Here is a 144,179-nt window from a genome sequence, read left to right as displayed (position 1 = left end):
CTTTTTGCCTAGAAATATTAAAATTTCTATATAACAATGATTTGTTGTGTCAATTACATCTCCCATTACATGTAATTGACCTAATTGAAAATATCTCTAAATTCTTCCTGTTTTAATCACTGCATTGGTGAAGGGATTGTGTCTTGACATTCCTCAGACAATGCCTTTTTCCTTCCTTTGGTTGTAAAAATTTATTAAGGAGGAAACAACTTATCATTGTTTATTTTCACAAATCTTAATTTATTTGCATCTGGGATGTTTTCACATACCATAATAGAAAAATTTAAGAAGCTACTGGCATATTAATCAAATTATACATTACTATAATTGCTCTGATGAAGAGAAGAAATAGCATTCTACTTATTAAATCAAAGAATTCAAATCATGCAGCAACTAATAAAAATCACAAAACTTAGTCAATATGTACTTTGTCTTTACTTTGAATCCCATTCTATTGCACTCAGAACATAAATGTGCATTTCAAAATACCTAACATAATAGTCCAACTGTGGAAAGCTTTGGAGAAGGGACATGATTATATTATATTTGAAAACTTTTCATTTATAAGCACTTATATTTCAAAAATGATATTACTATGAAGTCATATTAGTTGATCTCTAAAGTCACAGAATATCAATTTGTAGTTTTAAATTTTTATTTTAGAAAAATCCATTTTAATAAGTGGCATTTAATGAAATATTGCAAAAGCACTTAAGGAAATATTTTCTTTTGTGTTCAATGCTATATATAATAAATAATTACATCAACTGAAACACTTTAGCCATAATGATCCAAACTTTCAGGTTGGTCTTAAGCAGAATTTCAAGACCAAACATCTTATATTACAGGAAATTTTTTTAAAAATATATATTCTTTTCCTTAAAATTCTAAATAAACATTCATCATACACATTCATTTGTAGATGTGTGAACATAAATAAATAAGAAAACTTACATAAGAAATCAGTTTTCAGCTTCAGATTGCTCTTTTAATCCCTTTTTTCTTTAAATACATTTTTTAAAAAGGATAAAACATTGATGAATTCCCAAAATGAGCCTTTTTCTTGACACTGTTTCAATGAAGATTAGGTACTATTTGTTACTTACTGAACACAGCCTAGATTCTTTGGCCTCACCAAACATTCTCTGTGCTGTAAACCCAGCTTTTATACTTAATCATGTGTTCATACAGTTCAGTGCCTATCATCTGACAAAAATTTCCATATCGTTTTATGTGTTTATTAGTGCACCCACATAAAACAAAATTGGGTTGTTGTGTAATAGACATGCCAGTATATGGTAATGTGATCTAAAGTGCTCAAGGATTCTGGTTGTTTGATTATGTCTCTATGGTGTCTTCTATAAGCCACTTTCTCTTGTATTCCTGGGATATTAAGAATCAGATCTAGATTTTATTAGACTTATTTTTGAAATTTCACTATCAACATTTCATATATACTTGAATTTTCATTAAAAGTCTTCAGTATCTGAATTTCTTTCTTTTGGTGAAATGATTCAGAATTCAAAATTCTTTATGAATTTAATGCTTTTAACCCGAAGGTCTCTTACTAGGTTTCAATTAGTGGCTGGATAAATTCTATGACAAAAAATGTGATCTTATACTGAAATATAATCTGAATATTTACCAACAAAATAGAGAATTTGCTTAACATAATTATCTAAACATAACTAAGAGTGTTACTCTTTTAAAATTTTTGGTATGCTTCAATTAATTCCAGTTATCAGTCTTTTTTTTTTTTTCTTGGCGGGGGATATGTATTTTTATATTATTTTTTATTGACTTTTAAAAAAAATAAATGACAGCGGAATGCATTACAATTCTTATTATACATATAGAGCAAAATTTTTCATATCTCTGGTTGTATATAAAGTATGCTGACTGTAGCTGTCAGTCTTATCAATATTAACATATATTGTGTGCAGTGGCAATTTCTTCTCATTGATTCTTGAGTAACTTTTATATGACCCCAGTAATTTTAACCATTTTTGTTCTTTCTAGTATAACACAAAATGTCATACTCATTTTATGTACTTTTCAAGCCCTGTCTTTGAATGAGCCATTTGTCCCAAGAGCACTGGCTTATGTTAGATGGAAGTGGTACTTGGAACCCAAATCTTGGTGCTAAAACTTTTGTGTGCTATGGAATCTTTTCAATAGTGAAAGCTAATAAAACAGGTATTTTTTTTTAAAGAAAAAAGAAATCCATGCTGATTCTTTCTAGATTCAAGACTAGTGTGTTCACATAACCTCCTTTATATATGTATCTACTTTCTTCCACACCAAAGATCCAATGGTAATCTTTAATTTAAAAATGTATATGGATATATTTTCAAAGAGCTTAATACTTAAAATGAGATTTCTATGTGCTCATATTAATCCTGAATAGACTTTAGTTTTAGAGAAGCTTTATATTCATTATGAAATTAAGAAGATACAGAGTTTTTCTATATGCCTGGCCATACTTTCACAGTATCTCTTGACTGTCAACATCATACACCAGAATAGTTGTGTATTTATTATAATTCATCAACCTACATTGATGACCTAATTATTAGTATACAGGGCTTGTATTATACATGCTATGGATTTTGACAAATATATAATAACATGTACAACATTACAGAATTATACAAAATTGTTTTAGTGTCCTCAAATTGTTTTGCAATTCACCAGCATGAATGTGTTTTTGAGGTGGAACTGAAAGAGCCGGCAAATGGGTTGAATGTGAGGAAAGTAGGGAAACAAGGAATCAGGAATCATGTTTGGGTATTTTTGCCATTGTCTTTGGTTTTGCTTTTTCATGAGCTATGGAATGTCTTGAGATGAAAGAGGCTAAGAGAGATATAGACTGTGAAGCAATGGAGGAAGAGACTCAAGATTCTAACCTATGCAAGTTAAATTTCCTATGCTTCTAAAATATCCCAAGTTGAGCTTTAGGGACTTTGAAGATTTCTAATGTAGAGGTATAAATCTGAATTTTATCAAAAAAGATATAAAATTTAAAGCCATATGAATAAATTGAATTGAGAGAAGTGTCTTAGGACACTATCATTTACAAAAAGGAGAAGCCAGAAAAGAGGGCAAAGAAAAAATACCTAAGAAAGTGAGAGAGGGTCCAACTATCTCAAATTCTTTAAATTAAATTTGCTAGATATTAAAAACCTCAAATCTTACAATCATTTGAAAAATCATAGTGTGATATTTTAAGGTTGAAACTAATACTCTTACTCCAAGGGTTTCATCTTCATATTTGAGGTATCATCTAGAACCTGTTTTTTTTTTTTCATGGTATTTGTTAAATATTAAAATATACAAAATTCTTATTAATCAACATTTTTATTTTTGACTCTTTAAAATTATGTGATTTTCATGTGTGAAACTGTATTACATCCATCATTATATCTGTTAAAAAAATCTTCCCACTCTCAAGCTATTATGAGCTAATTGATTTTATAGAAGAAAGAAACCCGCAAAGAGCAATTTTGGAAGGGATTTGGAATCATCAGAGAACACTAAGCTTTTGTTTTAAGTTTTAACCACACCATCACAAATATCCTAAGAGATGGTTTTAGAGCTTAAAATGAAAATTGCTCCTTGGCTGAAAGCTTATATGCCAAGTGAAATTTCACTAAAGTAGGGGTTTATAAGTGCTGACAAGTCCTTAACTATAGTGATGCTAAAAACATTACTATTATAAGAATACTACAGAAGCTATTAGAGCTCTCAAATTCCCCCTTCAGTGTTCACTTACTAAAGGAAAGCACAAATATGCAACAAGAGAATGGAAGAGGTGTTATTTATCAGAGGGAAAGGCTATTGAAATTTTTAAAGTCACTTTGGGATATTACAGGAATTCATCATGTGATATGCAAGTTTCTTCTGTACCCATGGGGGAAAGAGGCAAACAGAAAAAACTACAATGACACAGAGTTTTCTAGGACTCTGTTGGACTTCACAGACATTATATTGTTTTATTAAAAGTGAACAGCTGGCAATTTAATGTTCCTCCATACTGGGATATAATACAAACTAAAGGGCTCTTCTGATTTCCTGTTACGAGGTTAATTTAGTAATTGCAAGCACAAGCATATATGGGAAGTGCTAAGAAAAGTGAATCATTGATTGGCACATTACCTTCTGTGATCCAATAATCATTTATCATCCCTTCTGTATTCATTTTTAAAAAGCAGTCTTAGCTCTTTTATTCAGAAGGCAAGCCTAGTTACCAAACACATCATTCTTAGTTAAAAAAGATTGCCCCCTCTTACCTTTCACTCAAAAATATCACTTTACAGCATAGCATTTTTTCTTTATGGGTCAGAATGAACTAAGCCTCTACCTCTGAATAGATTAGACATAATCCTCAGTTTCCTAGTTCAGGAAGAGGTATATTTTAGACTCTTTGAATATGTTGGCTTATTGTACTTAAGGTCTTACCAGCAACTTCATTCACCTTTGTATAATACTCTAATATAGTCATCATGTTCTCACAAACAAATAAGAACTGTCTTTATTGTTCAGAGTTTTTGATTTATAGTTAGATAAAAGTTGCAATCCATGAATCCTTTACAAAAACTTGCAGACTTCCTCAAGTAACATAATGCAGGGTTTGTTTGTTTTTTTAGCAGAACTTTCTTGGTATAAAATCTCCAAACTTGTGAGAATTTCAGGGAAAATAATAGGTCAGTAGGGGATATGTTTTTGAGGTAGGTAAAGATTTTTTTTTTTTTTTGCTGATTTTTAAATTACCACAGAGGCAACACTATATATTTTAACATCTTTCTTTCCATCAGTTCTTCCCTTCAGAATATAAACATATTCAGACTCTCCAGGCCATCTCATGTTAACAAACAAGCAAGTAAAAATATCTTCACATATTTTCCCTTAAATTTCATATCCTATGTAGTTTCTAAGTTTCTGATCAATTCTTAATACTTTTCCTTATTTGATTCCAAGTTCGGTAAATTGACAGGGTGCTATAGATTCTACTTATTTCTCTGTATGTCTAGCTCACTTAGATTTAAAGTTTTATCTTTCTTCGTAGGTCGTAAATGTATGTGTGGACTCAGCTCTAGCGTTTGTTCACTGTTACCCTCCAGTGCTTAAAACAGTACCTGGCTTGAAGATAATCAATAGCATAAACTAAGTAAAAATAGTTGATTGCACAAGTTTATTCACCATTAGTGAGACATTAGAAGCAATAATTGAGAAAAGGTTCATATAGCTCATCTCTACCTCCATCATTCAAAGTAGGTGATATATCATTATTATTAGAAGTGAAAAACTTGATAGAGATCTGCTATGGGTTAGAAATAAAATATCCCTCCAAGGCTCATATGTGGGAAGGCTTGGTCCCCAGTGCAGTGATGTTCAAACATGAGACTTCTGGAAATGATTGGATTAAGAGGACTCTGGCATCATCAACTGATTAATATACTGAGGATTTCATAGTTGAACTACTGGGAAGTGGGAGAAATTATAGGAGGAAAAATCCAGTTGGATGACGTAGGTTTCTAAGGGGTGTGCCCTTGAAAGGTATATCTTGTCCCTAGTCCTTTCTAGTCAGTGTCCCCCTTTTCCCCTACCCAGCTGCCATTAGCTAAGCAACTATCTACCACCACAGCCTTCTTCCATGATGTCTGACTTATGTCAGTTCCAAACAATGAACATAACCATCCAGAGATTGAAATCTCTGAAACAAGGAGCCAAAATAATTCTTTCCCCACTTTTAAGTTGTTTTTCTCATGTATTTGTCACAGCAACAAAAAGATGATTAATTGAAGACCTAAGTAACTTAGCAAAGGACACATATTAAATAGGCAATTAAAATTCAATTTTGTCTGACTCTACTACCCATTCTTCTTTAAAAATTTCTTGCTATTTGAGAAATTAATATAATAAAGGGAGAAAAAAACAACAGTTTTCAAGTATCTCAACCAATGACCTTAATTGTTTCTGCACATCTTCAATGCTTATTTGATATTGTTAAATCTTTGGATTAGAAATTTTTCTCTTTCTCTAGTATTAAGGTAAACTAAATATTCTGTCTTTTTCTGTATTCCTTAAAGTTTAGTGGTTGGTGGATTTACATTTTACATTAAGTGAATCCATGTGGGTCATATGCAGTTACATTCACCTCCATGTTATGAGGAGTGGGTTTCTTCATATGGGATATAATTTGCAAATTATCTGAAATTTGTTTCTCTCAATTTGTTTTAGTTAATATGCCACTTTTCTCTTCCCCTGTCTTTATTGCTGACTGGGGATTTTAGTATTGCCAAAAAGCATAATATTATATTTCAAGTCTTCCTTTCTGTATAAACACACGCACACAAACACACATATACATCTTTTTAATATTATGGTTGGGGAAAATGGATTAAATTCTGAGATGGAAGGGGATCCTAAAATAAAATTTTAATATAATTAGCACATAAAATAAACCTTTAATTTCATATGGAGTTTTGTTTTGTCTAGACAATAGGTATTTTAAAGATAATGACTAAAGAGAGGTCAATGTGGTCCCAGTAGTAAAAGCAATTACTTTGTGTATTTGTTAAGTAACATCTGGTTTATTCCCTATCAGTTATAAAGGAAAATCATTTAAACTGAGTGTCTTACTTTTATAACAATCATTAGAGCTTATGAGTAAAGATTATATGATTATAGTTTTGCACCTTGCATATTTTAGAAGGCATATAAGCCAAATAAATGCTTTTGAGAACTGACTCTTTTAGCAAAGGAAGTGTTTATGGAGGGAAATATCACCAAGCAGATGAGACATAAGCGAAGAATGCAATTCCAGGTGGAGAGAACAGCAGGTGCTGAGACTCATGGCACTAGAGAAGAGCATCTCCCAAAGCCTTCAATGCCCTCATGAATAAGGTCAAAGGACATTAGGCTGGTAAAATTAAACCAGAAAAATAAGCAGAGATCAGAACATGAAGGATTTATAAAATATGCATAAGATTTATACTGCAATCCATGGGTGCACTAACTCAGTGTTTACAAGATAAAATGAATAACATAACAATGAGAGCCTAGGATATAAAATAAAGAGAAATGCTGCCCCTTGTCACAGTGGACAGGAACAAAGAATATTCAAATAGTAATTAAAACAGTTCAAGTTGTGTTTCTGTCATACAAACACATTCCTTCACACTATGTGGCTTCATGGGGTTAGCACTTATGGGGCACATAATAGAGAAGGATTGAAGTATTTTAACTAGTACAGTGATAGAATTGGTGTTATAGGTTAGTTAGATAATTAATTGAGGTTAATATAGGGGTTGAGCTTAGTGTACTAGTTATGAGGACTATATTAATATTTTCAAAGATGAATAAAACTTGGCAAATAAAGAAGTGAATAAAGAGTTGGTGGAAAGAATGTAATGGAAATGATATATTGAAGAAGAATGACTAAATGTTAGCATGGGCCTGTGTATGGATAATGACATTAGTTACTGGGGAGGTAGGGGCCCATGTTACAAGGGGGATGTAAACAAGCTTACTTTAAAAATGTCAGTCAGAGGTCTAAAGGATATCTCAATGGATAATTGATTTTTAGCAAAGATGTAGAGTCAATAAGAATTCTTTGATTTTATGTATATGTTTGATAATTATCAACTTAACAGATATAATTAAAGCAAGGACTATAGAATAAATCACAATCAGAGATGGAGAAGAGTGCAAAACATAAAGCCTTTATTTATTAGCCTATTAACAGATGCGCTTATAATTATTGCCTAATGTTTGCAATTACTTCAATTAAGACTTTGGCAATATAAGTTTGTTTTTTTTTTCCTTCTCTCTTTATTTCTCTCTAGGTGAGTAGATACCTTTCCTTTTAACTGGAGTGCTAAATGAGTCATTATTGATAAAATGAGTTACTGGTATTTTGATAATTTCATCATTTGTTTTTTGGGTGTTGCATTACTTAGGGTATCAGAAGGGTGGTGAATTGAGAAAGAGGTGATGCTCCAGTCTTGAGTCTAAACTCCCAGAGCAGGAGATGAGGAATTCAGCAGTTTCCGTTATGCAGTCTTGAGAATTCATTCCTCTTTTGGAAACTTCATTTTGCTTTCAATGCCTTCCAAAGACAGAATAAATCCTGTGCATATAATAGAGGGTATTCTGCCTGTAATGGTCAGTCTTAATTGCCAACTTGGTTGGATTAATAGATTCTTAAGATTAAGAGACCTTTGGGTGTTTCAATAAGGTTGTGTCTAAGAATGGTAGGCATTTGGGATAGCAATCTGAAGTGAAGAGTTTCCTTAAGTGTGGGCAGCACTGTCCAATAGTTTGGAGGCTTTGATGGAATAAAAATTGGAAGAACAAGGAAGCAGCAGCAGATGCAAGCTTGATTCTTGAACAGGTTCTTGATAGCTGTTGGATCACCTGAGGACATCAGGCTCCAGATCCTTCACTTTTTGAGTGTGGACTCTGTGAGTGATTCTCCAGGGAATTTCTAGGCTTTCAGTTCTGAACTGGGATAACATCACATTTTTCTGAGGCTTCATAATTTTGGAGTGCACAGATATTGGTTCCTCCAGCTCTCCAGCCTGCAGAGAGTCATTGTGGGATTATTCAGCTTCTGATTGTGGAAGCCAATCTAATAAACTCCCTTTTAAACATGTTTCTCTAGAGAACACTAAATAATGCACAACCTTATTCAAAATTTGTTGATTTTGATAGTAATTTAGTAATCAGAACTAAGTGTGCACATGTACACACACACTCTCTCTCTCTCTCTCTCTCTCTCTCTCTCTCTCTCTCTCTCTCACAGCAACACTAGACTTTTTCTGTTAGACCAAACAGCTGGGCAGCAACTACCTATCTATCTAAAGTGACACATAAAATTAATCATCACAAGTAACAAAAATTTAAACCTTTTAAAATAAATGGCTCTTTTCTGCTAGATTCTAAAAACAATTCTCAAACATCTATTATTATGTAAATTAGGGAAGGAAAACATAAATAATTTTAAGTTTTTGTATCAAAATGATGAAAACCAAGATGTTAGGATAACCGTTGTTTTTTATCCATGGCTGGAAATCATTCATGATTAACAAATTGATGAAATGAACAAATAAAAATACAATTGTAAAAGACCTTTAAGAGAGTCCTGAGAAACAACTAATTCCAAAGGGAAAAGAAACTACTTATTAATTAGCTAGATTAATCACTATTTTAGCTGTAATTTGTAATCAAATAGGAAAAATATTTCTTATGATCTGTTATACCTATAATTTCTAAGAATTTACTGAATTCCAATGGATTTGAATCTGATAAATTTGAATAAGTTTAGCAATTGGAAAAGCAGTTTCATTATTTTTTTTTCTTTCATCAAGGCATAAGCCATGGGCTGGGGATGTGGCTCAAGTGGTAGCGCATTTGCCTGGCATGCATGCGGCCTGGGTTCGATCCTCAGCACCACATACAAATAAATATTAAAAAGGCAATTTGTAAATCAATGGAAATGTAACTGATGTGACAGCAATCTGTATACGGGGTAAAAATGGGAGTTCATAACCCACTTGAATCAATCTGTGAAATATGGTATATTAAGAACTATGTAATGTTTTGAACAACCAACAATAAAATAAAAAAAAAATTCTCTCTCTCTTTAAAAAAAAGACATAAGCCATTTCACATAATATTGAAGCATCCCACCCTCCCCCTTACCTCCTACCCATTTTCCCTCAAAGAGATCACTAGCACAATTTTATTACGTACAGCATGGTACCATTGGTACCACGAGAATACCAGCATCGACAGTTTTTATACTGTGAATATAATCTTCAAAATTAATTCAAATTTAAATAAACTTTCAGACAAACAAAGCTGAGGAAACATAATAACAAATCCCTGCTGTAAGCAATATTACAAAGCATTATTTAGACTCAAGGGAAATGATCCTAGATGGAAATCTTCATTATAGAACTAAGACCATGAGAAAGGATAACTCTCTAGATTGATATTAATTATTTATAACATTGTTATAGCATTTTTAATAACAGCCTATTCTGGAAATTATAACTAATGGGGAAGTAAAATATGTAACAACAGTACAAAAGAGAGGATAAATGGGCTTATTCTAAATATCTTGTAAGATTTGAATTGGCAAAATAGTAACTCAAATGATAGTAAAGAATCAATTGACACACTAGTTAGTCTAAAGGTCACAATTGTTTGCCTTCCTCTGTGCCTTTCCTGTTTTGTTTATGTTGCTTCTATGACTCTGGGCTTAGCCTATGTTTACATTTTTTTCCATGGGATAATAAACATAATGCTTACTCTCAAGAAGAATGTGCACATTGCTGCTTTCCTCTTTTATAATTAGGCTAGCTCTCCCTTGTAGTCCATTTCTGCCAGGAGAATATGACTGAGAGAACACACTGGAAGGAAGTGAGAGACCACAGAATAAAAGTCCAATTATCCCAGCCAAAGTCATGTAACACTAAGGTGCAACCACCTGATTTCCAAAATATGAGATTAGGATAAAAAGAGTAGAAAAAAGGCAGAAAATGGAAAAAGTAAAAAAAAAAATCAAGTTTTAAATAACATATGTTTGAATCAAATGATCTGATTAAAGACAAAGATTACCAGCCTAGAAACAACACAACAAATAAATATTGTTTACAAGAGACAGAATGTAACAACAAGGACATAGTAGGTTAAAAGTAAAAGGATAAATAAAGTTTCCATGCAATATTAACAATGCACCCAAGACAAGTGGCAGTATCTCATTAGGGAATGATAAAGTGATCAATTCCTCCTTCAAAAAGACTAACAACACTAAATGTGTCTACATTATTAATGCAATAACTTCAAAATACACACAGCTATAATATAAAAAAGGGTTGGACAGAAAAATACAGTGTACAAAATAATAATTATATAATATTTGAAAATATATAATAATTACCTTAAAATATTTGATGTTTATGTAGCACTGTACCCGCAAACTGCGATATATACATTCTTTGGATGTACACATGAGACTGAAATATGAAACCTTAGTGACAAAGCAAGTGTTGGCATATTGCAATATTTCACCAGTCCAAAGCAAAGTTGTGCAAATCTATCTCAATTTTCATGATGCCTATCTCTCATCATACCCCAGATATGTGAAAATGTAGGTATGATGTTCCCAGACATTCGCATAATGCTAACATAGATGGGGGGAAAGTCCACTTATTCTTTGTATTCAGCTATCCTCGAAATTTTATTCATCTCAATAAATTTTAGGTAGTGAATAGTTTGGTAATCATTAAGCCTTCTTCATTGAATTTAGTTTTCCATCCAGTATCTTTTGGCTGGATTTAGTGGTTTGACTAATCCCACTGTATGAAAATAAATGAAAAATGAATGTGTCTGTTTATGGTTGAATAATTCAATTGCCTTTTCAATTCCTTACATGTTTCTATCTTTTCTTCTAGAGACTGTGGAAAGCATCTTTCAAAATAGGACCTGTTTATCCCACTAATATGGAACAACAATGAACAGAGCCCTTTGTCAAATGCATTGGGAAAGTACTGAAAACAAAAGAAAACAAACAAACCAAAATAAAACCAATTTTGTTTTGTATTCAGTTACTAAATTATTGTGCATGTATGGAAGAATATTTTTACTACAGTAAAAGCTAGACCACATAACTCATATAAAACTCTGCATATGCTTTGTCAGATACAGAGACTGGTGTTCTGACTTGTTATGGATTCTAATTTATGTTCATGTCATGAGGAAAGTCAAAGTTTAAGGTGATTCTCCATGCACAATTCTCTAATGTTTGGGAGTACCAAAGACTTCTCTTCTATATGTACCAGAGAGTTCACCATTGTTCCCCTTCAACTTGGACATGGGGCTGCATTCTGGGTACAAATTTTCAGTTCATTCTTTAAGTGACTCATTTTTTCCCATTATGTTTTCACACATGAGAAAGAGGTACAGGAAGGTACCTGTTTTCAAAGGACACATGCAACATCAAATTTTATCCATTATAACACCTTTTAAAATTAACCAATATGTTTGATTTAAATTCTTTTTCAGTTTTTTTAAATCTATGATTAAAATATATTCATTCCTGGCTCATAAATCAATAATCTATGAGTCATAGGCCAAATGGATTGTTGGTTTTCATTTTTCCTTTTAATTTTGAAATAATTATGGACTCAATATGTTCAAATGTAGCACAGAGACAACTCTATATCCTTTGAGCATGTTACCTTCCTGTAACATTTTACATAAACAAAGTAAAAATATAACCAGGACTTTGATTTGGGAAATTATTACTAAATAATGATAGACTTGAATAAAATCTTTTTTTCAATTTTTGCATACAATCATTTGTTCATATTTGTTTGTCTGTATGTTTAAAAGGATTATCTCATGATATTTTATCATGTGTAGATTTTTATGACATCCACTTAAAAAAATCAGCATACACAACTGCCCCAGCATCATGTGAGGTCTTCTTGCTTCCCGCTCAAATTTGTAACCACATTCTCCCCATCCTCAACTACTGAAAATTGATAATTTTATTTTGTCTCACAAATGTTTGTCAATTATAAAAATGTTAATTTAGATAGAAGCTCAACTGTGAGACAATGCAAGAATTTTCAGAGGTGAAATTATTAGATGATCACAGTAGTAATCACTGATATGGATTAACTGGTGGTGACTAGAGGAATGTAGTGTGTGGCTACAGGAAGTAGGTCACTGGAGGCATACTCTTGGGTTATTTATCTTGTCCCTGATGAGTGGAGCTCTCTCTGCATTTTAATTATCTTGTCATTCACTGCTTTCCTCTGCCACACTCTTACATCATGATGCTCTCTGCCTCACTTTTGACCCAAAGCAGTATAGTCGGCTGTCTGTAGACTGAGACTTCTGAAACCTTGATGCCCAAATAAACTTTTGTTTTCACTATGTTATTCTTATTGGGTCATTTGGTCACAGTAATGAAAAATTTGACTAAAACAAATGTTATACAAATTTGATTATACTTAGATCTTTTAAGGTTGGTTTTCCCTTCAGTGTAACATCCTTAAAATTCATTCAAGTTTTTTGGATCACTAGCCGGCATCTTTGATTTTATTGATAATTAAATTTCAATGGTATGGATATATTAGTTTGTTCAATCATTATATTGAAGGACAACTATTTTTTCCCACGTTTTGCCATTTTTTAAACAAAAAAAATACGTTGAATATTTGCATGCACGTAAGTTTTCATTTTTCTAGGAAAAAGTCCGGGAGTGATATCTTTTAGTCACAAGATAAGTGAATTTTTAATTTTATTTGAAAATGCCAATGGAGTTTTCAGAAGTGCTGTAGAATTTCTACAGATATACATGAGAGATCCAGCTTCTCCACATTTTCTCTCTCATATGTCACTGTCAGTATTTTTTTTTTATTTTAGTCATTCTAGTAGATGAATGATTTGTCTCATTCTTACCCACCAGTTGGTCAACTTCAGAGGGGAAACTGGTACTTACATAGTCACACATTTTCTACATCTCCATTTTTTTATATGAAGAATTTCATTTGCAGAGACCTTCTGCTCTTGGCCTTATAATGTTTTAATCTTACTTCTGCAAATTTGAAGAAATTTGTTCCCCAGCCTACTTAACTGTGAAATGAAAGTGATTTCTATGGTGCCCTTCTCCACTCTTCCATCAAAAGAAGACAAATAATATGGGTAGCAGTAAAGGATATTAACTTAATGGGTACAAGATCCAGGAAATATGCAAAAATCAAAGATAAAATATTAATTATAATTCCTAATTTTGTCCTCTTATATTATTGCTAACCTATATCACACACTTCCAAGGTGGAGATACACTGAACAAAATTACTCTTTTTGGATTGCTTGGTATGTTAGTAGGAAATAGCTAAGTAAGGAACTCACAATAGCATCTTGGGAAATATTTCTGTAGAAATAATAATATTACGTGCATTAGTAATATTTATAATAGGTCAGCAAAACATGGAATGACCACTCTCAAACACTTATATATTAGGATTTTTAAGGCACTGACAAAGAAATACAGAATCCTGTGATCCAACCAGAATCAGTTAGGCTTAAGTATACAATAACATTCATACATAGTTATATATACATAGACACAGACATTTATAATTCCACATATACAAATAATAGCTATATGTGTATGTGTATGAACATACACAAACACATAAATGCAGGCAGGAATCTGCTGTCCAAGCAAGTACAAAACAAATATACATATATTAATTTGCAAATATATTTTCTCCCAAATACTGCAGGGAAATGAAAGTAACACTCTACTAATTTCTCAGGAACAGTGTAACAAAGTGCAGTTAGTCCTCCCAATTTACCAATTCCACATCTATGAATTCTACCAATTGAGAATCATAAATATATATACATATGTACATGTACATATATTTATGTATATCAGGTTTGTACTGTACAGGTACATACTTTACTCTTTATGTTTTTAATTAAATAACAGAATAACAATTACATATTGCTATTAGCTATTATAAGAAATTCAGATATGATTTCAATTTTAATAGAGGATGTAGGTTAACTATATGCAAATATTAAGTCATTTTAAATAATGGCTATGAGATTACAGAAATAATGGTGTCTACAGAAATGTTGGAATCAATCCACCATGGATACGAAGGCATGACTGTATCACAAACTAGATGGCTTAAAATCACATTTACTACTTCACAATTTTAGGGCTTAAAGTCTGAAATCAAGGTGGCAGCAGGGCAGTTTTCTCTATTTGTCTCTAAAGAGAATCCTTCCTTACATTTCCTAAGTTCTGCTGGTGGCCATAAATCCTTGCCATTATTTGTCCTGAAGCTATGTAATTTTGGTCTCTGTGTTCATTGCTACATGCAGTTCTTCCATCAGATCATCTCATCAAGTTCTTATAATGACATCAGTTATTTTAGATTCAGGGTCTATTCTACTACTATACAAAGTCAACTCAACAAATTATGATAACAGAAACCATACTTTAAATAAGATCATAGTCCAAAGTATTGTGGGTGTAGAACACATGTAATACCACATACATGTAATGGTAGGAATTGTAATGCATCCCTAACATATATATATTATAAACTATGTTATTATACATATATACATATATATTATAATATATATGTTAGGATGCGTTAGAATTTCTTTCTTTTTTTTTTAAAGAGAGAGGAGAGAGAGAGAGAGAGAGAGAGAGAGAGAGAGAGAGAGAGAGAGAGAATTTTTAATATTTATTTTTTAGTTCTCGGCAGACACAACATCTTTGTTGGTATGTGGTGCTGAGGATCGAACCCGGGCGCACACATGCCAGGTGAGCGCACTACCGCTTGAGCCACATCCCCAGCCCAAAAGGGTTGTTTTTTTTTTTTTTTTTTTAATCTTATTTTTTTTGGTGGGGTTCTTTTTTTTTTGTCTTTTTTGGAACTGGGGGTCGAACCCAGGGCTTTGCGAATGCAAGGCAGACGCTTTGCCACTGAGCTACATCCCAGCCCTAGAATTTCTATCATTCATATTTATTGCACGGATTTGTATTAGAGTAAGAACATAACTTTAAAAATATATTACTGCAGGACTACATCCTTTCAAACTCGTGATGCTAAAAAAATACACACTAAGGGCTCTTCTATGTTTTTCTGTTGAGAAAAATATTTGAGTAGCCTTCCTAAAATATCATCTGCCCTAGTTTTAGACTTATTAAATGGTGGCTGTACTATATGCTTAGAAATAAAATAAGTTTACTTAATAATTGAGACTCAAATATTTATTTTAATGTAGGTTAAAAGAACACAAGCAATAATAAAGGACTATGAAATAGTCATATAGAAAATCAAATGATGAGACATAAAGTCAGCCAAGGGAATTTCACAAAGAATTATTTTCACCTTTAAAATTATATGATTATGTACAGAAAGCATGGTATAAATTTAAAAAGTGGCTTTTATTAAAATAAATTGTATGTGTTAAAATATTTATGTAGTGTATTAGATTATATACATAATTATTATTATTGAATTGCATAGATTTAAAGCTTTATATTAACTTTAGGCTTTGTTGCATTTAGTCTATTTTGGAAACTAAAATGGAAACCAAAATATATCATCCCCCATATTAATTATCATTCCTCACTTGGAAACATAAACACCTATATAAATGAATATTTTACTAACACATTAGCCTCCCATTTAATTGTTACAAATTACAGTGCAAATATTGGAATTATAATTGGTGTGTTATACAAATATTATCAAATTAACGATATTTTATATAGATAAGACATCTATGAACTAGTTATTTCAAGAAAAGTAGAAAAAGAATGTTTAAAATCACACCTAATGGAGCTATATATTTCTTCAGAAAGAAGTCAGTTACAAAATTACCTGTAGCAATTTGACAATTGGACTCTGTATATGTTATAAAATAATAATAATTTTTAAAGTTCAAAACAGAGGCTCTCAAAAATGTACTAGGCAAGCATCAAAATATTCCAGAAGACTTAACTTAGAGAAGATTTTTCAAGCTATCTTTTAAAAAGAGCTAATACTATAAATTATACAAATTAAAAATCTTCATATAAAAGTTAAGTGAATTATAATATTAGTGATATAAGCCTAGTTACCTACTTCTTGACTTTAAGATGACTAAAACTTTTCCAGAGCCCTTCCCATCTCTAAGTGTCCTTAATCTCCCTGGTAAACTAAAAAATGATTCACCACTTTGAGTTAATCATTATCTGTTCCTCAACAAAGCACTTGTTTTGTTTTACTTTATAGAAATTTGATAATTTTTGAATTGTAGTCCATTGTTTTAGTCAGCTTTTTTTTTTTTTTTTCCTGCAGTGATCAAAAAACGACAAGATGTCTCAATTCACAGATGCTGGTTCCATTCTTTGGGGCCAAGGTAAAGTTCAACATCATGGCAAAAGAATGTGGTGGGGGAAAGCAGCTGTGAACATGGCACCAGAAAGCAGAGAGAGATTCCCCTCAGCAGGGACAAAATATATACCACAAAGCCATGTGCTCAATGACCCACTTTCTTCAATCACACTCTACTTGCCTATATTTACCACTCAGTTAATCCCTAATGGGTAAATTAATGAAGTTAAAACTCTTATAACACTATCATTTCACCTCTAAGCCTTCTTGCATTGTCTTACACATTAGCTTTGGGGGGATACCAAATATCTAAACAGTAACATCCATGTACTATTGTTATTTTTCTTTTTTGGGGAGGGAGAGGGATACCAGGGATTGACTTTAAGGGCATTCGACCACTGAGCCACATCCTGAACCATATTTTAAATTTTATTAGACAGAGTCTCACTGAGTGGCTTAGCACCTCTCTTTTGCTGAGGCTGGCTTTTAACTTGCTATTCTCTTGCCTCAGCCTCCTGAAACCCTGGGATTAAAACCCTGTGCCACCTCACCTGGCCTATTATTCTTTTTCAAATATTTTTTTTTAAATTAGTACCTATAGCATACATGATTGTGGGTTTAAAAGATAAATATAGATATTGTCCCTTCCCCCAATATTTATTCAAAAGTTGATGATTTACTTTTTCTTTTGTGTGTTTGTGTGTATGTGGTATATGTGTGTGTGTGAGTGTTTTCTTGAGGTTGAAGTAAGACATTTGCACAGGCGAAACATGAGTTCTAACACTAAGAGAGTCCCCACCCCAGCTCTTTAATCATTTCTAAGTCCAAACTAAATTAAGTTTGTTTTATTTTCTGTCGTTGCAATTTTTTTGTTATGTTTTGTTTTGTTCTTACCACATCTAACTGAAAGAGAATAAAGTGTTGTTCCATTGATTTGGATCAGAAAGGAGAAAAGAAGTCTATCACATAGAAAATTCATCTCCAAAGAAAGGAATGCTTAGATTGTACATTAGAATAGTGGCATTCAATAACAAAGCTGATGTTAGTTGATGAATAAATTATGCAGTGAGCATGTTAGAGTGTATGTATAGTCAAGGGAAAATAATATCTCCATAATAATGATGGTTTTAAGAGTCTGAACTTAAAGGGAATCTTCAAAGAGATTTTAATTCTGTATACCAATAATACCAAGGAAATTGATACAAGAGCACATTTTCTCATGTCAAAGAAAAATGGGGCAACAGAATTGTGGCCACATAAAGAAGGGTCAGCACAGGTAAAGTACATTTGAAACAAAATAGAATGACTATTTTAATCCCTCCTGTGGAAAGGCATAAAGGAATTGTTTAGAAAGTTTGAAAATCACACAAGATTTCATGGCATGATTTTCTCTTTGTACATGTTTTTCATATAATGTTATTAAAATTATGAAGTCAAAAAATGTGGATCTAATTATTTCTATCATCACTTTTTGTCATTCTAAGGTCCTAACTTGGACAATTATATAGAACCACAGAGAACTACTCAAAATGGCCGGAGTTTGAAGATAGTGTTTATCAACCCACTCTGGAGGTGAAATTGTGTAGGACAAATCTGACTCTCCAAATAAGACAGGGCATGGACCTTCAAAAGACTGTAAAAGGCCAACATCAAGGGTGACATAATAAAAGGAAATACAGTGTTGAGATAATGGAAAATGTTCTAATTTTCTAAATATGCTTTCTATATGTAGTGAACCATTCTCAAATTGTGCCTCATGACATGTTCTGCATTTCATCTAACCTCTGATTGTACAGAGTAGTTACAACAACTTGCTGGCTCTTTATTCAGCCGCGTACTGCATGTCCTATTAAGCTCATCAAATACATTCTTCATTTCTGCTTCTGAATTTTTTGAGCACTACAAAAAATGTAATACTTAAATGATTTATATTCTGTTTGGTGGTCATATCATGACATATTTCTTTGTTCTTTTAATTTTAACCTATTTCCCTATAAAAATTGTAGGGGCTTTTCACACAGCATATAGGTTATTATTTTCTATGTTTTAACTAAGTGGAACATTTGCATTTACTGTGATAATCATTGTGGTAGAACTTAAATTTTAATTTTTCTCTTTTTTATCGTTATAATTTTTCCATTTTTTAAAAAACTAATACTGACTTAGTCCAGTATTCTTAAAATCGGTTTTATTTCCCTGTTTTTTTTGGTTGTTGTCTTTTTTTAAATTTATTTTTTCTTTTGTCTCATAGCTATCAAACTATTTTTGTTGTTGTGGTGGTGGTAGTGGTGGTGGGTTTTCCTCTTGTGATTGCTTTAAAATGTATAATAAGGTTTTTTGTTTCTATTTTTATTTATTTATTTATTTATTTGTACTGGGGATCAAACCCAGGGGTGCTTAACCACTGAGCCGCATCCTCAGCCCTTTCTAATATTTTATTTAGAGACAGGGTCTTGCTGAGTTGCTTAGGGCCTTGCTAAATTGGTGAGGCTGGCTTTGAACCAGAGGTACTCTTTCCTCAGCTTCCCAAACCACTGGGATTACAGGCATGTGCCACCGCCCCTGGCTATAATAGGGTTTCTTAATAGCAGTTTTATTGAAAATTTAGTCCAAATAATGTTTTTCTGTAAAGTCTTAGGCAACTTGCAACAATATATTTTTATTTTCCTTTTACTCTTTATTTTATTGACATCACATGGTTTATTTTAAATATATTAAAAAATCAACAATATGTGATTATAATTTTTACCAATAGTCATTTAAATAACTTCAAAACTAAATAAAATATATTTGCCTAAATATTAATATTAATTTTTTATTAATATAATTTTTTTCCTTTTAGGTATGAACAGTTTTCCATTTGAAATCAATTGTTTTCTGCCTGAACCATTCTTTAAAGTTTACCTTTGTTGTGATGAAATTTTCTTAGATGTATTAAAGAGTCTTTGCTTCAGTTTTATTAATTACATATATGTCCTTTGCACATACATTCTAGGCTTAAGAAAATTTTTTTGTTTTGTCTTGTTGTACTTTTAATAGTTAAACTTGCTGTTCCACTCTTTTCTGTTTAAAACATGCTGGCATTTATATGTTTATTCTTCTGCTTTATTTTTCTTACTAGCGCTGACTGATTTTAAGATTTTATACTTAATCTCTGGTTTTAAACATTTTGGTTATGATGACTCTTGGCATAGTTTTCTTAGTGTTACTTGTTTCATTAATTTTTTTTCGTCTTAGGTTTATAGTTTTAAGCAAATTTGAACTATTTTGCCGCTTATGTCTTTAAATATGTTTTCTTTTCTCTAATTTCTCCTTTAAAATTCATAATTAAACCCTATCAGATAATGTTTTGTTATTTGCTTCCTTATTTTTTTATTTTGGTTTCTTCTAAGCCTATATGTAGGAGTCTTCTTTCCTCTGTAGTGTCTGAAGTGCTGGGAGTCCTATTCAGTGTTTCTTCATTTATAGCATGGTGTTTATCCTTAGTGTTTGAATTGGAATTTTTGATCCTCTCCATGTTTCTAACTGACATATTCTGCCTTTCATCTAACTTCTGATTGTATAGAGTAGTTACAATAACTTGCTGGCTCTTTACTCAGCCATGTACTATGTCCTATTAAGCTTATCGAATACATTCTTCATTTCTGTTTTTGCATTTTTTGAGCACTAACAGGTCCTCTTGACTCTTAGTGTTTCATCTCAACCTAAATTGTCCATTTGTTCTTGTAAATTGTCTTCTTTTATCCTGAAAGTCTGAACATATTAATCATAATTATTTTACATATAAAACTTTGAATTTTCTATTTTATAACACATGTGTCATAATTGAATAGGCTTATGATCCTTCTCTTTTTTTCTTGTTGTTGGTGTTGTTTTTTTTGCTTCTGTTTGTGTGTGTGAGTGTGTGTGTGTGTACGTGCTTCCCTTTAGCATGGCTTTTATTTGTTGAAAGCCAAACATGATGTAATAAATGAGATAAATGGTTCTTTAGTGGTGAGTTTTGTATTAATCTGCCTAAAGTTTTGTTATGCTTAGTGTTTGTTGTATTCATAGGTGCCAGAGGCTTCACATTTTCTCCAGTGTCTTTGCTTTCATCCCTCCTATCGATTCTGGGCTTCCTTAAGTACACTTCTGAGAGTTGCAGTGCTTTCTGCTATAATCCACTATTATTGTACTCAAGTCCTATTTCTCTGTTGGCAAGGTACACATGGGAGGAAGGATTCTATAATCTTATGATTAAATCACAGTCTTAGTGTGCCTGTGTCCCTGGGAAGTAATGTTCACAAGTGTTTCTCAGCATTTTTCTTCCACTTAGGTGAGACAGGAAGTCCCAGGGGGCAGACATTGGAAAAGTTTCCTTCCTCCAAGTGGAATGAATCTCTGCTAGTCTTTTCTTCTAGATCTTAAGCCTCTGCTAGAGAGAAGATGCTCCAGTATATTTCATCCTATTTTCTCCTTCCTACCTCTTTTTGAAGTATTCACCCTAAGTATTTTGGATGTGTCTTTCCAGTATAAAACCCAGGAAAGTTTGAGATGCCCACTGTAAGCTACTGTCTCCCATGCTGGTGATCCATAAGCAGATTCTAGCAATTCACTATGGTGATCATTTTAGTGTTCTTAGTATTTTTTGACTCTAGCAGATTTTGCTCCAGCTGAGTAAATCTTAGTTCAGAATCTGGCTTCTTCTGTTTCTACAGATTTTCTCACCGTGGTTTGTAAATGACCTTGAGTCTCTTGAGTTTTAGTTTGTTCTGATTTTTTTTTTTTAAAGATGGAAATGATGATGTCCTTCCTACATTTTACACATGTCAGAGCTGAAGCTAGACACCTAATAACTGCTTAAAAACATTTTTGTACTAATTATAATGTCTCTGTCATTTTAGTTCTGTCATTTCATTTGACTTGATTTTCTTTTCATTGTGTGTCCTTTTTTCTTTATTCTTTGCTTGTCTAATGGGCAAATATCACCTTTTATGTATTTTATTTTATTTTATTGATAATTCAAGGATTGTTTTGTTATAAAAATGAAGAGTTCAGCTTTGTGTTCATTATCTCTGTTCTTGAGGAGTTTCACATTACACTACTCCATACTTTAGGGATTCTACTGTGGTGGGTTGAGGCATGAACTAGACTTTGTGCTTTATGATTTCCAGGACTTAAAGTTCTGCATGGCTCTTTATGCCATCTTTACTTTGCTGACACAAATGCCCTCATTATAACTTAGATAAGGATTAAAGAGGAACCCTCCATAGACTGTTGGAGACATATTTTTATGAAAGTCTCTTTTTACTAGTCCTTCAGCAATTTTAATCTTCATGGAATTTTCTATGCTTTGATAATATGAGGAGAGTCCCATGTTATGCCTGGATTCTCCCTCCCTAAGCTGAGTGTAGAATTTCTCTCCAGCATTAAATTGTGACAGTCTTAAGGCTTGGCATAGTTCCCAGGGATGCTGTAACATTCCCCAAATCTTGGATGGTTTTAAGCAATAAAAATTTGCTCTTTCAAAGCTCCAGAGGCTAGAAATCAAAGAGTTGGCAAGGTCATGCTCTCTCTGAGTCTCTGGGAAAGATGCTTTTATGCTTCTTCCTAGCTTCTCCTGGTTGCTGGCAACCTATTGATATTCTTTACCTTTTGGTACCATAACTTCCAATCTCTGTGCCCTTGGTCACATGGTATGTTCCAATTTAACATTGTGTTCAAAATTTCTTATTGTTTTAAGGACTGAATTAGAGTCCAGTCTTAGTCTCAATGCCCTCATAACAATTTGATATCATCTGAAAAAGCCATATTTCAAAATAAGATCACAATCACAGTTTCTAGGTAGACATGAATTTGGGGGAGACATGATTCAATATAGTACAGGGCTTAATTTTTTTCTTCTATATATCTAAGATTATTGTTAACACGGTTATTGTATTTGTTTTCTTAAGTTTTTAGTAGTTTTAGTTGGAATGATAAATTTGATTCCTTTCAATTTCTCTTAACCAGAAGTAAAAGTCCTCCTCTCAGTTGTTTAAACACTATAAACCCCATGTTTCAATTTGGGTTCACTGCCAAATTTTTCTTTAATAATGTATTCCTTTTCCTAAAAGCTGACTTAAATACAGAAAAGAAAGCTAAAATATATAAACATTGAATACAGATTGTGGTGGGCAGATGTTGAAATGTGTTAACTACCAAAAGGTTGAATTAATAAATTTATACATTAAGAAAATTATTGTTGTATAGAATTTATATCTTGTCTTGTGCTTTGAGAAAGAAATTATGATAACATACATCAAATATATACAGTGGAAGGAAAGTTTGTACAGTAGTCTAGTACTCTGAATTTGGGGCAATGCTATTGTAAAGTATGGATGATGTCAGGTCACTGCTAAGGTTGGATTACCATAATTAGCCAAGTCACTTGGCCAAGAAGAAAGCATTAGAAATTTCTAAAAACACCGTGTTATTTTGAGAGAGAGTATCATTAAGTTGCCAAAGCTGGCCTTGAAAAGCAGCTGAGTGCTGGAAAATTAGAGCTATAATTAATTAATGATTACATTATTTAGGAATATTTTCTGAAGATCTGCTCACAACTCCTTATTGGGATGGCAAAATGGGGTAAATTGACTATAAAACTTAGCATTATGACTATGGCTAACATTCTTCTTACACTCAGAATTCTGCCACATTTTTTATTAAACATGCTTACTATTTATGATGTCAAGACTTTTATAGCATGAAGAATCTTTGACTGAATCATTTTATGCATTTTTGGAGTGGAGACAAAATATTGTAACTGAGTGGCCCAATCATTTTGATATCTAATACAATTTTGGATTTTAGAATTGAGAAATAGTTTATGAATACATTCATATCTTTTCTTAGGCAAAACATAAAATATGATAATGTATAAAATACTGGAGACAATGAATCTTGTTAAAAATTTACTTAGAGATTTCATTCATGAAACATTTCCCACAGTGGTTTTTGATATCTAGAGTGGACAAGGTAGCTAGAAAAATCATTTCTTAAAAATTTGCAAGGTAGCTAGAAAAATCATTACCCTAAAAATAAGCCTTAACTAGGCTTTTGAAAGCTCCAAGAAGGGAAAGTAATCATATCTGTTCATCCAAAGAAACCATGGATTCCTCCAAGTGTCCTAAATATTTTTTAAGTATTAACAATCTGTTTTTATACTTGTAATCAATTACAATTTTTAACTTAACTAGTTGTTGATATTTTATAACACTTTTACTAGAATTACTTGGTGATACTCCATACACAACTTAGAGACCATAAAATACATAAAATTCAAGGTGATATATTAAATATTCTATTCAAAGATTTTAATTACTAAATGTATACCCTGTCCAAGCAGGAAACATGGACTTGTAATAATTGCACTTACAAAGCAGTGAGATAAAGATGACATCACGTGTTTGTGAAGTGCTGATTTCAAAGAATATGAAGTGCTAATTTTTCTAGATTACATGCTTCTTGACAACTTTCAATTTTTGCCTTAAGCCATAAGTGTATTAACCTCTGCACAAAGATGTGGGAAATGAGCATTCAAAGATGACAGGGCAGAATGTACAAAATTCATGCTAGAAAGAATGATATAAGGGCTGGAGTTGTAGCTCAGAGGTAGAGTGCTCCTCTAGTATGTGTGAGGCCCTGAATTCGATCCTCAGCACCACATAAAAATAAATAAAATAAAGGCATCTTGTCCAAATACAACTAAAAAATATTTTTAAAAAGGATGCTATAAGACAGACATATTCAGGGATTGTCAGAGCCATAGAGAATTGAGAGCTAGAATGGAAAATAAGAAAAGTATGTTGAGCTTGTTTATGAAGGACATTATGTGATATTTTGAGTTGCCTTAATGATAATGCAATGCAAAATGGAGTCCTTTGTGGGGATTATACTGTTAATATAATAACAGGTTTCATTTACTCTTTTTAAAAGTTTTTAATAGCTGTTGTTCAATATAAGTAGCCAGAAGAAGAAAACAATCAAATGAGTACCCCAAATTTCCAGCAAAAATAATTGATATATTTATGTTAAATGATATGTAAAAATTATTATTTATAAATAAATTATAATTCTAATTTGTCCCCTTATCTTGAGGAGAGATAAAGATGACATAATTAAACATGAATATTAACTAACACAAGAAACATTATATTAAATAGATAGTGAGTTTATCTATAATCCTTGGTACTTGGGGTACTAAGGCAAGAGGATCTCAACTTCAAGCCCAGGCATGGCAACTTACTGACATGCTCTCTCAAAATAAAAACAAAAAGTATCTGGAATGGAGTGTAGCTTAATAGTGGAGTACCAGTGAGTTCAATTCCCAGTACCAAAAAATCAAACAAACAAAAATAAAAACAAAATGATAGATAATTAAAAAATTAAAAAATACCTTCAATTTGTTTTATGTACATCTTGTTGAGAAAAATATAAATCTAAATTTTCATCTTAATTATTTATTCATAAATAGAATACTATCCATTTTAGGGAAATACATAGAAAATTAAAGACGAAAGATCATGGTCTCATGAGTCAAAATTTCTGACTGCTATATCATCTGTGTAATCATTCTTCCTTTTGTTCTTCTCAACATTGATTTATTTGTAATTTTAATGATTGGATTTGGTAAAATTGTTAAACTTATAGGTTTCAGAGACAAATCAAAATGGGTCTGATTCCCAAATTCATTTATTTTTAATTTATTTTTCTATTTGCAAACGCTTTTTTAAAATTTACATATGACAGCAGAATGCATTACAATTCTTATTACACATATAGAGCACAATTTTTCATATTTCTGGTTGTTTATAAAGTATGTTCACACCAATTCGTGTCTTTATACATGTACTTTGGATAATGATGTCCATCACATTCCACTATCCTTGCTAACCTCCTGCCACCTCCCTTCCCTTCCCATCCCTCTACCCTATCTAGAGTTTGTCTATTCCTCCCATGGCCCCCTCTTCCTAAAGACTGAAAACATTTTGATTCCAAGTCAGAGTAAGTCATCTAGAACACACTACTCTCCCTGAGGGGAATCTAGAAGGCTATGTATAATGGTACCAGTTGTCAAAATAACTAGAAATTCCAGTAAAGAAAACCATGCCCACATGGGAATGAGGAGTTTCCTCAAATACACATACACACATATGTGCGTGCGCGTGCACTCACACACACATACACACACACACACACACACACACTTGATGGAAGACCATGAATTCCCAAATATTATAAAACCAGGTTGTCACTTCCTTTTATTTCATTTTGGAAACATGCATATGGCCCCTATCCTAAGCAAATAAATAGCTTCATTTTAGAAGAGGTAATAAGGGAGTTGAGGCATAGTTATCATTTGTTTTTTTTTTGTTTTTTTTGTTTTTGTTTTTTTTTGGTATGTGTGTGTGTGTGTGTGTTTCCATCTAAGTGAGAGTAAGCAGATCCTCAGGAGTATTTGCATTATACCAATGCTTTAATCTGAGAAAATATTTAGTTAATTATCTTAATTTCCTTAGTGATTTATGGTAGAAAATTAGAAAGAATTAGTATTAAAATAAAAAAATAAACTCTAAGAATTTTATTTTATTTGGGAATTTGAGTTGTAGTATTAATTAATCTGTAAACACTTCTATGAAATTATCTATTTTCCTGACAGTTTTTCAAACCAGTGTATAAATTTCTTGATTCATAAACTATGCCTAATCCATTTATATATTATGAATGTCTATCTCAGGGCTAGTCTAATGCCAACCATACATCAATTATTCACTCTTTTATGTTCAAATAAAATATATTTAATAAAAAGGAGATAGTTATTGTGTAAATTCCAAAAGCATATATTATAGCAAAATAATTGCTTACAAATCTATATCATCAAGGGATGATTAAACAATATAGTGACATAACAATAGTCTTTACATTTTAGTAAGTGCCCTCAGGCAGTAGGCCAGGGCATATATTTAAAAGGAATGATTTTGAAACAAAGAGATGAGCAATCAAGAAAACAAAATTAACAGATTATTACAATAGTAATGAATATGAATGCAAAAATTTCCAAATCATATTTTATTGAAAATATGTAATATTCACCTTATCATTCTTACCATATAGGTGTAAATATTTATGGTTTTTAATGGAAACTTTTTCATTTTCCTATCAGAAATACTTTTACATGAAACTTTAAAAAGAATTTTTGCACATTGTTACAGAAAATTCCTAATATTTTAATAGATGGAAAAAAATGTTAGTGGAAACAAAATTTATATTCCAAATGATGTTTTTTTCCAAAAGTTTACATTTAATGTGGTTTCCCAAACTAAGTAAAAAAAAATCAAAGATTATTTTTAGAATTGTGAGAATATAATTACAATCATTTAGATCCTCCCTCCCTTCCTCCTAGTTTGATTATTTTTTTCTTTCTTCCTTTCTTCCCTCTTTCCATTATTCTTACCTTCATTTTCTCCCTTCATCCATGTTGACAAATGATATTTGCTAGCTGGAGGCCAGTAGAAGATAAGCTCTGATTTGTGATATTTGTTGATAAGCATGGTGTAAATACTTTGCTATGCTTAATTTCAAGCTACCAACCTTTTTTCAAAAGCTAGAAAAATTCCTTAAATTTGAAAATTTACTGTAAAAAGCAGTTCAGTCTTATTCCTTATATAGCTTACTTTAGACTAGAAGCATTTTGAGGAACATTAAAAGAGGAATGTTGGAAAAATTGGCCAAATTATGCTATGTACATATGTGACTATACCACAGTGAATTTCACTTTAATATATATATATATATATATATATATATATATGTATATATATATATATATATATAATTAATTTTTTAAGAAAAGTATAAATACATAGAAGAATACCAGTAGAGTAAAGGAATGGGACAGGGGATAGGGGAGAGAGAAGAGGAGACAAAGGGGAAGTGGAACAAATTATATTCCATGTTTGTATGTCTGTGTCAGAATGAATCCCGATATTATATATGAGTATAATGCACTACAAAAATATAAATGAATAAAAAAGAATTTTGAAACTGTACTTTTCAGAGTTAAATGGACAAGAGAAGAATGGCGGAACTTTTGATTGGACAGAAGGGAATGAGGGGAGGCGAGGGGGTCTGGGGTTGGGAAATATGATGGAATGAGACTTTGTTACCCTATGTACATGTATGATTGCACAAATAGTATGACTCTGCATGGTATACAAAAAGAGTAATGAAAAATTGTCCTTCATTTGTGTACAATGAGTCAAAATAAATTCTGCTGTCATTTATAACTAATTAGAACATTTTTTAAAGAAATTAAATAGATTATTCATGTATAATATGAGTCATATTTGTTTTTTGGTCCTAGAAGTTGAACGTTTTATCAGTAGTAGGGACTTATAGATTCACAGGTGGTGAGGGTGAAGGTGAACAGTTTTTATCTTTTGAATTGAAATGGTTCAACAGTGGAATGAGTCATGTAGTTAATATGTCAGTTTATTCACCTATAATATTATATTTGATGAATAGCAGTCTGATATGAACTCCAATATTACTAACAGTTTTTAAATATCATGGAATGTGAATTATCATTTGAAAGAAGGTAATGAACTCACACAGAATAGTTGTTCAATATTTATGTAAAATTTTAATATGAATAAAAAATTTCAAGTTTTGTTCATAAAATTCTCTAATTATTTTGACTTTTCAGAATAGCCAATATAATTTTTCCTTTGTTAAGGGGGAGAATGTTTTCATTCATTCCTCATTCCTCATGTCTCACAAATGAACAATGGAGACATTGTAAAACTTGATAATCAAGGTCTCTGGTGCTGCTTTTGGTAATGGATATTACTGGGGAGAATATTTATTATGTTAATATTAGTACTTAATGCTTTTCAAAGGATTTTGACAATGAAATTGCAAATGTGTATGTTTTCATCTTCTGGGCACTAGATGAACTCGATACATGTACAGGCTTGCTTCTAAAATGTATTCCTGTAATTTTTCTCTGCTATAGATTTAAAATCTTTATGTGTGTGAATAAGAAAAAAATATTTGTTCAAGATTCACTGCAGTTCATAAAATTAGTGAATATATTACAGGGGAGGGTGATTAAGATATTTATCTTCATTGTTTTCAGAAAGGCACTGGCTTAGAAGGACAGTAGGAAAAATAAAAATATTTTAAATATATAAATATCCCAGATAATTAGCAATCTATTTCCAAACACACACACACACACACACACACACAGACTTCAGGCAGATTTGATTGGAAGATGAATCATTTCTCTTCTAAATTTAGTTGCTATCTACATTAGTGATGCCATCAACAGTATGGCTAACAAAGCTTTCTTCTGCAAGGAGCTAATTAATGCTTTTTTCTTTGATTGTGCTGCCTAATTTGTTGTTACAAATCATTGATTGTGCAAACAGAAGGCTGGGTAGGCCTTAACATTTTACCAGGGGACAAAGAAATGTAGAATAAAATACAAAGAGATGGCAGGCATGCCTTGATTAATAGTATTCATTTTACTTCTTCCCATATTGGTTGGCATATATTTTGGTAAATAAAATATAGTATACTTCTGTCTCTTGTAAAATCCTCTATGTGTATTTCTTCACAGTTACAAGGTTTTAAGTAATCCAACCGTCTATATCATTGAGACAATATTTATTCTAGTTTAATAAAGACATGACTCAAGCAAGTATTAATTTTGAAAGAAGGTAAGGATTTAGTAGTATTATTCACTTAAATTGAGAAGCAATGCATATGTATCATCAAAAATTAACCAATATGTCAATAAATATTAAAAGTCATTCAGATATCCTATAAAGATATTAAAAGATATTATTTTCTAAATCAAGTTTATAGAAGTGTATTTTACAAAAGTAAAATGCAGCTTCTTCATATGTACAGTTTGATGTGTTATAACAAGTGTGTATAATCAAATAATCATCACAATTAAGATACACATTTGTATTCCATTGAATAGATTTATTGTGTCTTTTTATAATCAACTGTCACACAAATGCCAACTCAGGTGTTTTTCAGTTCTGTTTTGTTTTGCCTTTGGTAGACATTCATATTGTTACAATATTAACAGTAAGAGATCTGGTTGATTCATATTCTGGACAAACCATTATATCTAAATTTGCCAATGGCAAAAGTTTAGACTTTGCTGTCCAAATGTCATTTAGAAGTTGAATTGTGTATTGACATCTATCTATCTATCCATCTATCTATCTCTATAGAGAGATGTATGTGTATATATATATATGTATATATATATATATATATATATATATATATATGTGTGTGTGTGTGTGTGTGTGTGTGTGTGTGTGTGTATTTATATGTATTTGGAAACAGATGCAGAGACAAATATGTGTATGTGTGTGTATAAGTTGTGTGTATACATATACATTGAAAGTCAAAAGATAAAATATCTTCAATAGTTTACTTAAGAAATATAATATTATGGAACACAAGATATACCTTTTTCCAGCATTTGGGAAACAAAATAATGTTTCCAGTTTACATAGGAAGTCTAGTAAACTTTTTACATCTCTTTTGTCATACAGTTAAGTATATAGATGTTGGATTTTGACCTCATCAAAAATATCAAAAAATGCAATTTCATGACCCAAATCCTGAATAATGTAATCCTATGTCACTTATTATATTAATTGTGAACACATAGGAAATGGGCATAATGAAAACATTCATTATTACAATTATTGTCATTTACCTTCTTTCCCTGTATGTCTTGGAGTATAATAATAAAACCCCTGGATGACTACATATATATGAATTAATTCAATATATGAGTAAATGAGTGTACACAACATATTTACCTGCTTCAGTTATTTCTTCTGTAGATCATCTTGCTGGTCTTTATAATTTATTCTAATCTTAGTATTTATATCTATGAAATAAGAAAGTTGATCCTTAAATGTTTAAGAATTATTTTCTAGATTCACAATTTTGAATCAATGACAATGCACATTTTCATATTTGGGAGTATTGTGATGAAATACTTTAAATGTCATAACAACATATAATTATGATAATGTTTTTATGTGTCCCGTGAGTCTCCCTTAATCACTAACTATAAATTACATTTCATGATAAAGAAGGAAAACATACAAATAAGCAAAAAGATCCAGTTAATACATGAATAAGGTTCTTTCTATTTGAATTGAACTTTTGTTTTAAGTATAGTGTATCCTAAAGTACAATTTTGCCTCTGAGATTTTCTTCACACTTTTTGAGCAGTAACAGCAATATAGTTTCTTATAAGGGATTTGAATGTGGTAGAAGTGTAGCAAAGCAGTTAGTTCTGCCAATTAGATAAATGTTTTGGAAAGTGAATCTCCTACCACCCTGTGGTAGTTTAGAATCATTGCATATTAACATACTTCATTTACACTTTCTGCTTAATTGATGCTTCCCCAATAAATTTGCATAGCATGTAATGTCTTTAATATATAAAGAAAAATACACACAAAATCAATATTTTTCCTATTTTTGTTTGGGAGAAAAATACTACCACATACACAGACACATTTTTAGCTTCAGCACTAGCATATATAACACTTTCTCACTTGTCAATATTAATTTAATCAGTAGGCCACAGATTCCTTAAATCATGCCCTATCATTTTAAAAATCTAACAAAGAGGTGATCACCCTAATTTTAATCCCTCTTGGAATTTCCTTTATCTTATATTGTTATTTATGAATCATAATAAGTTGCAAAATAAAGATTGTTTTTTAAAAAATATTACAATAAATGTCAGTTGATAGCACTTGAGATTATTAATGAATTTTTAAAAGCTTATGTAGGATTCTTCTTTAACATTTTAAAATAGTTTTAATTAGTTATACATATCCCATTTTGTGTAGGATTCTTTTGTATATGTTGTTATCTGATTTCTTCCTCAAATGATTAGTTGATGGAATTGTGATAATATGCTGTTGTGTATTAATAATTGCAAATAATTATTGGTAATCTATCATGATCAAGTTTTTCTTTGCTTTTGTAATATAAATGACATCCAGAAATCATTCTGTTTATTTAATTGGAGGAATCACTGATTTAAATGACATTAGCATCCAGACAGGTAAAACTGACTGAAACTGAAAAAGTTATGAATAATAGGGATGCAGAAGATACAAATTCTTTGAAACATTCATGTTTTGATTAAAATAATTATAATGTATCTTTGCGTTTATTTTTAGTTTGCTATATATGCATGATCTTGAGGAAGAATGTGTTTTTATTTTTTGATTTATATCTAGTTTGCTCACACACATTTATTTTTATCTCAACTCTTCTGCTTCCTTATTATTATTATTCCTTATTATTATTATTATTATTATTATTATTCCTTATTATTGGTACATGATATAATTTTAGAGATTAATTATTAAAATATTTTATTTTAGGAAAAATTATTTCAACTTTTTGATATCATCTAATACAGATTTTATTTTATTAAAAATTATTATCAATTTATTCTGATCATTTAAGATTATTTTATGTTTTATTTTGCTAAAATATGTCATGTCAATTATTCCAGTTTATGGCTTTATTTTTAGCAGAACTTATTTTCTATTTGTCAATTTTCTATTATTTCAAATTTTACTCTTTGTGTTTATTCTAATATCTGCCAATTCACTTTTCACCAAATTTTATTTTCTTTGAATTATTTTTGAAAATGTTTATTTCATAAAATCTATAGGAATTCTTTTCATGTTTATTATTAAGTATAGTTCAATTACTCTTTTGTCATATTTATGTTGTTCATGTATTCTAATGTCATTTCAATGTAGGGTTCATTTTGATGAAAATATTAATTTTGAATAAAAACAATTTGAATTTTTTCTGAATCTTTAAGTTTTGTTCATTTGGTAAATATTTAAGACTGGGGAAAGATGCTGCAACATTAGAATTAGAGATTTAAATCTAGTGCATAAAAATAGTCATTATTGTTCAGTCTCATATATATTTATTTCAATTATGGTGTAGCAAAAAAAAAAAAAGTGAGGGTGGGAATAGGGGAGGGGATAGTTGACCACAGAGACGTTCAGAATAAAGTTCTATGTTCCTTTTTTCCCTTCCAAAGACAAAACCAATAGTAGTGGAAAGAATGACTTGTCAACTTTTCCCATGATTTACAAATAAACCTCTTTAATGAAAATAACACATTAACTCAATTACTAGTGTGTAGACTCCTCCCTGATGATGTTTTCCAAACTATATCATTAAAAATGCTCTGAAAGCACTTAGTATATTGGCTCCATTTCCCAGAAAATATATCTTACTGTTTTCCATGGTCTATACATATAAGTCTAATTTATGTCTTAGATATTGCCTTTTATTCTTCCCTCATAAATGACGTTCAAGGTTGTGCATATTTTCTATTAGGTTGGGAGGGTATTGGTTCTCCTTTTATCCAATTGGTATCAAGAAGATCAGTGTGAAACTTCTTAATCAGTATATTTTCTACACAGTTTTATTATGTTTGGAAAAATGAAATTAGAGAAATGATATGCTACTTTTACTTGGTTATAGTTGCTATAATCAGTTTTAGTTAGAGATTAGTCAGTCAAGAAAATGCATTGATTTCAAGATCTCCTGGAGCATCATGTTGAGTATACAGAAAGTGTGGTCTGGGTTATCACCTACTGAAGGAAGCCAAAACATTTCTCTGGTTGTATGATCTCAAGTCAACTGTTTTAATCATCTTTTTCATTTCTGAGACTAAAAGACATGATAAGAAAAAATTTAGAAGAAGAAAAGTTTATTTGTTGCTCATGGTTTCAGAGGTCTCATTGCTTAGATAGCTGATTCTATCACTCTGTGCCCAAGCTGAGGCAGAACATCATAGGATAAGTGTGGAGCAGGGGAAAACAAGGGGTATATGGCCCTGGAAGCAGAGAGAAACTCCCTTAATCAGCGACAAAATATATAACCAAAAGGCATTTCTGCAGTGACCCACTTCCTCCAGCACACACTACTTGCCAACACTTACACCCAGTCAATCCCCATCAGGGAATTAATACATTGATTATATTAAGGCTCTTATAACCAGATCATTTCACCTCTAAGCTTCTTTGCATTGTCTCACACACGAGGTTTTGAGTGAAAACTCATGTCTAAACCATAACATTAACTGACATTTTATAAAACCTCCATTTCTTCATTTGTAGCTAAATATATATGAATTCACTAGGCTGCTAAGTGTCTATGCTCTAATAAGGCAAAAAACACTGACATTGACATATAAAAAATAGGCTGAACTTCTAAAATTTACGTGAAAGTAATTAACAGATCATTAAGATACCTGAAAGGTAAGCGTTTTCACATGGGAAGGAGGTATTAATAATAAAGCACAGGGGTTTTTAGGTCAGTGAAATAACTTTTGCCTGATAATATGCATTTGTCCAAAACCCCAAAGTGTAAAATACAAAGAATGTTTCCTAATATAAACTATGCACTGTGGGTGATCAAGATGTGTCAATGTAATTCATTGTTATAATAAATTTGCCACTTTGGTGAGGGGTACTGAAAATGGCAGAGACTAAGTATGTTGGAGTGAGACAAGAAATATGCAACAAGTCTATATACCTTTCATTCAATCTGCTATGACCTCAAACTTATTTTGAAAAATAATGTCTATAAAAATGTACATGTTTTACTTAGTATTGTTTTTAAAGATCTCTATGTGGTAATTCAAATTGTTGATTCATTTTACAGATGATAAATGTCACCTTCTGGCATGAGCATAGCAATATCTTATGGTAATAATCTGTGCCACTTCCTTTTACTCATTAAGTTATTTTCCAACAAAATGCTTGACAGCCGTATTAAATTAATCCTAATATTATTTTTTATTACATAGTACATTCTGTAAGAGTAGAAAAATGATGCTAATGTTTATCAATGATAATAAAGACTAGACCTATGGCTATCAATTATTTGTAATAATACACATTTTCTTTCCAAAACAACTATTATGAAGATCATGAAACATAAATCTGAGGTAGGTAACAATTTGTTTTGAAAACAAACAATTGGACCACTGAGGGATAAACCTGCTGCTTTCTGAAGTTGTTTTCAAAAAAACCCCTTCCCACAGGAGGATTGCGAGGACTAGAACTTTAGCTACTAGCAATCTTAATTGAATCTATTGATTTTTTTTGTGTTTTAACACCTTTATAGTTTATCATATATGTTTTTGATTGTTATTTTCAACAAAACTCAACAAGGATGACAAGGAAAGTGATGTCAAAATGAATTGCCAATTATGTAAATGTCCAAAAAGTCACAATTACCTAGAGCTATTTGAGAGAGTTAACTGATTTGGTAGAAAAGAACACCATGGAAAACCTGGACATATTGTTTGTGCAAAGTTTTTGTGCTGCTTATTGTTTGCATAAAGTATTTAGAAATTAAATAGCAAGCACAACTAATTTATTTCTTAATTAGGAATGTGAAAAGTTATTATACTGCATAGACCAAAGACCAGAATATCACATCAGAACATTCTACATGAAATATTTATTCAATATGAAATGATTAATATTACTCACTACTTTTTAATTATAGTTAAGAAATTAATTTAAATTGATTAAAAAAATTAGAACACTACTTTTGATAAGATAAAGAAAATTAACCACTTCTGTGGGCTACATTATAGAAAATTTGTTAACATTGATTGATACCCATTCTCCACATTTTTCAATGTCATGTTTGCATAAATTAGAAAAACTAAAACAAACAGAATATGTGTTGAATTTTTAGATAGCATTACATTCAATATAAAACTTAACATAAAAATCCATTACTGAACAAATTTTTGTGGCCCACACAGACTTGTGAGCAGATTTTTTTTCAAAAAGTAAGGGTGTAGAGTCATTATCAGTGAGATCTAGAATGCATTGAACTGATGCTGAATACCATATCACTTTGCTAGTTTGACATATTTAGAAACTTCAAGTACTGAAATTATTGTTCTCTGATAAGCTGAAAGGATAATGAGCACATATGTGGGATTAACTTATTTGAATATGTCCTAAAGCATAGCTTCAGATAATTTGAAATACTAAGAAATGATGAAAACAATTGTTGGTTTTAATAATAGTTTGTGCTCAGAGATAATATTCCTTCAGCCGACTCAGGTAAAAAACAAAGCAGTAATTTCTCTCAAAATCATTTTTTTATTTTCTTCATTATATGAGAAGCCACATATTTTTACATTTTCTTCTAAATTGGTCTCTTCCCTGAACAAATGCATAGCAATCTCCTCCAGTAAAAGTGATAGTATTAAGCAGCAATTGAAATAAAGAGAAATCATATTTAGCATTAATTGTCTACCATGAGAAGAGACTATGTAGATTTATTCCTTGCATCCATTAGCTGAATTAATCCTTACTAGCCCTGGAAAAAATGTCTGTCCTTGTGCACAGTTTGTGTAAGGTGAAACAGGTTCAGAAAGATATGGTAACTTGCTTAAAAATACAGAGGTAGCCAATGACAGGAGTCCAGACTACTATAAAAGTAGCAGATATATCTGAGTGTATATGTGTACAGTGTGTGTGTGTGTGTGTGTGTACGCCCCCACACACAAATTTATAGAAAGTGTACAAACATATACACACAAATATATATGTACATATACACACCCATAGATATATACATATATAAGCTATTTATACTGTATATACACATGTATATATTTTGTAAATGGATATATATGTATATATTTCAACTATATAAGTAAATAACGTAGTATCAATCTATATAGCAGGATCAGTTATTTTGTATTTCCTGTACCATATAAATATTCTTCTTTAACCATCCCTAAGGTATTGGTTTCATATTACTGAGATATATACTTGTATATCTTTTTGTTTTATAATTACACTGTTGAATGGATTCTGTTTAATGTAACTAATTCAGGTAATTTCTGACATTATTATCATCAGACATTTTTCCAGACATTGGATGAATAACTACATTTTTTTCTAATAGAAGAAAGAAAAATATGGGTCAAAATGATAAAAAATAAAATCATGACAAAAATATAACTAGATATCAAGAGAATCCTGTAATCTAAAGTGATGAAAGTGACTCTTCAACTATGTTTATGCATATCAGAATCTCCAACAGAATTTCCCTATGTGATTTTCTGCTCAGGTACTGAAAGACACAATGCTTGAAAAGCTGCAGTTTCAGTTTCATGAAAGCTGACACAATTTTTTCTTTTATACCTTTAATGCTAAATTCAAATAATAACTGGAGGATAAATAAAAGACCTGATCTCCAAATTAATATACCTCTTGGTCAGTAAATTGCCTAGTTTTTAATGATGTCATATGTTTATTATCCTGCAATAAGGAATTGATGTAGCTATCATAGAGAGTACTAATACCACAAATTTTCTCTAATAATACACTAAGACTTATCATGAGAGAAAAGGAAAAAAAATCATTCATTTTTCTATTCATAGATGCTTGGAGTCTGGTTTTCTGTAGAACTCATAGACATTTTCCTTAGGTGCTGCAGAATTATCTAAGATCAATTACCTAAGATCTCTCAATTATCTATTATCTATTATCTATCAATTATCTAAGACCTTACCCAACCATCTATCTGAGGAATCTGAGCAAGAAACAGACCTGACAAAATAAACAGGATTATCTAATTATTTTAAAAGTTTTACTATGAAAAAAATAAAAAATAGTATTTTAACGTTTAAGTAATTAGTTGACTCTTGGAAGCCATTCATGAATTATGGATTTATTTGAGCCATCCTAAGGCAGGGAGGTTGTTTCTGGGAACTCCTGGGTGAAATTCCCCAGTTCAAGAAAGCCCAGATCATGCTGGTGCCCTGCCTTAGTTCACAGCCCTAGGTTCAAATGCAGCTGCCCAGAGATGGGAGTAACCTGCCAAGCCCCAGACAACTTGTTTTCCCCATTTTCATCCTGATTTCCTGAAGAAGCTCCTCTCTGAATCCCTTTGATGTGTTTCACTATAAATAAAGTATTTGGGGGCTTTTCCCTTCATTAGGATCAGACCATCACATCTCATCAATATATTAGTGCCCTCGCTTTGAATAATATATATCTCTTCTCTTGTGTTTATTTCTTTTTTTCCTAATATTTTTGTAGTTGTACATGGACAGAATTCCTTTATTTTATTTGTTTTATTTTTATGTGGTGCTGAGGATCAAATGTAGTGCCTCAGACATGCTAGGCAAGTGCTCTGCCACTGAGCCCCAGCCCCAGCCCCTGTATTTATTTCTTAATACTGCTTTTCTAGCTTTTATTTCCAGCCAACCCATACCTCCAAAGGTTGCCCATTCCCTCTGTACCCAGGCTTTAGCCACAAGTTGACTATATTTTATTAAAATTTTATAATTAATTTAGAATTCTCCACACCAAGGAATAATATTTAGGTAAAATATATAAAACAATCTCAGATATAAACTCTATATTCATTTAACAGAATGAAACATATTATGTTATTATTTTGCCAAATTAGTACTTCTGTATGTATTTTAGCTGAGAAAATATTAATATCTGTATCAACGTCTTCATTAACTAGAAATAGAATTCTTGCAACCAAACATGGTGATCATAGAGTAAGCTGCTCTGATAGTATTTAAGTCAAATAAAAAAAGAAAGTCCTTAATTCTATTGGACTCTAAGAACAACTATGAGGCCTAGCTAGGATGTTTTTAATATGAAAAAAAATTAGTATAAGTTTATGCCAATTTTTGGTAGAACATATGGTTTTATAAATTAGGTTTTAACATATTAATAATCATTAAAATACTACATGCAGATAGTAGGAAAACTCTTCTAACATTCTCTGTTAACAACCAAATACTGCTGAATATTTTAACTGATTTTGTCCATGGCCTGAAAATTTAATGGCTAACATATAGCATCTTGACCAATATTGAAGTCCAAATCCTGCCTGTCTTTTCTACCAATCTCTATTCACTTCAGAGACTTACTCAAAATGAGTGATTAATTTGCTGAAAAATGAGTTTAAAGTAGGTTATCAATGCCAATCATGATCTGAATAACAGACAAATTCAGTTCTGCTGATACTGAAAAGATTTTTTGGTCTTAATAGTAGATATTTAATATATATATACTTAATGACCAGAACTCTTTAGATTCATTCTTTAACTGAGAAAGAAAAAATATTTCCAAACTTATATCCTGAAGGCACAACTTAAGGAATATCCAGATACATTTTACATTTGCTGTAATTAGAAGACTATAGTCTAATTTAAAAACTTTCTACACTGGAAAAAAAATTGAAAATCTACTGTTTTCTTAAGGAATGTATTTCAGAGTCGTTACCTTTCCTGACAGACATGTTTACATATAGATAACAACAGATACTGATATCTGACATTTCTGAAGGTATTTAAATATAGTGAATATTTATATTTATCTATTCTATTTTACTTAGAAAAAACATTTTAAATAAAAAACAGAGGTGCTTTTTAGAGATTTATCTGCATAAAAGACTGTCTCATTTCTTAACTAGACATTCTCAACACATATGATTAAAAATTCTTTGCACTGATGAATTTCACTGGTGATTTCATTCAGACCTTGATAACTCAATTCATGAAGTCATGAAATTCTAACACTTTGTAATTCTCATATTGAATCATTCTCTTCATAGAAACATTACCTTCACGATCTTGTGTTCTGACCTACATTTATTAATAAAATTAAGATTTATTTTCATCTTTATTTGCTCAAAACACATTTTGCACCCACCTATCCAGGGCTAAATTTGTCTGATAGTATCTTAGTAAAGAATTCATATTTTGAGATCATAAAACCCCCTTTCTCATTGTCTTTTTGAGTATAGACCCACATAAAAAGCTCATCTTGTTTCCCCACATCCTCGCCAACACTTATTTTTGTTTGTATTCTTAATAGCTGCCATTCTGACTGGAGTGAGATGAAATCTTAGAGTAGTTTTGATTTGCATTTATCTAATTGCTAGAGATCTTGAATATTTTTTATATATTTGTTGAATGATTGTATATCTTCTGAGAAGTGTCTGTTCAGTTCCTTGGCCCATTTATTGATTGGGTGAGGTTTTTTTTTTTTTTTGGTGTTATGATTTTTGAGTTCTTTATATATCCTAGAGATTAGTACTATATCTGACATAGGTGTTGTAAAAATTTTCTTTTCATATTGTAGCTTTCTATTCACCTCAAAAGGCACACACTTATACATTGTTGGTGGGACTTCAAGTTGGTGCAACCAATATGGAAAGCAGTATGGAGATTCCTTGAAAAACTGGAAATGGAACCACCAGTTGACCCAGTTATCCAGTCCTCGGTCTACACCCAAAGGACTTAAAGACAGCATACTACAGGGACACAGCCACTTTAATGTTTATAGCAGCTCAATTCACAATAGCTAAACTGTGGAACCAAAGTCTATGCCTTTCAGTAGATAAATGGATAAAGAAAATGTGGCTTATATACACAATGTAATATTATTCAACATTAAAAGAGAATAAAATCATGGCATTTGCAGGTAAATGGATGGAGCTGGAGAATATAATGCTAAGTGAATTTAGCCAATCCCACCCCCCCCAAAAAAAATGTCAAATGTGTTCTCTAGTTTAAGGATGCTGATTCATAATGTGATGAGTGGGTGGGAAGATTAGATGAACTCTAGATAGGGCAAAGGGGAAAAGAGTAGGGAGAGGAAGGGAAGGGAATGGGCATAGGAAAGATGGTGGAATGAAATGGACATCATTATATATATATGAAGACATGAATGGTGTGACTCTACTTTGTGTACAAACAGAGATGAAAAATTGTGATGTATGAATGTAATATCTATTGTAATGCATTCTGCTATCATATAAAACAAATTAAAGTAAAAATATTTTTAAAAACTTATCATTTTTTTTAAAAAATAGACCTTAATAGAGGATATCATTTTTATCCATAAAGATTTGTCTTTCAAAAACAATCTCAATTTAATTCTAAGGATGATTCAGTTTCCTGGTGCCCAGTGGTTGGTATAAGTAATTTGCTGAGTAAAGTATCAGTCATTGTTATCTTAATTTGTCCTTTTAAAGGGACAGAAATCATAAAATGCTATACTTTTATTAATAAGAATGAAGTTATTGAAAAGATTAATTTTCTGTGCTAGTTATCCTGGTCGGGGCCTCATGCCTGTTGGGTTTAGGCAAGGCAAACCTTCAGCCGCTGTGCTACATTCTTAGCCAGAATTTTTTTAACATTTGCTCCTAATATAGATTAATAAAATTAAATTTTTGCACCTTGTACAAACAAAAGTAAAAACAAAGCAAGTTGTACATTATGTTATTATTTACCTTTTATGAAACATAATTGTAATTAAAGAAAACTCTGAAGTAACTGACATTACTTTCAAACTCTCATTATTCCCTTAGCATTCTCTTGGTATCCCTGGGACATTGGTTCCAGGCACACTCATCCTCTGCCCCTGACCATACCAAAACCTTGATATGTTGAAATTCCTTATGAAGAATAGCATAATATTTGCATACAACTTATACTTTGTTGCACCAAACACATATATTTTAAGTCATCTAGATTATTTAATACCTAATAAAATGTCAAAATTATATAAATAGTTGCTCTATTGTATTGAATAGGGAATTCTAACAAGAAATAATGTCTAAATATGTCTAGCATGTATATTTTTTTCCAAATATTTTGTTCTCCAATTGGTTGAATTCTCAGATGGGGAAACAGATATAGAGGGCTTGCTACTGGAAAATTGCAACACTGATTTCCAGAAATTAGCTTAGTCTCATAAATTTATAAAATATTACCAAGTAACTGGGAGATACACAGTTTATTTTCAAATAAATTTTCTTGTAAAAGCCATCATTTCAATACTTAAAACACATTAATAATCTTCTAAATAATTTTATTAATAAATGGACAATGCCTGAAATTTTAAGATGTCATTACAGCATTAAATTTTTCACTTAATAGTTTTAAAAAAATAAATTGGAAAGTAGAGGAAGACTCATAATTAAATATTTTTTTCTTAATTCTGTGATTCTTCTAAAACTTGGAGAATTTGTTTTGTTTCTTTTTACATCAAAATAAAATAAAATGTCTGTATCTATGTTGTTGTTTTTTTTTAGTCAATGGTTAGGGTTAGTAAAGAATATAAAAACTGAAAGTTTCTTTTACTCCTCCTTAGAAGATTATATACTATAAACCTAAATTTGAGTCCCAACTGTCTATGAAACCAAACTTCCCATTTGCAGAACTGGTTAGTGGATTTGTGTTCCACTTATCCCTGCATGAATTCACTCATTTAATATCACACCAGAATGTCATGCAGGAATAACCTTTCTGCTTCCTGTTTTGAATAATTGAAACAATAACTTTCATTTTTATAGTGCTCTAAATATCACAAGATGCTTTTACATACATTATGTTTTTATTGTCACAAAATCTCTGGAAATACTTATGCTAAATCCTTTTCACAAGTAAGTAAATAGAAACCAATGAATTATTTAATGTCACATACCTTATAAGTTAAGAATTTTTTTAAAAAAGTTTGTGAGTCAAGCCAGTTATTCTAATTTTCAAATTGCTTATTTAAACTGAATGTATGCTTATTTATTGAATGCTCTAGAGCTGCAGAGGTGTGGATTCTCATTCCTTCTCTGATTTTTTTTTAATTACAAAGTGAATTATATTTTTTAAAAATCATACTCATCATTACTAACTTAGGGATTATGTCTGTTTTATTCAGCACTCTTCAACTTAAAGAATTTACTATTATGGGCTTACTGACTGATAGCCAGGGTTTGAAAGAGTCTTTTCAAATGTATAAATAAAATCCTGAGAGAAGCTGTAGGGGTCCAGCTTTGGCTACAGACATCTAGGTCATAATTATCATTTTACTAGTCAGGTAAGCAATATACATTCTAAGCTTATAGAAAAAAAGTTGTTCAGATAGCTAAACGTGATGTACAGTCCATTGCCACCTGGAGTGTTTCTTAACTGACACTGGATATTTTGATGATTTGGGTGAAAAGCTAAATGGATTCTAGTTGGCTGTGACCCACCTTTGTCCAAATTCACATATGAAGCCCTTCCTCCTGTCTTGGATGCAGAGATCCACCTGTATTGCAGCCACTTAAGACACACTTCTCTTTGTAAGATCCCAGTAAAGTTAACTTTGTGCAATATTAGACCTTTGTTCCTTATTCTTTAGTTTCATGGCAACTTGTTAACTGGATCTTATACATGGGGTCTGTATAAGTCCCTAAGCTGCTGCTTTATCTAGAAAGCAATTGGGTTCTGTGAGACACAAAATCATGTTCAACAGTTTGGGAGTCTGTGTATGAAAATTGTTACCATCATAATTATTATTTGTGTTTTTCAAAATTATTAACAGAAAATTATTTTAAGATACTGTTTTCTTTTAGTTTACATATCACAAATTATATGTCACTAATAGTTGTACTATTTATAAATATATACATAGAATAATTCTTTAAAAGAAGTAGTTGTTAAATAATTACAAGAAGTCCATCTTTCTCCATATTTACATGTGTGGTCTATTCTGTGCCAGGAAGTTTTGTAGATATCTCAATTGTCATATTAAATCTCTTAAATATGTGACTCAGCACTATTCTTCATATTTTGTTTTCTTTTTGCCCATTAAATTTTCAACCACCATTTTTTTTCCTCATTATATAGAAGAGGCTGAGTTATAGCAAACAGTGTTCACCATTTGAATACTAACCATTTTTCTATTCAGGACATAAGTCTTAATGAGTTTTAATGTTTTTATAATATATAACACATACTTTAAACCTCTAAGATTTCCTATTGAAGTGATTTTATGAGACATTCTTTGATTCCTTATTATTGTTTAGTTGGAGAACATTTAATCTTTTTTTTTAACTTGGATTCAAACCCAGGATTATTTTTGTTTTGTTATTGTTTTTGTTAGTTTTTTTTTTTTTTTTGACACTGAGCCACTCTTCCAATGATTCATATTTACTACTTGAGACAGGGTTTGTCTAAATTGCTGAGGCTGACCTTGAACTTGTAATCCTTCTCCCTCTGTCTCCAGAATTTCTGGAATCACAGGCATGTAGCTTCACAGCACATTTATTTTTCTTTTATTCTAGAACCTTAATGATCATTGAATGTGTTATTAACATATATTCCACATAGAAAAAAAATCTGATCTTGATTAAACAATGATGACACAATGCCTCAATCTTAATTGAATGGTCACATTATTTTTATTTTGTTTTGGAATTCTTCTACTTTAAGACTTGCTAAACTTTCATAACTTTATTTGTATTGCTTGCTGGGCAATAGATGTCTCTTGTAATTATTTAAAGAATAAAATATCTTTATCTGAGACACATTTTTTCATTCTTAAGTTCTGTAAAGCACCAGAAAATAAAAAATTGCTGACATTATAATAATGATGAAAATTTATTTTGTTTTGTTTCCTAATTTTCTGAAAACCCAATAACTTAGAGTTTTATTTCTCAGTAGTTTTTTTATTACTTTCTAAAGATATTATCATTAGTAATTAAGCCCAAGCCATATATAGCCAAGAGTATGCATAACTCAATTGTAACAATGAAAATATAAATAAGTCTGGTAGCCAAGCTTGAATTTATTACACAATGATAACTACTTAACAATGGCCACTGCTGCTACAGATTGGTCCTTCAAATGTTTCCCAAAGCCCCATGTATTAAAGTTTGGTCTCCAAGTAGCAGATTGCAGAAACTTTAAGATGTGCCTCAAAGGTGTGAATCCAGCCCGTTCCAAATTTTCTTTCCTTTCTGGCCATCATGGTTTCTTGCTCAACTATATTCTCCCTGCCATCATGTGCTGCCTTACCATAGAGGCAAAAGAATAGAGTCAAGCAACCATGAAGTAAGACCTTTGAAACTGCAATCCAAAATATAGCTTTCCTCTTTTTTAAGTTGATTATCTCACATATTTTGATATAGGAATGAAAAGTTGACCAGCATATTTGCATAATTACAATTTTAAGTAACATTGGTATCAATAACTTCCTAGATTGTTAAAACTTATTCTAATATGCTGGGGAACATGCAGTTGATTCAATGTGGATATTTTGTAAATATACACTAGTGTAAAAATACTGCTGTTAGAATATTCAAATATCCCCACATTACATAGCCCATGATCCTGAGCTTACCATGTGATCCCACCATTTGATCTCACCTTGCTGCCAATATAATCCTTCCCTTAATATCTAGGATCCTGGTTGAACCAAAATTGTGACTCATTAAAATCCTCCTAGTACCTTTGTGCTAAGACCAACACCTAAATTAATATTAAACCTAATCTTAATTACTTAATTTAATTAATTAAGAGTTAATTAAATTTTAATTATAATTTTAAGCTCTGTTATCCATATTTAGGATTAGCATATATGACTTCAAAATTTACTGTATCTTATTATTTTTTTGCATGGCTAATTATTATGTATACATCAAGTGATTAAAATTTACTCTAAATAAACATGTGGTCTCAATTGATTAGCATTTTCATTAGACAAATTTATAGCAACATATTGAGCAAAGTCATAGATATTTGCATCATCCCTACTGAATATGAAATATTATTCTACTGTTAATTGCAGAAGAAACTACCAATATTCCAAAGTCATGTTTCTTATCTAAAAAGAATAATATTGTCAGTATCAGAAAGTGAGATAATTTTTTATTTACCCAAGTATCAGAAATTTCCATTTTTTAATGAGTTTTCTGTTTGTGAAACATTGATAATATTTAAGCAAATTATTAAAACCCTCAGAATTTCCAATTCTTTGTATCAATTATAAGTTATAGACTGTGCAGTTTTTGAAATAGTATATATTAAAATATATATAATAAGGCAACAAAATTAGTTTAATATTCTATTTTTATGTATCATATGGAGAGTTACAGTAATTAATATGTCTTTTATAAATCATAAGTTCACCATGTGTCTCAATTATTTTTCTCTTTTACTTGCTGCCTGCAATTTCTAAGAATGTTTGAGTTTTATTCTTAGTTCTTGCTTTGGAAGTACAAACAATGATAGAGAAGACAAGATAATACAGAAAAATAAAGATTCAAAACATGTAGATGAAATAATGAGTTTATATTGATAATAGCAGATTGTGATATAAAGTTAAAACAATATCTTCATTTTATTTAATTTAAAAAAATAACATACAGATATTGTAGCTGTTAAATGGAGGAAAATGGATTTTTGACATAAATCTTTGGAACAATTGGACAGGATATACCTTAGGAGAAAAATATGACACAAAATGCATCAAATAATACACAAAGATAAACTCTAAATGGATAATATAATACACTTAAAAACTGTCTCTATAAATCTGAAAACTTATAAAATATCCTTGTGACATGAGGGTAGAAAAATATTTGGAGAAAGAACACTGAAAGCAGTAATGATTTAAAAATACATTATAAATTGCATCAAATTTAAAACCTTTTTGCACATCAAAATGAGCTGCTAAAAATACATTTTCAAGCCATTTATTTGGAGAAAATATTTGAAGCAATAAATATGACAAAAAACTCATATTCTTAGCATAAAATATTTCTAAAATTAATAATAAAATAACAAATAACCTAATGAATTATGGGTAAAACACTTAAAGAGATACTTCTTAAAATAAAACACACTAATGACCAATAAACACAAGAAAAAGTGCTCCACAAATAAATCACTGTGACATGCAACCTAAAACCACAATGAATTATCACTATAAAAAGACACTTAAAGAAATCTTTAAATTGGAATATTGAAGCACCAAATACTGGTAAGTATTAGATATGTATGAGTGTGTTGTACAACCATTGTGCAAAACACTTTGTCTTTTATATGCAATATAGTCATTCAATTTTAGCATTAATGCAGAAGAAATGAAAACATGTTATTCATAATTGCTCAAAACCAGTAAAAAGCTAAATGACTAAAATAAATTGAGTGAATATATAATCTTTGGTATAGATTTTATTTTTTTTTTATTTTATTTATTCTTTGGGTGTACCAGGTATAGAACTCAGGGGCACTTGATCACTGAGCCACATCCCAAGTACTATTTTTTTATTTTATTTAGAGACAGGGTATCACTGAGCTGCTTGGCACCTAACTTTTGCTGAGGTTGGCTTTGAGCTCAAGATCCTCCTGCTTCAGCCTCCTGGGCCTCTGGGATAACAGGCGTGCACCACTGTGTCAAGCAATTATTTGTATCTTGTTAGGCGAATGAATTGCATGAATTTACACAATTGTCAAAATACACTAAATTAGGACACTCATGATTGTACAACATGTAATTCATTCCTGTATTTAAAAAAAAGCAAACAAGATAAATAAAATTTCTTGTGCTTTGATGGTAATGCTAAAGGAGTTATTAACATTATGTAAGTGGCCACTTCATTATTTTCCTTTATTGTCATAGCACATTATCTGCATATAGAACATATTTAATACATATGCATGACAAATATAGAAAACTATTAGTTTTTTATATTGCCATAAATCTGAAACTTTACAGCATTTATATTGTTAGCTTCATATTAATATTAATGACCTTAATGATTTAAAATCTGGAGAGTACCTCATCATATAGTATGCCCAAATGTATCAATTTATATCAAATTTATTTGTTTTCTACTTTCTGAAAATAAGTGATAGAGGTATTGCAGCATAGATCATACACTTACTTATATAGACATTTATTTAGAAAAGATTCATGTTCTTTTCATTTCCATTGATATGTTAACCTTTGGTCAAAAATGTTATCAAAGATTTCTGTAAGTTTAATAGTGAACTCAAAAGGTGAGTACTTTCAAAGAGCATTATATGATATCTTTTTAAATTTTTAAAATTTTAAGTATTTGCTTTAATTATTAATACATGGTAGTAGAATGTATTTATGTTCTTTGATATATCATACATAGATGAAAATTTCTCATTTTTTTGAGTGTACATGTTATAGAATCACATTGGTCATGCTATCATATATATATACATAAATTAATAATGTCTACATCATTTTTCTCTCCTTTCTATCCTCAATCTCCTCCCCACCCCTCCCTTCACTTCCCACTACCTAAACCTAAGTTAACTTTATTCTTCTCTAGTGCAACTCCCCATTGTGTATTAGCATCCACATATTAGAGTAAATTCAGCTTTTGGTTTTGGGGGATTGGCTTATTTTGCTTAGCATGATATTCTCCAATTTCATTCATTTACTTGAAAATGTCATAATTTTATTCTTCTATAAATGTTGAGTTTATATTCCATTGAATATATATATATATATATAACATTTTTTATCCATTCATCTATTGAAGGGCACCTAGGTTGGTTCTATAATTATTGTAAATTGAGCTACTATAAACATTGATATGGTTGCATCACTGTAGTATTCTCAACAGCACATGACTTCTTCTGTTCAATAGACAATATCATGCTACAAAGCAACTCTTAGTAGAGAGAGAGAGAGAGAGAGAAAACCCTAATTCTATCATATCAAAATAGAATGAAAGTAGAAATCAACAATAAAATTAAAAAATGGAAGATACTCTAACAAATAGAGACTAAACAATACACTATTGAATGATGAATGAATAGTAGAAGAAATCAAGTGTGAAATAATAAAAAAATTTAGAGGTATAAGAGTACACTGACGCAATGTATCAAAATCTCTGGAACAATATGAAGGAAGTAGTGAGAGGAAAGTAATTGCATTGAGTGCATTCATTAAAACAATTAAAAGTAAACAAATAAATAACCCAACACTACATCTCAAAGCCCTAGAAATAAAAGAACAAATCAACAGCAAAAGCAGTAGAAGACAGAAAATAATTAAAATCAGAACTGAAATCAATAAAAGCAAAGCAAAATGAACAATTAAGAAAAACTGACAAAACAAAAGGTTGTTCATTTGAAGAGATAAATAAAATAGATAAACCATTAGTCATGCTAACAAAGAAAATAAAAAGAAGAAACTCAAATTTCTAAAATACAAGTTGAAGAAGGAAATATTACAACAGACATGTCTGAAATACAGAAGATATTTAGAAACTATTTTGAAAATTTATACTCCAGTAAAATAGAATACCTTCAAGACATCAACAAATTCCTAGGGACATATGACCTACTTTAACTGAATGAGGAGGTCATACATGACATAAATAGATCAATTTCAAGCAATGAAATAGAAAAGGCCATCAAAAGTCTGCCAAGAAAAAAAAAATCCTAGGACAAAATGGATTCTTAAACAGCTTTAACAAGACTTAAAAAAAATTAACACCAACACTCTTCAAGTATTCCATGAGAAGGAGGGAAACCTTCCAAACTCATTCTTTGAGGCTAATGTCACCTCATACCAAAACCAGACAAAGACACATCAAGGAAAGAAAACTTCAGACCAACATTCCTGATGAACATATAATACCTTTTTATTAACATAATTAGTTTGTTTTCATCTTCAAAAGCTAGAAAATTTTACTTGTAAATGAAAATATTTCCAATGTCCAGTCTACATTGTTTTATTGTGTTATAAACATGAATTTAATTTTTTTAAAAAAATTAGAACCTAGAAATATATCTAAATGGCTGTAGGCTGAGAGACAGACCAGTCACTTTCTCCCTTTTCTTTGGGAGACAGAATATTTAAGCAGGGTACCATGTTATGTTTCAGAGATAAAGTTTCATGTGATTCATTTGTAGTTAAGTATATAATTTAATTGTTATTACTCTTAACAATTTTATTGTATCTTGATTTTTATAATTCACTTTGTAATAATTGATTTTTTCTTATGAAGAAACTTTGGTGATACATTTAGTCTGAGTTTGAGTAACATTATATGGAAATCAGTTTAGTCATAAATAAATGAATGGATGCCTAAGTTTTATTAGTTTTATACAAAATGTGGTGCTCATTTACAATAACCATACAAAAAAAAATAAGATGCTTGGAAATCAACTTAACAAAAGAGATGAAAGATCTATGCAATAAAAAATACAGAACCCTAAAGAAAGAAATCAAAAAAGAACTTAGAAGATGGAAAGATCTACCTTGCTCTTGGATAGACAGAATTAATATTATCAAAATGACCATACTACCAAAAGTACTACACAGATTTAATGCAATTCTGATTGAAATCCCAAAGGTATTCCTCATAGAAATAGAAAAATCATCATGAAATTCATCTGGAAAAATAAGAGATCCAGAATAGCTAAAGCAAGCCTTAGTGGAAAGAGTGAAGCAGGTGACATCACTATAGCACACCTTAAAATATACTACAGAGCAATAGTAACAAAAACAGCATGGTACTGGCACAAATAGTAGACCAATGGTACAGAATGGAGGACACAGAGATCAACCTACAAAATGACAATTATCTTTATGAGACAAAGGTGCCAAAAACATGCATTGGAGTAAAGATAGCATCTTCAACAAATAGTACTGGTAAAATTGGAAATCCATAAGCAACAAAATGAAATTAATCCCTCTCTCTCACCATGCACAAAACTCAACTCAAAGTGAATCAAAGACCTAGGAATTAAACCAGAGACTCTTTGTCTAATAGAAAAAAAATAGGCATTAATCTTCATCAAGTGGGATTAGGCCCAAACTTCCTTAATAAGAATCCTATAGTGCAAGAATTAAAAACAAGAATCAATAAATGGGATGGAATCAAACTAAAAAAATTATTCTCAGCAAAAAAAACTATCTGTGAGGTGAATAAAGAGCCTACATTCTGGGAGCAAATTTTTACCCCTCACACATCAGTTAGAGCACTAATCTCTAGGGTATATAAAAAACTCAAAAAGCTAGGCACCAGAAAAATAATTAACCCAATCAACAAATGGGCCAAGGACCTGAACAGATACTTCTCAGAAGAGTATATACAATCAATCCACAAATATATAAAAAATGTTGATCATCTTTAGCAATTAGAGAAATGCAAATCAAAACTAATCTAAGATATCATCTCACTCCAGTCAGAATGGCAGCTATTAATGCAGACAACAAAAGCATTGGCTAAGATGTGGGGGAAAAAGGTACACTCATACACTGCTGGTGGGACTGCAAATTGGTGCAGCCAATATGGAAAGCAGTATGGAGATTCCTTGGAAATCTGGGAATGGAACCACCATTTGACCCAGCTATCCCTTTCCTCAGTCTATACCCCAAAGACTTAAAAACAGCATACTACAGAGATACAGCCACATCAATGTTTATAGTAGCACAATTCACAATAGCTAAACTGTGGAGCCAACCTAGATGCCCTTCAGTGGATGAATGGATAAAACAAATATGGCATATACATACAATGGAATTTTACTTAGCAATAAAAGAGAATTAAATCATGGCATCTGCAGGTAAACGGATGGCATTGGAGAAGATAATGCTAAGTGAAGCTGGTCAATCCCCAAAAAACCAATGCTAAATGTTTTCTCTGATTCAAGGAGGCTGATTCATAGTGGGGTAGGGAGGAGGAGCATGGGAGAAATAGATGAATTCTAGATAGGACAGAGGGGTGGGAGGGAAAGGGAGGCGGCAGGGGATTAGCAAGGATAGTGGAATGTGATAGGCATCATTATCCAAAGTATATGTATAAAGACACAAATTGGCGTCAACATAAGTTATATACAACTGGAGATATGAAAAATTGTGCTGTATATTTATAATAAGAATTTTCATGCACTCCACTGAAATTTATTTTTTAAAATCAATAAAAAAAGAAAAGAAAAAAATATGGTGTGTGAAACTTTATCTTTAAAAGATGTGGGGATATTTTTCTAATTTTAGCTGTTTACTACCCCTGTGCCTACCCTGTACTTAGCTGAATAGCACTTTTAATATAATGGGTTATGTTGCAAGAGAGTTGCTTTTGTAGTTTCCTAAATCTTGGAGTTCACAACTCATGCTTTGATATCAAAATCTTCTTGAAAGGCTTATATAAACTGTGTACTCTGTTAAAGTATAGTAAATTAAATTTTGATAAAAAATTTTTTGAATATTTTTATTTTCCTTGAAAGCATTTAAAATGAATTGATATTTTGAAATGTTTTGGGAGGAGATCTAAACAAAATATAGTATAACAAAGTTGTAAAATTTGATGACATTTGTTCATTGTAAAAGGAATTTCCGGGCTGGGGATGTGACTCAAGCGGTAGCGCGCTCGCCTGGCATGCGTGCGACCCGGGTTCGATCCTCAGCACCACATACCAACAAAGATGTTGTGTCCCCCGGAACTAAAATATTAAAAAAATTCTCTCTCTCTCTCTCTCTCTCTCTCTCTCTCTCTCTCTCTCTCTCTCTCTCCCCTCTCTCACTCTCTCTTTAAAAAAAAAACAACAAAAAAAGGAATTATTTCCACTTGCTAACAGATATTAGAACTGAATATAGCACTTATCCACAATTTGTGCTGGCTTTGCACTGTTCAAAAACAAACACCTATATGAACTTTGAGCAGCCCACCAGAGAAATTTGAAAACAACTATTAATTTTTAACATCTGAGAGAAAATGTGAGAAGTTTACATGACCAAATCATAAAGTTCTTCCTGTCCAATGAAAAATGGTTCTTGTATTAAGAAGTCATATATAGTAAATTAACACAGTGAAACTCCACCACAAACCATCCTAAGTCATCTTTGTGCTACTCTTTCATAACATTGTTTTTCCATCTCTGTATTAAGATAGTAACTTCCTTCCCAGGTCAAATCACTGAAATATCATTAATATCATATACACATGCATGTGCATACATATTCACACATTGCAATCCACATTTTTTTACCTTTCTAGTCTTTATATATCCTCAAATGATATGCACTGTAACTATTTTTCACTTCTCACTGTCCATTGCTAGAAAATAACTCCAGAAATTGATAGATTAAAATAAAAATTATCATTATATAACCAATCTATGGATTGACTGGATTCAGTAGAATAGCTCTTCCTTGGAATCTCTTATGTATTTGTAATTAACTATTTGTTGGAGCTCCAATATCTGAAAGCTACTCTGTGCTGAATGAGCAATATGGTTGATTTACAAAGTTGACATTTGAAGCTAGTTGTGGAATATGTTCATCTATGGCTATTGACTAGAAATCTTATCCTGGGCTGCTCCTTGTAAACTGCACTTTCCATAGTATTGTTTCATCTTTCCAAAATGGAATGTACAAAGACTAGGCATTCTTAGGGAGAGAAGAAGAAAGCTACCATATCAAATTCACGTCTCTTGGCTCTTCTCTTTCAGTCTGTCATAATATCTGTGTCTGTTTAACACAGACAACTCAATTTCAAGAGGATGTTAAAATGAAACTTTGCTTTCTATCTTCAGAAGTTCACATTGAAAAATGACATAGATAGGAAGTGTATTGGACATTTATCACTAACTAACCATTGGTTTTTCCAGCTAGTAAACGGAACACAATCAGAGGAAAAGAGAGAGGTCAAAAAAAAAAAAAAAAAAAAAGATAAACACATTGCTTGGTACCATATATTTTTGTTTAACATTTTACTCTTTGTACAGTGCAATTTGTTCATTAATACAACTGTGTAAACCTAAATATTCAGTTTCTTTGAGTATGGCACATATTTGTATGCTTATATGACTATAATTTTCTGTAAGACAGCACCCCTAGTGCTATGCAGACAATAGTTAAACAGACACAGATTTTACATTTTTGAGCTCATCTAATTTTAAGTATTATTCTCAGATAAGAATACTATTTCATAACTTTCAGTAACCTATGAGTCTATGTTTGGCACTAATATTTGCTGTGACATTAGTCTCAAAGGCTGACTATGAACATAAGATATTTCTAGATTTTTGGGGTGCTCTGTTATGGATCAATCATCCATGAAATTACTCAGTCCTTTTGAAATCAGCTTATATATTTAGAGTATTCTACCATTTGGGAAGTAAAGCATTCTGTTTTTCATCTGTACATGTTCATGCTGACAGAGCATGCCAAATAATATTATCTAGTGAATGAATTTAATCCAGGAGTTCTCAATATTTTTTTTTCATTTTTAGTGACCCTATCACAACAAGATAATGCATGCCTGAATTTCAGAAATCATAACATTTTTTATGTAAAATGTAAAGAGAAAATTCTTGAGGTTTTTTTTATTGTTTGTTTGTTTCTTAAGAGGTGGATAGGTTTTCTGCAAAAGGATAATGTATCTACAGCATCTGACACATTTCCTTATAGTTAAAAAAAAAAGCTGTTTAATCTTAAGGTAGCACTTGCACTGACAGGTTGAGGTGATGCCTGACAGTAAGGATCATTTAGTTCTGAGCTGGACCATGTATCCTGTTATCAAACTTGAGGATATTAACAGTATAAACCCTTTGTATAGATAAATCAAGGCCTTTACTTGGTACCTCACTATAAAGATATGATGATTTTTTGTGTTTATTTTTCTAATTTTTGCTGAAATTAGTAAGTTACTAAGCAAAATGGCATCAAATAATAATTGAGAAATAAAAATGGGATAATTTTTGCATTTTTATCTAAATTACCACTTTTTGTGCTCAATTAGCATAAATGCATTGGTTCGCCATACATTTCATAAATAATAGTTAAATAAGAATGAAAGTCTCAATGGCTGTAAATCTTGTCATATTAAATTTAGATTTATATTTTGGAAAAAGTAATATTATCCAAACATAATTAAGATAAAATATTAACTTTGTTTTTAAATAGACAGATTTAACTTTGATAGATAAAAATGAAAACTATGCCATGTCTTCAATAAATAAGATTTTTCAAGTTTATTATATTTCACTCTCCTTGAGTCATTATTTATGTTATTTTATACTTCTATTGATTTTTGCTTCTGTCTTGCATAATATTTCCTTAAATCTCCAGATGTCGCATGTGCTAAATGCCAGTGAATTTCCTAACTAGTTTGTGCAAAATATACATTATAATAAATATTGCATAATGTGAAATGAACAGCACTTGGTATATAAAGGATGCATTTTCTAGTGAATGAATGTTTTTCCTTCAATATTCTCTTTGAATCCAGAACCAAGAAATTAAACATAAAGATGATTCTTATTCCTGGTTTTATGTTGTGCATATATAGTCTAATTTTAATACATTTTATCTTCGTTCATTCTTTTTATTGTACACTCTCACTCCCAACTCCTTTAATAATCTAATAGTTTTTTAAGGAAACGAATAAATGACTCAAAAATAACCAAAACTTTAATATGAGGAGAGTATCTTCAAGGGTTTCACTCATAGTCTTATAGTCCTTTGTGTTATGTTATTTACCTCAGAAAGTAAGTATAAAAATACCTGAGTTCATGTTCAAGGTAGTTCTGATTACATCATAGTGTAACATTTTTATTCTCCAATAGTGTATTGGTTAGTGACATCAGAATACATGGAAATCATTGATTTAAATCAATTTTACATTTTTAAACATGCATTTTGAAATACTAATATGACTAGAATCAAACTATTGTTCAAGGCTTTGTCTTTCTTCTTGCTTAGAGTTCATAAACGTTCATGAAGTATCATTGCTTATGAGTAAGACTGTACTATTGTGTTCACTCGATATTTCTTCCCTCTTCTCCATTTAGCACTTCCTAGCTATTATTTAATATTTAGCTCAAAAGTTGTCTCCTTCATGAAGACACTTCCCAACATTTCTCCTTCGAGTCACTTGCTCTAAAATTTGTAGTGTGTCCATGTTTCTCTTGATGTAAGGTCACCCACTAATAATGCATCTTCCACTAGAAGGAGAAAGTAGTGGGTCTGACACCCTCAGCACTGTTTTTCTAAACCAGTGTTTTACACATAACTGACACATTATAAATGCTTGTACAATAAAAATAACAGTTATAATTAGCATAATGTTCTAGTAACAGAAAGGGAAGGGCAGAAAGATTAGAGATCTCAGTCTCCCTGACACCACAGGTGACTGTTAAGAAATTGCTTTAAATATATGATTAGTTTTGCATAGACCAGGGCTAAAGTACAGCCTATATGCACTCTCCTCAAAGTGACTTTTCATATTTGGGGGCCAAACCTTAGCTTCAAAAGTTAATTGCATATGTGTCTATTTAAGAATATCTGTGCTAAAATTAACTATGTGAATCAAGTGAAAAGAAAATGAATGGCACATTCTTTATGAAGCTTAAGTGTTGACATAGATTAAAAGGTAAATCATTATCAGAGAAAATATTTGGAAAAAGAATCCTCCATAATTAGAAATTCAAACCAAGCACCTCTATATCTCCACAAATTGAAAGAATTTACAGTAATTTTATTTCTTTTCAAATAAAGCATATCTAAATGCCATTTTCTATGTTTTTTTTTAAATCCAGATACATTTTCAAAGATTTATAGGTCCACTTCTTCAAGGATTATTTTGAAAAATGCCATTTAGATTAATTATTTTACTTTGAATAATTTTCTATTATATTTAATGGGGAACACAGCTTGGGGATCATTTCAAGAATCTTTGCCCTTCCAAGTGTACTTGGCAGAATAAAATAGGAACAGTGTTACAGTGCTTTAAAAAACTTATAAACCTCAATATAAAATTAACAATTTTTGAAATATTCTAAAATGAATGATTCAGTATAAATGCTGTTACAGAAAGAAAAGAATATGTGAGAAAATACCTCATATAAAATGCAACTTATTCTTCTGTAATTCAAAGGTGCCATATACTTAGTTATCCCACTTTTCAGAGTGAGTTATCATTGAAGGACTCTCAATTACTTGTACTTAAAATAATGAGAATGTTGTGTTCATCAGCTTTTCAGCATTTTGACAAAAAATGTCCTACAAGAATAACTTAGAGGAGGAAAATCTTATTTTAAGTTCACATTTTCAGAAGTTCAGTTCATGGTCTGTCAAATCCATTGCTCTGGACCTGAGGTGAGGCTGCACACCATGACATAAGAATAAAAGGGGAGAAAACCAAATTCCTTCATGATAGCTGGGAAGCAGAGAGAGAGAGAGGGAGCATGCAAGGAGCCAGGGATAAAATGTATAATCCCTAATGCATCGCCTCAGTGATCCTTTGACTTCCACCATGCCCCACCTGCCTTTAGTTACCACCTAGTAATCCAAATTATTAATCCATCAAGTGGACTAAATCCCTAATTAGCTTACAGTTTTCTTAATCTAAATATTTCATTTCCTGCATGAACATAGGATCTTTTGGGGACACCTTATATTCCCTCAACAGAGGTCATAGACCTGTATTAAATATCTTTACTCAAATCTTCTCAAATAACAAATAGGGTATGTCAGAGGAAGTTGCAAGTGCATAACAAGGGTACAATGATGTCATAGGATCTTCCCACTCTCTTTGGCACCTTAGTGGTGACTCACTTGCTCCAAAATGATTTTGTCATTTTCTGTTATCCCCTTCATCACCTTTTCAAATTAAGAAAATATTTCCCCAATTTGTGAAACCACTGCTAACTTTTCAACTGCTTAGTCAATATCAGTGACTAAAACCATCATTAGTCTCAGGAAGACAACCTCATAAGTGCTTAGATGAGTCAGGAGCTGCCTATGAAATGGACATGGAGTCACTCACTTTGCTTCTGAGTAAGGTTCAGGTATAAAGGATGACAGAATAAAATGAATTTTCTCTTGCGAAATTGAGAAGAAGAATAGATATGGAATAGAAAAAGAACAGCAATATTCATTTAAGGTCATTATTATGTTAGCATAAACTACACCATATGGTTTTATAAGAACAACCTAAGAAATATACCTCAAAATAAATCTTAATTAGAATAAAACGGGCTGGGGATGTGGCTCAAGCGGTAGCATGCTCGCCTGGCCTGCGTGCGGCCCGGGTTCGATCCTCAGCACCACATACCAACAAAGATGTTGTGTCCGCCGAGAACTAAAAAATAAATATTAAAAAAAAAATTCTCTCTCTCTCTCGCGCGCTCTCTCTCTCTCTCTCTCCTCTCTCACTCTCTCTTTAAAAAAAAAAAAGAAGGGATTCTGCAGGCTCCTGCCAGTGGCACACTAGCCGCGCTGAGTGCTGAATTCCAGCTTTGAAATACAGGAGAGAATCGGTCCAGTTCGTTTCCCGACACCGGTCGGAACACGCAGGAGAACTGCAGCCGCCATCATGGAGAGCTGACGCAATCATCCCTGTTTTCTACGATCTCAGCTCATTCAACTACAGAACAGGTGATTCCAGGCTGGTATTTGCCTGCGTCGCGCAGACAGATCGCTCAGGCTCGGGATTGGAAACTCTGAGGAGAATACTCTTCAGGCCTCACCCCTGGCAAGGCGGGCGCCGGGCTTTGAGCGGCCAGATTCTAGTTCCCCGGGTTGCTTTGGCCCAGGGCGGGAGATCCTTCTTGGCCCGGGGCTACGGAACCCGCGGCGACTGTGTCTTTGACCCTGCCCCTGTCTGAGCGTACACTGAGCTGGGAGAGGTTGGAGCTGCCAGGCCCGGGCGGGGGCCGCCTGGGCCTGAGGCTGGGGTACCTCTGTGGACCCTGCTCCGAGCAGAGTGTGGCAGGGATCGGAGAGGCTGGGTTCTGGCCCTCGTGGCTGCTTGAGCCCAGGGCCGCGGAGCCTGCGGGGACCGCGAGCTGAGGCCAGCCACAAGTGAAACTTGCGACGAGGGGCAGCGGGACTCTGTCTCTGGAACAGTTTTGACCCGGAGCTGGAGAGCCCGCGGGAAGTGCGTCTTAGACTCTGCTCCAAGGGGAGCGTACACCGAGCAGGGAGAGTTTGGTGCGGCCAGGCTTGGGCACCTAGCAGGGAGAGTCTGGTGCGGCCAGGCTTGGGCTCCCGGGGCGGCTCTGGCCTGGGTTTGGGGAACCCGCGGCGGTTGCCCTGAGGAGCCTGCTCCTAGCAGAAAGTGGCGGGGATCGGAGAGACCGGCTCCTGGCTCCCGAAGCGGCTCTGGCTCAGGGTTGGGGATCCTACAGGGACTGCTTCTTGGTCCGGGTCCTGCTGGGTACTGCGGGGGCCTGGAGGGCAGAGTGGAGCTGCCTCCTGTGCCCAGAGCAGGCTAAGGGTCCCGCCGGTGTGGTATCGCGACACCCCAACTGCAGCTGGGGCCGAGGAGAGTAGCCGCCCACGCCTGGAACAGGACCAGCGACCCGACGGCAGGGTAGCCAAGTCAACCCACTTGGAGTAGAGGCCGTGAAGAGCTGCCGTCTGACCCTGCAAGGTAGGCAGTCCTGCGTCCCACTGGCAGGACAGGCTCGGCAGCCGGCCAGTGTAGTGGACGAGTAGCATCGAGGCAGTCACGTCACACTGGTTGGAGTGGGGGTTGAACAGAGCCGCCGCCAGCATCCGGAAGGAGCCCAGAGACCCGTTGGAGAGGCAGTTAGGTACCCCCACTGGGAGTGGGGGTTGAGCAGAACTGCAGCCCAGGCCCGCAGAGTGGGCAGATCTGAGACCCACCGGCGGAACAGGCTTGGAGGCCGACCAGCGTGGTAGACACGTCACATCAATTGGAGTAGGGGTGGAGAAGAGCTGCTGCCCACGTCCGGATCAGGACCAACGATCCGAGGACGTGGTAGGAACGTCACCGCAATTGGAGTGGGGGCAGAGTAGAGCAGCCACCCGTGCCCGCAGGGCGGGCAGACCTACGACCAACCAGCGTAGTATATAGATTACCCTGATTAGAGGAGGATCACAGCCACTACCTGCCCTACAAGAGAGATATCCCAAATATACAAGAGCAACAAAAATAAACAGGGGGAAAAATTTCAAAAACACAACAGTTTCACGAAGCAGAAAGAAATGCAAGCAACATGAAAAGACAAGGAAAGAAAGGACCACAAGCAATGCAGGTCAACTCAACCCTAGAAGAGGTAATAGCTGCAACAGATGGAATGTCAGATAAAGAGTTCAGGATATACATGCTTCAGATGATCTGGAGTCTCAAGGAAGACATGAGACAGCAAAATCAGACAATGAAAGATCACATTGACAAGGAACTACAGAAACAAATCCAGGAAGTAAAAGATCAATTTCACAGGGAGCTAGAAGTAATAAAGAACAAACAAATAGAAATCCTAGAAATGCAGGAAGCAATAAACCAACTTAAAACCTCAATTGACAATACTACCAGCAGAATAGATCACTTAGAAGATAGAACATCAGACAATGAAGACAAAGTATTTCAACTTGAGAAGAACATAGACAGTTCAGCAAGACTGCTAAGAAACCATGAGCAGAACATCCAAGAGATATGGGATAACATTAAAAGGCCAAACTTAAGAGTCATTGGGATACAGGAGGGCACAGAGCTCCAAACCAGAGGAATGAACAATCTATTCAATGAAATAATACGAGAAAACTTCCCAGACTTGAAGAATGAAACCGAATCCCATATCCTAGAAGCCTACAGGACGCCAAAAGTGCAAAATCATGAGATCCACACCTAGACACATTATAATGAAGATGCCCAACATACAGAATAAGGAGAGAATTTTAAAAGCTACAAGAGAAAGAAAGCAGATTACATTTAGGGGCAAACCAATCAGGATAACAGCTGATCTCTCAACACAGACTCTGAAAGCTAGAAGATCCTGGAATAACATATTTCAAACACTGAAAGAAAATGGGCTCCAACCAAGAATCGTGTATCCGGCGAAATTAAGCTTCAGGATGGAAGATGAAATTAAAACTTTTCACGATAAACAAAAGTTAAAAGAATTCGCAGCTAGAAAACCATCTCTTCAAAAAATCCTTGGCAAAACATTACAGGAAGAGGAAACTGAAAATAACATTGAAAACCATCAGTGGGAGATAGGACAGTAAAGGGGGGAAAGTAACCAAAGAGGAAAACTAATCAGGTTTAGTAACATAAATAAACAAATATGACTGGAGGAACAAACCTAATCTCAATAATAACCCTAAATGTTAATGGCTTAAACTCACCAATTAAGAGACACAGGCTAGTCGAATGGATCACAAAACAAGATCCAACAATATGTTGCCTACAGGAGACGCATTTGATAGGAAAAGATATACATAGACTGAAGGTGAAAGGCTGGGAAAAATCATTCCACTCATATGGACTGCGGAAACAAGCAGGAGTGTCCATACTCATATCAAACAAAATAGATTTCAAGCCAAAATTAATCAAAAAGGATAAAGAGGGACACTGCATACTGCTCAAGGGAACCATACACCAACAAGACATAACAATCATAAATATATATGCCCCAAACAATGGTGCACCTACGTTCATCAAGCAAACTCTTCTCAAGTACAAGAGTCTAATAGACCACCATACAATAATCATGGGAGACTTCAACACACCTCTCTCACCACTGGACAGATCTTCCAAACAAAAGTTAAATAAGGAAACTATAGAACTCAACAACACAATTAACAACCTAGACTTAATTGACATATATAGAATATACCACCCAACATCAAGTAGTTACACATTTTTCTCAGCAGCACATGGATCCTTCACAAAAATAGATCATATATTATGTCACAGGGCAACTCTTAGACAATATAAAGGAGTAGAAATAATACCATGCATCCTATCTGATCATAATGGAATGAAACTGAAAATCAATGATAAAAGAAGGAAGGAAAAATCATGCACCACGTGGAGAATGAACAATAGGTTACTGAATGACCAATGGGTCATAGAAGACATCAAGGAGGAAATTAAAAAATTCTTAGAGATAAATGAAAACACTGACACAACATATCGGAATCTATGGGACACATTGAAAGCAGTTTTAAGAGGAAAATTCATTGCTTGGAGTTCATTCCTTAAAAAAAGAAAAAACCAACAAATAAATGATCTCATACTTCATCTCAAAATCCTAGAAAAAGAAGAGCAAAATAACAGCAAAAGAAGTAGAAGGCAAGAAATAATTAAAATCAGAGCTGAAATTAATGAAATTGAAACAAAAGAAACAATTGAAAAAATTGACAAAACCAAAAGTTGGTTCTTTGAAAAAATAAATAAAATTGACAGACCCTTAGCCATGCTAACGAAGAGAAGAAGAGAGAGAACCCAAATTACTAGCATACGGGATGAAAAAGGCAATATCACAACAGACACTTCAGAAATACAGAAGATAATCAGAAATTACTTTGAATCCTTATACTCCAATAAAATAGAAGATAGTGAAGGCATCGATAAATTTCTTAAGTCATATGATCTGCCCAGATTGAGTCAGGGAGATATAGACAACCTAAACAGACCAATAACAATAGAGGAAATAGAAGAAACCATCAAAAGACTACCAACTAAGAAAAGCCCAGGACCGGATGGGTATACAGCAGAATTTTACAAAACCTTTAAAGAGGAACTAACACCAATACTTTTCAAGTTATTTCAGGAAATAGAAAAAGAGGGAGAACTTCCAAATACATTCTACGAGGCCAACATCACCCTGATTCCTAAACCAGACAAAGACACTTCAAAGAAAGAAAACTACAGACCAATATCTCTAATGAACCTAGATGCAAAAATCCTCAATAAAATTCTGGCGAATCGGATTCAAAAACATATCAAAAAAATTATACACCATGATCAAGTAGGATTCATCCCTGGGATGCAAGGCTGGTTCAATATACGGAAATCAATAAATGTTATTCACCACATCAATAGACTTAAAAATAAGAACCATATGATCATCTCGATAGATGCAGAAAAGGCATTTGACAAAGTACAGCATCCCTTTATGTTCAAAACTCTAGAAAAATTAGGGATAACAGGATCATACCTCAACATTGTTAAAGCAATCTATGATAAGCCACAGGCCAGCATCATCCTGAATGGAGAAAAATTGAAGGCATTCCCTCTAAGATCTGGTACAAGACAGGGATGCCCTCTCTCACCACTTCTGTTCAACATAGTCCTCGAAACACTGGCCAGAGCAATTAGACAGACGAAAGAAATTAAAGGCATAAAAATAGGAAAAGAAGAACTTAAATTATCACTATTTGCAGACGATATGATTCTATACCTAACAGACCCAAAAGGGTCTACAAAGAAACTATTAGAGTTAATAAATGAATTCAGCAAAGTGGCGGGATATAAAATCAACACGCATAAATCAAATGCATTCCTGTATATCAGCGACAAATCCTCTGAAACAGAAATGAGGACAACTACTCCATTCACAATATCCCCCCAAAAAATAAAATACCTGGGAATCAATCTAACAAAAGAGGTGAAAGACCTATACAATGAAAACTACAGAACCCTAAAAAGAGACATAGAAGAAGACCTCAGAAGATGGAAAAATATACCCTGCTCATGGATAGGCAGAACTAACATCATCAAAATGGCGATATTACCAAAAGTTCTCTATAAGTTCAATGCTATCCCAATCAAAATCCCAACAGCATTTCTTGTAGAAATAGATAAAACAATCAGGAAATTCATATGGAATAATAAAAGACCCAGAATAGCAAAAACAATGCTAAGCAGGAAGTGTGAATCAGGCGGTATAGCGATACCAGACTTCAAACTATACTACAGAGCAATATTAACAAAAACAGCATGGTACTGGTACCAAAACAGGCGAGCGGACCAATGGTACAGAATAGAAGACACAGTAACCAATCCGCAAAACTACAACTATCTTATATTTGATAAAGGGGCTAAAAGCATGCAATGGAGGAAGGATAGCATCTTCAACAAATGGTGCTGGGAAAACTGGAAATCCATTTGCATCAAAATGAAACTGAATCCCTTTCTCTCGCCATGCACAAAAGTTAACTCAAAATGGATCAAGGAGCTCGATATTAAATCAGAGACACGGCGTCTGATAGAAGAAAAAGTCGGCTATGATCTACATACTGTGGGGTCAGGCCCCAAATTCCTCAATAGGACACCCATAGCGCAAGAGTTAACAACCAGAATCAACAAATGGGACTTACTCAAACTAAGAAGTTTTCTCTCAACAAAAGAAACAATAAGAGAGATAAACAGGGAGCCTACATCCTGGGAACAAATCTTTACCCCGCACACTTCAGATAGAGGCCTAATATCCAGAGTATACAAAGAACTCAAAAAATTAGATAATAAGATAACAAATAACCCAATCAACAAATGGGCCAAGGACCTGAACAGACACTTCTCAGAGGAGGACATACAATCAATCAACAAGTACATGAAAAAATGCTCAACATCGCTAGCAGTCAGAGAAATGCAAATCAAAACCACCCTAAGATACCATCTCACTCCAGTAAGATTGGCAGCCATTAAGAAATCCAACAACAACAAGTGCTGGCGAGGATGCGGGGAAATGGGTACACTTGTTCATTGTTGGTGGGACTGCAAAATGGTGCAGCCAATTTGGAAAGCAGTATGGAGATTTCTTGGAAAGTTGGGAATGGAACCACCATTTGACCCAGCTATTCCCCTCCTCGGTCTATTCCCTAAAGACCTAACAAGAGCATGCTACAGGGACACTGCTATATCGATGTTCATAGCAGCACAATTCACGATAGCAAGATTGTGGAACCAACCTAGAAGCCCTTCAATAGATGAATGGATTAAAAAAATGTGGCATTTATACACAATGGAGTATTACTCTGCAATAAGAAATGACAAAATCATAGAATTTGGAGGGAAATGGATGGCATTAGAGCAGATTATGCTAAGTGAAGCTAGCCAATCCTTAAAAAACAAATGTCAAATGTCTTCTTTGATATAAGGGGAGTAACCAAGGACAGGGTAGAGACGAAGAGCTGGAGAAGAAGATTAACATTAAACAGGGATGATAGGCGGGAGGGAAAGTGAGAGTTAAGGGAAATTGCATGGAACTGGAAGGTGAGCCTCAGGGTTATACACAATTACATATAAGAGGAAAGGAGGAGTAGGAGAAAAATTATATAAGTGGAAGAAACGATTTATAGTAGAGGGGATGGAGAGAGAGTAGGGGAGGGGAGGGGAGGGGAGGGGTGAGGGGACAGTGGAGAATGGGATAGACAGCAGAATACATCAGTCACTAGAAAGGCAATTTGTAAATCAATGGAAATGTAACTGATGTGACACAGCAATCTGTATACGGGGTAAAAATGGGAGTTCATAACCCACTTGAATTAATCTGTGAAATATGGTATAATAAGAAGTATGTAATGTTTTGAACAACCAACAATAAAATAATTAAAAAAAATAAAAAATAAATAAAAAATAAAAAATAAAAAAAAGAAGAATAAAACACATTTGAAATATGTATATGCATATGTTAAAATAAATTTTAATGTCATGTATAACCAAAAAGAATAAATAAAAATAAAAATAATTAAACAAATAAATCCAGAAACAAAGAATCTATCCCAGTTGCCTAGTAATATCCCCTGAAACTAAAAGCAAATGTAAATTCCTCAGGGATATTTCTGAAAACTATAAAGTCAAAATAACTAAAAGAATATTTATGCTTTGGCCTTCCAGAAATGTTAATCAACTGACGGAGTTTCAAAGCCTGAAAATATGAAACTGAAATGAAACACTAATAATTTCATGATTTTAATATACCCATTTCCTGATAATAGTGGAAAGCACATGACATTTTGAAGTGGATAACAATATGACCACATGTATTAATAAAAACTACTGTAGCATTTTTTGTTTCATGGTTGCTTGAGTTAAGCATGATCCTACAGAACTGTGATTGGATTGTATATCTTAATATACACAGCATGCATAATGGATCATTCAAGATTTTGGTTTGACCATTGAAGATTTGAAATTGAATACACAAAAAATATGTTAAAAACTAATTTTTATTCTCATATGCCCTAACTTTGAACCATTATGCCAGTAGGTAGTGTTTTCATCTGAATTACTTAAAGAATTGTTTCTGTACAATCTCTTATCAGAAGCTAATTTCTGTAAGATCTTTTCATGCAAGAGCATAATGTTATCCCTTTTTTTACAATATAAACAAGTGAGATTGCTGCTATATTGAAATTTAATAACATGCTTCACTGAATATAATGTGTTCCCTTGTTTTCTCTTTTATTTAAACTTCAAAAGGTACAGACCACCTAAAATTTAATATAATTATATTGGTGTATCTAAAACATAAAATATTAATATCACAGTAAGAAGGTATTAAGTATTCATTGTAAAACTTGTATGGTCTATAACAACTTTGAAGGATATTTTGTTCTTGGTGTATTTATTGTGCAAGTGGTAACAATGTCTGGATATAATTTTGTTATCATATAAATTTTACTGTCACTGCGTGTCTATATTTTCATTTATACATGCAAACTTAATTTGAAGAAAGCTTTAGAGCAGGTCTATGAATATTACATGTGTATATTAGAAATAAAAAAATGTAGTGGCTGTATACATTATTGAAAACTATCTTAGTAAGAGGTTGCACATTGAATAATTTTTTCTCTTCAAATTCTCCTCATTTTCATGTTAATGTTTTTGGAAATGTCACTTCAGTACTTTTGCTGTTACAAACTTTACAACAGCTATCCATAAATAATGCATCAGTGACAATATTGTTCTAATAACTTATTTACGCCATAATTAATTCACAGCTCTAGGCATATTTAAATAAGGGTCTTCTTTTAAGTTAGTAGCTTTCAGTGCTGCCTGTATACAAAACCACAATAGTATGTATCCTGTATTTATAGTTTGGAAATTGTACTCTACAAGAAATAAATGCTACCAAATAAATTACCTGAACTATCTGAATCTATGTTGGATTTTTCCCTCTACTCTCCCTTTAATTTTCTCTGGAGTTTTAATTGCCATCTATGGATTCTCTTCTCCTATTTCCTATTTCCCACTTTTCATGTGGAGGAGTTAATGGGGATATAATCTCATAATTAAAGCAGATAATTTTAATTTCTCTGATGACTCTTTATTTTAATAATCTTGTTAAGATTATGGTGTTTCATTTGTTACTGCATGTGAACATTTGGCTTGGTGGAAATAGCCTGTACTATTGAGTCAATAAATACTTTAAAAAGCAGAATACTCTAACCAACAAAGTCTTGCTACTATATGTAAGACCAAAGTTAGAACTAACACTGTATAAATATATTACATGAACCAGTGTGAACATATCACCTATTTAATACAAGCCATCAAACAGAAGATAAAGCTTCATAAAGCCAGTATCAATTTCATATTTAATAAAGAACTGACCTTTACAGATTGGACAACAGCAAATTGCCATTCACAGCAACAAATGTAAAATTGTCAGCACATAAACTAATTTACCAAATACAACCATGACATTAGAAAGTGTGAAAGACTTATGAAATACTAACAGTCCCCATATGTATTTTAATATATAAAAAGCTGCATAAATGCACCACAAAAGTTTAAACTTATGCTATTATTTCAGATAATGTAATTGTTAAGCAAACATTGCTTTGGTTGTTTCCAAGAGCCCAAGAGTCTTTAAACTTGACTGGCCCTTGTGAGTGAGTCAAAGGCAGCAGTGCAGTATGGAGCAGTGACATGTCCTAATGAACTATATGCACTAAGTGCATTTCCAAGTTCTGAAACCTCTCTTCTCAGTTTAAAATTTTCTATTTATTATAATTTTTTAAAGAAAAAAACAGCTATAACTTTTGAAAAGCCTGATTACTGATTATAGAGAAGAAAATCAGAAACTCAAGCAAGTAAGACCTAGTAACTCTCTCTTGTTTGAAAAGATTCTAATGGATCAACATTTCATATAAGGAAGAAAGTTAAATTATACATCCAATATAATTTTGATAAAATAGAATATATCTTATTCTAACGAAAAGCCCATTTTTAGCATTCTGAAAGCAATGTAGGTAAGCTGATAAAATTTGTAGAATAGCAAACATATAGAATGGGGTTCCCTGGGAATGCTTAAAGGTATGTTTGCATAACTATCAACTGGAAAATTCTTGAAAAATAAAATATTCAGTAAAAGCCTGCATTGCCCTATTTTCACTCATACAAACTTCCTCAGGGTCTGCTCCTCTTCACTAGACAACTTAAAATGTTTATCATTAGTATTTTGCTTGCTTCAAGTACTACCATCATGTCTACCACAGAATTTGATGGAAATATAAATATATTTTGTATTTCATATTTTACTAAAACGCAAAAAAAATCTCAACAAAATATATATTTACAGGATGTGCTGAAATCTTGCTAACTGCTTTATTGATTTAAACAAGATTGTGAAAAAATAATAGAGTAATACTTGTTGAAATTCTATGTAGACTGCAAAACAGTATTAACATCTTTATAAATACACATGGTCTAAATTTCAGCATTTCATACTAATACTAATGAATATAAATGTTAAAAAATTAGCTTTTGCAATGATAATACAATCATTTTTATGATTATATCATTAATTTTATATACTATGGATATCATCTTTATAACCAAATTTTTCAACAACAGAGAAATATTTATTAAGTATGTATTATGCATGGAATTTCAAAAAGCACTAAGAAATATAACACTTGTTCAAGAATTCAGAAAAAGTCCAAACTCACAAGAAACAGTGAATAAGAGTTTTACCTAAAATTCATTAATTTTGTAATGCAATCAAAAATATTTTACTTAGAATATACGGAATGATTACATTTGTTGGCCATATTTATGTGTATATATACATATATAGGCAGGTGTGTGTATATATATATATATATATATATAGACAATTATGTGTGTGTATATATGTACATACAGTTCTGTCTGTGTGTATATATATATATATATATATATATATGTATATATATAGACCTATAAAAATGTCTAAGCATCTATCATCATTTTTGATAATACATTTTTTTACTAACTATGTATAGAAAATTTAGGATAATACAAAATACAAAACAAGTTCCCTGCTCTAAAGGAACAAATAATCTAGATGATACATTCATACAATAAAAAAGTTTATAGATTTATTACATGATATATCCAGTTACTATATAGCTTTATAAACTTAAAAAATGTGATAATTGTGAATGAATATGAATGTTTCTAATGAATTAGATTCTTCCCAGAAAATGGGTAGAGCTTGGGCAAGGAGTAAAAATATCCATTGAATGTTTTATCATTAAACATTTTGGGAAATCATGTGCTTTTTTATAAACAGTGATTTTTTATTAACACTCCCAGATATCACTATGCATCACCTCAAACATCGTGGCAGAATTATGATGTACAGAAAGAGTTTAAGGAGAAGTATCCCTAGGGTCAAGAAAATGATAACAGTCCAGGTGACTAGAAAAGAAAAGAAGAGGTATCAATAAGAGTGCTTTTGCTTATTCTGAATTGTGTACATTCCAAGGTCTTACAACAGCAAACGGCATAAATTAATGTTGTGGTAAGAATGGGATTCAGGAAAAAAAGAGAAATACAAGGGTTTATTCTGATATTTGTATCATATAAGTGTGGAAAAAAATTTTTAAAAAGCTAGTATGGGTCAATTATGCAGTTGCAAATTGTCTTCAGGAATAAAATGCATCTGTTGGGGATATTGGCGGCCAGGAGAACTGCAAGAAAAAAGAGCATCACGGAAGCTTCTTAGAGTCCATAGAAGATATTTACCAAAGAAAACTAAGCAACTTGATTACCTAAAAGGAATAAAAAGTAAACAGCTAGTTAATGCCAATGTTATTGCCCCTTGCCCTCAAAAACCAGTTCTAGAATTCTGAAGCTTTTGTCACTGCCATCAGAAAGGTAAGAGAAAGTGCAATCAGGACAGGAAGCAAGAGAGAGACCTTTCCATCTGCTGTGTTCCAATATAAAGCTAACTAATGATAGGAAAAAAGAATATATCTTATTGAATAAAAGTTAGTGTTCTGACTTACACTTTCTCTAATGCATCTAGTGAAGTCCAAGAGCATTTTTTTATGAACATGGGAATAATTACATCTGTTAATTAAGAATTAGTAGCTACGGAACCTGTCAATATCTTACCCAGGAAAAAAGGATAGCCTTCCTCTGTATAAATGATAAATGGGCACCAGGAAAAAAAAAACTGTGTTTTAATTTTATCAGCTGTCATATATATTTGTAATAGGTTACATATGTTAGAGTCTGTAAACAAGTCAAGATGGCTCCTGGCATTTTGCAGAGGGAGTAGTTTGTGAAGTAACGCCAACGAGCCATTAAGTGTGGAGATTCCTTATTGGTTGACTGCTGTATCTAGTTTATGTTATTAAGATAAGCTGTGTGGAATGTATATATACCCCTCCTGTCTTACAATAAACGGCTCCCACTCCAGCTGTATCAATCTACACAAGTTGTTCGTCACCCCCCGGTTATTTTGCTGCAGCCGGACTGCGGCATACATAGGCTTCCTTTGATGAACTGAGTGAGGTTTTTGTGTTGTTTTGTTTTGTTTTAATTAGACTACAGAGATTGAGTTTTACTGTGAAGCAACCAGTAGCTGTTTTTAATCCAAGAAAGTAAGTGTCTACTCTAATATAGTATATAGTAAAATTTCAGTGTTACAGAACAAAATTATCTGGTAATGGAAACCAGGACTTGGAATAGAGTTATCAAAGGAAGAAGAATTTTAAATAACTGCCATATAATGTAACATTATTAATTAGAAGCATTGATGATCATAAAAAGAATAGGTCAAAGAAGGGGAAAAAGGGGGGGGGACATAGCACAAAAGAAAATCATGCACCTAATAAAATTACACACATACACACACACACACACTATAAATAAAAGATGAAATTGTCATTAGGCCTAATAAAGATATTAAGAATCTATTCTTTTTAAGTCAACAAATATATTCAGCAAAAGTTACAATTCAGAAAGTATGAAACATATTGAAGAAGAAATAAATCAAAAAGAAAAGGCTATTTATTGTCTGAAGAAAAAGTCTAGTTAAAATTGTTTTAGAACATATTACCATGTCTGTTATGGTTGAGATATTTGGTATTCCCAAAAAGCTCCTGTGTGAGATAATGCAAGAAGGTTTAGATGCAAAATGATTGGGTTATGAGAGCCTTAACCTAATTAGTGAATTAATCTCCAAATGAGATTAACTGAGTGGTAACTGTAGGCTGGTAGGTCATGGCTGAAGGAGGTGGGTCATTGATGGTATGACTTTGGGGTATATATTTGTTGAGTTGAACTTAATTGCTGTCTGCTTCTTGATCATGATGTGAACTGCTTCCATCTGCAACATTTTTCTGCTGTTGGAAGAGCCCTGAAGTATGGATCTTGTCATCTCTGGACTGACACCTCTGAAACTCTGAGCCCCCAAATAAACTTTTCTTACTAAAATTTTTCTTGCTAGGTATTTTAGTATTGCTAGATATTTTAGTCACAGCAGCAGAAAAGCTGACTAAAACAATATTTGTATTGTATTGATGAAATTATAATAAGAGTATTATGCATGTTGAATCTTAAATAGTTAGAAAGATGAAAGCATTTCAGTGTGATGATCACCTAAAAATATAAATATTATGAAAGAATTTACAGCAAGGGTGTTATATGTCATTCTATATAATGCAGAGGTAGTGTTAAAGTATACAGAGCACATATAAGTGCAGATGTATTATCAAGAAGTGCATAAGGTGCTAGGGATTTAGCTCAGTTGGTGGAGTGCTTGCCTTGCATGCAAAAGGCCCTCGGTTCTAATCCCTAGCACCACCAAAGAAAAAAATGCATAAGAAGGAAAATATAAAAAGCCAAAAATAAAAAAAAGAAGAAGCCAGAAAATGTCAGATGTCATTACTGTGGTATGCACACTGAATGCATGAATGAAGATATAAGTTTTTGACTACTTGTCCCCACCAAGTACACAATGGACTGGCTATGCAAAGTTTCTGCAGTGTGGAGGATAGTAATCCCTCTAAGGCCTGCAAGGTAAAGTCTCTGTGATTACCTATGGTCTATCCTGAAAATAACAAATAGGTTTGTGGTCATAGATATTATTGACTTCTAATAGTTTGTGACATTATTTTTAAATGGACTTTTAATATTTTTTGCAATGTATTATTTTTTAATCAATATTTGTAAAATAAGTCCAAAGAAATTTGAAAAGTAGAAAGGATTTAAAATGTGTATGTGTGTTTGTGGCTAACAATATAGGTCATTATATATGTGCACAATAATGATAGAACTGCAGGATGGAATATGTACATCCACTATTATACTCTAGTTGAAGATTTTAACACTTCTTAATTGGTAGCCAGCTCATATAATATGTAGAATATCAGTAAGCATTACCAGTTCACCTGTATGCTTACCTATATTCTGCCTACTAGCACTAATCATTAACTTGACCTAATTGGTGTTTATGAGATCCTTTACCCAATATTGGTAGAATACATATTCCTCTCAACCTCAAATAGAATATTAACCATTATATATAAAACTTTTTGGATATAAAACATACCTTTCAAGTTTAAAGATTACACCTAATAAGAATATGTCTCTCAGTAAAGTGGAAATAGACATCAGAAGTGGAAACATATAGAGAACATTATCACATGTTTGAAGAATCAACCCAAATCTAAATAACACATGTATCACAGAAGATATTTCAAGAAATTTAAAAATATTCTGTACAAAATGAAAACACTATTATGAAAATATTTGGGACCTTGTGTAAAATGTGAAAGAAATATATAACACTGTGTGCATATATTATTTTTTTCTTTTTTTTATTGATTGTTCAAAACATTACAGAGCTCATGATATATCATCTTTCATACATTAGACTCAATTGGGTTTTGAACTCCCATTTTTACCCCAAAAACAGATTGCAGAATCACAACTGTTACATACTCACATTATTACATAATGGCATATTAGTGACTGTTGTATTCTGCTACCTTTTCTATCCCCTACTATCCCCCCTCCCCTCCCCTCCCCTCCCATCTTCCCTCTCTACCTCCTCTGCTGTTGTTCAATTCTCTCCCCTTTTCCCCCCCTCCCCCTTGCCCCTCATAACCTCTTATAATTTTGTGTATCATTGAAGGTCTCCTACCATTTCCATATGATTTCCCTTGTCTCTCCCTTTCTCTCCCCCCATTCATCTTTGTTTACTGTTAGTCTTTTCCTCATGCTCTTCCTTCCTGTTCTGTTCTTAGTTGCTCTCTTTATATCAAAAAAGACATTTGGCATTTGTTTTTTAGGGCTTGGCTAGCTTCACTTAGCATAATCTGCTCTAATGCCATCCATTTCCCTGCAAATTCTATGATTTTGTCATTTCTTAGTGCTGCATAATACTCCATTGTGTATAGATGCCACATTTTTTTTATCCATTCATCTATTGAAGGGCATCTAGGTTGGTTCCACAGTCTAGCTATTGTGAATTGTGTCTCTATAATCATTGATGTTGCCGTATCCCTATTGTGTGCTCTTTTAAGGTCCTCAGGGAATAGTCCGAGAAGGGCGATAGCTGGGTCAAATGGTGGATCCATTCCCAACTTTCCCAGGAATCTCCATACTGCTTTTCAAATTGGCCTCACCATTTTGCAGTCCCACCAGCAGTGTACAAGTGTACCCTTTTCCCCACATCCCCGCCAACACTTATTGTTGTTTGACTTCATAATGGCTGCCAATCTTACTGGAGTGAGATGGTATCTTAGGGTGGTTTTGATATGCATTTCTCTGATTGCTAGAGATGGTGAGCATTTTTTCATGTACTTGTTGATTGATTGTATGTCCTCCTCTGAGAAGTGTCTGTTCAGGTCCTTGGCCCATTTGTTGATTGGGTTGTTTGTTATCTTATTGTTTAATTTTTTGAGTTCTTTGTACATTTTGGATATTAGGGCTCTATCTGAGGTGTGAGGGGTAAAAATTTGTTCCCATGATGTAGGCTCTCTATTTACCTCTTTTATTGTTTCTCTTGCTGAGAAAAAACTTTAAGTCTATTGATGTGGTGAATAGCATTTATTGATTTCCGTATATTGAACCAGCCTTGCATCCCAGGGATGAATCCTACTTGATCATGGTGCACAAGTTTTTTGATATGTTTTTGTATTCAATCCGCCAGAATTTATTGAGAATTTTTTCATCCAAGTTCATTAGAGATATTGGTCTGTAGTTTTCTTTCTTTGAAGTGTCTTTGTCTGGTTTTGGGATCAGAGTGATGTTGGCCTCATAGAATGAATTTGGAAGAGCTCCTTCTTTTTCTATTTCTTGAAATAGCTTGAAAAGTATTGGTATTAATTCTTCTTTGAAGGTTTTGTAGAACTCCGCTGTATACCCATCCAGTCCAGGGCTTTTCTTGGTTGGTAGTCTTTTGATAGCTTCTTCTATTTCTTCCTTTGTTATTGGTCTGTTAAAATTGTGTGTGTCTTCCTTTCTCAATCTGGGCATATCATATGCCTTAAGAAATTTATTGATATCTTCACTATCTTCTATTTTATTGGAATATAGGTTTTCAAAATACTTTCTAATTATCTTCTGTATTTCAGTAGTATCTGTTGTGATATTGCCTTTTTCATCCCATATGTTGGTAATTTGAGTTCTCTCTCTTCTTCTCTTCGTTAGCATGGCTAAGGGCCTGTCTATATTATTTATTTTTTCAAAGAACCAACTTTTAGTTTTATCAATTTTTTCAATGGATTTTTTCGTTTCAATTTCGTTGATTTCTGCTCTAATTTTAATTATTTCTTGTCTTCTACTATATTTGCTGTTGTTTTGCTCTTCCTTTTCTAGGTTTTGAGGTGTAGTGTGAGTTCATTTATTTGTTGGTTTTTTCTTTTTTTGAGGAAAGAACTCCAAGAAATGAATTTCCCTCTTAAAACTGCTTTCATTGTGTCCCATAGATTCCGGTATGTTGTGTCTGTATTATCATTTGTCTCTAAGAATTTTTTCATCTCCTCCTTTATGTCTTCTGTAACCCATTGATCATTCAGTAACATATTGTTCATTTTCCATGTGATGGAGGATTTTTCCTTCCTTCTTTTATCATTGATTTCCAATTTCATTCCATTGTGATCAGATGTGGTGCATGGTATTATCTCCACGCCTTTATACTTACTAAGAGTTGCCTTGTGGCATAATATATGGTCTATCTTTGAGTAGGATCCATGTGCTGCTGAGAAGAACGTGTATCCACTTGATGATGGTTGATATATTCTATATATGTCGGTTAAGTCTAGGTTATTGATTGTGCTATTGAGTTCTATAGTTTCTTTATTCATTTTTTGTCTAGAGGATCTGTCTAATGGCAAGAGCGCTGTGTTGAAGTCACCCATAATTATTGTGTTGTGGTCTATTTGACTCTTGAACTTGAGGAGTGTTTGTTTTATGAATGTTGCAGCTCCATTGTTTGGTGCATACAAATTGATAATTGTTATGTCTTGTTGGTGGATGGTTCCTTTTAACAGGATATAGTGTCCTTCTTTATCCTTCTTGATTAACTTAGGTTTAAAGTTGATTTTATTCGATATGAGTATGGCCACTCCTGCTTGCTTCCGAGGGCCATGTGAGTGGTATGATTTTTCCCAACCTTTTACCTTCAGCCTGTGTATGTCTTTTCCTATCATATGAGTCTCTTGAAGGCAGCATATTGTTGGATTTATTTTTTTGTTCCAGGTTACTAGCCTATGTCTCTTGATTGGTGAGTTTAGGCCATTAACATTTAAGGTTACAATTGAGATATGATTTGTATTTCCAGTCATGCTTCTTTATTTATTTATTTTACTTTGGCTGGTTTTACTTTTTGGTTATTTTCCTCGCCCTTTACTGAGATACCTCCTGCTGTTAGTTTTGGGCACTATTTTTCAATTCCTCTTCTTGTAGTATTTTGCTCAAAATGCTTTGCAGTGCTGGTTTTCTTGCTGCAAATTCTTTTAGCTTTTGTTTATCGTGAAAGATTTTAATTTCATTGTCAAATCTGAAGCTTAATTTTGCTGGATACAGTATTCTTGGTTGGAATCCATTATTTTTCAGCGTTTGAAATGCATAGTTCCAGGATCTTCTCGCTTTCAAAGTCTGTGATGGGAAATCAGTCATGTAATCTGCCTCCTTTCTCTCGAAGCTTTTAATATTCTCTCCTTGTTCTGTACGTTGGCTATCTTCATAATTATATGTCTTGGAGTTGGTCTATTATGGTTTTGAATGTTTGGGGTCCTGTAGGCTTCCAGGATTTGGCAATCCTTTTCATCTTTCATCTCTGGGAAGTTTTCTAGAATTATTTCATTTAATATGCTGTCCATTCCTTTGGTTTGAGTCTCTGTGCCTTCTTCTATCCCGATGACCCTCAAATTTGTTTTTTTTATGACATCCCATATCTCTTGAATAGATTGCTCGTGGGATTTAAGCGTCTTTTCTGTGTTGACTATATTCTTTTCAAGTTGATAAACCTTGTCTTCATTATCTGATGTTCTGACTTCTACTTGATCAAGTCTGTTTGTAATATTCTCGTTTGAGTTTTTAATTTGGTTTATATTTTCCTGCAATTCTAGGATTATTGTTTGATTTTTTTTAAGATCTCTATCTCCTGGTAGAGCTCGTTCTTTGCCATTTGAATTTGTTTGTTTAATTCATTTTCGAAATATACTTTTATTGCTTGGACTTGCTGTCTCATGTCTTCCCTAATATTCCTTTCCATTCGAGTTAGGTATGCCTTTAGTTGTTTCCCTATCCCTGCTTCTGATGTTTCTATGTCCTCCTGTAGAATTAAGTTGTCCTGCATTGTTTGTACTCCTTTTTTCCCTTGTTTTCTCATGTTGTCCATGTTACTTTCTAGCTCTATTTGATTGCCGTGTTTCTGCTCTCTTCTATAGATTTGTTTTGGTTCTGTATTACTCTGTTGTTTCTTCTTTGTGTTGTTAAACTGTGCCTGCTAACGTGGATTCTGCTGGGAAGGAATTCCGACGGCCGAGCTCCAGTGACATCACTACTCTGCTATAACGGGCCCCAGGCTCCTTGCTGGGGTGTCCTAATGGGGCTGTGTGACTGGACTGTCTCTGTTTGGTTTCAGCTCCCCGTCGAGGCAGGCAGGCAGTCTCCAACCACCCAGTATCTCAGGCAGCGGGCGGGTGATCGGTCGTGGCGGGGGAGTGGACTCCGGCCGCCCAGTTGTGCGGGCAGCGGGCCGGCTGTCGCCGGTGGGCGGGCGATCTCTAGGCACCCAGTCCAGCGGTCGGTAGTTGGCAGGCGGGCGTTCTCCTACCGCCCAGTTACGCGGGCAGTGGGCAAACGGTCGCCGGCGGGCCTGCGGTTTCCAGCTGCCCAGTCGCGAGGGTCTGGCCTCTAGTACCCTAGTTTCTCCTGCTAGTCTTGGTTTCTCCTGCTAGACCAGATTTCCCCTGAGTGATGGCTCTCAGCAGTTCAAACTGTACACTGGACCTGCCGTTTGTTGGGTGTGGAGGGTGTCTATTAGGGACCCCGGCACTCTATTGTTTTGTTTCCATTGTGGGGGATAGAACTGTACCGCTTCCTTCCCCCTCTGAAATCCCGCACTCAGCCCGGGGGTCAGTGTGGGCTCATCCGGCAGGATTCCACAGAATTGCAGCCACTTTTCTCCATGCTTGCTAATTAATCACTTCTCTGCGGCGCCCCGCCTTCTGTAGCCGTGGGGAAGTCCGGGCGAATCAGTCAGCCCGGATCCCCAGGGTCGCACAATTGGCTATTGGGATCCCTGGCACTCTATTGTTTTGATTTTTTCTGCTTGCCCCTCCCCCAGCGCTGGCTAGACAGGTTTCGTTTTGGCTGCTGATGGGAGGGGGAGTTGAAGGTCAGGTGTCTCTAGTTTTCCCCTAGTCTTTATGCGGGCTCACTCTGATACAACCTCCCCTGGAAAGCCTAGGAGAGGTTTTATGCGGATCCCCCGATGTATGGGGGATGGGCTGAGTGACACAGACCTGTTTTATTGTTGCAGTCTGTCGGAGAGTGGCGGTGGATTGTGTGCATATATTAAAAAGAAAAAAATCTGAAATCAATAAACTAAATATCCATGAAAAGAAAGAAGCGGAAAAAAATATATAAACCTTTGGAAGTGGAGGAAAAAATAATAAAAAAAATTAGGAGAGAAAAAATAAATTTTAAAGTGGTATCTCAACAGGGAAAAATCAGCAAAATGTAAATTTTTTTTCTTCTTGTAAAATAAATAAAATTATAATACGTATTTAGAGTAGGGAAGAAAAAAGAAAAGACGAATTTCTAATATCAGGAGGAAATTTTTTCCTTTTTTAACCTGGATTCTGGATCCATGGGGACCTGCTCTTCATTGGGTTTTATTGGAGCAGGCCTGATATTAGACTCCAAAGCAAAATCCAGTGCTCACTAGTCTCTTTTCCCCTCCAGAAGAGGGTATCACTCTCCATACTTTGTTGCCGGTGGTTGGGAAAGGTGAGACATGGGTAGAATGTAGAGTATTCCTTCCTACCCTTCTCAAGGTGTCTTTTATTTCTGTGCCACATACAGGTTCTCTATTATGCCAACTGTTTTCCTTGGCTCTTGTGTAAATATCTGTGCATGTTGCGGGCTGTTGGAATGGATATTTTTTCGATGGGGTGGAAGTTAGTACCTGGAAATTCTTATTCTTCCATCTTGCTGATGTTCACATCTATGTTACAAACTAATACTAGAAGCTGTCACATTATCTTATTTAAAAGGCAGATTGTTTTTTAATATGCATTCATTCATTCATTTTTTTAGTGTAGTTGGGCACAATACCTTTATTTTATTTATTTGTATGTGGTTCTGAGGATCGAACCACATGACAAGTTAGCAGCTTACCACTGAGCCACAACCCCAGCCTTCAAAGGCAGATTTTTGCGGGAGTTTTCAGTAACTGCATTCTAAGGGATGCACTTTGGTTTGGATGTAGGAGAAATTGTAAGTATGGCAGATTCAAAATCTAGCTATCACTTTCAGTGGACTTGTGTTTAGGTGAAGCAGGGACATGGATTGAATCAAAAGATCAGCTAGTAAGAATGATTTTATTTATTGTTTTCCAGATTATTTTTAAAATGAAGGATTCAATGGATGAATCTGGCATGCTAAAGTAAATGTTCCAGTAAAGAGTGAAAAGTTACTTATTGTTCCTCCTCATCAATCTTCACTACCACTTAGTCACTTATTAAATCACTTCGAAAATATGATCTTGTTATATGAAAATATTTAAAAATCCTAAGAGAAATAGAAAAATGAAGTAAATTTTTATTTTTGGTGAGTAAAGAATTAAAAAATATATGTAATTTATATTTAATATTAGCTAAAACTCTGCAGGTCCCACATAAATGCATAAGAGAAAATGAAAACACATACAACTATATCAAAAGAAACAATTAAATCAGAGAAACAATTGTGGATCAAATCTGCCTTCAAACCACAGTTCATAATTTATTAATAACTTTGAAAATAAAGCTGTATGAAATATAGCTTTACTTGCATTTTATGTTCAGCATAAAATGCTAAGTACAGAATTTCTTTTATATCATCAACAAAATAACATACCCTTGTAACAAACTTTAGCAGCATTCATTGAAACAGAATTCTCCCCAGAACTCAGTTTTTATTTTAAATAAAGTGATGGAAATGTTTGAAAACATATTGTTCCCAATACTTGCTACTATGTTTCTGAAGATACTTACAACTGTGTGTGCAGTATATAAAAACATAACCAGAAATGAATGGAGGGAAAAAAATTCTAATATGTATGAAATTGTTCTTAAAATTGATGCAATGAAATATCTTTAAAATAAAAATGTAGACAATTATATACACAATTAAAATTTCAATAATTTGAAGAATTATGTGATTTTGCCAAGAAAGTGAAGAATTTACTTTTTTCTTTTAATGAATATATTTGTACTGCCTTTAAAATATTATTGACCATAAAGAATATAGATAATATATGTTTTCTATTATAATCTATTACATACTTACGTCACAATACTTTTGAAAATGTATGGGCTATTTTTTCTTAAAGCAGCTTCATATAATTTAGCCACAACTTTAAGACCATTGGATGACAATGATTAATGCCAACAGAATACACTATAAATTTTAAGATCTCTTTCTTTCAAAAGCTTACAAAGGTCTATTTATTGAATATTAATCTCTAATTTCCATGAGCTAGAGGAAAGAATAACCTCAGTATCAGTGTGTAGACATATATTTCGTTGCCGAACATCACCTTTATATTGTTAATAAAATATCATTATCAGGACAGAAGAAAACAGGGTTATTAAAACCTAAAAAGTAGCATATTTTGGTCAACTACTCTATAATGTAAAGCATTTGGTTCCTCACAGTGAAAATATCACACAAAATATCTTCTCTGAGGGTGAAAAAGACACTGATAATTACTTGACCTGAATGAATTATTATAATCTCTCAATGCTGTCATACTAATTATCATTTTGCAATGTTTTTTGAGATTTTAAGTAAAAGGATATTTGTAAGAAACCACAGTGCATCTCTTATCCCAAAGTAGTTACCCAATAAAGATATTTTGAATTTTATATATATACATCCATTTCTAAGAAATAGCTATAACAATTATGAATTCCAAAAAAATTTAAAAATAATTTATATCTTTCAACAAATTTGTTAAAGGTTCAAATAACGATGGAGTATTTGTTGGCAATACTTTAAACTCTGCATTTATTTAAAAAAAGAGATAAATACATTTTTAAGGAATAATATGTAGTTTTCTAAAGAATGACATGCCCTTTTGGAATACACTTTTTAAATTTTCTTCAAACTTAATTCCTGTTCTGGTATTGAATTTCTTAAATCTCACTTCCTCCATACATGCTTTACTCATTGTCTTCCTCATCTCAGTAGCAACTTCATTCTTTAGTTTCTTAGCAAAAGCAAGGAAGCACACAAAAACCCCAATGCCATTATTTTGCCCTCCTTTTTTCATCATACTCTATTGTGCTGTCTGCCTGAAAATCTTATGGGACCTATTTTGAAAATAAATCCTGAATCTTATGATTTTCACATTCTTTGTTGTAAGATCCTGTCTGGAAACTATCTTCTCTAACTGATTATTACCACAGCCTTCTGGTTATTGCATTAGCTCCTAGTTGCTGGAGTAGCCCCTGCTTATTGATATGGCTGGGTGATTTTTGCAGTAGTCAGTAATTATTACAGTAGATCTACATTACTGTATTATTGAGTAGACTCCTTATCATTGCAAAAGTCTCTGTTTATTAAAGTAGACTCCTAACTATTCTTTTTTTCCACCATTGTTCCTCTTCAGTTTCTTCTGAACACTGTAGTCCGCATGATTTTGTTAAACTTGGTTACATCACATTACGGCTCTGCTGAAAATCCCCCAGTGCTTCTTATTTCACACACAATAAAAGCATGCCAGTTCTCTGTCTAGGATTAAATTCTTTCTTGTGCTCTCATACTCTTTGTAGCCAGACTGGCTTCCTTCATTTGCTTCAAGCATAGCAAGAGTTCTTCTATAGGTTTTGGAGATTGCCCATTTATTGACTCCACATATAGAAATCATTTACTCCCTTAATTCAGGTCCTCTGTTTTGAAACATCACATTCTGTATAAAGTTTCTCAGATATTATTAAAAATACAGCTGTATCTAAATACTCTTTGTCCTTTTTCTTTGCATTACATTTTTATTAGTACATATTATGTTCGGTTACACAACACATTTTTCTTGTTTATTTTCTCTTTGTTCCAAATGGATGAGAGTTCAATAAAATAAAAAGGGTTCTTCCCAGTTATGTTCATTACTACATCCAAAATCCTATGTTCCAAAATATACATACATATACAGTTATGTAACAGTTAATTAATATATCTCTTTGTCATTGAAAGTTTATCTAATGAAAGATCCAGAAAAAAGACACAGACACATCTGTTGTACTTCCTCATGGGTAGAAGACTTAAAAAGGGAGTGGACTTGTTGAAACCAACACCTTTCTGGATGATTCTGCCTGATTTGAGGCATCTAAGGCAAGGATGTCCTCATTATTTTTACATATGTGCCACTGTTCACATTTCTCCCATTTTTTTAATATTTATTTTTTAGGTGTAGATGGACACGACACAATGACTTTATTTTTATGTGGTGCTGAGGATCGAACCCGGGTCCCGCCTGTGCTAGGCGAGCACTCTACCGCTGAGCCACAATCCCAGCCCATTTCTCCCATTTTTGAATTTTATCTAATATGACCCAGAATTTGGGGAAAAAATGTACTTATGGAAGACAATGAGGTTCATCTTCTTGTGGGAAAGCACTTGTGACTGGTGGAAAGTCATGCTTTGTAAAGTCTGGAAAATCTTCACCTAGACAGTGGGTTAGACCTCCGGCAGGCATACCTATTTCAACCTGACAGTTTGCAGGCAATCTTCTCTGAGAAATGTCTAGGTTGGAAGTAGAAGACAAATTAGGGACTATGATGGATTAGTGAAGACAATTTGCTGGGATTGTCATGTAAGATTAGTTTCCATGGTTCCTACACAAGTCTTCTTGGATAACTCAAATTCTTTAGTACACTCTGATAATATACAGAGCCCAGAGAATGCAGTAGTAAGACATTAAAAGGATATTCACACCAATAAACACAGCACAGAGAGAGCCATACCTTAACAAATAAGACCATCTGTCATTAAGTTACAGCACAATGGAGAATAGTAGCCCCAAGTGGAATTAGGACCCATAGTTAGGAGCATATTCTAGAATGAATTGTTCAGATGTAGCTAGGGGGTGGGGGGCAACTTTTATTCCCAAATGGATTTGGAGAAGTAGACTGAAAATAGAAGAAAATTGAAAAGCATTAAAATTAGACTTTTTTCCCCAAAGGGTATTCATATCCTAAAAATTGATATTTGAACACAAGCATGAACTGGAATACATTTCACTTCAATTAGTGGAGCATTACAAGGTACTCACCTCTGTGATCTTAAGATCATCTTTGTGAAAATATAGATGTGAAAACCAACATAAGGCACTAATAAGTTAATTGGATTATTTGAGATATATAACTTAATTTTTTCATAAAAGAATACAAAATATTGGGTAAATTTAAGAGTGAATTAAAGAGATGAGTATTCAATAACTGGCATCATCATAGTTTTTCCAGGATGAAAAAAAAAATACTTCTCTTTCTTTTATTTAGAAAATTGAGAATTTTCAGAAAAGTATGATAATTGCTAGGCATGTTAAAAATTACTATTACTTCACATCCTCGTGTTGAATTTCACTGATGATTTTCCTAAGCAAATATAAATAAATGTATAGGACCCTGTTGCAATTACAGACATACGATGCTAACATGTGTATTTTAGTCAGCTTTTTCACTGCTGTAACTAAAGGATCCCACCAGCAAAATCATAGAGGGAGAGGAGTTTTATTTGAGGGTTCACAGCTTTAGAGGTCTTAGTTCATAGAAAGCAGCTCCATTTCTCAGGGCTTGAGATAAGGCTGAACATTATGATGGGAGAGGATGGCAGAGGGAAGCAACTCATATCACACTGTGATCAGGGAGCAAAAAGAGAAGCTCCACTTGCCAGATACAAATATATCCCCAAAGCTAGATCCCAATTCCCATCTCCATTTCAGTTACAATTTCAGTTACCACTCAGTTAATCCCTATCAAAGGAATAAATTACTGATTAAGACTGTTACAACCCAATCATTTCTCTTCTGAAGCTTCTTGCATTGTCTCGCACATGAGCTTTTGGGGGATACCTCCCATCCAAACCTTAACAATGTGATGTGAGTGGATTCAACGTAGTTTTAACTGCTTAGACTGAACAGACAGCTTTGTGCTTCTGGTTATATAGGTCACTCTATTTCCATGCCAATGTTTTGGTGAGAACTTGTCTTCTCTAATCAGTGCTCATTGATTCATCACCATCTATTGGAAATGAACATAAAAGTCAGTCAAATTTAATGACTTTGACACAGGAAACAAAATCCCCATAATTATATAGGTGAACAAATTAAATGGACTACTTTTGGGGAAGCATAGCTAAGTTTCCATGTGGATTTTGATATTTTACTCAATGGTTTTCTCCACTTTAAAAAAAAAAAAAACCTTTATTTTATTTATTTATTTTTTATTATTATTTTTTTAATGTGATGCTGAGGATTGAACCCAGGGCCTCACACTTGCTAGGCATGTGCTCTACCACTGAGCCATAGTATCAGCCCTTTTTAATATGAGTTGAGAATAAATAGGTAACTCTGTAGAGACTAAAAGCTTTAAAATTTGTTATATTTAAAAAACAATTAGAAACTTGAAAAATATTGTATATAATTTTCTCACATAATTATTGAATTAAATTTTGTTATTTTTTGTACAAGTATGTTTCATATTTATTAATCCCAATGGCCTATAGTAATTACCAAAACATCTTCCCCCCAATATAGTGCTGCTTCTCAGAATTCTGTTGACTAGTAGTAATTATACTTATCATGTGTATACTCATTATAGTTCTTTCACGCATTATGCTATTTAGGAACATCTGTAGTCCAACCCCTGCAAGGACCCCTGTAATGCTCAAAAAGATATTAAAACATTGATTTAAATCTTGTAATTTGTTAGAATAAACTCAGTACTGCAATTACTTGAACTCCTCTTTAACAACAGCAACCTACAGAAAAGTTAAGAAATGTAATTCAACTATAATGGCTATTAGAATGCATGAGAACATAAAACACCAATCTATATTAACTAGTCATATTAACCTAATTGTAATTGGAATTTATTATATCCTTTTGTTTTATGTGAATTAAAAGTCAAGTTAAATGTCAAAAAGATGATTTGTAACTTGAGTTAAATTTTAAGTTTATATATTTTATTTATGGTGATTTGGATGTATTATTTTTTCTCAGTACTGTTTTGTTACAGGTAGCAAATTTGTGAATCTACAATTGATTTTGAATATTCCAATCTATTTTTGATTGTGCTTACTATTCAAGCAACTACTATTTATATTTTATTTCAAATCATTCTTTTAAATCATTTAGGATATTTTGGAGAATTAAGATAAATTTTATTCAAAGATTTTTTAGTATCATTATACATTTTTATTTAATGTTCTTGGGATTGAATCTTTCAGATAATTTGGTCCTTTTTTAAAAAAAATAGCTTCTTTTGTTAATTACTTGCCCCATATCCTGTTCTTCTGCTCATTTTCCTATTTGTTTTAAACTCAAAGATTATTATATATCCTTTTTTTCTGTCATCCTTATGACATCAATGCAGGCAAAATGCAGTAGTAATTTTGTAGTGTTTTCTGCTTTTAATATTTTGTCATTTTCTAGAAAGTTTCAGTAATATAGTGAATATTGGTGTGAGATGATTTTACTCTTGAAAAGTCTCCATGTATTTCAGTTTGGCTCTTGTTTTTTTTTTTTTTTTTTAATTTTCACAGATCAGAAACTGAAGAGGCAGACACACAATGATTCAACAAAGTTTACCTAGGAAGTTAAAGGAATTCTTATAACTCAGAGGAATAAAAACTTAATTTGGAATGGGAATTGAATAATTTGAGTAATTAATATTTTAGTAAGTCCATCTTATTTTTACAATATATCTCATATTTCTTTGCTATCCTATGTACTCTGTATATATTCACTCAGATAATTTTCAAATTTAGTTTCACTTTAGAAAAAGTTGCTATCAGTCACTTTTATGGACTAAAAAACTGAATTATGAAAAGATTTAGATATATGTCTGGGGCCATATATTAGACATGTGGTTTTAAATAAGTTTTATTTGCTTTCACAGCTCAATTTTTTAAACTTAATTCTGTACTTATGACGATTTTGGCAAGCAGAATATCCACAACAAAGCAGTGTTGTTTCTTCTCTTTACTCTCTGCCTCACATCTACTTGAACATTATTTTCTTCAACCTGCAAACTTGTTATCCTTCTTCTTTGCATTATTTCTTCAATTTCCCTTCCTAGCCAAGCCCTATCTATTCCTAGATCATTAAATCTTGGAATTGAATGGGACCTTGGAGTCTGCTCTAACTCTTTCATGTTACATATGAGGAAATTGAAACCCAGATACTTAAAATTACTTGCCTTGGGCCCAGCATCTAATAGATGGTAGGACAACAAATCAGAGCATATCTTCTAAAAGATATATACTCCTGACAGTGCACTTTTTTCTTTCACAAAATGTTTTTTTTTTCTGTACAATGGTAAAACTATGTCAATCTAAAATTTTATACAATGATTTCTAAAAACTTGAAAGAACAATCTGATTTTTAATTTCTTCTCCAGAAATGACTACTAAATTTGACCTTACAAGAGTGAGCATTAACCTTTGTAAAATATTGGTTGCTTTCTTATAATGGAAATAAGAGTAGCAATCATGCTATTGTATGTTTCAGGCCCATGAGTGGTAGCTGGCATAAGACATAAAGTAATAGTATCTTTATTTTTTCACTAAATCATGAGTTAAGACAGTTGAAATATCTCCACTACACATCCTTCAGTTACAAATGAGCATAAACATTCCATTGTTTCATGTCTTTCCTTTCTTTCCTAGGAAATCCTAAGAATTCTCTTTTAGGTCTTCTCCATTCAACCAGACAGAGCAAAAATTGAAATGTAGAACATCCTGCAGATAGTTTTACAACATGACTTGAATGAATGAATGTATATTATTTCAGACTACATTACAATGAGCCAGAATTCACTTATTTACCTCATATAACTATAAGGAAGACTGAGAAATATAATCTATCAGTATCTCTAGGAATGGAAATGAAATTAGTGAGCATTATGGCAATACAGAACTAAAATTAAGTTCTACTTTAGTTCAACACCAAATGGGAAAATATTCTCATATTAAGGGTCAAACCTTTTCCATATCAAAAGGATCTAAGAAAAATGATAGATGATACAATAAAAAAAACTTGAGTCGTATAAATCTTGTAAATTATAACTTATCCCAACACATTATTTATATATAATATACACAAATTATTCAATCATGTATACTCAAATAATTGTACTCTAGCGAGTAAGATCCTGTTATTAATATTTCAATCTGTATTCAACGTCTGCTTTGTGTCAAGGTGAACACTTGGTATATTTTACTACATTGCTTTGTCCAATGACAGTATAACTTCTGTCCAACACTGAAGTTTGTAGTATTTCTCTATGGATTACCTCATATTTATGGTTTAAATATTGTTAGGCAGGTTTATGTAAGTAAAATAAAAAGATCTTCAATGGTAGTAATTCTGTGTCTCTCAGAAGTAAACATTTGAAATGATAAAGAAAAATTTCTGTACCTTCTCTTGAGTGAAAACTTATCTTTATGTGTATTTTAATATGCATAAAAATGTTTTCCAACTATCTGTTTCTTTGGTAAGTAAAAGCAGAAATAATTACATATCTCTAAACCTTCTTCTAATTAAAATGAACTAAATGAAAATACAGGATTTTAAGCAATAGGTGTGTGCTATATAGAGCCATTAAAACAAATTTTATATTTTGATCTATTAAATTTGATCATCTGCCAGAACAAAAATATAATTGTAGTTTTAAATTATCAAAACCTTGAGAAACAGCACAATACTAAAAATCTCCTGGTACATTTACCCAGCAACTAACTTTACATCATTTTTCCTCTGGAAAATGACTATTACAAGACTGGTGCCCTAAGACTTACATTACATATCTTTGCCTCCAACTATAATTGACTTGGTAGTGGTAGGCAGCTGACAATCAAAATTTATCTCTGGGACACAGAGAAAGTTGATGTACTACATTCAGTTTTAGAATTTTTGTTTGTTTTTATTTTGTGATGTGGTTATAAGTTTATAGTTTAACATAAACTCAAATTTCAGACCACTTTATTCTCCCTTGTAAGTTAAGTTATTCAGAAAAGTGAGTTGAGAGAAAAGCAATTAAGCTGATTTACACAAAGAAAAACAAAATGCCTAAAGATTCCTGGTTGCTTTGTCCAATGACAGTATAACTTCTGTCCAACACTGAAGTTTGTAGTATTTCTCTATGGATTACCTCATATTTATTGTTTAAATATTGTTAGGCAGGTTTATGTAAGTGAAATAAAGAGATCTTCAATGGTAGTAATTCTGTGTCTCTCAGAAGCAAATTTAGTATATGAATAGTATGCCCTTCAAGGCAGCATTTTATAATTTGAACAACAAATTAAGAAAGACCATGTAACAGTATAAACAAGAATGATCTTAGTCTTTAAAACTCTAAAATATTGAATGCATTTTGAATTTCTGTGCAGTGGTGGTTCAAATACTGACAGCATTGTAGTGACTTGTTTAAAAAAATTACAATCTGTATTCTGAATGTTTCCACATATTTACTGCCCTCAGTTCCTACTGAGAATTGAGCATACATATGAGAAGGAATGTAGTGCCCAGAAGGTTTAAAACTGTTGAAGAACTGGTCTGTGGATTTATTAGGGAAAAACCTATTTTAGCTCATCGTGAATGAACATAACACCAATAAAGAACTTCTGGTCTCAAGGTGCAGAAGTGTAATTTTCTCTTCGTTATTAGCTATAATTGGTGAATGTATTAATATTTTCATTTCTCAAGGAGAGGTACTATCACTTGTTATTAGCTTCACAAATAGATGTAACGGCAACACCCTTTTCACATACTGGCAGGTTATGACATTTGAGTGTCATGGTTTATTTGAAGGAAATGGAATATTGTTCTTAGTTAGAAATGGAATCCTTCTCCTCATTAACAGGATTATAGCCAGAAATCTTTCCCAAGGACAAAATTATAGCTGCCTCCTCATTTATCAAGTGAGGAAATTTCTGTTATGAGGACCTCTATGTTATAGGTAGCACAGAATACAATTAAGTAATTCATAGGTTTAAAATAAACACTTCATTCAGGAGATTAATAATGCCAGGCAAGAATGGCTGTTATCATCTGTAAATGATATCCTGACTTTTTACAGAGACTAAACCATTAACAGAAAATGAATGAATGTAAAGGGAGGAAATACAAATATTTTGCCAAATTAATAGTGCTTAGCACTTTCCACAGGAAAGCCATAATTCTGTTTATATCCATTTCAAATATACATTTTACTGACTCTCAAACTTGTTCCAAGATTTAATGTTTGTATGCCAATTGAATAACTGTTTACATTTCTCATGATGGATTATCTTAATGTTCTTAGCATTGTTATTTCCCTGTCCCAGTCATGCTTGGATAAATCATTGGTCATTCAACCCAATTCAAAACAAAGGAATAGAATTTTACTCACTACTGCTAAGGAAATTATGGACTTTTCCAGTTTTCATACCTCTATCTCCCTTCCTTTCATCCTCCCTCCCTTTCTTTTTCCTTTCATTTTCTTTATTTACTGAAGGGTTTCTTCTTGATGATAAAAAGCCAATTTTTATTTTTAATTCCACATCCATGGAGCTGGATCTGAAGGTTGCCTGAGGAATTTTAAACATGATTATATCTGTTCCACACATCATATCGAGAGTTATAATAGTCCAGGTAAGCAGGTATAAATAAAACAAGAATAAATTCTTGCACTAATCTTCAGGGGATCCAGTTATGCTAACAGGTTCTTGGTTTGCTAATCCTCAATTGAGCAAAGGAAAGGTTTGGTTTTGTCAATGTGGCAAGGAGGAAAATGTAATCTCTGCTTTCTGGAAAAGTAAATCATTCATGAAATGTTGTTTAATCTTGTTCTTGTCATATGAAAGATGAAAATAAAACTCTTAGATAAAATTGACATTCATTGTATATCAAATATGTGAAATATCACTCAAATCTTTGTTTATTTTTACTGTATTATCTATATATTGTTCTTTTACACATTCCAACAACTGGCTTCTTGTTCACTCAAGGGCATTAACTAGATGTTAGAAAGTTTATGGAAGTCAATATTCAAGATCCCCATTAGCCATATAGATTTAATGTCATAAATTCTACAAGGGACATTTTCCTTAATTGATATATTTATCTTAAAGTCATATTTTATTATTTTCAAGGTATAAGAAAAACACTTTTGGGCTGGGGATGTGGTTCAAGCAGTAGCGCACTCTCCTGGCATGTGCAGGGCTTGTTAGGTTCTCAGCACCACATAAAAATAAAATAAAGATGTTGTGTCCACCGAAAACTACAAAATAAATATTCAAAAATTCTTTCTCCCTCTCTCTCTTTCTCTCTCTTAAAAAAAAAAAGAAAAACACTTTTGCAATATATATGAAATTGGGTGATCATATTTCATGTTGAGAATATAACAAAAGTGTCCACTAATTATATACATATATAGAAACTTATTGTCAACTATTTTATTCAGAAATGGGGCTTTCCAGGTAGACCAAATGTATCCTTCTTGATTCTAACTTAGATTATATATTATTTTATGAAAGAGGATTAACTACTTGGGGCATGCTTTGCCTGTATTGAAAAATGTAGAAGCTGGTAGACAAATTTCCATGGCTCTTAATGTCCTTAATGCATTTTAAAGTTATCAACTTTTGCAGGTTCATAGATTAAGAGTAAAAAAAGTTCCACAAAAATTTTCACCAGGGCTGGGGATGTGGCTCAAGCGGTAGCGCACTCGCCTGGCATGCGTGCGGCCCGGGTTCGATCCTCAGCACCACATACAAACAAAGATGTTGTGTCTGCCGAGAACTAAAAAATAAATATTAAAAATTCTCTCTCTCTCTCTCTCTCTCTCTCTCTCTCTCTCTCTCTCTCTCTCTCTCTCTCCTCTATCACTCTCTCTTAAAAAAAAATTTTTTTTCACCAAAAAATGATAATTCCCCTATGCATATTTTTGGATGCCATCATTTACATTTTCTTCAATTTATTCTTTTATTTGCCAGTGTATCTTTAAATAACATACTTATATTGATTATTTTGATTTTTTTCATGAAGATTATTATACTCAATATAAAAAGTAAAACCTAATTCTCTTACCATTTTCCAATCCAATGACATGGCATAAAATGACTATACTTCTATAAGAAAACAATTGTTCCTGAAAAAAAAATCCAATAGATTTTTGTACCATTTACTTACTTTTTCTGTTCTTCTATCAATCATTTATCATTAAACACTCCCAAATATGTAGGAGAATGCATATGTGTGTGCATGAGAGTATACTGTACTTCTCTCTCTCTCTCTCTCTCTCTCTCTCTGTCTCTGTCTCTCTCTCTCAAACATACACACACACACACACACACACACACACACACACACATGAAGAGAGAGAGAGAGAGAGAGAGAGAGAGAGAGAGAGAGAGAGAGAGAGATCAATAACAAGACAAAGTGTTTTATATTCTGAAAGCTGTAAAAAGCCGCCCACTACTTACTTCAGTCTTTTTCCTTGAATAAACTTCCCTCTGGGAGTTACTATTTAGTTGTCTGGCTAGAATATTGAAGAATTACACCAATAATTTATTAGGGAAATCTCTCAGGTCCAAGAGACTAAATAGTCCTACTGATATTGACCAAAGAGTTTCCTAAGACCAGTAAGCTAGATAAAAATTGAATGAATACCATAATCAACCTTAAGTGTGAGTGAGAGAGAGAGAGAGAGAGAGAAAGATAAAGTGAGAAGAGAACTGTTCTCCCTTAAACAGACTTTTAACCAATTGTGCTGTTTCTTTAACATAACTTCTCCCATTTCAGAGTTTCTGGTGCTTTTATTTCCAAGGATTTGGGGACATCCCATTCCTTATAATATGGACTTCTACCTCTCCCAATTGAGCTATCCTATTTTCTTGTTGTGAGTTAGTACTAGTACAAATGCTTTTCAGCCATGCTTTAAAACTTGATTGCTCTGTCTCTTCCATTTCTCTTATTCCCAAGTTCCCATAACTTTTATTTTTAATATCAATGTGAAAAATATCAATTGATTTATATATTTTTTAAAGAAGCAAGGTCTAGTTTTTAGTATAAGAATTTTTCATACTGTCACCAAATTTGTACCTATAACAGGCAGATATTTATAAGTCAAAAACTGAGCTATCTAAAAAGGAACAATCAAATAACTATATCAATACACACAAAGAAAAGCATTTGACAAAATCTTACATCTACTCATGACAAAAAGAATTCAAGGATTAGAGAGTAGACTCCTCAAATTCATTAAAAAAATTACTACAAAAAATCCACATGACCAACATCATGCATTGTGGTGAAAAACTAGTAATCTTTCACTAAGACCAGGAACAAGGCAAAGATGTGCCTTCTCACCACTCTTATCAATATCATATTGCACATTCTAGCCAGTATACTAAGAAAGGGAGATATGGGGTATGTAGATTTGAAAGAAAAAAAATCTGCTTGACAATTACAAAATCATCTAAGTAAAAATTCTGAAATAATTGCCAAAACAAAGGAAATAAGTTATTATATCAAGGTTATAGGATATGATGTTAATATGCACAAGTCATTCACTTTCCTATATACCAGCAATGAACAATCCAATTTGAAATTAAAAGCATGGTAGTATTACATTGGCAAACCCCAAAATAAAGAAATACTTAGGTGTAAATCTAGCAAAATATGTGCAAGATCTACATATAAAAATCTAATGTAAGAATTTAAGTAAATCAAACAATAGAGAGATACTTTATGTTTATGAATAGAAAAATAGAACATTCTTAAGACACTGTTGATCTATAGATTCAATGAATTCACTATTAAAACCCCAGAAATTATTTTAGGTATTGACAAACTGATTCTAAAATTTATATGGGAAGGAAAAATCAGAAAACCTAAAACAATATTAAGATTAAAGAACAACATTGTGGACAGTTATTGCTGCAAGTTGAGAATTACCAAAGCTACAATAATAAAGATTAATGTGGTATTGGTAAAAAATAGGATAAAGACACCAGAAATAAAACCAATAGATATAGTCAACTGATATTTTACAAATTAAAAGAGAATAAAGTTAACCCTTCAAAAATGGTGCTGAAACAACTGGACCTCCATATGAAAAACATTTTAAAATAAAATAAAAATAAAAACTTGGATCTACATAAAACCTGCACATCTTGGGGTTGGGATTGTGGCTCAGTGGTAAGCGCTTGCCTAGCACGGGGGTGACCCGAGCTCTATTCTCAGCTCCACATAAAAAATAAAGGCATTGTGCTGTGTCCATCTAAAAAAAAATTCTCTCTCTCTCTTAAAAAACAAACAAACAAACAAACAAACAAAAAACCTGCACATCTCACAAACAATTAAAACAAGATAGATCCTAGGCCTGAATGTAAAACATGAATCATACTAATAGTAAATAATATCAGAGAAAACTTGTATGTCCATGGATATGAGGGTGACTGATAGAGCATCAAAAGAAGATACCTGGAAGAAATAATTGACAGAATGTACTTTATTAAAATTATAAATTAATGTTCTTTGAAGGACAATGTCAAGAGAATAAGAAGAAAATACACAGATCAACAGAAAACACACATCAGAAAAAGCATGGTTATCCAAAATACACAAGGAACTTTTACAATTCAACATTAGAAAAACAAACAATTGGATTAAAACATAAATCACAGAGACATGGGAAACAAGCATGTGAAAATATGTTTACCAATACCACATCAGATGTCATCAGAGAAAAGTGAATTAAACAACAATACTGATAACCACTGCTTAGAATGCCCAAAGTCTGAAACACTGACTGTAATAATTATTGCTAAGGATTTGCATCAAGAGTAACTCTCATTTGTTAATGGTAGAAATATAAAGGGTACACTGGCTTTGGAAGACGTTTTGGTTGTTTATCTTAAAAGTAAACACTCTTATCATATAATCAAGCAATGATGCTTCTCAGCATTGATACAATGTAGTTGAAAACATATTCACATTAAAACCTGCATTTGGGTATTTACAGTGGCTCTTTTCATAATTGCCAATATTTGGAAATCACCAAGATATCCTTCAGTGGGTGAATGGAAAAACTTTAGTACATCTAGACAATGGCATATTGTTCAGTGATAAAAAGAAATTAGCTGTAAACTAAGAAAAGACAGAGAAAATATGAATGCATATCACTAAGTGAAAGAAGCTAATCTGAAAAAAATATATACTGTGATTCCACCTATATGAACAAGAAAAGGCAAATATATTAGGATATAAAATGTTCAGTGTTTGCCATGGCATAGAGAGAGGGGTAGGATAAATAGGTGGATCACAGAAAGTTTTAAGCAAATGAAAGCATTTTACATAATGCCATAATTGTGGATGTATATTATTATATATTTGTCCAAACCAGTAAATATAAGACATTAAGAGTGAACTTTAATGTAAACTACATTCTTTGTCTGATTATGGTATGTTAATGTAGGGTAATCTGTTGTCACATGTGTAGTACTTTGGTGAAGGATTATGATAATGTGGAAGGATTTACATGTTTAGGTAGGGTAGGGAACATATGAGAAATCTCTGTACCCTCCTCTCAATTTCGGTTGTGAGCCTAAAACTACTCCAACAGATACACACCTATGTATGTTTTTTACACACACACACACACACACACACACACACACATATATATATATATGTATTTAATAAAAATTATACTTTAAAAAATATGACTGAATTGTTGAATTATCATGGGAAATAAAAATATACAGCAACATTTTCCATAAATTCTATAATCAATGTAATACATTTCTGATATGTGGAAAAAGTACAAAAATTTCAAAGTGCACAGTTTAATGAATTTTTACATATACCATAATCATAACCATATGACTATTCCCCAGCACATGAAATAGAATATGACCAGTATCTAAGGTATCTCACACCACCAACAATTTTTCTCCCACTCACTACTCATTTCTGAAACTTAAAAAAAGTTTCAAAAATATTACAAAGAAAAACTTATATATATATATATATATATATATATATGGTAATTTAATAATTGAATTAGAAATCATATTAGTTATGTCACATTAAATAATCTCTCATTTCTTAGGACATTAAATTTTACTGGATTTTGTTTTTAAACCCAGGACATTGAAATATCTTATTTAAGTTCCCACATAGAGAAAGTATTTTGAAGAATCAGCCTTTGAAACATATTAATATTGGACACATGAATCAATAATATTCTTTGGTCCAAGATTCATGATTGATATCCTGTAGTCACAAGAAATATGTTAAGAACACTTAACATCCACTCCCAGCATTTTCCAAGATTATCATATATTCTCATTAACAAAAGTCATGGGTTGTTAAATGGAACTCTTGAACTTAGTTTTTCTATCTAACTATAAATTTGTATGCTTGATCAATATCCTCTCAAATCCCACCAAGTGTTCTAGGCTCCAGTAATCACAATTCCACACTCTATGAGACCATTTTTTTTTTGTGTGTGTGTGTGTGTGTGTGTATCTCACATGATTGAGAAAATGGTATAGCTTTCATTTCTCTTAAAAAAGAGGGGGACAGGGGGAGATAAAACTTAGCCTTTATTTTTTACGTTAATTTGAATGATATACTATTCACTGTTTTGAGGGTTAATGGAAATAATTAATACATGTAATTTAAAAACTGCATTATATACATTTCGAAAGAATTTGTGTTATGTATGAAGGATAGTTACTGATAGTTCCATAAAATATTCCATTTCCATAGTAGTTGGGAAGAGTTGTCTGTACCAGCAATTTAAAAAATATTCTGGAGCGGGGTCAAGATGGCAGAATAGAGGAGGTTACTTTCCAAGGTGCTCCTTAGCACAGGATCAGGAAAGCAAACAGCTGCTCTTTTAGGTCACTGAAAAAAGAAATCCTAGGAGGGCATGGTGGCACATGCTCATAATTCCACTAGCATGGGAGTCTGAGTCAGGATGATGGCAAATTCAAAGCCAGCCTTAGCAAAAGTGAGGCAATGTACAATAAGTGTCAGTGAGACACTTTCTCAAAATACAAAATAGGGCTGTGGATGTGCCTCAGTAGTCAAGTGCCCCTGAGTTCAATCCTAGATACCAACACTGCCCCTCCCCACACCAAATAAATAAATAAATAAAATTCTACTGGGTTTTAATACTGGACTCTCAGGCAGCTTAGAGCCTCAAGAATTTGGGTAGAATGAAATAGAAAAAAATAATAAAAGAAAGAAAAGCCCACCACTGGCACCAGTGCAGATCCACTGCAGGCAGGTTGGAGAGGGGAGGTCTAAGGTAGCTCCCATTTTAGGTGGCACCTGTGTGGAGTCTTAAAGTGGAAAGGATAGTGATTTGGGACATTGTCATGGAGATAAAGTGGTGAGCTACATTTAGTTTTTATGTGAGAGTGAAGCTGTGCGTCTCCCAGTAGGCTGCAGAGAGCTGCCATCTTTTCCAGTTGCGCTATGTTGGCTGGTGGGTGTGGATACAAACCTAGGTGCCTAGTGCTATGTAATTACAGCTGGATTTGAAAACCTGACCCAGAGTGTGATTAGAAAACCAGGTGAAATTCAGGTGTGGAAAGTTTTGCACCCATGGAAATTTGAGACACACAGACCCCAGAGATACTGGGTGTTGCTCACTCTTTGAGTTTCATGGTTTCCTTCACAGGACCAGCTGGGATCAAACTAGGACTTGATTTGGCAGGTGAGAATGAATGTGTGCTTTGGGACTAAGCACAGATGGCCAAGATACAGGAAGTATGGCGAGGCAGAGGGGTTGAAGGACTGGCTCTTCCACTGCTGGAGCAGAACTCAGGGGAGATTCCAGTGAGAAAAATGCCCAGTGCAGATCAGAAATAGCCAGGCTGTGGAGCTGCACTGATTTAAAAGCTTTACCAATTATCATTCCACAAAGCAGTGGAGGTCTGGCTAGACTTCAACCTCACCTCTATGAGCTCTGCTTCTGGAAATGTATTTCACAGCCCTCCCTGTGCATGGAATATTCAACATTCTTCAACCTGCCTCACCTCATATTGCTGAGAAGGGAAGCTGAGAATTAGCAGCCTGACTAGCTCCACAAAACGGAGAAGAAATTGACAGCCCCTGACCTACTGCTCTTATGTACAATACATACCTCAAGGAAAAAAAAATGGAAAGAAAGACAATTGGGAACTGACAACCAACATATAATATTATAGGCATGTTTTTTTTCTATTTCCCTGATTCTCTTCCTCTCTTTTCTTTTGCTAACAGCCAAATTCTATTGTTCACTTTTTCACTCTTCCGTTAACTCTTTACTACTACTCTTTCACATTCTCCCTCTCAATATTACATTGTATGTCCCCTCTGCATTCTCCATCTTTACTTTTTGAAATAGCAAACACTTTTGTAAATATAATATCACTACTGGTGGCAATTACTTACCATTCCATTTCTATATATAGTGCCAATTAACATTGATGCCAAAATAAGAACTAAGTATTTAGTTTAATGCTGAATATTGGTTGTATTGATGGTGGTTAATATTTGTCTCCCCCTAAACTGTGAGGTACTAGAAACTTGCAGAAACACTATGAATTAATGGAGAAGAAGCTCTGTCAACTCAGAGTCTTATAAATGGGTAGACATACAAACAGAATGAAAAAGCAAGGGAACAAACCATCCTACATAAATCAAAATACCTAATTACATAATCCAATGAAATCACAATTCGGGAAATGTCAGAGAAGAAATTCAGAAAATTCACAGTTAAATTGATCTGAGAGATAAAAAACAATGTAAGGAATGAAATCACAAAAATACAATAAGTAAATGATCACTTTAATAAGAAGATAGAAATACTAAAAAAGAATCAATTAGAAATTCTTGAAATGAAAGAAGCAATAAAACAAATTAAAAATTCAATGGAAAGGATCAACATCAGACTAAATCACATAAAAAACAGAGTTTCATGAAATGAAGACAAAAATATAAAATCTGGTAAATAAAGTTGACCATGGAAAACTGATGTTAAGAGACTATAAACAGAAATTTCAAGAAATATGGAATAACATGAAAAAAAATATAAGATTTGTTGGTATCTTTAAGATACAAACCAAAGGAATGTACAATCTTTTCAACAAAATAATATTAGAAAATTTCCAAAACCTTAAGAAGGAAATGAAAAATCAAACAGAGGATTCTTATAGGACTCCAAATATACAAAATTATAACAGACCCACACCAAGACATAATATGATAAAAATGCATAACATACAGAATAAGGATAGGATTTTAAAGGATGCCAGAGAAAAATGACAGTACATATGTTGAGAGATCTGGATCTCAGCTGATTTCTCAATTCAGACCATCAAAGGTAGGAGGTCTTAAAAAATATATATAGCAAACCCAGAGAAAAAAATGGATGCCAACCAAGAACACTGAATACAGGAAAATTAAGCTTCAGATTTGATGATGAAACAAAAATTTTCCATGATAAAAAAGTTAAAAGAAGACATTCGGCACTTGTTTATTTGGGATTGGCTAACTTCACTTAGCATAATCTTCTCTAATGCCATCCATTTCCCTGCAAATTTCATGATCTTATTCTTTTTTTAGTGCTGAGTAATATTCTATTGTGTATAAATGCCACATTTTTTTATCCATTTATCCACTGAAGGACATCTAGGTTGGCCCCACAGTTTAGTTATTGTGAATTGTGCTGCTATAAACATTGATGTGGCTGTGTCCCTGTAGTATGCTGGTTTTAGGTCCTTTGGGTAGGGAGGGAGAGCATGGGAGGAAAGTTACCTCTAGATAGGGAATAGGAGTGGGAGGGAAAGAGAGGGAGAAGGGAGATAGCTAGGATAGTGGAAGGAGAGGCTCATCATTATACAAAATACATGTATGAAGATGATGAAGATGTGAAGTTGGTGTCAACATACCTTATATACAAGCAGTGATATGGTAAATGGTGGTATAAAGGTGCATTAAGAATTGTATGCAAAAAATAAGAGAGCTCATGTATAATGGCATAATTTGGCATGAACATACTTTATATACAGAGTTACAAAAAATTGTGCTGTGAAGGGATAATCGTGAATGTAATGCACTCCACTATTGTCATGTATGTAAGAAATAAATTTTAAAAAGAAAGAGAAAAAAATTTAAAATAATTCACAACTAGAAAGCCTGCAAATATTTCATGAAGAAGAAATGAAAACTACAATTGAAAACAAGCAAAGGGATTAATTACACTAGAAGAACAGTCAATCAAAGAAGAAACTAATTTATATTAAGAGCCAGAAATAAATCAAAATAACAGAAAATAAAAAATAATTTCTCAATAATAACATTGAATGTAAATGGCCTAAACTAATCAATCAATAGAAATAGACTGGAAGATTGGATGAAAAAACAAGGTCCAACAATATGCTGTCTCCAAGACATCCACAGAATGAAAGTAAAAGAATAGGAACAATCCTATTATTTGCATGGCTCTCATAAACAAGCAGGGGATACTTTCCTCATATCACATAAAAATTACATTAAGCCAAAGTTATTCTGAAAAGACAAAGAAGATCATTTCATACTGCTTAAGAAGATATAACAATTGCAAATGTTTATGCCCCAAATAATGGTTTATCTATGTACATCAAACAAACCCTTCAAAATTTCAAGAATCAAGTACACCACAACACAATAAATCTGGGTGACTTTACCTTGCCTCTCTCATTAGTGGATAGCACATCCAAACAAAAACTAAACAAAAAAGCTATAGAACTAAAAAATATAATTAATAATTAGATTTAACAAACATATTTAGAATACTTTATCCATCAATGACTGAATACACTTTCTTCTCAGCAGCACATGGATCATTTTCTAAAATAGAACGCATCTTAGGCCACAAAGCAATGCTTAGTAAGTATAATAAAATACAGATAATACCTTGCATTCTATCAGATTATGATGAAATGAAATTAGAAATCAATGATATAATAAAAAATAGAAACTACTCTAACACCTGGAGACTAAATAATATGCTAAATCTGGGATGAAATTAAAAAATAATTAGAGGTAAATGAATATATTGACACATGTATCAAAATCTCTGGGAAACTATGAAGGAAATTCTAAGAGGAAAACTTATAGCCCTGAGTTCATTCATTATAAGAATAGAAAGTAATCAAAAAAGTTAACTAACATTACATCTCAAGGCATTGGAGAAAGAACAAAAAAAAGTTAACATTAAAAGCACTAGAAGACAGGAAATAATTATGACCACAATAATGGGGTCCTAATAGTAAAAAGTTATTCTATGTATATATGTAAAAATGCACTCTACTGTCATGTATAAGAACAAATAAAGAAGAAAATATTTGTTTTTATATAGAGTGATAAATATAACACATAATCAAACGCTTATTCAAGTTAATTAAACTGCAGATCGGGACCATAAAATATTAGAGATGTTACTTTACTCTAAATCCTCATATGACATTAATACATACAGTGTCAAAGACATTAATAAATGTAAAAGTGATAATATTAACTATAAGTATTCCTCAATTGATCACAACTGTGAAAGCAGAAATATTTCATGTTGTAAAAAGAAATATTACCCATTATAAAAAAATTAAATGACAGTTCAAATAAAACAGTATTTACAAATCATAAAGAAAATTACAGCTAAAATAAATGAAAGTGAAATAAAAAAAGAATTAAAAAAATAAATGAAACAAAAAGTTGATTCTTGGAAAACTATCAATAAAATTGATAAACACTTAGCCATGCTAACCAAGAGACAGAGGGAAAAAATTCAAATTTCTAAAATTCGTGATGATAAAAAAGACATATGGACATATACAACATTGAATACAGAGAATAATCAGAAACTATTTTGAAAACTTATATTCCAATAAAATTGAAACTCTTGAAGAGATCTACTAATTTCTAGAGACGTCTGACCTATGCCAATTGAACCAGGAGGATATAGAATATTTAAACAGATCAATCTCAAAAAATAAAATTTAAGATGCCATCAAAATCCTACCAAGAAAGAAAAGCCCAGAACTAGATGGATTCTCAGCCAAGTTCTACCAGACCAGCAAAGAATGAACACCAATCCTCCTAAAACTATTCAATAAAATTCAAGAGGAGGAACCCTTCCAAAAGCATTCTGTGAAAAGTGTATCACCTCACTCTAAAACCAGACAAACAAATATCAAAGGAAGAAAACTTCAGACCAATATTCCTGATGAACATAGATGCAAAAATTCTTAATAAAATACTGGCAAAGTGCATGCAAACAACAACAACAACAAAACATTAAAAAGACAGTATTCCATCATCAAGTGGGTTTCATTCCATAGATGCAAAGTGAGTTAACATACTGAAATCAATAAATGTAATTCACCACATCAATAGACTCAAAGATTAAGAACCACACAATTATCTCCATAGATGTAAAAAAAAAGCATTTGACAAAATACAGCATCCATTAATTTTCAAAACACTAGAAAAACTAGGCATAGGAGGGAAATTACTCAACATTTTAAAAGTTATATACATTAAATCCAAGTCCAACAAAATTCTACATGAAGAAAAACTGAAAGCAGCTATCCCACTCTTTGGTCTATACCCAAAGGACTTAAAAAACAGCATACTACAGGGACACAGCAGTATCAATGTTTATAGCACCACAACTTGCAATACTTAAACTGTGGTACCAACCTAGATGCCCCTTAGTAGGTGAATGGATAAAGAAAATGTGGTATATATACTCAATGGAATATTACTCAGCAATAAAAGAGAATAAAATCATGGCAATTGCAGTTAAATGGATGGAGTTGAAGAATATAATGCTAAGTGAAGTTAGCCAATCCTGAAAAACCAAATGCTGAATGTTTTCTCTGATATAAGGAGGCTGATTCATAGTGGGTTTGGGATGGAGATCATGGGAGGATTAGATGAACTCTAGATAAGGCACAGGTGTGGGAGGGAAAGAAAAGGGGAATGAGAGTAAAAAACATGGTGGAATGAGATGGATATCACTACCCTAAATACATTTATGAAGACACAATGGTGTGAATATATTTTATATACAATCAGAGTTATGAAAAATTGTGCTCTATATGTGTATTATGGATTGTAATGCATTCTGCTGTCATATAAAACCAATTAAAATTGTTAAAAAAACATTGCATTTTAAATTAAATACATTTTCTGGAAATCCCCTAGGCTTTCCCCCCCACACAAACATATATACCTACCAATATATTTGTTTTAAACTAAATATAGTATAAATTTTAGTTATAGTTAATAATTTCCAATGAATTGAAATTTTTCAAATATATTTATTTTTTCACTACTGTTTTATCTTCTTAAAAATTACTATAGCAAAACAAAAAGTCTAAGCTCTATTTTAAGCTATTTTATTCACTACTATGGTAAAATAGCTGAACTCATTCAGCACATATTTATCTACAGCCTATTTTATGTTAGGTATACTAACAAGTGTGTGTTGGTACATGACTGTAATACTATTTACTTGGGAGGCAGAGACAGGAGGATTATAAATTTGAGGCCAGACTGGCTAACTTAATGTGAACTTCTCTCAAAATAAAAAAAAAAAAATGTTAAAAAAGACTACAGATATAGCTTAGTGTCTAAGGCACACATTTCATCATGCATGGAGAAAAAAAAATCTTTGTAATTTATAGCAGAATATGGGAGTCAAATTTCACAGAGAATCTCAAATAATTCTGGGTATAATAAATGCAGGTGTAAGTTTCATGAAATTTATCTTTTGGAATGCATTCCAGAATTAATTTGCTTGTTTGGTAGCAGCTAGCAGATGATAAATTGTTTTCCTTCTTTTGTTTTGGACTTAACACTAAAATACAAATGGAATATATGTTTTAGACCCTGCCTTCATTCCCTCAAGATGATTTTAAAATTTGAGTGAACATTTTATTCTACATTGTAGCAGGGAAAATTAGTAGTTGGAGCATTAAAATTTGTACTTCAAACAAAAGCTGACCATTCATCTGTTCTGCAAAAAATCTACTTATGGCCTCATCCTATGCATCCTATTTCTTCTGTTTAAAATTGCATCTCTAAATTCTATATTCCTCCTTGCTCTTTTGTTTGGTATTACTACAGTCTGATATCATGATTTCTTCTTCACGGTTAATAGCATGTTTTTCCAATTCTATCAGCAAATTACATTAGTTTCATTTAAAACAATTTGGTAACAATAGAAGACAGTAAAATTACGTTTACTGGCCACTCAATGTACTGTAAAGAGTGTTTCCACAAACTTTCTCTTTATTTTTTTTAAAGAAAAATCCAATCAATTAAAAAAATAATAACAAACTCCAAACATCCCTACAGGCTTGTGCATTTATTGGAGAAGGTTAAAAAGTTTCTGAAAAATACATTAGAGGTTAAATAGAACAGTGCAGAAAATGAAATAGCCTAGAGGAAATTACAATGAGAAGGTCAGTTGATTTAACCTGGTGTGTTGACTGTGGAGTTCAGGAGTGGAAAAGCACTTCAGTGAAAACCTGCAAACATGATGATGAAGACTGAATATACAATTTACATAATCTAATTCCAGGTTTTCATATGATTGTAATATCCAACAGACTGATCTCATTTGAACTCTAATATTTTCCCCTATGTAATATTGTTTGTACAATTTGCTCTTATAGGACTTTTTGCTTTCAAATATAAGCTATATCCTAGTTGTGAAAAAGTGCTAAAAAGTGATAATCAAAAATGTAATACATATAAATATTAAGATGTTTGAAACAGGTATAGACCAAAATCATAACTATTACCCATAATCATTCACATGTAAAAGATGAGTTATTTCTTTCAATACTGGGTAAGACAGATTTTATTTTTAATGTACAGAAAATTTCTCCAAAAAACAATGTACAGATGAATGACTTGAAGATACTAATGTGAAAAATTAAAAATTTTATATCCACAGATAAATCATACCAGCACTTTTAAACCCTAATACTAACATAATATATAATTAGGTCAATGATAATATTATATATTTTATATATATATATTATATTATATATATATTTTACTCAAAAGAGTAAAAGAATCAAAAATATTTTGATTTTATTGTCATTGTTTAAAATTTCCTCCATAAAAACATTTTAAAAGGAAAAAGGGGAAGCTTTGTGAAGTTGGAAAAAACTTCAATCATTCTTTCAGCTACAGCAGACATTAATCTCATCAATTATTCAGTAGGTTAGAATTGATCTAACTCACTTTTTCCCCCTTCTCCTTGAAATGGGTGTAGCTCTGAACCATTATAAAAAACGAACAGACTCACTAACAAAAGTCAACCAGGCAAAGGAATTTTTTATGTAGAACCTAGACAAGAACTAAAAGAAAATTTTAAAAAAAATGAAATGTGATTTAGAAATATTCAAGTTGATTGTTTAAAATAATTTAATTTTAAAGAATCCAACGATTTTATATTATAAATTGTTTTTTTTTATTCTCCAACAAACAATGTAAAATATTTGAAATTGGTTAAAATTATTTCGTTGGAATTAAGCAAATATTTTATATTGTGACATTCCTTAAATCCTTTATTATTTCTCTATACATGTAGTTTTTAACATTCACACACACAAATATTTTTTGAAACATTCTTTTTAGTATGTAGAATGATGATTCCCCTCAAGATATTACTCTCTGATGCATAAAACTTGTGAAAACTTAAACAGATACCGAGGTATTTAGGTTTCACATGGTATTAAAGTTGCTATCACATGATCTAAACATGGGTAGATTATCCTAATTTATCTAGATGAGTTGATGTAATCATAAGAGTCCTTTAATGTGGAAGAAACAGCAGGAGAGGGAGTGAGGTTGAGGTATTTTGTAGAGAAGCCGACCTGATGTAGTTGGCTCTGAACATAGAAAAGGTTAATGAACCAAGGAATACAGGCAGCTTCCAGAAGTCAAAGAGAGTAAGAAAATGGATTGGTCACTACAGCCTCTACAAAGGAATGCCATTTTTTTTTGACGCTGATTTTAATCCAGTAAGACCCACTATAGACTTCTAACCATCAGACATGTAAAATAATGAGTCTGCGTTGTTTGAAAATGTTAAATTTCTAGCAATTTTTTACAGAAAGTATAGAAAACTAATACACTATCTTTAAGAAAGAAGATAATTTCTGCTATGCATAGCAAGAAGTTAAACAGTATATGACCAAATCATAGTATCCAGTTAAAATATAATGTTTTTCATGAATTCTAATTACATTAAGAGTGACTGTTTGCCAGTTAGTAGCAAACATAGAAATGAACTTGAAGATTTTTAACAAAATAATTTCTGGATGAATATTGGGTGACTCATGAACTGGTAAGATATTTAGCCAGCTTCAGAAAATACACAAGAAATTAAGAGAAGTTAGGCAACATGAGGATAGAAAATCATACTATGAAACATTTGGGTTTGGATGCCACTTATAACAGGGCCACATCTGGACTGTCCCAACCATTCCCTCACTCCTCTTGGATATTTGCCACCATTTCTGTCCCAATGAGACCTTCCTCACTTGCTCCAGATTCATTGAAACAATGTGCAATATTGAAAGTCTCAGGCATAAATATCTGGGAAGTCAAACCTAATGTACATATACACACTTTATATTCCAGAGTTGTGAAGACATAGGAACAGGTTGATTTGACATAATTTGGAGAATATTTGTCCCTGTTTTCCTCCAATACAGAGAGAATTCATTAAGTAGAAAGATGCACCCCTTTTACTTTATATTTTATAAAAACTGGTTCTAAATTAGTATCCCATTGTACAGGGGATGAAGCTGAGGGCCAGATTAATGTTAAATAATTTTAAGTAATTTTAAATAAAGTTTAAGTAGTAGACAGAAACCCAAATACAATCTTGAAATGGTTGATTCTCATTTTCTCCCTAGGATGCCTAAATTCCAGCATACATATTATGTAGCTTTGTAGAAAAATGAGTCTTTTAAATTTAAATTAATAATTAAATTAATAATTAAAAACAATTATTGTCATCAAAACCACACAAAGATATCTTCAACAAAGTAAAATTTTTTTATTGAAAATAAATTTGTTTTTATATCTCATATATCATACTTTCTTGAGTGGGTGCAGTGTCCTCCATGGTATCAAGATGGCAAATAAATCTCTTTAATTTTATTAGGGAACTCAATTTCATTCACCCCAAGTCCTGATACCATTAAGGAAAATCTTACCTGGTCAATAGGAGGTAATATTTTCTGTTTACTTAAAGATCACGTGTCTATTAAAGTTGTATCTTCTCTCTGTGTATTCATTTCCAGATCTGTATACAAAGATAGAGGATCATTTTCTACATGAGAACTGCAATTCAAGAAATGTGAGGGTACCATGTAACTTTATGCATATCCTTGGATATGCATATTTTGGGTCCCTCTGGACGCTAGTATATATTGTATCTGGAGTTTCCCTCAAAGGCCTAGATGTTAAATCTTCATTCCCCAGTGTGGTGCTATTGGGAGATGGTGGAAACCTTAAGAGTGGGGCATAGTGGAACATTTTCAGGCCCTTAATTGTGTACCCTCAAAGTGGATTGTGGGACCTTGGTGTCTCCTCTTTCTCTCTTTCACATTTGGGCCATGAGGTGAACAGCCTTTGCTGTACCATGTGCTTCTGCCATGATGAATTACCTCATCTCAAGCCTACATGAATACAGTCCACCATGGCCTAAAAACTCCAAAATTGTGAGCCAAAGTAAACCTTTTATTTATAAAAATAATTGTCTCAGGTATTTTGTTACAGTATCAGGAAGTTGACTAACATATGGTCCTTAAGTATTCACTTACACTCATATTTAACAGATTAGAGTTAATTTAAATTACAAATTGCATACTTAAAACATAATCTATGTTATCTATTTATATATAAAATAACAATTTTTTCTACTTTGTAGTCAGGACTAATTTTCAAAATTTATGCTTTGCTTAGGAACAGTAATTTCTGATTAGATTCCATTGCAAAGAAATATGCATTCTATAGTATTTTTTCTTATGCCTCTATAAAATTCACTTTCTTAAGCACATGTAATGGATTGTAGCCCATATAAAAATTACTGAAGCTAAAATACATTCACATGAAACACTTTTAGTTAATCAGTCTTTTGGAGCTCTTAAAACACAGACTTCTATAAAACTGAATCCCATTTAAATTCTGATTGCATCATATACTCATTGTTTCCCATGAAGATTGATTAGTATCTATTGCAATACAAAATGAGATTCAAATTTATAATTTAAATGAATGCAGCTTTCCTTATACTGTATCAGCTTGAAGTAAGTCCCCATACTCACACATAAAATTTTCCCTAAAGATAGAATTCCATTTTTATGCCTACTGAGGGGCATCATATCTTCAAAATGAGGGTCTTGTGAATAAACAAAATGATACAAAACAAAACAGAACAAAACTAATCATTGCAATGCTAGCAAGGCCCTTGGAGTTTTGTAAAACAGAAAATCCTTAATGCAAACAACTACAAAAACAAAACTTTAGCTTAATAGTCACTTTCAGTAGAAGCAAAATTTTTCAGAATATGTCATTTGGGGTGTAGTACCAGTGAAGTCAATCAAATAACATTTTAACCAGTCAGTCCTCAAAAATGTTCAAGAAACAATATCCAGAAGTGTGATTAGGAACATTAAAAACAAGTAGCACCCAAATAGCAAAGACTCAATAGAGGATTTGACCACAATTTTCTTGTTTCTAATACTGTGGTTAATCACCGAACATAAAGGCTGAGAGGCATGATGCCAAGACATGAATTATATCATATCATACAAGGGTACTCTCTCTCTGATTAAATAAATTCTCAAAATGATTCACAGAATTCAATTTACACATACTTCTTCTATATTGTCATATTATAAATTAGATTTCTGACTTATGATATATTATGAAATTTAATACAAATATACACATAAAAGGAAGTTGGAAAATATGATATCATGACTAGCGAATATGGACTCATCGAACCCTCACATTCTGAAATCTGTATTAGAAGTATCGTACTGTAAAATTTGCAATATTTGACTGCAATGCTAGTCCACTAACCCATAACAACTCTTTCTAGCTATGATCTCTGTGAGAGGGAAACTGTAGTAAAGATAAACATAGGGAAAAAATGTCATGCATACTTTTAAAATTTAAAAAAAATGATCTTTTGTGCTTTTGTTTAAGAGCAAATATAACATTTATTTGCTTCTTTTTTGAGAAGAACTTTTTTCATTTATGATCAGGTATAGCAATGATGTATAAGAGCCTCATTTAATTCAAAAACAATTATATTAAAATTTCACAAAATTTTACTATTCTTGGAAATCTTCACTATTTGACAGATTTTAAGCTTGTTTATTATATGGATAAAGGGATGATTTTCTGCCAATAGTAAGTGATAAAATTAATATAAGTAGAAATATAGATTTAATATTACCATTGATAAATACAGTTGTGCTTTTTATTCTATGGAGACTAAATACTTTGTTTTTATTTTAAATAAAACTAATTTTCAATTTATTTAGATAATACTAGCCCAACAATTTTTTAAAAATTATTTTTAAATTAATTAATTAATTAATTGTATTTTGTGTATCAGAGATTGAATCCAGAGGCACTTCACCAATGAGTCACATCTCCATACTTTTTAAAATTTTTATTTATTTTTTTTATTTTATTTTTTTTTCTAGACTTTTTTCCTGATTTATTGATACAGTAATATATTAACCAAAACAATCTTGATTTACTTATAGTAGGAGTATAATAAGTGTTTGTTACAAAATAGGCAGCACTAAGAAATATTTGCAGAAAATTCTAGGAAATGACTCTATATTTAAGAATGTTTACTTTATTAGAAAAGATATGACCAAGAAGCCAATTGAAACATATAAATATGCATGTTCTGGTCATGATCCTTTTTAATGCTGACAGCAAAAATAAAGCTTTTTTATCAGTTGTTACAGATTACATAGATACAGCATTTATTTATTTATTTTTATTGATTTGATTTTTTTTCAATACACAACAACAGTGGAATGCATTACAATCTTTATTACACGTACAGAGCACAATTTTTCATATCTCTGTATCATACTTTAGATACAGCATTTATATAAACAATTTTATTTCATTTAATATTTTTATTGAATTGTTTCATACTGAGAAATTACCAAGCTATCATCCAGAGTAGGGTTCCTATTTGTTTTCCTATTTCTTTCTAAAATCTGTACAGTTTTACATTTATATTTATGATAAATTTTGAATTAAAATCTGGGATTTATTTATTTATTTTTATTGGTTGTTCAAAACATTACAAAGCTCATGACATATCACCTTTCATACATTTGATTCAAGTGGGTTATGAACTCCCATTTTTACCCCAAATACAAATTGCAGAATCACATCGGTTACACATCCACATTTTTACATATTGCCATATTAGTGACTGTTGTATTCTGCTGCCTTTCCTATCCCCTACTATCCCCCCTCCCCTCCCCTCCCCTCCCCTCTCATCTTCCCTCTCTACCCCATCTGCTGTTGTTCAATTCTCTCCCTTGTTTTTTTTTCCCCCTTTCCCCTCACAACATATGTAATTTTGTGTAACAATGAGGGTCTCCTTCCATTTCCATACAATTTCCCTTCTCTCTCCCTTTCCCTCCCACCACTCTTCTCTGTTTAATGTTACTCTTTTCCTCATGCTCTTTCTCTCTGGTCTGTTCTTAGTTGCTCTCCTTATATCAAAGAAGACTAAAATTTTATATTTTATTTTGAGACAGATATTTTGTTTTTCCTTTTTTTGTTTTGTTTTTGTACTAGGGATTGAACTCAGGGGAACTCGGCCACTGAGTCACACTACCAGCCCTATTTTATATTTATTTAGAGACAATGTCGCAATGAATTGCTTAGCAACTCACTTCTTAAGTAATTTTTAGTTGTAGATGGACACAATATCTTTATTTATTTATTTTTTATGTGGCTCTGAGGATTGAACTCAGTGCCTCACATATGCAAGGCAAGCACTCAACATCTGAGCTACAACCCAGCCTTAGCTAAATAAATTCAAAGAATATTATAGTATTAATATTACATTCACACTATATATTTTTACATATACATATGCAAAGATGAATATTTCTATTATGTGTATGCAGACATACATATATATGATCATCTAATATTTAGGAAATGCTTATAATTTGGTAAGCTTGATCATAAGATCTTTCAATACATGTTTTAAAAATTTAACCAAAGACCAAATTGAGCAAAGTAACTAATATTAATTTATTCTTCTAGAAAAGTGATTTAGCTCAGTTTTGTAGGAGTACAAGTTTGTTCAATTAGAAATTATAGGAGTAGGACCCTGAACCCATGTTTTATTAATATATTTGTCATAATAGGATTTAGATAGTTATCTTCTATAATTCTAACATCATCATACATGCTCTTTTTTTCTTTATTTTATATATTTAGCATTTTAGCAATGGGATGAGAATAAAAAATAGCTAGTGATGATTTAAAGACAAGATGAGAAGTGGAAACTCCCTACATGCATAAAAAGTCCAGATCTTAGAGACATCAGGGTCTTCAATGTATTTTTTATTTTTTTTTGAGAATGAAAGTCCATGAAGAGAAAAGTAGAAAGATTCATAAGAAAGAGAATTATTGAAATAAAGAAACTGGGGAAAATGAAAGAATTTTTTTTTTTAGAAATGATAAAAGTAATTAGTCTAGGAAAGAGTAGGAAGATGGGGATATACATTAGCAGAGAAAAGAGAAGCATTCAGGATTTGAAGATGTATCAATAACTGATGTCAAACAAAAGTGAAAGGCTTAGAGAGAGTTTTTAAAGACAGTGATCAAAGTTTAATTAAGCATTAGAAAGGAAATTCTAAAAACTAATTAAAAAATAGAATAACACAAACAGCACTCTGTCATTTAAAGTCATGTTAGGTGTATATTGAATGTTTGCTTTCTGAGGTATTAATTTTGATCTGCCATATTTTCCTTAGTGACATGCATAGAGATTGTCAAAACGCTAAGACTTTTACTTATCTAATTAGATCTTAATAACTACATGAATGAAAACCTTTATTTTTGTTTGCAATATAATACATTTTTAAATATTGCACACAATCCTGTCATTTACCCAGGCTTGCCAACTCTGTGCTCGCATAGATAAAACGGATTTTTTTTTAAGTTGTAGAAAATTTAAAGTTAACAGTGATCTAAATACTCCTCAAACAAAGCTGTATTTTGCAGTGGAATGACTAACTCTGTCAAACAATTGTTTTCAATAAAATAAAAAATCTCTATCGAGTCCAATATTTTAAAGCTTAAAGAAAAAGAAAGCTCACTTTCTTAAATATCAGGATTATTCTAATTTTTTTTGTTGACTGAGAAAAACTTGCTATCAGTATGCTCATATATTTGAAAAGGACCATTTTACATCTAAAAAATTCAAAATTAATAGCTTTAAATATCTTTCCTACTTTTTATTTTAAATAATATTTTAGAATGATATGAAAACACACACTGAAATCCACCATAATGTACATCCATAAGGACTCTAACTAGAATAACATATATTATTGCTCATATAAGTATATCAACATAGATTCTGCTGACATGTAAAACAAAAAGAACCAATAAAAATAATGATAATGAATTGTTTTGTACATTATATCCTTTAAAAATAAAAAAAAAAATGCCCTTTTCATCAATTTGACAATAGTATTTCATAAAAATAGCTGGGATAAAAATATAATATCAAAATAGAGTTTAATTACAATAATATATTTGTGAATAGTTAAGATAATAATATTGCAAAATCATCCATTTCCTAAGATAGGAAATTTGTTGTCCAAAACCACATATTATAAATCTCAGAGATTTTGTAGAAATAATTTTTACATGACCTAAAGCAGACATTTACAAAAACAATATTCTAATTTACCAAATATTATTTTTCATTTTATCTTATAAATACAAAAACAGTTAAAATAATTATAAAAAAGAGCAATTAATTTCAAATATATTGTTGTTTTTATGAAAACATTTTGACAAATGTGATATAGTTTTCCTCAATATGGAGCTTAGTTTTTGTATATATTTTTACCATTTTAATAATATTTTTATGCCTCTTAAAAAATATAATGACTGTGTGGAACATAAAGTCCAATAATTGTTTTAATCTTTTCTTCTTATTCTATATTATCTCAATAACTGTATAGGATGATTTAGAATTTAACATAAATCATATTGTACTGCCTGTTTTAGGAATCATTGTGCAATGAATAATTATGCTTTTAATTTTTTTTAGCTTATAGTTTGGTTACAATAACTCATTTTTTTGTTGTTGTTGTTTACTATGGTGAATGTACAACTGAACAATATTAACGTAAAATCAGGTTAAAAACAAAATTTAAAATAAAATTAAGTTTAAAATGGATATATTGAACTATGAGAAAATGCTATTATTGAATAAATTAACTCAGGAATTTTAGGTTGTAACCTGTTTTAGAAAGAGAAGTCAATAAAATAATAAAAATTTAGAATTCCCACATTTAAATAGTATGTATAGTGCACTATTTTCCATATAAAGTTCATTATGCAAGGCAATGATTTTAGTCAGTGAAGAGAAAAGCCTTTAACAGTGTCAAGTGAAGGTATTCTGTCTCAATCTCAAATTAATTACTGCTTATCTTATATTAAGCAGTAGACACTATGAGGATGATGATGAAGATGCAGCATTCGAATTATTAGGAGTGCACCACGGAAATATGAATTCCTTGGTCATGAATTATAAATTTGAATCTTTAATGTGGATTGCTATCGATCTGGATTATTCTTCTCCTTCCATTCCTCCTCCTTCTCCTCCTCTTCTCCTCCTTCACCTTCTTCTTCTCCTCCTCCTACATGGGCTCTCCAGCAAGGATGTCCCTAGAACAGGGTAGAGAAGAGTGTGGCTGCAGAGTCGCTAATCAAGACCTCCAGAGACCAAGCAGGAAGCAGGTATGATTGTATTGCACAATTACCATGAATATATACTCAGGCAGTAGCTAGGCAGATTACAGGCAGCCACCAATGCAATTTCTGGCCAACTGCTCTTACAGTGACCAATCAAGGAGTGGAGCAATCACAGTGACTGCAACATCTGGTCACGCCCAGGGCTTTGCCTACAAGGTAAGTGGCCTGCTGCTCACACCCCTACACAAGGGGAGTGGCCTGCCACTCAGATGCCCTTAACATATGCCATGTATGAGGTACTCCATGCACCTATGCACTTGTACCCACACTCCTCCTCCTCCTTTTTAATTTGGATCGTTCCACAGTCTTTACATTCTGGAAATCAGGGTTTGTGAAACATCTGGAATCTAATTTTATGTTCATAAAAGAGAAGACCTTCAGATTTTTGCCACCTCCTCCAAGGTATCAAAGACTTCTTGCAAAAAATATAATTACTGGAGGAAATGTGGTGGTATGATTTCAAACATTTTTCCACTTAAAATTGAAGATTTTAAATCCCATGTTAGCCCTTTTTTATGTATTGAGAAATACATATGAAAAACACTCTCTTTCTTTGTATGGATGATAGAAGAATAATTAGCTACAGTTTTCATTCAGTTGTATGCCTAGTCTGATGAATGCAACTGACATCTTTGTTTGTCAACTTTATGAGATGTTAAGATATAATATCATATCCCTGACCTCTAGCTATTTATAATCAAGAAAAGCAAATAGTAATTAAATTCATACTTTATATTTCATGTAATGTACTTTAGTATGGTAGATGGATTAGTTGACAAATTTACCTTACATTCAATGAGTGTTTCATTCTTAAAGACTCAAAACCTTACACCATGATTTATACAAATATTTAAACTTTGCTTTCATTTTTTAGGGGCATTCACAATACTTTGGAAATAAATTTAAATTAGAAACAATAGAAGAGTAATTAGACAATCAGAAAAAAATAGGTAATATTGCTCTTCTGGAGTTGTTTATGAGCAGTGATAAAATGTTTTTAAAAATGCAGCACATAATATTAAGGAAAATATCCAATTATATCAGTTACAAGGAAAATTACTTCTAACTATAAGACTAAGAAGAAACCAATTTTAGTGAGTAAGTATTTTGTGAGGAACTAAAAACACATATCCAATCAGGAACAAGACAGTCTGTGCTCTATGTACTCAGATTGTGAGAATATGACTAAAAACATTAATCAAAAATTGAGACTTTTGTATTTTTGTGGGAAGAAAAGAACCATTTAAAATTTCTCTGAAAGGATTTTTCAGTATTATGAGGAATAAACTAAATTGGTGGTGGTTCTGCTTGAGTAAAAAAATAACTAAAAGAATTGCAAAACTCACACAAGAACTTATTACAAATAAGTATCATTAAAAATTACATGCAACACTTGTTACTGATATTTATTCACCATGAAATACAAAATTTGATCACATCAAAGTGAATATGAATATGATTGAGTGGTCAGTACTTCCCTGTATCAGAGATACATATTAGATTTAGGCTATGAGAGAGTAATTTTTTCTTCACTCTGTTTTACTCTTAAGGTAACAAGGACAGGCAGGGAGGTAGGTTGGTAGGGTGGAGAACTCTGAATAGAGATTGGTGTGGCAATTCACAGTCTCAGAGGCAGCATGTAGGCCCTTCATACACTTGCAATATTCCATATGTAGAAACTCACTGAAAGATAAGGGTAATACAGTTATATTGGATTGCAGGGCATGGTAAGGTCATGCTCATTAAAAACAATGTAAATAAAGCCATTCCAACAAATAACAGTGTCTTTTTAATTAATATATTCAAAGTAATATATTTAAAAAACTTCCAGATTTATGTTGGTTCCAGAAATGCTTTGAGAACTTTTACTTCTAAGTCAACGACAACTCAATTTGACCAACATTGAGGATTCTCTAAGTGGAGGTAGAATCAAAGCCAAAAAAGTCCAGAACTCTTAGGATTGGTGATTCTTGGGTTGCTTGCAAGATCAGGGTATGGATATTGTTCAGTGAAATCATTTCCATGATGTTAAACCTAGGTAATCTGACATCTACTTCTTGAATCACTCTTTATTTGTCTCAGGGGTATTCCTTCATGATTTTTTCCTTCTCACCAGCAACCTTGACCAGTCAAGTTCACAAATGCCTTCTCCTTTGTCCAGGTAGTTCTAGACTGACCAAGGCATGAATCTGATTGATTAGAAATACATGTTCAATCACATGGTTTATATATCACATATACACTGACAATTTTCTCATTTTGTTCCTTTTCCTACCTATTCTAGACTATCCAATGTTTCTACTTTACTGCCTCATAATTGATTCTTAGTGTGGCAATTTTAATTGTTAACCAGACTTTGTCATCGGCCTAAGTATTTGCCAAGCACTCTTCTGGTGTATCTCTGAAAATGGTGTTGGATGTGATTGAGATCTGAATAAATGAACAATGAAGCAGATAATTTTTTCCTGTTTGGGTTTGTATTCATTTAATCATCCCAAAACAAAACAGTCTGGCTTTCACGGAAAGTAAGGGGGAACTCTCCTGCCTGACTGCTTTGACCTTAGACATCAGTCTTTTCCTATCTTTAGACTCAAACTGAAACATCAGTACTATTTTGTCCTTGAGAATATTATACTTCAGACTAGAAATTATTCCACTAGTTTTCCAGATTCTTGGTGTGTGTTTATGCTTTTCATATATATGTAACATATAAATTATACATAACATATAAATGCCACTCTCTGTGTGCACATATGTGTTTGTGCATGTGTGAAATGCTATTCATGATTTTCCCATTTTGGTTTTCACCATAGAAGCCTTCATCCTTACTTCAGAATCCAGAATCTCCTTGCCTCCTTATTTCCAGTTGGATTTGAATAATGAAAGGCACCAGAATGAACTCTAGAGAGCAAATAAGATAGAGACTCTTATCCCTGTGATTCCTCTTTAAAAGATCACCTTGTGTTGGGTGGCATCACTTTATGATGAAAATCATCTATCTTTAGATAGTCCAGATGGTACATATCTTCCATATGGTTTGTGTATCTACTCCTTCCCTTTTTCTGCTCTGATATAGGACATGAAGTTTGTACTGTAATTAAGCACACCGTAATTTTTATGCCACCCAGAGTATTAACCCTTCTTGATTATTCTAGACCTTTGCAAATAAACTCATTATTCATTAAATTTTATTGAGTTTAACCAATCTGAGTAAGCCCTTCAATTTCTGTTGAATGCTAACTGTGACATCACCTAGACTCAAACTGAAACATCTCAAACAACTCAAACTGAAATATTGCAAATACATATAGAAATCAATGATGAAAATATTTTAAAAGGTATCCTATTTTATCTTGTTATTTTTCTCTCCATATTAAATTGATTTTTTTATCAATTCCATCTTGAAAATACATTCAGATTTTGATTACTTAGCCACATTATATTGCCTACTTCTAGAACCTCACTACTCAGCTACATTCTATCCTCCTTGTGACAACCAGTGTACTTAGAATAAAAACCACATCCCCACAATGTCGTGGAGCACAATATGATCATCGCCCACTACACTTTCCCCTGCCATCCAAACCAACCCCACCAACTTCCTTCTTGGAAGCTTGAATACTCCACACGTGATTTTGCATCCAGATCTCTCCCTCAATTGTCTTTTGCCTAAATGGATTATATCTGCAATATCCTCATGACTCCTTCCTTCACTTATATCTATAGTTAAATATTTCTTATTAGTGTGTCATTTTCTTAATATATTTCACAAATTAAAATGCATCATAGTATTTTTACTTGTATCCTTTAAGTCTTTAAAATGTCTTGATGTGCATAATATACATTTATCTTTTACAGTGCTTTCTATAGAGTTCAGTTTCTACTTAGTATCATTTGCTTTCAATCTGAAAAACACATAAACATATCATATAATGCTTTCCTGCAGATGACAAAGTTGGGGAGCTTTTAGTTACCTAAAAAGTCATTTTGAAGGATATTCTTATTGGACGTTGAGTTATTGACAGGCCATTTTTTCCCCTCTAAGCTTTTCATTAACTGATTTATTACCTTGTGATCCTTTTCTTTCTGGTGTACCCAGCTGTCAATCCTGGCTATGATACCTTGTATGTAATATGTCATTTCCCCCTTCATGCTTCCAAGAATGTCTCTTCATAGTTACCTATTTGATAACTGTGTGCCAGATTTTACTTGAGTATATATTCAACTAGAGTTTTACTCAGCTTATTAGATCAATAATTGGAAATTTTATCAAATGTGGCATTTTCAGTCTATTGTATTTTACTTAATTAATTAATTTATCTATCCCTGTTTCCACCTTCATTCCCTTCTTATGGAATCATTATGTGTATGGTAGACTGTTTAATCTACAGCTTCTTAAATCCCTATTCATTTTTTCTACAACCTCTTTCTCCTCTGCTTTCTATATAGGGGATTGACTGCTGATTGCTCTTTGAGGTCTAGAATTTTCTATAATTGACTCCAGTTCTCTGTTAATATTCTCTTCATCCATCAAGACAATAATTCATTCTTTGAACATATTTATGAGTGCTGCTTTATAGTGAATATACTATACTATGGTAAATGTCAACACATTACAAATCAAACAAAATATGAATAAATAAAAGTAAGATCACTAGACAAGAGAAAGCAGAACTATAGGAGAGAGGAAATGAGGGGAAAAGAGAGTACTGGGAACTGAAATGAAGCAAATTATATTCCATGCATGTAAGATTATAACAAATTTAATGCCAACATTATGCATAACTACAATGCATTAATAAAATCATAAATGTATCTAAAACTAAATTTTTTATCTCTTAAGGTGAACCTTGTCTACCATTTTAGGGAAATTTTGAATGATTAAAAGTTATAGTTTTTATCTATTTTTGTGATGCTCGAAATCAAACCCAGGTTCTTACACAGAGTAGGCCAGTGTTCTAGTCCAAGACATTTTTTAATGCTTTATTAGTTACTTATTTATGTATGCATTTATGTATATGTTTGACTCTCGGCCACGTATGCCTGTTTATTTATGTGAATGTATTATTTTTTTATATTAAGGATATTGTTGATACAGTTTAAACACTCTATATTCTATTATGTTCCTTAAAATGTTGTTCATTTTCATCTATTAAATGTGTCTTCATCTTCTGATTACCTTAAAGTTGTATTTGTCTGGTTTGTATTGATTGCGACAAATGTACATAAGACTCACTGTACTTCCCATATCCCTTTGTGAGATTGTCAAACTGTAAACTGTGTGTCCTCTGCTGGCACAGACTCCCCCCGGCCCCCAGGGCCTGGATCCAGCCCTGATTTTTGTGCACGTCAAGGAGGCCAGCTCACAGGGCCTTGAAGGAGCTCACAAGGCCTTGGAGGATTTGTGGTGTCTGTTTTCATATCATTCAGCCGATAATGGCCATGTGGGAAAGTCCTGACCTGCTTGGGTCCGATAAGGTTCCTGGTTGAAGGCTCCTTTGTTTTTCCTCCCCCCTTTTCTCCCGCCTACTAGTAACTTTCCCTGCCCTTTGCAAAAGAATATATATAAGTATGTGCTGAGCTAATAAAGATTAGATTCCCCCTGGATGAAGAACCTCGGACTCCTGTGTCTTTTTTAATCCCGCCGCCTCTCGCCGGACTCGGGCCATTAGCCGGACGCGGCAAGTGGAGGTTCCCACCGAGACCGGAAAGCAGAGGTAAATAAGCGGACGGGACTCACCTTCCATAAGAGAAGGGGAAAAACCTTCCATAAGAGAAGGGGAGAAAAACCTTCCATAAGAGAAGGGGAGAAAAACCTTCCATAAGAGAAGGGGAGAAAAACCTTCCATAAGAGAAGGGGACCTTCCATAAGAGAAGGGGGAAAGAGGTGCGCACCATGGGTAACTCAACAGCTAAGGTTCGTCTGGCCAACGAACTCAGAGAGCTGTTGAACACACAAGGAACAGGAATAAAGACAAAAACTGCAACAGAATTCGTTGAAGTTATTGCCCAGGCATGTCCTTGGTTTCTGACAGGGGGATTTCTTAATAATAATGATTGGGATCAGGTCAGACATGATCTTCAGAAATTATTGAGGGATAAAGGACCAGGGAGTGTCCCTATTGCCACTTTCTCTTTGTGGAGATTGGTTAAAGATGCCTTACTAACAGACAAAGTAAAGATTAAGGAACAACTTGCAGAATGTGAACAAGCCCTTAATCAAGTTCAGGAAGAACAGATGGAGGCTTCCCTAAAAGAGGAAGGCTCTCCTGAAGTCCCTACTGGGAGAAATAAGAGACGCCTTCACGTTAATTTAGACAAGGACATTGAGGATGCTAGTTGCCTCTCTGAAGAGGAGGAAGAATTAGAAAAGGAGATTCAAGAGATGGAGGGTCGTTTAAAAAGAATTATTTCAAAAGCGCCTAGTGCACCCCCACCTGTCCCTCCTCCTCTCTATAATCCTTATTGGGACGGAAGCGGAGACCCCCTAATTAGGCGAGCCGGGGTCCATTGGAGCCCTAAGATAGCTCAAACTTTTCCTGTGATAGAGAATACTGATGCTGATGGACAACCAGCCCGGGTCCACGTCCCTTTAGCCTTTAAAGATATCAAACAACTTAAGGAGGCAGTTATAAATTATGGGCCTCATGCTCCCTTTACATTAACCCTCTTTGAGTCTTTCTCAGCTAATCAGTTGGCTCCTGGTGATTGGCAACAACTCTGTAGGGCTGTCTTATCAGGGGGAGATTTTTTGCTATGGAAAAGTGAATATCATGAGAGATGTCGTGAGTTGGCCCAAATTAATCAGAATGCAGGCCATCCACAGAGGAATGCAGAAATGTTGACGGGGACTGGGCAATATGCCACCATTGACCAACAGATACATTTTGATCCAGGCGTTTATGCTCAGATTGCCGCAGCTGCCGTGCATGCCTGGAAGGCCTTACCCGTCTCCACAACAGAGGCTAGAATTTCAAAAATCTCTCAAGGACCTTCCGAGCCATATTCAGACTTTACAGCTCGCCTAATACAGGCAGCGGGAAAAATATTCCCAAACTTGGAACAGGCCATGCCTTTGATTAAGCAATTGGCTTATGAAAACGCTAATACTTACTGCCAAAATGCCATAAAGTCCTCACGAGCTAAAAGTATTGATGATATGATTAGAGCATGCAAGGATATAGATGGGCCCCATATCACTGGTCAAGTTTTGGCCGCGGCCCTTAAGACTGGTTTTCAAAAATTTAACAATCAAGAAGCTAACCCGAGGGGGTGCTTCAAATGTGGCAAAGAAGGTCATATAAGAAAGAATTGCCCGGGACTTTATGGGAACCCTGGCAGAGGAAGACCGGGACTTTGTCCCCGCTGCCGTAAGGGTAATCATTGGAGCAAAGACTGTAAATCCAAATTTGACAATGAAGGTCACTCATATTGCCGGGAAACGGGAACAGGGGCCCGCCCCGGGCCCCCGAAACCAAAGTGTACGGGGCAATGCCGAGACAGAGTCAAGCCTCAGAGGCCAGGCGTCTCCGCCGCCTCCCACTAACCAACCCCTTTCTATCAGCCAACTCCCCCGGGGAACCCCAGGAAGTGCAGGATTGGACCTCAGTTCCACCTCCCGAGCAGTACTAACCCCACAAATGGGACCCCAAATTTTACCCACTGGAGTATTTGGGCCCCTTCCTGAAGGGACAGTGGCATTAGTGCTAGGGCGAGGTAGTGCTGCTCAGCGGGGATTGAGAGTCCTTACCGGAGTTGTTGATTCTGATTACCAAGGAGAAATAAAGATGATGGTAGAGGCAACACAGGGGCTTGTTGTCATCTGCCCGGGAGAGCGCATAGGCCAACTGGTGCTTCTGCCCTTGGTCTCTGTCCCTGGACCTAATCTTCTCAGATCCCGAGAAAGGGGCGCGTTTGGCTCCACCGGGACCCCCCAAACCTACTGGGTGGCTCACTTGGATTCACGTCCTAAGTTTACATTAAAAATACAGGATAAAACCTTTGAGGGAATATTGGACTCGGGGGCGGATGTTTCTGTCATCTCCGATAGACAGTGGCCTCGTGCCTGGCCCCTTCAAAGTCCCTCTGCTGTCCTACAGGGCATAGGTCAAACCAGACCACAAAAGAGTGCATCCTTCTTAAAGTGGGAAGATAATGAAGGTCACAGCGGCTTCTTCCAACCTTATGTGGTGGCCGGGCTTCCCACAAACCTCTGGGGGAGAGATCTACTCCAACAAATGGGGGCTGTCCTTACTACCCAGACCTTAAAAGAAAATAATCATTTTGTTAATAATGTAATGCTGGATATGGGATGGTTGCCTGGAAAAGGCTTAGGAAAGGAACATGAGGGCAGAACTTCCCCCATAGACCCAATGGGCCAGGTTATTAGAAAAGGAAAGGACCGGCGAGGATTGGGAAATTTTTCTTAGGGGCCGCTGAAGAGCGGCCACCCCCACTAGCCATCACATGGCTATCAAACGATCCAGTGTGGGTAGAACAGTGGCCCCTGACAAAAGAAAAGTTACAGGCCGCTTCTTTACTAGTTCAGGAACAACTTAACCTGGGACATGTGACACCCTCTACTTCTCCTTGGAATACGCCTATTTTTGTCATAAAAAAGGGATCGGGAAAATGGAGACTCCTGCAGGATTTACGGGCGATTAATAAAACCATGCAGCCCATGGGACCCCTGCAACCAGGGCTGCCATGCCCGACTGCAATCCCTAAGGATTGGCACCTTATTGTTATAGACTTAAAGGATTGTTTTTTCTCCATTCCCCTACATCCAGAAGACCAAAAACGCTTTGCCTTTTCCCTACCATCCATAAATTTTAGGGAGCCTTACCAACGATTTGAGTGGACTGTCCTACCCCAAGGGATGTCCAATAGTCCCACAATGTGCCAATATTTTGTAGCCAAAGTTTTACAACCCTTTCGGCGCCAATTTTCTCAGCTGTATCTTATTCATTATATGGATGATATTTTATTAGCAGGGCCACAGAAAGACTCCCTCCTTCAGGCTTATGAGGTCCTCCAGTCCCTCCTACAGGGGGCAGGATTGATTATAGCCCCTGAAAAGGTTCAATTCCAACACCCTTTTAACTATTTGGGGTATGTTATAAATCATATTGGAATCTATCCCCAAAAGCCTCAGTTCCAGATACATCACCTTAAGACTTTACACCAATGGCAAACCTTTTTAGGAGAAATACAGTGGCTACGTCCATCCTTCCATATTCCCACAGGGGAGCTTAAGCCTCTGTATGATCTCCTCCGAGGGGACCCTTCCCCTACTTCAATCAGAAAGCCCACACCTGAAGCTTTGCAATCACTAAAACTGATAGAGAAGGCCCTGCAAGAGATGCAGGTTACCCAGATAGATTATTCCATACCCCTATCATTTGTAATCCTGCCATCGAAATTAACCCCTACTGGAGTGTTTTGGCAAACAGGTCCCATCTATTGGGTCCATTTACCCGCTTCTAACTCTCGGGTGATAACTCCCTTTTATGAACTAGTAATAAATCTGATTTGGAAAGCCAAATATTTGGGTGATGCATTGTTTGGAAAGACTTTCGATATTCTCATCCAACCCTATACCCAGGATATGATTTTAAAATTGCAACAAGAAAATGATCTTTGGTGTCTCTTCCTTTGTAATTTCAAGGGTCAAATTGATAATCACTTTCCCCGACATAAACTTCTAGAAGGTCTTAAAAAATGTCCTATTATTTTCCCAAAAATTATTAAAGGGGAGCCTATCCCGGGAGCTCAAACTGTTTATACAGATGGAGCAAAAGGGGGGTTTGCTGTTGTTTTTGATGGATCTCAAGTAATTCAACACCCTGTTCCTAAACTGTCTGCCCAAAGATCAGAAGTTGAGGCTTTAATTATGGCCCTTAAACTATTCAATTCTATTCCACTTAATGTGTACACTGATAGTCTTTATGTTGCCAATTTAGCCTTAGTTATTGAAACAGCCCCTTATATTGGCAGACAATCTACCATCATGGAACAATTACAAACAGTTCAACTCCTTGTTTGGGCTAGACAAGATCCTTTATTCATTGGACATATCCGAGGACATTCGGAGCTTCCTGGGCCTCTGGCGGAGGGTAATGCTAAAGCAGATGCCGCCACTCATAATATGGGCCTAATATACACCATAACCGGGTATGATGAGGCCTCACAACTTCATGCTAAATTCCATCTAAATGCGCAATCCTTATGCTTCCGCACAGGATGCTCGCGTGATCAGGCTTTACAAATTGTTTCCCTATGCCCAGTATGTGCTCCATTTATTCATTCTCCCAGTTTAGGTGTTAACCCTAGAGGCTTACACCCCAATGATGTCTGGCAAACTGATGTTACCCACTTCCCAAGTTTTGGAAAGCTGTCTTTTGTGCATGTTTCTATTGACACATATTCTGGCTATATTTTTGCTACCTTACATACTGGAGAGAAGGCTAAAGATGTAATTGGACATCTCTTAAAGGCTTTCTCTTGCATGGGCACTCCACGATGTCTCAAAACAGACAATGGACCCGCATATACAAGCCAAACAGTTCAACGCTTCTGTGCCCAGTGGGAGATTAAACATAGAACTGGAATCCCATATAACCCCCAGGGACAAGCAATTGTAGAACGGGCCCATCAACATTTAAAAACCTATTTACAAAAAACAAAAGAGGGGGAGATATATAGATGCTGCCAGGGACCACAAGCGCTATTATCCATAACCTTGTTCACTTTGAATTTTTTGCTCACGGATGCGAGGGGACGTACGGCCGCACAGCGCCATTTCTCTCCTCCAACTGTACAAAATGCTCAAGTACGATGGAAAGATTTATCCACCGGAAGGTGGCAGCCTTTGGCTCCACTCTTAGCGAGAGTGAGAGGAGCCGTATGTATTTTCCCTCCAGGAGCAGAAAAGCCCATTTGGGTCCCGGAACGCTGCATAAGGCCGGTGAATGACACACATGAGGCTCCAGATGAAGACCCCCAGATGCCTGACCCTGCCGTTGCCACCGATCTTCCACACCGTGAGATGGACTCTGTTGGTGATGCTCCTTCTGGGTGAGTTAGTCCATGGGGGCCTCGGCCTCCCAATAGGTACAAATTTTCAGACAAGTCCCCATATTATTAGGAATTTGAAATGGACTATACAAAATGTGGAAACGGGAAAGATTGCAGTTTTGGCCCAGGGTACCGGATATTATCCCTCACCAGGATGGTGGCCGAACATTACTTTTAACCTATGCCACCTCGCCCAAGATTCATGGCCAAATACAGGGAAAACCAAGGAGGATTCCTACCCCCCCTGTCGATTCCGATCATGGTATATATGCCCAGGACGACAACGCACCTGGAAGTGTGGAGGACCTGAGGCCTATTATTGTGCCTCGTGGGGATGTGAAACCTCTAGTAATGGGCATTGGCTTAAGAATCCACCCAGAAAAGACTATGCCCACTTCTGGCAAACAATAGAGGGAGAATCAAATATTACTATTCAGTTTACTTCTAATGGAAAACAGCAGCCAGATTGGACTCAAGGATATCTCTGGGGGCTGCGTATTTACACCCCCGGACAGTATGACCCTGGCCTGCTTTTTCGACTCAAATTAACCACAGAACAGCCTACTGGAAGTCTAATAGGACCCAATCAGGTGCTCGGAGATCAAAAGGCCCCATCTTAACCCAGGCAGCCCATGGTCCCAACAATAAAACCTTCCCCTAGCAGTCAAACAATAACTATGGGCTATCAAACTTTTAATCATATCCTTGAGCCCACATACCCTGGAACTGGAGACCGTCTTTTTAATTTGGTCCGAGGAGCCTTTTTTGCTCTCAATGCCACTAGTCCTAACAGGACTCAAGATTGCTGGCTATGCTTGACCTCCAGGCCGCCCTATTATGAAGGGGTAGCAATGCTGTCTAATTTATCCTCTAATACCATCGCAGACCCTAAATGTTATTCTCTGCCCAGTTATAAGTTGACTATCACGGAGGTCATGGGACAAGGGGTTTGCTTGGGAAAGGTACCGCCTTCACGCCAACGTCTCTGCAATATCACCCGATCTATAAATCAATCCCAATCTGACTATTTGTGGGGTCCCAAAGGATCCTATTTTGCTTGCAATACTGGGTTAACTCCCTGTGTTTCCATGGCAGTCCTAAATGCAACCACTGATTTCTGTGTGCTAATACAGTTATGGCCACGGATATCTTATCATGGGTCAGACTATGTCCTGGGACACCTTGAGGGGCATGTTCGGCTCTCCAGAGAACCCATAACTATGACTATTGCCCTCCTATTGGGCATAGGCGGAATAGCAACTGGAATAGGAACCGGGACAGCCGCCTATGTCCAGGGAGGTCAATTGTTAAATTTACAAACGGCTATGAATGAGGATTTAACAGCCATGGCCAAGTCAATTACTGCTTTGGAAAAGTCCCTCACCTCCCTCTCAGAAGTTGTGCTACAAAATAGGAGGGGACTAGATTTATTGTTCCTAAGGGAAGGAGGACTATGTGTAGCCTTAAAGGAACAGTGTTGTTTTTATGCAGATCATACTGGGGTAGTCCGTGAAACTATGGAAAAGGTCACGGAAAGATTGGCTAAAAGACAAAAGGAGTTTGAAGCACAACAAGGATGGTTTGAACAATGGTTTAAAAATACCCCATGGCTGACTCCTTTGATATCCACTGTAATGGGACCGCTTTTCGGTCTCCTCCTTATAGCTGCTATAGGCCCCTGCCTTGTCAAGAGAGTGACACAATTTATTAAAGATCAAATTAACATTCTGACTTCTAAGCCAATACAGGTTCATTATCAACGCCTACAAACCAAGGATGATTTTGCTGAAGTTTGTCTCCGACCGATTCGAAGATGATTTTTTCTACAATAATCCCTGCTTCATGCCTTCCTCCTTTCACCCCCCTTCTTCTTTATTTTATTATTCTTCTCCTCTGACTCTATGCCCTGTTGAACCGCAACCAATTAAAGACCTAATAATGACTGGCTGAGTAGATACCACTAAACGCCTTGGCAACAACGAGCTGATCTTGTAGTACCCAGAGACGGGCAACTTTCACGCTTGCACTGCAACCCAAGACAGGGGAATGGGGCCTCCCCAGAGACGGGTAAGCACTGTAAGGGCAGTGAACGGCCTAAGACAGGGGCTACTTGATTCCCTTTGACGTGCAACAAACAAAAGAGGGGGAACTGCTGGCACGGACTCCCCCCGGCCCCCAGGGCCTGGATCCAGCCCTGATTTTTGTGCACGTCAAGGAGGCCAGCTCACAGGGCCTTGAAGGAGCTCACAAGGCCTTGGAGGATTTGTGGTGTCTGTTTTCATATCATTCAGCCGATAATGGCCATGTGGGAAAGTCCTGACCTGCTTGGGTCCGATAAGGTTCCTGGTTGAAGGCTCCTTTGTTTTTCCTCCCCCCTTTTCTCCCGCCTACTAGTAACTTTCCCTGCCCTTTGCAAAAGAATATATATAAGTATGTGCTGAGCTAATAAAGATTAGATTCCCCCTGGATGAAGAACCTCGGACTCCTGTGTCTTTTTTAATCCCGCCGCCTCTCGCCGGACTCGGGCCATTAGCCGGACGCGGCAGTCCTCCAGTGTTTCTCAAGAATTTTATGTAGATTTTGAGAGGGCAGCACTAGAGTTGAAAGTTATAGTCCATGTCTCAGTGTCAGTACTGGACACATCAAAAGATGTTAAACTTTCATCACTTGATTTCATTTATACCAGACCTTAAATCTTTTCCAGAACTGCTTAACTGCAGTTATCTCTTGGTTCTTGTTAACCTTCTAGCGGCTGCTCTCTAACAGGCCTTTTGTAAAGTTGTTCTCTGTATTGGAAGCACAGTCCTAGGTCCAGATCTTGTGACTAAACTCCGCACAATTTGTCCTACTCCATACAGTGGATTCCTCTTTGGTGACTGACTCCATAGATTTCAGTCACTTTAACAATCCCAATCATTGAAAAGGTTTTTTTTCTGATCAACAGTATTACCATGTTCCAATTAGATTCTAGCTCCCTGCACTGTGGTCAGAAAGTTGTCTCGAGGAGGAGAGCTAGTACAATCATGAAACTTGATTCATATTTAGAGTATAAAATATGTATACTCTAAAGACCTAAAATCTTAAAAAGTATTTGTTGTTCAAGAAGTGTAAAAATTTTTCTTTCTACCTTTTTACAGTATTATGGTTTATTATGTTTGTTTGGCTAGTCTGATTATAATTGCTGGGTTGATGCTGGGAGCAGAAATTCCATCTATCTATCATCTGTTATCTATTTCTATAATATTTCCTTGGATTTTAAACCTCATCCTTAGGTGATTAAACATTAGGATCAATAATAAGAAAGCTAATGTCTATAATAACTTGTTAGAATAAATTATACTAATAAATATGGAAGAAATGCCCTTATTTCTATGTAATATGACAATCTGCAGAAGTGCTTACATCAGGACAAGCTGAATAGGACATGATATAGGTACCCTGGAGAGGCAGCTCAGGCCTGTGATTAGAACATAGAAGCCAGCTGAGTACCTCTTCTCTGCATGGATGATATCTGAGATCAATACTCGCCCAGTGGCTTTTTCCTGGGAAGGAAAAAATAGAAATTGTCTAGATTAAAAGAAAATTAATACAACATTTTCTCATTAAATCATTGTTGAGTGGAATCAGATGGCACAAGCCAATTTTACTGGTTCAATGTCACCTGGATAATTTGACAAAATTAAAAAAAAAACAACTTGAAAAACAATCATGAATAGCTAAGAACAGTGACTTTAAGTGTTTAATTTTCTTATTTCCACATTAGTTAGATTATAATGCAAACTATTTAAAATGTTTTATTAATATATTTTAAAGTGTATTACAAAGTTCCTTAATTAATAATGAGTTCTAGGAGATCATACAACCAAATTTAAAATATAGATATAATAAGAAATACTATTGTTTTATTTAAATGCAAAAATTTGACATAGTTTTCTATAAAACTTAAATAAGAATAGTAAAATAAATTATTTTTATATTTGTTATATGATTGACATTTTATTCAACTTAATTTTAAAACTGCCTTGTAACTTTTATGCTTAATTAACCTTTCTTAAATATGAATGTACATGGTTATTGCTGGAATTGGAGAGTCCTGTTTTTAAGAATATTGATTTTGAATTTTAAACCTTCAGAGAAAATTCTGTTTATTTTTCCATCTTTATGATTTTGATTATATTACTTTATCAATTCAAACCCAGATTTTCTCATTTTTTAAAATGTCATAAAATTAATGGAAAAAAAAAGTTAAAATCACCGGGAAAATGTTTTCTAATTATTGAAAGTTAAACTTGTTTATCAGGTCCATATGTTCTGTGCCTCCATTGGTTTCTAAGCTCTAGGCAAAAGGCAGCATGTAGTTGTCTGTATATTTTGAGTGCAAGAGATTGTGTGGGTACCGCACTCATGCAAGTCTCTCAGCTGAATTCAAGCTCCTTGCTGGCTTCCAACCACCTCATTCTTTATCAGTATAGCCTAAACAGATTTTTATAAATTGTGTAAAGCAAATATCACAGTGAGAGTTCATAATAATTAGCTATTTAAATATATTGGTTTCTGTGGGGGTTGTATTTTTATAGGATGAATACATGTCCCAACATGTGTGTGCATTAATTAAAGGTTCATCAAATTTTGCTTAAGATTTAGGCTTCAGATTTACTCATCTTTAGATGTGTTATAATCTGGGCATAAATAAACACCTTTGATCCAGAAATTGTCCTGATACTTAATTTCTTACCTTCTCTTTCAGGTTTTACAAAAACATAAGTCACACATCAAGATTTGTCGACCGAAACTTGTTTTATATTATATTGGTGTAACTTAGGAAGATTTGCCTATTGTATTATATTTCAGAATGTGACATTTGACATCATTTTATAGGTATTTAACATGTTTCCCTGAGGCTAACTGAGAATTGAATTGCAAAATTTCATGGTTAAACCAAAGACTGATGATTATTTTAACTACTTTAGGTTTGGGACATAGTTTAGCTATCCAGTATATTCACATGCCCGGCCTTTGTCAAATCGAAAAATGGTCTTTTAAAATGCTTATTAGTTCCAAGTTTGAAATCTATAGCTAAAAGCTTATTTTTTTTTCTATGAGTAGTTCCACTACCAAAATAAGTCTTACATCTTTGCAAAGAATCAGTACTGATATTAATCAAATCAGTGATTATATGTCAAACCAAAATTACATATTTACTCATCCATTTATCAATATAGCTTGCTTATTTCTTTAATAAAGTTTAAAAATACTTATCTTCAAAGATATTAAATTTGAAAAAAAATGCTGATAGAAGTGAAAATTTCTACTTTCTTTTTGTGAGAAAAAAATACAAAAACAAAAAACAAACAAAGAAACCTCAGAATATCTATTTGAGGACTAGGAGTGAGAAATTCCTTATTTTTATTTAACTTTTCTTATATCTATGTTTCTATAAAATCAGATTATAAATTGTAACATCTTCAATAAGTATATGAAAAATAAACCTGCTGAAAATGAATTTTTCCAGGGTCAAATTTCCATTTGAAATACTTTTAACAATAATAACTGTTTCAAATAGTGTCTCAAATGGCAATTATTCATCACTTAACAAATAAGTACCTATTTTTCTAATCACTTAAGATACATGAGACTATGGCATAATTTCCTTTCTTTTCATTTAATAGCTAAGAGGATGGGCAAAAAAATAATTTCAGAGTAATATAACAAATGTTTTATGTATTCAATGCTCTAAGAGTACAATAGAATAATCAAAGTTGGCAGGGAAAGTAAATGAAGAATTCATAGAGCGGGTGACATTTGAGGCATGTTCCGAGGCACAGATATCTATCTGTTGAATGGATGTGCCAAAGAGCTTTCCCGGCAGAAGAAAGGGCTGCTGCAGAAATGCAGAAGTGAATGGGATAATCAAAAGTTGGTGATTAATGAAGAATTTCTGGATCATAGGACACTTAGATTAAAGTTTGAGGACATTTGAGGTAGAAATTGAATATTGAAATTCAGATATGTTAAAGACAAATTCAGTTTTAGAAATATTTGCAGACAGCATTATGAAAGGGCTTTCTCTGCCATTCAAAGGAGTTTAACTGATCCTGAAGATAATGGAAAGTCATATAAAAAATAATTTATGAAGTTGTATGGATAATATTGATTGATATTTCAATACTAAAATATCAATAAATAAATAAAATTAGTATTGCTTTTATATGTTCTACATTTTGAAAAGAGAAAATAGCAATATCAGATTCTTTTAACACTCTCACCTACCCCAACCCCTTTCTCTCTCTCTCTCTCTCTCTCTGTATGTGTGTGTTTTTATGCCCACATGCCTGCACACAGGCATGGGTGTGTTCCTTCTCATGAAAGTTCATGATTTTCATAGTATATGTTTTCCATTTGCAAACACTATTCATTTCAAAGATTGTGTGCACGCTCCAGTACAGTATCTAACAGGCTTCTGTGAGTTTGTGTATATGCATAACTGGGCTATCTTATCTTTATTAATGTCTTATAATTGTACATATTATGGTACAGAGTATAATATTTCAATACATGAATTAGCATTTTCAACTTCTTATCATTTCTTTAATAGTCACATTCAATGATCAGCTTATATGTATATACGTATATATATATATATATATATATACACACACACACACAATATCAGTACATATAGCAGTATATATATATATATATATATATATATATATACACACAATTTTATATGTTTTTTTTCTCCTACTACCTGTGCTTCTAGAATGACTTTATGACATAAGAAAAAGACAGCTTCGTACAAAATAAAATACTGACTTCAAAATAAAAGCAGAAGTCATTTTGAGGTATCCATTTAAATTTGAATTTCTCACTAACGAATCCCAGGTTCAATAAGTAAAAAAGTGAGATCACATTATGGGCTTAGGTGGTAGATACACAATATATACACAATATATACACACTATATATATGTGTGTGTGTGTGTGTGTATGTATACACAATGAATCATATACATACATGATTTATTGTGATATATTGTACACAAATATGGCATAATGCAAGAGTAAAAAATAAAAGTGAAGTTAGTTAATAATGGAAATGATAACAAAGTTCAATGGTAGAGTAGGTTCTAGCAGCTTTCTGTGCAAATTTTTCTTTTGGCAAGTCCTCTAAGTCTCATTTTTTTTTTTATAATTCCCTAGCTTGGGTCTTCAGGCTATAATCCTTACAGTGATTCCCATAACCATCCAATATGTTAAAATTTTATCTGGAATAGAGCATGTTCTCTTGTTTGTAAACAAGAACACTAATGCCCTTTTTACTATTATTTTATTATTATAATTTTCATTAAAAGTTAAGTCTTGCCATAGTAAGGGAAGGCAAGAAATAAAACAAAATACAGCAACAAGGGCAAAAATTCAGTCCCACTTTTTTCATCCCAAAACAAATAGGTTAGCATTCAAAAATCTGAATGTTTGAAATTGTGGTTCTTTTAAGTTTAATATTTTTATGTGTTTGTTTTATGGACTTAATATTTGTGCCTCCGTCCACACACAGTTCATTTGTCAAAACTCTAAGCCACAATGTGATGGAATTTAGAGATGGGGCTCCATGAGCCCTATACATGGAATTCATGTGTCCCTCTTCTGCCAGTTAGGAAGAGGACTTTCTCCAGAATCCAGTCATATTGGCACCTTGATGTCATAATGTCTAGCCCCCAAAATTGTGAGAACAATTTTCTGTTGTTTGAGCCATCCAGACAGTGATATTTTGCTATGGCAACCAAAATAGACTAATATAATTGGAATTAATGGGAAAACATGAATGTAAGCATGCTTTTGTAAAGCAATATAAGCATATTTTTCAAAAAAGAAAATCAAAGTTTTACTCATCAATAAAATTTCAGTAAAGGAAGCAGGGCTCTGTGGGTAGCTCTATTCATTAAACTTTTCATAATATATACACCCCTAAAAGCTTTGCCATTTTGTTATTAACATATCTTCATTACAGAGTTGTCAATATCTGAATGCACAAAATGCCTTTGGACCCTTGGTGGCAAATTGAAGTGCTGTGATCACAAGGGGAAAAGGGTGACGGCGGGCAACTTCATCCATCTAAGATGTTAAGGCTTGCATATGTTAAGGCATACACATTTATTTGAACTAGTGCAAGTTAAAAATTACCCATCTTATGCCAGGTTCACATGAAGATACACACTATATTTGTCTACATTATAATCATAAACATTAAACATCTAGGAAACAAAGATTGTACTTTTACAAAACAAATGCTTTATGCAATTATATGTTAATTTCTACGTCCTTTGGATGACTTAGGAACATAATTTTTTAATAGAATTAGAGAGTTCAGAGGCAAAAAGTAGAATGAAGAAAACAACATGATAAAAAGCAAAAAATAACGAAAAATAAAATCCTTGAATCCAAATTACTGATATATGAGATATCACAAGGGAAACAATAGCAGATTACTATAAATAAACACAATTATTTATTTTTATTTACTGATTTCTAGATAACAATCTTGTAAAAGACATAAAAGTGAGCATTTTAATAAAAAGGAGCCTGTGAATAACTAGTAGCAATAATGATTACTGATTGGAGAGCCACTGATTTGTGTCTTGTGCTCAAGTAATTAAGATACATTGTGATTTTTTAAAATGTCTGGTGTTTGTCTGCTGTTGTAATATTAGTGGATTCTTTTTCACAGAGTGAAGAGTCTGATGGAAGTCATTATTTTGCAAGCAGAAAGTAAAGTACTGTAAAATTTCAAAGATGCCCTTGTTTAAAAAAAAGAAAGAAGAAAATAAAAAAAGGAATGGCACAGAAAGAAAAAATACTGCATGATCTCACTTATATAAGGAATCGGAAAAAGCAAAATCAAATATGTAGTGACAAGAGAAAAACAGTGATTACCCAGGAAGGTAAGGGGAGGCAACAGAGAGATATAGTTTAAACATAAAAACTTGTAATTACATAAGTGAATAAATACAGTGATCCTACATAAACCAAAGACTATAGTTGATATCAACATTTGTATCACACATTTGCTAAGCAAGTGGATTTTTAGAGCTTTTGCCACACACATGTGCATGTGCACGCACATACACCCAAGAGGTAATTATAAAAGCTGAGAAGGGAGAATGAAGGGAAAGGAGGGAAAAAGGGAATAGGAAAGACAGTAGAATGTATCAGACATTACCATGTGTATATATGATCACATGACCAATATAATTACAGGTACAGCCAGAAGAATGAGATGTTATATTCCATATATGTATAATATGTTCAAAATACATTCTACTGTCATGTAGAACTAATAAGAACATACTTTTTTTTTAAAAAAAAGGTGATAGATATGTTAAATTTGCTTACCTATAATAATCACTTTATTATGTACATATTTATCAAAACTTTATTTTATACTCTAAAATATTTTTTATAAAAATAACATGCATAAAGAAAATGAATGGGAATATTATATCTAATAAAAAATTATATAAACTGCATTTCTCTTTATTTAACACAAATACTAAGATATTCTCATCGCATTCTGAATAAAAGCATACTTCTTTATGAGTAAAGACTTGCAAGATGTAAAAACATTTAACTAAAATTCTTTAAATATTGAGAAAATCCTTTAATTTAATCTTAAACTGCTATTTAGACTTCTGTTAGGATTTTTCTGTATTATCGTTAATGAGCACCTTTGCTTACCTTTTTAAAACAAATTTATTTAGCAATTTTCAAAATGGTTCTGGCCATTGAATAATAAGATGGTTGACTGGATAGTATAATGCTATAATACCACAACACTGTAGAAAAATTTATTGTATTTATGGATATTAAAATTTTTGAATGAGCATTAAATTGTTTAGGTTCTTTCCAAATTTAAGAAATTTTGAAAATGAAATTTCTGTTATGTTTGAATTTATGTCTACTTTGTCAATATTTTTTCTTTTGTTACTCTGTTCATCTCTGTCTCCTTTGAAATATATGAATACATTTGAAGTTTAATTTTAGTCTATTTTTTAAAAATTCATTTTGCTTGCTTTATTTTAATTTCTAGAACTTACAGAAAAGCTTTGATAAAGACAGATGAGATTGGACATCCTTGCTCCAGATCTTAAAGACACTCAATATTTCATCATTAAGCAGATTACCAACTCATAGGAGTCCTTTTTCACATTGAGATATTCTCAATATATTCCTAAGTAAATGAGAAGTTTTATTGGAATAAATTTTAATCAGGAATAATCTAGGAAATAGTTTCTAATTTTGATGAACTACTTTATAGGGTTTAATTTTTTTCTCTGCCAAAACATTCTTCATAAATAAAAATGTGTTAGAAATTTTAACATATTTGGAATCAGTCTGTATGGATACTATAATTATAAATGCATGCTTATATAAAAATTTTGCAATCATTTGTTTAACATGGTCACTGCTTTTATCTGATATCATTAACAGGTATTATTATCTATGACCAGATTTTTTAAATCAGTAGTGAATCAGTATCGTTATTATTAAAATACTAGCTGAATTATAACTCTACTATTGTGTTTCCATTTCACTACCTGTTCTGCTTCATTTTATCTCTATTAACTTTCAAGCTTGACAAGCAAATTTTATAATACTTTAACAATTATAAAGTGGTTCACAGAAATTTTCATGCATAAATTTGGTTAATAATAATGAGAAGTAATAAAGATGTATCTGTTAATGTAAAATTTTGATGAATATGTCACCTTTACTATTTTGGTCTTGTTCATATCTACATGAAGTCATCCTGTTATGCTTCACTGACAAAAGAATCTCAAGTAAGAAAAGTATGTGGAGGAAAAACTTTCATTAAAATTTCAATTTTTACAAATGTCATAATTATAATAAAGTTTCATGAACACTTATCATTTATAGCAATTTTTTTCTTATAGAAATTTAAATGATAAAATGCATATGTCCACAGGTTATATCTCTAATTCCTGTTCCTCAAGTTAATAATACTCCTGTGGTCAACAGAGAATAATTGCTATACAAACAAAATTCTTTTATTTTAGATGGGTTAGCAGGCTGTTAGTCTGAAATGATACTTTTAAACAGTGAAGTGATAAATATGTCAAAAAGTTTCATTTGCTTTATAAAATACTGGTGTATATTTAACATTTTTTTGCTAGTCCTTAGAGCACACATAATTAACATTCCCAGCTATTCTATAAATCCTGTGCTATATCAATAATGTACACTATAATAATTCTTGTCTTATTGAAAGATTCTAAAATGTTTTATAATAAAATTATTAATGAAAGATTGTACTAACATCACATTTATATAAATCAGGATGTGAAAATTAAATTCTTCATATGGAAAGAAAATATGTGGATATTCTAATTGTTTTTACTAAGGTCATGCTGTAGATATAAATGGTTGGATAAAAAGAGAGGATTAGCAGGAAAAATATAAAGATATCTAAAAGGGAAAAGAATAGATACAGCTGAGAAAAGACATGTTTAGCAATCAAGAAAATTTCAGACCATAATGGAGATACAAAATCTTATTCTCTACTTCAGTGGATTTTACTTAGTGATTTTTTCCACTACTTGTTAACTATATTTAATGAATTATTACAAAATATAAGATAATCATAATAATCCACAAACAGAAAATATTAAGAAATCATCTGGCAATTACAATTTAATTTTCCCAGTCAATAATATCTCTAAATGTAATTCTTGGATATATACATAAAATCTCTACATAATAATTTGTATCCTAAGAAAAAAATTATACCACCCTCACTGTAGTTTTGCATTTCTGGTTTTCTATAATTATCTGGACTACAGAAATTTTATACATGTCATCATAATAAATTTTAAACTCTATCATAGAGTCTTACTTAATTTTCTCTTGATGAGGTTCATCTTATGTAACAACTACAGTATTAAATTTATGCTAAGAAAACTATTAAGATTTTTTTAACTTAAAGCAAATTTTGAGAATTCTAACTTAAACAACACAAAGCTGGAAAGAAGTAGAAAATGTGGAAGAATAAGAAACTTATAAAATATCAATCTATAGACCTATATAACAACCCACTGGGAAATGTTCTGTCATAAGGCAAGAATGTCATTAAGATCTTAATGGAGGGCTGGGGTTGTGGCTTAGTGTTACAGTGCTTGCCTAGCACTTGTGAGGCCCTGGGTTCAATCTTCAGCACCACATAAAAATAAATAAATAAAATAAAAGGTATCATGTTCAATTACAACTAAAATAAATATTTTAAAAAAGATTCTCATGGAAAGAATGCATTTTAAAAAAGAAAAGAAAGAAAAAGTTTTCATGATTTTTTTTTTAGTTGATTGAGGTTCACAAACAGGAAAAAAAAAACAGCAAAAGTACATAAGCTGTTTCTATCTTTTGAAATTTAAAAAAATATATAGTTACTTAAAATAAATAGACCACAAGTAGTTGATTTCAAATATTAGTTATGGGTTTATATGATTAGCTTACAAACACATTAATGAACATGAAGAAATTTTGAAGACAAATGAAGAGAGATGTAGTATATGAGTACCTACAATGGAGTAAGCCTCATGTTAGGTATTTTACACAAACAAATGTTACTTCAATTTTGTAAAAGAATAAACCATACATAGTACTAAGTGATTAATATTTTTTCCAAAGTTTCTACAAATCATGACTGGCCTGTGTTCAGATACCCTAAAAAAATGTTCAAAGGTCAAGCATAAATTTCAAAAGGGATTTAGATCATTGAAGCTTAGAGTCACAGTATTTCTTGTGGGAAGTGTGTGTGTGTGTGTGTGTGTGTGTGTGTGTGTGTGTACGCATACATAAGTGTGAGTTTTGACTCAATTTTAGATTCAGAGAAATTTTGAAACAACTAGGAAGACTAGGTTTAAAAATGAATTAGAAATCTCTAAAGAAACAAAAAAAATAAATAAAATAAGAGAAATCTGTGATTTATAATATTTAAAATTTAAGGATCACATAATTGGGGATATTTACAAAGTCCTGATAAGCTTCTTTTCTCATTTTCCACTATTTAAAGTTATTTAATTTTTAATATTATTGAACTCATGAAACTGATTTTTCACAAGAATTAAAATACTTCAATACAGAAATATCAATATATTATTCAAATGCAAGCATGGTGCTATAAGAAGAATTGGAAATAGAGCTATTAGAAATATTTACACAAGAACCATATGCCCCACTTTCCATTAGACTACAGTGTAAGGAAGCAATATGTTTTCATTCTCCTCTTGCTTTCTGAAGAAAAATAATTCACTAGTTCAACTCATACCTGGAAATAAAAAAGAATTATACAGTTAGATAATTTAAGCTAAAAAAAATCCACATATGAGATATGTGCCCACATTACTGAAAAGCAGAATAGGTCCATGTCGGGGGGCTTTTAGTCCTCTTTCCCTCCCAACCTGCAGGAGAGATAGGGAGAACATGCCCTGGCCAGGATGAGCCAAGAAAGGAGAGGGCTGACTGACCACCCGCACCCAGCCCTCCCTCGCCCTGAGGACAATCAGATGCATCAGGGAGACCAGTCAAGGCTGGAGCTTGTTTATTTAAAAAGCACACATAGCTAATATAAGGCACAGGAGCCAAATAGGATAAAGGTCAGCAGGGTGGGGAGAGTTCATGTAAACATCCATTCTACAGGCAGTAAGGGGAGACAGACAGGAGCTGTCCATGAGGGCGGAGGGGTTCTGAGCCTATCCTAGAGGTGATCCAATTTTTTGTCACAACTCATGGTACGCCTTCTGGCTGATCGCCAGGTTCCAACTTAGCCATGTGCGGCCCCAAGACCAGGAAGTGAGCATCAGTCTGCAAGTTAGGTTTCCTTTTCTCCATCATAGGTTTCCATTTCTCTGATGTGATGTGCCCTACAGGTCCATATAAACAAGACATAGAATGTTTTATCTTTATATTTTATAACTAAAATAGATAAAAACTTTCTAAATAATTGAATGTTTGATATTAGTTTTGCATTTTTCCTATACGTATGTGTGTACAAATACATAAGTCTGTGGATATAATGATGAACAAGTCTATACATGTATGTTTATATATCTTTTTAGATGAAAAATATATCATTTTATATAGTACCTTGTTTACTTTTAATAAGCTCTTAGCATTTTTTATATTGCATCATGTCATTTTTGATATTAAAGTAATAAAATAAGAATATATCATCTGTATTTACAAATACTTTGCTTGTTTATGTATTTGTCAATATTCTTCATTGTTAGCATTTATAATCAGCACAGCAGTGTTAAGTAAAGATTAACAAATTCTTTAGATTGATTTTATGATGGTGCTTATACATGAGAAATTTTAAGGGGAAGGAATGGTTGATCAGGTAAACTGTATATAGTTGATGACATTTTTCTTCATTTTATTTATTAATAAATGACTGCTTAAATACACACACACACACACACACATACACACACACATACAAACACACACATACATGCACACATTAAGGTACCTAAAGAAAAACTATTATAAGGACTCTCATTGATAACTATTTTCCACTGTTGAAAAAATGATCAAACTAAGGTTTTAAATATACTATCTTAATTAGTATTATCTTTTCATTATCTCATAAATTATTAAAATATTTGTAACTGTTTTAAGGAGTTTATTGTGCTAAGCACTTTAACTTCAAGCAATTGAAACCCTCATAGTTTTTAAATGAGAATCTGTATTATTCATTCAGACAATTATTTACCACATTTTAATTGAGTTCCTTCTGGGTAAGAGGCACTGCTCTAATTCCTAAGGATTCATATAACAGGGGCCCAAACAAACAAGATGAAGGAAGATATAAAGGTTAAGGAAGAGTTGGTTGACAACATTAGGCAAATTGACAAAAAAAAAAATGGGAACTGTTTCTGGGTTAAGTATCTGATACAAAAATGTACTGGGTTGAATTATTCCTATATACGTAAATTAATTGATTACTTAATATCAAGTAGATGGAGAAACTGGGCTCTTTTGTATTATGTAACATCCCAAATTTTAGGCTTTTCGAAAAATTTGTTATTTAAAAATGGCAAACTAATATTAATCATTTCTATAAATATAAATATGTTCCACACAGAATATATTGGCATACTTAGATAATTTTCTATAATTGTGTATTTAAATAAGGTTTCCAACCTGTGTAAGAAGTAGAAACTTGGAGAATGATTGTGTGCATTATAAATTTTCTGTTTTATTTTATTCAGCCCTAATGATTTTCATTATCTCCTTAGTTGATAGAATCCATTTCCAAAACCAATAATCTCTTGAAATCCACTGAGCCACAAATTACTCATTAGGGAAAATTTTCAAAGATCATTACCTTTGCCATAGATTTCTGCTTTTCATCTTCTGCATACTCTCTTGCAGTACTCCTTATAATAAGGGGAGGGGAGATTATGCAGTCACACACAATTATTTCAATGCAATACAGACCAATGCCATGTTGAAAATTAGGAAACCTGCATTTTTTCAAGGTCAGAATTGCATGTTTAATTTCATATTTGCAGGTATAATAGGTTATCATTACAATACAAGCAGAATCTTAATTACACTGTACTTTCTGAGATATTTCGTGATTTTATCATCATGTCAGGAAAAAGGTGTAAATGTGTCTTTTAGCAACCTGCCTCGAATCATTTAATATCTTTAACTTAGGTCATTTATTATACAAGAAAAGAAAAGATTCACAAGTATGTTTTCCCCTTAGTAATAAAATAGATGTTTGGTGTCTTCAAAGAATGTCTACTGATATGTCTAATTAGGGGAAAATGTTCTCTCACTATGAAGTTAATCACTCAGAGTTACATGGATGATTCCCATTACTCTCAGTTTTGTCCTGAAAACATCGTTACCCTCAAAGCCTCTGTTTTACATGTGGAAATGGTTTGAAGTTCAATAAAAACCTGAGAAATGTTATCATCTAACAAATATTACTCTTAAGAAAATTACACATCATACCTTTGTTATTTAAATACATTGCTAATGCATTTTACAATGTAGGCATTAGGAAACCTGGGTTTGACTACTGACTACATAGATTATTAATTAGCCTGTGATAGTGAGATAGTTGCTTAGCTTCTCTTTTTCTCCATAATCTCACATACATGACAGAAAATTGGATCTCTCTTGCAACATTCTCAACACAGGGTCTAGCACTGGACATTTTAATGGATGTCTGATTTTCTGATGTTCTGGGCCATCTCTGTGTCATGAATTTTACTCAACACCAACCTCTGTTTTGCTCCACAGATGTTTGTAGTGGTTATTCTCTGAATTTTTAACCCTCCAAATCAAACAGGACACAATCATGTGACCCAGGCTTTGACAATATGGTTAGGACACCGTTAGCTCAGGAGCTGCTGGCAGATAAAGACAGGAACAAGTATAGGTGCTCTATATAAGTTGATACAGATTCATTACCAGATACAATTTGGGGAAGTTATTATAGGAATTATTGGTATTGACCAAAAAAAAAGCAGTATTATTATACCAGTAATTAAAATAAGTTTTGAAACACATTTCTTTTGCTGCTTAGCATCTGGCTTAGTTCTGAGCTTTCCTATTGATTCTGTAAAGTGACCAGTAACCTCTTAATAAAAACTCCCTTTCTGTTTAATTCAGCAAGAATTACTTGAAATACTTACAAATATGGGTAACATTTTTGAAAAAAAATAGTTACTGAATGTTAATTATTATAGAGCAAATAGTTCGTAAGATTTATTAAATGGACATGAAATTTTTATTTTCAAAAGAGTAGACTATGCTAGATGATCTGACTTTACATCTAATAGAATACTAGTGATTCTATCACATATATCATATATCTGATGGATTTTAAGTATTGTGCTATCATACAAAAGCATGTCTTCATGTATTGTTCTAAGATTATAATCATACCAAAGAGTGGGGAATGTATTTTATCTATTTTCTCTACAAGATAGATAAAGTGTGCAAACATCCATGTAAAACAGCAAATGGCACAAGAATGAAATAAAAAAAATTCTGATATTTGATAGATCATGCCATACTCTGATTCAAAAATAGATAAAATAACATTTGAGTATATCCATATAATGACTACATTTTAATTATTTGCTGCCATGCTTTCTCACATTAGGTAAAACAGCCTATTTTCACACTGCTTTTCTACATAGCATTGGTGCTAATTAATTCATTCATATAAACCCATATAATGAACACTAAAAAGACATAAAAAATAATTGACCTCCCTAAGGCAACTTACTTGGCTTTTTTGAGTAGGATATAGATTCATTAAAGTGCCTGCCATTTCTTGTATTCATTAAGAGAAGAAACAGTCTATTTTGTCATCAACAAACCAAATAAACTTTTTAACCTTTTGCCACTTCTATGATAACATTTGGTTTAATTGGTCTGACCCTGACTATCCTGCAGGCATTTCAAGGAAAAAGTAGGCAGATACATGAGAAGTAAAATTAAGTGGGCTTCGGACAAGCTCCTGAAATGGCTCTGGTGAACACAGATTCAGAATATACAAAGTTCAAGTGAATATGTATTATAAGTGACTGCTGAACTTTTAGAGGTTAGAGCAAAATTCAGCAGGTCTGGATACTGTATGTAGATGTTTACAAACATTCTATTATTAACCATTTTCATATTGGTGACAATATTTTTAAAGAAACATACTTTGGAATATTTGCAACAATATCCATGAAATCAAAGTTACAACATAGACTGTTTTTCACATGAAAAGTAATGGCTAAAGAGAAGGACTCTCACATGTCAATCGAAAAATAGTCAAAGAACCTAAATGAAGAAATGTAAATTGCTTCAAATGAAACAAAACTGTATTTGAATAGCCCAGAAATAGAATATTTCCCTACTTTGTGTAGACATGCCATTTTTTCTGTGTGTGGCAAATACTGGTAAATAAGCCAACAAGTTAACATGATGTCTAGTGCTGGAGAGTGTTTGTTGGATAATCAGTCTCATGCAAGCTAGCTAAGATATAAAATTTCTGGAAAGAAAGTGCTGGCAACCCTTATAAATATATTTATTTTGACCAAGTGATTCTGCTTCAGATATGCATCCAATATTAATGTAAATATTTTGGGCCCTGTATTTGAACTGTTTTATTTTTACAAACAAATAAAAGTTAGAGTTCTAACAAAATTATTACAACATGGTTTTCAATGAATGAGAAAGACTATAAAATTCTCCTCATTTATACATGGTCAGAACATATGTATAACCACATACACATATGAGTATGTGCGTATGTTGATTCATTGGGTGTACACATATGAGTATGTGCATATGTTGATTCATTGGGTGTGTGCATAACAATACCTATTTACCTGAGCATTAAAATAAAATTTGAAAGGAATACTTATAGTAGGTCTATCAAACAGTTAACTTTTCACATACTTTACATATTTTAACGATTTTCCTGTTTTCCAAAATTTCAAAATTATTTAATACATTTAAAAGCATTTGCTCATAAGAGAGAAAAGGTAAAAGGGAAAGAGGAGATTTAATCTTCTAAATCCATAATTACAAAATTCTCATGGCAGGTTGGTTTTCACTTGGCCATTTTTTATGCAAATCGAGAGACAGTTTTACCAGAACACTTACTCTCTTGGACAAAGGAGCCTGTGCCTTTAAACAGTTTTGAAGTTGCTCTGGCTCCTAACCCCTTGAGGTCAAACATTACAGCTCTCCATCTGCAGAATACAGTCTGCCATTTTTAGTTTAAAATGAATTCAAAAGTAACTTGATATGTTGTTCCCCAGTTCACAGCACAAGGGAAATTTGTAAGGGGGGACATATTGATTGGGACAGGTATGTATGTGGATATAGTGCAGTGTTACAAATGAGGCCATACCCTGAAAAGAGAACAAGGACAGGAAGGGCTTAAAAATGAATGTTGACTTGAAAAGTCTTCCCATTTTCTTTCATTTAAAGCAATGCAACTAATTCTTTAGAGGTAACAGGATCACAGATATCAGTGACCTCTGTGTGTGGTGTAATAATGAAAGTCTTTAAAATATACTTGTGGTACTAAAAAAATGTGCAAATACTTCTCCTACAACTGTTCATTCTCTTTATCAACATTTCTATTCAGAAAAGCTTCTTCTTCCTTGCTTTGCTTCTCCTTCTTTTCCATGTTTCTTCTGTGGGAGCCCTTGGTTAATAATCCGTGTGTCTGCAAATGTTCGTCTGAGTCCTCAAGTCAAAGCACTTCCAGAGCATCAAACTTGATTCAGTCAATGTTTTTTATTGAAGGTATTGCTTCTTGTCTACTAAAATAGAAGTACAAGGATCTCAACAACAGTTGTCATTCTAATATTTTAACATAGAAATTTATGGAGAAATAGACAAATTTATTCAAATCAAAGGAATAATAAGTAATAACTAAGCATATGTTATGAAATAAAATGTGAATGTTAACTAAGCAATTAGACTTTTCAGGGCTACTTATTCTCTCTCTTCTTTTTCTCTACTTTCCCTTGTCACGTACCTCTGCCTTGCTCTGTGGCCCAATAATGGACCTCTATTATTCAAGGTACTGCTCTGAACCTCTCAGCTTCAGCTGGGTTCAAACAATGAAAAGCCTCATCAGGAGATTTTTAGGGAAAGAGAACGCGAGGTTAGAATACTTACTTTGTTATATATTTTCCTACAAAGTTGACTTAAAGTTCTGACTTCAATGCTTGGCCAAAATAGCATTAATCTCTAGATCACTGACCCTAGTAATATCCTGTACTTCTGTCTTCTCTGATGTATATCTCTGATTTGCCATAATAACTAGTGCCTAATAAGATATATTCCTTCCCCTCCTCAGTTGGGCTTATAGAAGGTAACACTTTGTTTATTATATGGCCATCCTTTTTGTTACCTAAGTATTTCCATGGTTCTCCTTTAACTACCACCTTGTAATTGCTAATCTTGTAATTAGCCCTTCTCACATCAGACTATTTTGAGTATGCCCCTTCTCCCTTTCTCTTCTCCTTCTTCTGGTACTGCGATTGAACCTAGTGGTGCATAACCACTGAATGACATCACCTTCTATATTTTTTTTTTCCAGATGGGGTATCACTGAGTCACTTAGGGCCTCACTAAGTTGCTGAGGCTGGCCTTGGA

Source organism: Spermophilus citellus, assembly GCF_964194105.1.
Source record: "Spermophilus citellus genome assembly, chromosome: 1".
NCBI classification, from domain to species: Eukaryota; Metazoa; Chordata; class Mammalia; order Rodentia; family Sciuridae; genus Spermophilus; species Spermophilus citellus.
Note: the sequence above shows the minus strand (reverse complement) of the source record.